Source organism: Loxodonta africana, chromosome 20 (genome assembly GCF_030014295.1).
Source record: "Loxodonta africana isolate mLoxAfr1 chromosome 20, mLoxAfr1.hap2, whole genome shotgun sequence".
Taxonomy (NCBI): Eukaryota; Metazoa; Chordata; class Mammalia; order Proboscidea; family Elephantidae; genus Loxodonta; species Loxodonta africana.
Window position 1 is genome coordinate 71,026,333 of NC_087361.1, and position 144,179 is coordinate 71,170,511.

The 144,179-nt window shown below is 46.6% G+C and overlaps 1 protein-coding gene across 4 annotated transcripts; it reads right to left on the reverse strand.

Annotated features, from left to right (window-relative positions):
• Positions 1-1,187: 1,187 nt before the first annotated feature.
• On the reverse strand, positions 1,188-118,747 carry ATP2B4 (ATPase plasma membrane Ca2+ transporting 4). Of its 4 annotated transcripts, XM_010590229.3 has the most exons (22): positions 95,356-113,522; positions 60,641-61,307; positions 47,273-47,470; positions 46,397-46,654; positions 45,792-45,917; positions 45,210-45,335; positions 44,001-44,036; positions 42,291-42,452; positions 38,288-38,502; positions 37,750-37,992; positions 36,975-37,216; positions 35,790-36,021; positions 34,703-34,882; positions 33,917-34,004; positions 32,702-32,808; positions 20,862-21,053; positions 20,166-20,379; positions 18,884-19,095; positions 17,879-17,986; positions 14,541-14,717; positions 10,894-11,001; positions 1,188-5,801 (listed from the first exon to the last, which is right to left on the reverse strand). In XM_010590229.3, exons 2-22 carry the CDS (start codon positions 60,831-60,833, stop codon positions 5,484-5,486), a joined length of 3,735 nt encoding a protein of 1,244 aa, XP_010588531.1. In that variant the 5' UTR covers positions 60,834-61,307; positions 95,356-113,522; the 3' UTR covers positions 1,188-5,483. The 4 variants fall into 4 exon arrangements, with proteins under 4 accessions (XP_010588531.1, XP_064129434.1, XP_003410290.1 ...); XM_064273364.1 differs by lacking the exons at positions 10,894-11,001; positions 95,356-113,522 and adding an exon at positions 118,322-118,747; XM_003410242.4 differs by lacking the exon at positions 10,894-11,001 and having other exon boundaries at positions 95,356-113,520.
• Between the last annotated feature and the right edge of the window lie 25,432 nt (positions 118,748-144,179).

Sequence of the window (144,179 nt, forward strand, 5' to 3'; positions counted from 1 at the left end):
GCTGCCATGGTACTTTCTTTCCTTTGATGTTTTAAAAGAGAGCAGGGAAGTTGACTGTGCACCTGGGTGAGAGTTGGAGGAAGCTCAGAAACTAAAAGATCTGCCAGGGGGCTGTTTTGATCTTGTGACCCTAACACTCCCCAGTATGTTTTTTCAAAATGGCCGACTGAGAGTGTGACATAACTAATGCCATGATGAATCTGTAAGTTTTTCTCCTTCTTCTGCCTGACTTCTTCTTCCCACATACCCTGTTAAGGATTTTGTTTTGATGTGATGCAAGTAGCTTTGTTTGGTTCTGTCCCACCGCCTGTGATTTACGACCCCCCAAGGGGAGATTAGAGCCCAGATGTCTGACATGCATGTCTGTAGCCTGATAAGGAGATGTCCAGCATCATTTATCTATCTCTTTAGTCTGATAAAGAGTCTGTTGTCATTATCTTGTAACGAATAACTCTTCTGGCCATGCCATCTGTGGGCTATGAAGACACTTCTAACCCTTGTAAAAATCATATATAAGCTCTAATGTAAAATTGCCTTTTGGGATTCCGTAAAGACAGCCTGCGTTGTCGTTGAATCCCCGGTGGTGGACACCTCCTAAATAAACTTTCTCACTCTTTCTGGCTGGGAGTATATTTCATAGGCTTGACTGCTCCAGGGCACGGACCCTAATCAGGCAACAATCTGAAACCAGGGCCTAGTATCTGTCATGCTAAAGACCAAATGAATGGAACAATGAGAAAAAGCCATGGGGTGGTAATGGTGGAGAACCCCAGAAGGAAGGTAGAGAAAAGTAGCTAATATAAGGGCAACAAATTTTCCTGAAAGGCATTTCATTTATTAAAAAAAAAAAAAAAAAAGGGAGGAAAGATAAGACTGCCAAGACTGACTCCTTCCTATCCTTCCAAATTCATCTTTTTCAAAACTCTCCGGCTTCACAGCTCCTTGATTGTAGATTCTAACCAAAGTGGGTAGAGCCAAGCTTGCACTACAAGGGAATGAACCTGGCAGCCAGGGATGGGGTCGCCAGAGGGAAGCTTTGGCAGAAAAGCATGTCAGCGTCCCAGGACCAGCTGAGTTCTGGCTTTGCTCAGATGGGGTTCTTGACGTGGCTGTGGCAGCTCTTTCTCACTTTCAATGGACAACCAGTAGCATGACCCAAAAGTGGACACACATTGAGGACAGCACAGTTACAAGTGGGCATGGGTTTTTATTCTCAGTGCACGGCAGTACTGGTTTCTGCTCATCAGCAAAAAGCTTTATTGGTTCCAAAAAATTATCCCTTTTATTCTTCCTTTAAAACTCCTCCTCTAGTCTTCCCATCTCGAGAAGTGGAATAAGCACATTCCAATTTCAGATTCACCAGTTCATAGCATTTTTTTCCCCTTAAGAACCGTATAAATACATGCAAAACATTGTACATAGAGCTTAAATAATATCAAAATGCAAATACAGGTTGGGTGCACCATTAAGCTGAACTGCAAATCATGGCAACACACATTGGGGTATACATTGCTTTGATTTCACCATTTGGTTGTTTAAGTCATGCAGACCACAATAGTCAAATCTTTTGTTGTGTTTTTTTTTTCTTTTTGTACAAAAATACCAGTGCTTGTTATACTAGTTACTGAAAAAAGAAGAAACTCAAAATTCCTATCTACGTGCTGATTTGAAAAGAAAAACTTAGACTTCTTGGCACATATATATGGCATATTCACATATGGCCTATATACATGTGGAGGACGAAACATGAACCAAAGGCCAACTCAGTCACGGGGAGCTCATCTCCCTCTGTCTCTCCTCACCAAGAGGGAAGGGGACAGCAGGCCTCACAGCAGGGGTGGGGAAGGCAAAAGGAACAGCACTGAGCTAAACGGAAGGGTGTCTGGTCTATTCTGAGAAAAAGGGCTGGAATGGCTTAAGAATAGCAGGCATTTTTAACGCCCCACTCCCACCACTGCAGTGGGGAGATCCCGAGACAGGAAAGGTGAGGAAGTGTGTCTGTTCTGATGGTACCAGGGGCTGCTTCAATCGTGAGGCAAGGGATGCAGGAAAGAAAGGAAGGGACGCATTTAGAGTTTCCTGGCATAAGTGAGCTTGTCACATCCCTCTGGGTTTTCAGCAGTGAGGTAATCACTCAGATTTAACTGTGCAAACTCTCCCCTCTGACGCTCAAGGGGAAGAAGAAACCTAAAGCCTTAGTGAGTCCACAGTGCCCAGAGGGATTCCGAGGTGATCGCGCTCTCTCTTAACACCTTTGGGGGTGGGGGAGTCATTCCTGAGGGCAGAGGACACCTGTGGGAAGGACCTAGCCGCAGGCTGTTACCCAGGGGTAGAACCAGACTGTATTTTTTCCACTTAGAGCTCTATCCCCCGTCTAGTATATTGGACACAGCCTTTCTAGGGGAGGGAAGAAGTCACAGATCAGATCCCTGCACAAAAACTCACTAACGGAAAACTCCAGGAGGGACAGGACATCAAAGAACCATAAAAAAATGCAGACCCCACATCAGATTATCCTTCCAGACTAGGAAATACTAATGTCTTTGGTACCACTCTGCCAGTTGTTCCTCAAGAAACATCAAATCTGACCAAAGGTCCCTGCTTCTCACCACTAGGTATGAAAGAACCTGGCCATCCACCTCCACAGAGGGCAGATGATATTCACCTCCTGCTGGCGGTGTCCTTCTGGCTGGATGTTTTCTTTACCATCGGCACAACTTTAACACCCATTTTTCTAGGATTGTCAAGAGAGAAATCAAGGATAATACGTTCCCTTCTCCCCATCAGGCCCTTTTCAAACCCAAAGCACCATTTTGGGGGAAAGCTGTATTAACTTATGCCATATTTACTCATTGCCAGTTGGATTACGGAAACTGAATAGAAAAAACTTATATTAAAAAACATATGCACATAAACACTTAAACTTACTCAATTTTGTATCAACAAAGTTTATATTAAAAAAGTCTAGAACCCACCAATTTTTTTTTTTTTCCGAAGTATAAAGATGGCTGTTTGGAGAAAGCGTGTACGGTGTGTTGGTTTTTAAACCAATTACAAATGTGCTCAGTCACCAGTCATGTCAAACTGCTGGTTACGCGCTGCCTTCTGCAGGGTCACATGACGGCACTTTATTTAAATCCTTTACACAAAATACATATGGCTGACTCAAAAATATCAGTTTCTGATCTAAAGAAAACTATATATTTTTGCATAATATTTCTATATATTCTTCTTCTACTATGGAAACTAGAACACAAAAAAACCATTGGCTTTAGAAAAGTAGACACAAGCCCTCAAGAGTAACCTGTCAGGCACCATGAGAGTCTTTTGGGAGCAGAAACGGTAAAATAGCCTCCAGCGTTTGTTATTGGCTTATTTTTTAAAACCGATCTGAGGTAATAAAAGACTTGAAGAAACTAAACTTTCCAATGTACTTAATAAATACGTAAGGGAACACCTACCACCTCGGGCGAGCGTCTTCCCGCCCCGGAGTATTTAAAACAGAGAAAAGATCACTGAAGCATGTAACTCTTACAAAACCAAAATCAGATTTGTTTTTCTATTTCCTACAGTGATGAATTGTGTAGTAATGGGATTTTGTAAGGGGTATTAATTTCTTGACTCCTCCTACCTTGGACAGCTTATGTGAAAGGGGTGAGGGAGGAGGGATCCAGAAATAAAAACTGGAGCGGATAGGTCCAGGACACCTTTCTCTCACAAATGGAAATTTGGCAGTTTATCAGAGCTTCAAGCCCCTTCTCCCTGCGACCACCGCTCTAGAAAGAGGGGGCTTTCGTGATCTACTGGGGGATAGGAATTGGCAGACATGCGCTAACCCCTGCAGAGAAGAGCTAAGTCAACGGCAGCAGGATGAAAATGGAGCTCCTGTAAATGTGGCTCCACCTTGTCCCTCTAAGGAACACTTTAAAAATTCCCTAGCAAAGTCTTCAACTCCTGAGAGGTGGGTGCAGGGCAGGGGGGAAGAGGGCACTTCAGGCAGTGCTGGGGGGCGGAGGCACAGAGCTGTATTGTGCAGTAGTCAGAGTGCGTTGCTGGAGAGGGCTTCAGTGGGACACGTGTGAAAAAGAAGAGAGGGAGAACAGCAACTTTTCAAGGGGTGTCTTTTGCTCCTTTAAGTCAACAAAATATCACTGGAGCCTCTCATGTTGGGTACATAGTTTCAAAATCAAAATATTTAAGAAAGACTGGGACCTTCTCAGAGACTGGACAAGTTATGAGGTACAGCAAAGAGCAGAGTGAGAAAACTGAAGAGCACGTTAAAGCTAGTACCCAGGCAAGGTTTCTGGTCCCTGCAGGAAGGTTTTCTCAGATCCTGCTAGAATGGCCCTTTGGCCTCCAGCAAAAAAGGCTTCTCAACACGCACTCATCCAACAATCAGATCCTGCCCTGGGAGTGCTTTGGCAGATGGCTTTGCAAGCAGCAGTGGTCACCCCAAGAAGGAGCCCAGGATCTGCCAGCTCCTGGTTCTCAATATTCAAGGCCAGTTAAGAGGCAGGTCCGTACCACATTCATTCTTTTTCCACCAGTTTAGGATTAAGAGAAAGCTTAGGTCTAGGGTAAAAACTGCATACCACACATATATAAGCTTCGTGGTCAAGGCTGCTCTCTCTGGCACTTAAAAACCACACACACCTGACAAGTTGGCAGTTTAGAAGTAGAAGGCAACCTGGCAACAACGATGAAACTGGCTCTCCATTGCTTCAAAAAGACCCTTTCAGCAAAGAACCCCTCTGCCTCTGGAAATACACCAAGGGTTTCACTGGGGCCAGAGAGGAGATTGGTCAAAGTTTATTCAACTCACCCATGCGCTTTCTACTTTCTAAATCATCACACATGCACACGCGTACACACGTACGCACACGCACACACGTGAAGGAAAAGGAAGACAAGAGTGACAAAAGACCAAAAGGGCCTTAGGGAGGTGTGACAGGAAGGGCAGAAAGAGTTAGGGGGCTTTAGGTATAAATTTTCAAAATGGAAAGAATTGTTTAAAAAAAAATCACTCTTCAGGCTGATTCTACACATTCCATTCCAACCTCAACACATTTCAATTGAAGATATCTGTCTCTCCCTGAACCCTCAGCTTACAAGTGGCACAGACTCACAGGGTAAGCTCCAGAAGTCAGGAGATGGCAACATATGTGTGGATATTGGGGAAGAATTTGGATTGGAGTGTTGCCAAGAGGACCATCATCATTTCTTTAAAAATAGCAACTGATACACCCAAGGAGTAGATTCTACCATCACCTGCCTGGGGTTTGACTGGGTCCTGCTACAAACCCCAATTCAAGTTTAAGGTGAAACCCTTGTCAGTCTCTGCTCTTGCCTCTTCATGGTTAGGTGGGGTTCACACATACTTGGGAGCAGCTGACCCGACAGTTTTCAGTCCCATCATTACCTTATAGACAGGATAGATGAAAAAGGAAATAGAGAAAGCAGGGGAAAAGTCAGAGAACGAATGTTCAAACTGACGTCTCCAGGCTGTGTAGAGGGCTGTCCGAGTGGGAGTCAACAATCTGCATTTGGTTGCAATCCACTGCGTTGTTGTTTTTGTTGGCATATGGCGTGACTTCGTCGTCATCAATTGGGAACACCCTCGTCCCAGACTTAAAAATCTTTTCAGGGTTTTCCTCCTCTTGCTCCTCCAGGACTGGCGTTCGCGGCCCCTCCTCGTCTATGGCGAATTCAGGGTGGGTCATGAAGTCATGGATGGAGTTTTGGTTCGCAGGTTTCATAATGTTTTCATGGAGGGAACTATGGAACGCTTTGACCACTTTGATCTACACCAGGGGAAGGAAAAGGAGGATGAGAAAATAGGCAGGTGAGAATTGGTCAGCAGAACCAAGATCTGACGGTTTGAGGAGAGAAAAAACCCCCAAACTACAAAACACTACTGCTCAACAACCAAAACGGAACACAAAAGAGGAGCTAGAAACATCACACGGCTCACGTTTCAAGCATGGGGTGGGGGTGGGGGGGGGTGTGGTGAGTGATGGCAAACAACCAAGATGTTTCAACAGCTGCATTAAAAAAAAAAAAAAGATAGAAAACCCAAAGCAAAGTTAGTATTCCCAAATAATTCATTCTTAAAATAAAACAGAAAACAAAAAGATCCATTAGTTCTTTAGGGTGGAGGGCAAAGAATTTGGAAGTAGGTGCAACAAAACGGCCAACCAAGTGTAAAAGATGACTCAGACATGAGGATTTCTGTGCGGAGGCCAAACATTTTGTGAACGTAGAACAAAATCATTACACATTGATGCTGAGTTATCTGCTGAAAGCCCTCAAAGAACCAACATATGCCAATCTGTACATGATAGACTTTGGGTGATGAGCGACCACGAACAGGGTGCAGCAAGGCAGACAAACCAATCTTCACTGTGTCGGTGGCATGCGGGAAATGAAAACTCTTACACTCTGCAATTTAATAATCCGCTCTTTTGGTCAGAAGACATGCATAGATTTCCATTCCACACCTTCTCTGTTCCTCCCCTCCCAAAGGAAAACAAAATGCAAAACTGCACTCCCTCAGCCCCTTTCCTGGAAGATGTAGATATGATACAGGTATCGAAAGACATCTTCCTCCTGACCACCGAGAGAAGACCTGGCTCTCACAACCCAAGTGCATATTCACACTTCTGACACATGGCAACTGTGCCCAGGCATGCAGCTTTCTCCCAGCTGTTTCCAAATCGTGAAAGGAGGAGCATGATCTCATATGGAGAAGGGAAAGCATGGGGCCGGGAGAGATACTACCTAATCCAGGAGGCCGTGCTCCAAACAAATGGCCTTTCCAAAGGGATGGGGCAAAGGAAACAATTTACAGGCTTACTGGGTAGAGGCAAACACATTGCCCCGGAAGTGTCAACGTCTTTGTCCTACTGCACAAAAAGGAAGGGTTTCAATCATTCAGAATCAAAAGGAAGCCACTGACAATAACCAATGCCCATCAACAGCCTTTGCCTTATTCACAGGCACCAGCTCTTTTGCCAGCTTTGCTTTTCTGAACTGTAGACCTCTCTAAGGTATGGCTTATAACGTGGGTTGGTAGAATTGGGGTAGGGGAAAAGACTGCTGCTGTAGAACAGTATTGTTGGGAGGCAGCAGATCTTATTCTTGTCCAAAAATTCTTCCCGCAGAAAAGAAATGGGAGTGATGCAGGAGAAACTGGTGGGGGGTGGGGGTGGCGGGAAGGGAGGAGTGATAAATGTGGGGTAGGGCCCCTCTTTCATTCCTCTGCTATTTAAGCAAAAAAATATGTTCCTGCAGAAGAGGCAAGAATGTGGAGAGAGCAGAGCACACAGAGTCAAGCATACGAATTGGTTGGATTTCCTGTCCCAATGCTTCCTACCGTTATACAGAACCTTCAAAGACACTGTGCAAAGATGGCTCACCATCTGTACTGTTGGCCTCTCTTCTCTGGAGATGATCGTGTCTGCTGGCTAAGGCTTTCCTTACCTCACCTTACTCAACAACAGACTGGCAGGCCCACCCAGGACTGAGGTGCTCAGGGCTTAGAGGGCAAAGGATTCCTTGCAACTCAATAGAATCAGCTCAACAAGTGAGCCAAGAAGAATCAAGGAACCTGGGCTCACATTCGCCATGCTGAACAGAAAGTGAGGACCTGCTTCTCCATCCTTCTATGATTCCGGTTGATCATCTGATGTGTGAATTTTACCTGCTGTGTTCCCCTTGTTCCAGATCTCAGTGAGATCAGATGGGACAAAGGCTCCATCTGGTCTTCAGGAGGTGCCAAGTTTTAATAGATCTACATCAAATCTTAGAGCAAAGCAACTTGTATTAAATGAACCCAAACCCAATGCCGTCTCCTTTGGCCCTGATACAGACAAACTGGCCAAGGGACTGGTTCAAGGCCACACCACAATCTGCAGGAGTGAACATAGCCCACACCTTTCACCTACTTTTGAGACCTCAAAACGTCTAATGAGTGAGTGCTACAGGAAAGCAGGTACCTTTAGGCCACACCGGTCCATCATCTTCAATGCCAGTGATTTTCGAACTTCCTGCTTCTATATTTTTAAAGCAATTGAATCTTTCATTGACACAATTATATGCGAAGTCCAGTATAGAAAACAGATTTTTAAAAGAACTGGGGTTGGAGTGAGTGTCTGGAGCCCTGTTTGCTGGCTTTTCCTCTCACCTGTTAGGGTGACCAATAATTGTTACACGTAAACAGTGAGGGAGAGAAAAGAAAAATACGAAAACTTTCTTCTTTGGGGGAGTAAGAAACAGTCATCCAGCTAGACTGCAGGGCTTCTGGAATCTAAAGGGAAACCAGCCACCTGTAAGGGAAGCTCAAGTGAAGAGGAGTGGGAGAGCTAGGGAGTACCACCTGTCCAGGTGGGTGGAGAGAAAAGTGAGGAGATACAAGGCATGGAGCATTCCCAGAATTCTCCTCAACTCCAACACTGGCCTCAGGGAATACCGTACATAACACATGCTGATGAATAATCACGTATCACCACTGATCCAGCCCAAGGGCGGAAGCATCTTCACTTCCTGGTGCACGATGCTTGGTGCTGGTGCGTGAGCAGTGTGTGGGGTACAAGACGAAGCTAGCGAAGCAGGTGCTGTGAAAGCATCAGGCACTCTCCCCTCAGCCAACCAGCCCTCCCTTCCGCGGTCATCTTCTCTCAGAACCTCTGTGTGGATGGGCGCAGTGGCCCCTGTCTTACGGGTGAAAGTGGCTGACTGAAGGGCAACTCTTTTTTATGACTCAGGAGCCCCAACCAGGCTGGACTTTATATTAGGTACAAGTGCTAAGGGCCACTTGCTGAAACTCAGTGAATGGGCAGATGAAGACTTTCCTCAGATGGTATTCTGCTGTTTTCTACCCTCTTTTCAGAAACCAGGGAAGCGGAAGAGATCGGACCTCCCTGTAGAGGGAAGTCCTAGGCTGGACAAATAATTGAATTCATTTGAAGATCTGGAATGGGAAAGGGGTTTTAAAATGCATACAAATAAGTGCATACAAAGAAACAGAAGGCTAGGGTTTAAAGATGCATATAAACAAGTATGTATAAATCAATAGAAGGCTGTAAGTTCTAGCACTTCCAAGTGAGAAAGCACAGCTGGAGAAAGAGCAAGTGTGGCCTGTCTTTCCTGTCTGACCCGGACTCTGAGGGTCTGGAGCGTACTCTTCTGCCAGCTCCTCTACACCAGCCCAGCGGGCCCTGTCTTCTGCTTAGTCTGCAAGCATCTGACACCAACCCTTTGCACCAGAGAGGGATGATTAAAAAGAACAGAAGCTGGTTAGAAAAGGATTGCAAAACCAGAAGAAAAAAAGAAAATAAGAGAGGAATACGGAAGGACTAGCTAGAATCTCTTGGATATTTGCAGGGTAGACTTAATACTCATTTCTTGTCTGCCTTTGAGCCTAAAAAAAAAGGAGTACCTGTCTATACTGAACCCTCACCCCGTACCTCACAGCCACACACAGTTCTGAGTACAAAGAAAGTGGATCTAAGTCTAGTCAACCTCCACAGTTTGCAAATATGTGGCAGTGTAATGCTGTTTCTTCCTTCCCCTGACCTAGGGTTGGGTGGGTGGGCGAGATTAGGAGCAGGGAGGAAATAACGGACAGGTACTCAGATATCTGAAGTCCACAGACAATTCAATGTATTTAATACAGAGAAACTCCTTCCTCACCAAATACTTAAATAGCACCATCAACAGCGAGCTGACTGCATTCTCTCTGTTCTCTGCGGCCATTTGGGCGGAAATGAAATGACCAGGAACAGGAAGCATAAGCATTAGCAAGAACCCAATCTACCAGTGGGAACACCAGCTCTTAGGTGGAGAGTTGACAGCATGCCAATTGATAGGCAAGCCCAGAGAAAGGGCTTCCTAGGATTTTATGTTCCAAATAAGACATTGAGGGCTGACGATAGGTGACATAATGAAACTAAAAGGAGAGGAGAAGCAAAAAAAGCATTACTTTTCAGAAACTCCTGAAAAAAATTAACAAATGAAGTAAAGGTAAGTTATTTTGACTTTTGCATATATTTTCCTTCCCCAGAGGTGAATTAATTGATTCTTAAACCAGAGTTTGGCTTCAAGTCCCTGAAAAGTAAAACAACAGGGATGCTTAGTCCTGTACATTTGAACAGAGCCACATTCTTTTCCCCAAATCCAACTACAACTTTTATGCCAATATTTCTAGCTAATAATAGAGTGGCAGCCAAAATGACTATTGTCATCAGCCAGATCCAATACTGGCTCAGTTATGTCAGGTCTGCTAGTAAAATACCCATTGGCACGGTAGCCCCTTCACTCCTAGCTTCATATCCTTCAGAAACCTCTTTCCCAGGGAATTGGCCAGGAAATCTGAAACTTGCCCACAAGTAAAAAGAGGCCGTGGGTTTTCATTCAGCCTAATTTTATGTCTAGCTTAGAAGCGAAAGTTTATTAGACTCTTGAGAGGAAGTCAAAGGAGCAGAAGGAACGCAAGAACAACAAAAACATATCCAAGCAAAGCAACAAACAAACAAACAAACAAACCTCAAGAAAAGGGAGAAACAAGCAATGCAGACGAACTCTAAGAAAACAGGGTTATTATCTTCAAAATGGTTACGGTTTAATTTTCAAAAATAAAAAAACAAAGAAAAGGGCACACAGCCTGGTTTCTAGACTGGGGTTTTTGTCTTTTCTTCCATTAAATCAGAAGATCAGAGGGAAAAACCAAAAGGGAAAGATAACCACGGTTGGTTAAAGTGGATGCCACGTGCTCTCTTGTGGTCACTTTAGCAAATCATGCATGATAATAGACTATCACTCACTGCCCAGAGTAGGAGATGAAACAGCAGCAGCAACAGAAGTGGTGGGGGAAGATTTGATTGGTGCAACTGTTACATGGGATGAGCTAGGAACAAGTTTTACATCAAGCTGTTGACCCATGGTCTGTCGCTTTAGGACTCCCTTAAAAGAGGCTCCCGTCTGGAATGTGTTAACTACGTCGATCTGCAAAGAATCAGAGAGTGAGACAGCTTTGCTCCGCGGTCAGAGAGGTGAGTAAAGAGGAAGGGAGGGATATGGATGGTTGGGGAAGGAGGATGGAAGGAGCTGGGAAAAGGGGGACAGGAGATGTAAAGCAAGTAAGAGATTCCCTCTCCCCCAACGCAAAGCAAAGGTGAGGAGGGGAAGGTGGAAAATGTTAATTACATATCACACTTCATTTAAGGAACAATTAGCCATGGAGTCCAGACATCTAGCTAGAGTCTAGTCTTCTCTTCCCTTTTAGCCTATATTCTAGGTGTCAGGTACCCAAGACTATCAAAAATTTAAAGCGATACTCCCACCCCCATGACTCCCAACAAAGAGTGACAGCTTAGTCATTGCTTTGACCTAAACTTTTAAAAACAAGAACGCAATTTAAGAAACTAAAGGCCACTTATAATTACCAAATTTTGCGGTCCAGGAGCCTACAAATCGATTAAGCGGACTACCTATTTTTGCAGGTTTTCAAGGAAAAGTACCCATGTACTTGAAGAAACAACAGAGGCAGTGTAGTAGCCTATACATAGGCGGCCATGGTGGGAGGGTTCCTGGACCACAATTTGCTGGGTTCACCCTTTGTCTGGATTTCTTCTCCAAGACACCCTTTCTCTGTGCTGAAGTGGACAGGGCCCTGAGAACGCAGCTCAGGAATCCAGTAGCCAGGCTCATAGCGAATGCCTCTAACTGCGTGAGTGCTTTGAAGGTCCTCAAATGTCTAGCAGAAATGCTGACGATATAACTCAAAGGCTAGATTGAGTGAGATGGAGGAAGAGGAGTTGGTGGGCAGCTGCTGGCCCAGCCCTACACAAGCAGTCTCTGATTTCAGCATCCTACTCTTCAGAGGTAGAGGCAATTAATGCCATTAATTTCCCAACAACAATCTCGATCTGGGGCCTCAATTAAACCTACCATCCTTACTCCTGGCCCTGAGTAACAAGGAATATATCAAAACGAATTCTCTTGTTCTTCATGGATCTGATAGAATAGTCTTAGAGGTACCCTCTTGCCTTACTACTATGGGCAAATCTACCAGGAGTCTAGGGAAGGTGCTGATTCCATTCACCTTACTTTATTTCCCTGGGAGGGAAGAGGCAGGAAAGCAAGCACCTCGTCCTTATTTATAAAGCTTCCTGAGAAGCCACGAAATGTTTAGAGTTTGTTTCTGGATTCTGGTCAAAGTGTGAACTAAAACACCACTCCTTCATCACATTATACAGTTTCAGTGCCAGGGGACTGAGGAGCCTGATCCACAGGAGGAAAAAGTTTACACACGGGGGGGTTCCAGTCACATGGAAGAAGGGGCTGTAGAGACAGGTACTTTTCCTGATTGCTTACTAGGGTCACAACATCTCAACACCCACCATGAAAGAGGATCTCAGGTTTACCTTCCCAGGATTCTAGCATTTACATGTCCCAAACTTCTACTTTCCAGTAGAAACTAAAGAGAAAGAGAGAGGGGAAGGACAGCCTAGAACTAGGAAAGAGGAAATCCCAACCAAGTCTGTGTAATAGCTTGGTGACTCTCCTATCATCAAGTATTACAATGAGAATGACAGGAGCAACTAGATGGCTGGGGACTTGTTAGGACCCTACTGAGGCTGAGAAGTTGATGCCAGGAGATGGCCTTCAGTGTCCAGGATGCAGGCTGGCCAGCCTCATCTGCTCAGAGTCTAGAATGGCACGGACTTGGTCATGATGGTGTCTTTAGCAGCTTCCCTTTGGTGCCTAAGCTTGGGCTTTAAAGCTGTGCTGGCCCAACGGCCTCACACTCCAGCAGGGAAACGTAGGACACCTAAAGCCATCTAGGCAGCTACCCCACACGGAAACATAGGGCACCTAAAGCCATCTAGGCAGCTACCCCAGATGGAAACGTAGGGCACCTAAAGCCGTCTAGGCAGCTACCCCAGACAGAAACATAGTGCACCTAAAGCCGTCTAGGCAGCTACACCAGACAGAGGGGGTTATAGTCAAGGGAACGGCAGTTGGGAGTGGAGGGAAAGGTAGACCATGAATCCCAGGCCCTCGGGAAAGAAGGCTGGCAAGGAGCCAGGAGACACTGGAACGAGGGAATCCTGGCTAGGAAAAAAACCAATAGCAGAAGAGGACGCAGCTGATCCTGAAGGGAAGAAAAGCAAAGACAGGTTACTTTTAAAAGAGCAGACCTAAAGGAAAGCACAGGGTGCCTTGAAGACAGGAGCCAAAGGCACCAGGGTTCTATGAGCACATGAGGCCCTTGCTCTTGATGGACTCTGCAGCCTGGAGTAGGGTAGGGTGGGCAGGGTGGGGTGGGAACTCCGGATACCACAGGCAGTCTCTGCAGGTCCTGCTGGAACTTCCCTTCCTGGGAGGAACTAGAGAGAGGGGAAAGGAGCCCCACTGTTCCCCTACCTAGACCGTTTCCACCTGTCCATCTGCTGTCTCGTCCATAGGGAGACAAGTTCCTACCAGGTACCTGGTTTAGAATATTCATTTCACCTATTTTTCCTGTGCACTAAGGTGGTGGGGTGGACTAATGAACTTTCTAAACTATTTGCAAAGGCCAGTTTTAGAGCGTGAAACTTATTTCTGGGATCTCCAGCCAATCAGCAGAGAGAAAAAACCTTGTTCTCTGGTGAATACCCTTGAGATCTTGAGACTTAACAGATTCTTCGGATGGAGAATCTCAGCAGCGATGCAATAAAGGTAGGTGGGACAGTAGTAGGGAAAGTGACAGAATTATCAATGCCTAGACCAGCCCATCCACCCGGGGAAGGTAATTACAATCACTGAATGGAAGTGAAAAAAAAAAAGTGACTTAGGGCCATAGGCAGGTGACTCAGGAGCACCAGGACAGCTTCCATCCCATTTGAGAAATCACAAGGAGGGAAAGGTTTGATGAAATTATAGCTTCTTTCTTTTTGGGAAGCAAGTCTGGATCCTGCAAAAGATACTCAAGCATGGAAAGACTGGCTGTTTATACACACTCAACCATCAGATTCCCCATCATGGCCTTGCATTTTGAGTGGGGAAGAAGTAAGAGGGTGGGTTTTTTTCTACAAAGATCCCTCCAGATAACACCTGCATTATCACAACAGCAGCTTGAGTATATGCAGATACATCAAGTGTTTGCTGGGGTGCTGGCATAGAGATATTGTCCCATCCCTTTTTTCTGAGGGCTAGGGAAGACTCTGAACATTTCCCACCCTGTGGTCTACGGTTAGGTCCAGTGCCTACAAGAGACCTTATGCAGGAAGTCTGCCCACCTAATGGGGGCTTGGGGGAGTGGGTTTTAGAGCCAACACTAAGCTAAAGAACTAGGGCCCTTGACTAATCTCATCTCAGAACAGCCCACTTACATACCTCTGCCCCTGTGTTTCCTGAAGCTAGGGAGCTTGGGCCACCTGTTAGTAATGAGCCTTAGGAAAGGGAGAGACGCTGGCCACCAAGAACTGCTGCCCTCCCACCACCTCCCAAGATGGGGAGGTTTCTTCTCCCAGGCTGAAGATAGGTCACTATCAGAGTACCTGAGTCTGGATACGGTTCAGGCCCCGGAACCAAAGGATCTGGCCTCGGCGCAGCTCCATCTCGGCATGGTCAATCTCATCCAGCCCCTCAGCATCCTTGGTGATTTCCTCTTTGGTGGTGCCATGCCCAGCCTCCTTCAGGAACTTCAGGGATTGGGTAGGTATCGCAGAGATTACCTGAGAATAGGTACAAAGAAAGGGGAGACACCAGATTTCAGGGTGAGAAGGGCAGTCACTCTATTTACGTGGGCCAGGTCTTTGGATAGGCCACTCTCTGCCCTGTCACCCATCCCACTTGGTGAGCAGTGGGGAGAAGTCACTAATTCTTCAGGCAAACATTCACCAAGTGCCTACCAGGGCAGGTATTTCTGGACATTCAAAGGAAACCCTGGTGGTGTAGTGGTTAAGAACTACGGCTGCTAACCAAAAGGTTGGCAGTTCAAGTCCACCAGGTGCTCCCTGGAAACACTATGGGGCAGTTCTACTCTATCCTATAGAGTCGCTGTAAGTCGGAATCGACTCGACGGCAATGGGTTTGTTTGGTTTTTTGGTTGAACATTCAAAGGACAGCTTATGGTCTAGTAATCAACAAGCCATCTGCCTAGTTATGTACTTCATTCTCCTCCTGTCTCAGTTCTTCCTTTCCATCTGTACTTAAAGGGAATCAGAACTATATGCATGGTACACAGTTGGAAGGGACAGAGATCAGGACCTAGGGAAAATAAGCACAGGGAGAGGATAGATACATTGTATTTGCATAGGCAAGGGGTAGAGAAGGGTGTTGGAAAAGAATGACCCTCTTCTTAGTTACCACATGTAAAGTAAGTCCTGCGCTATAAAACTATAAAGAAAAGATGCTAAAAATTTTCTTGGGGTTGGGGTGAGGAAGTGGGTGGGACGGGCCAAAGTAAATCACTCAGTGAGCTTAGTCCCTGCCAGTCAGCTCTCCTTTACAACCACGATGAGGATTAGACAGGGCTCAGGTGGGAAAAGGGACTCTGTGTGGGGTCCAATATGGGGCCCAGAGTTTTGAAAAGGGAAGAGTGTCAAAGTTCTACTTTTGGATGTGAGACAAAGGAAGACTTATCTGGCATCAAGGCCACGTGGCCACACATGAGACTAGTCCCAGATGGTAGTTTCATACAGTAGGTGAAACAGCCAAGCTTCACCCAAGTTTAAAACTGCTAAGGGAGCAAGCAGAACAGGGTGGATGGAATCAGGTCAGGAGCTGGGATGGGGCTTATTAGGGTGGACCTCTAGGAGGTTTAGAAGAAAGAACCAGCAGATCCGTGGAGGGAGGCCTGCAGCCCCAGGGAGGGCCCTTTGGGGCCCACTAGTACAAAGTCTCCATTATCCAGATAGTTGAGTACCCGGGACGATTAGCAGAAGTACAGCCCAGGTCAGAGCTGAGGACAAGGGGGACTTAGCAAGTTGTATTAGGGAAGGAATGAAACTCTTACTAGGCTTGGTGATATTACAATATTATTGACAGCTAACATTGACTGAGCACTTACAAGGTACTTTAACAATTATGGATAACATGGTGAAGAATAGGAATTCCAGAACATGTGATTGTGCTCATGTGGGACCTGTACGTGGACCAAGAGGCAGCCGTTGGAAGAAAACCAGGGGAGGGTGAGTGGTTTAAAACCAGAAAAGGTATGCATCGGGGTCGTATCCTTTCACCATACTTATTCAATCTGTATGCTGAGCAAATAATCAGAGAAGCTGGACTATATGAAGAAGAACATGGCATCATAATTGGAGGAAGATACATTAACAACCTGCCATATGCAGATGACACAACTTTGCTTGCTGAAAGTGAAGAGGACTTGAAGCACTTACTGATGAAGATCAACGACTACAGTCTTCAGTACATATTGCACCTCAATGTAAAGGTCCAACTGGGCCAGTAAGCGACGTCATGATAAACAGAAAAGATCGAAGTTGTCAAAGATTTTGTTTTACTTGGATCTACAATCGACACCCATGGAAGCAGCAGTTAAGAAATCAAAAGACGTATTCCATTGGAAACTGGCTGCAAAAGACTTCTTTAAAGTTTTAAAAAGCAAAGATGTCACTTCGAGGACGAAGGTGAGCCTGACCCAAGCCATGGTATTTTCAATCGCTTCATATGCATGGGAAAAGTGGCCAATGAATAAGGAAGGCCAAAGAAGAATTGATGCCTTTGAATTGTAGTGTTGGCGAAGAATATTAAATATACCTTGGACTGCCAAAAGAGTGAACAAGTCTGTCTTGGAAGAAGCCCAGCCAGAATGCTCCTTAGAAATGAGGATGGTGAGGCTCATCTCATGTACTTTGGACATGTTATCAGGAGGAACCAGCCCCTAGAGAAGGACATCATACTTGGTAAAATAGAGGGTCAGTGAAAAAGAAGACCCTCAATGAGATGAACTGACACAGAGGCTGCAACAATGGGCTCAGACATAGCAACAATTGTGAGGATGGCGCGGGACCAGGCAGTGTTTTTTTCTCTTGTGCATAGGGTCGCTATGAGTCAGAACCGACTTGGCGGCACCTAGCAACCACAACATATCAGTGTTCTGGCCTTTTCTATATAATACCTGATTTACTGATTAACAGTGACTCTGTTATCCTCAGTTGAGGCAGCTGAGGCACAGAGAGGTAAGTAGCTTGTCCAGGGTGATTCATCTTGTGAAAAGGAGAGCAGAGACTCAGCCCCAGAGCCCACGCTTTGAACCATATGCCATCCTGCCTCTCTAGAGATCTTGTGAGTCTCAGGTGACAGAGTCAGGCCATGATGAGAAACAGAAGAGGCCCAGGAGTCCTGAACTACGTCAGCAGAGCAGCCCATGGCCAGAATTCAGCTTCATTAGAATAAAGACATGTGCTTCGTAAACTCTTCGACTTCTAACGGGTACCAGTTGCTGTCAAATCGATTCTAACAGCAACCCTGTGTATGTCAGAGTAGCACTGTGCTCCACAGGGTTTTCGATGGCTGATTGTTTTTAGAAGTAGATTGCCAGGCCTTTCTTCCGCCACTGGATGGGCTTCTACTTCTAAGCCTCCTTAGTTTCTTAGCAAAATTTCACAGAAAAGTTCCACTCCCATCTCAGAGAAGCTAAGGATTTGCCTGCCTCCAGGCATGGTTACAGAAGTGACCTGAAGCCTGTGAAGTGGAGGGCACTGATCATTCCACTCTGGGATCCTATGAGATGGGAAAAAGGTAAAAACTTGGGGGGTCAGTGAGGAGAAGACGAGGAAGGAGGAGCAGGAAGTGTCCACAGTTGCTTGCTCCCTCTCATCTGGAGCAGAGCAGACGTGCGGAGGCATGGGGAGCGCGTGCCTGTACTCACCTGGCCCCACAGCAGCTCTCCAATCCCGATGAAGAGACACCAGAACCACTGGGACAGGGTGAGCCCTGTGCAACTGAAGGGCTTGCCCCCAAATTCCACAATGATAATCTGCAACAGGGAAGGGGACAGGGAGGCAACAGGTAGCTAGCACTTCAGCCAGGGGTACCAGAGCCACGACACCCCCCTGCCCAGGATCCCTCTGGTGCAAGCCTTGATCTGCTCTCTGAGGAGGGGGAAAGGAGAAATCCAGAAGAGGAGACAGACACAAATAGCCTTTATAGACACTCTGAAGGGGGAGACCGATGCAGTTATGCAGACTACCATTAACACAAGGACAGGGGGAGCTGGGGGCACTGGAGGCTTCTTGTGACTACCGTTAACACCAAGAGCTGGGTTACAAAGGGAAGGCATCTGTGATAGAGAAGAGGAATCCAGGATGGGCACTCTGGCCAGGGCAGAAGGAAGCGACTCCATCCTTTTAGCAGCAGGGCAGCCATGCCCTTCACCCCAGTTCCCATAGGACAAGCCCACGCCAGGCTTATTCTGTCTTCTATTCTACATACAAGCCAGCTCATCACCTCTCTTTCTCTGTGAATTGCATGGCACTGTCTACGATGAGCCATTTTAGAACAAAGGGACAGGGACATGGAGCGAGCCCATACTGTGCCTGTAAACACATGTTACGTGTGCTGGCAGGGGCTAGAAGACAGTGACCCTCCTCTTGGACACTCTGTGTAATTTCTGCATTTCAGAAATATCATGAAAGGGTCCTACGAGTCTTATTTGATTTGTTGCTAACATGCTGCCTTGTCCTGAACACCTGACCTAAGAGGGGCTCCAATCTTGGAGCAGCGTGTAAAGAGGAGCAAACTGGGATCCCCAAAGTGTACAACCCACAACCTTAGCCCCTGTGACTCCTCCATTCCTCTTCCAGGGTGTGTAGGGAATCCTGACTCCCAATTTCCAGCCTGTCTCACCCCAGGCCTACCACAGCTAGACACTCACCTGGCTGACGAATGTGCCCAAGACCACAGAGCAGAAGATGGGGTTGCGGAAGATGCCTGCAAAGACATTCCTCTCTCCGTGGATCTTGCGGGAGTTGATTTCATTGAAGAGCTGCATCAGCACGAAGGTGTTGAAAACGATGGTGTAGTGTTGGCTGGGTGGTGAGTGTAGAGGTGCCTTTCGGCCACTGTCAATGTCAAAGAATTTCTCACCTAGTGGGGAGAAGGGAAGCACTGGTCTCAGGTTTAGCCAGAACTCATTGGTACAGCCAACTGGTGCTCATGGCTGGTATCCATTCTAATCGGTCAGTATCTGTGCTAAACTGTTACCAAATACAGTGAAGCCTGTGAGAGCTGGAACTTGACAGGATTGCCTTGTTTTTCCAGGTCTCACAAGTTTTCCGCCTTTGACAGGGTGCAGTCTTACAACTTTTTTCTAGATTGTTTGAGCTTTGCTTCTTTAACAGGTTTCCACCTTACACATGTTCCAGTTTTTGCAGGTTGTGCTGTATTTTACATGTTACACCTGGTCTCCACCTACCTGACCCCCCATCAGTTTGCCCCATTGACACCTGCATTCTTGCAGTGTAGCTTGTGTGCACTGGAGTCAGGCAGACACAGGGTTAAATCCTACTGCCACTCTGTGAACTGAGCTTCAGCTTTCACATCTATAAAAAAGGTCCACAAAAGCCACCTGTCTTAGTCATCTAGTGCTGCTATAACAGGAATACTACAAGTGGGTAGCGTTAACAAACAGAAATTTATTTAGGAAGCTAGAAGTCTGAGTTCAGGGCACCAGCTCTAGGGGAAGGCTCTCTCTCTCTGTCCTCTCTCAGGGAAGGTCCTTGTCTCTTTCAAGCTTCTACTCCTGGACGATCTTCATGTGGCCTGGCATCTCTACTCCCCCATCTCTTCTTGCTTCTTTATGCCATCTCTGCTCTATTTATATCTCATAGGTAATTGGATTAAAACACACCCCGCACTGGTATGGCCTCTTAACATAACAAAGAAAACCCATTCCCAAATGGGATTACATCCACAGGTATAGGGGTTAGGATTTATAATGAGTACTTCTGGGGGACACAACTCAGTTCCTAACACCACCCTTGTGAGATCCTTAACAGGAGTGTATGAAACAGCATGATGCACAAAGCACTGTGGGAAGCTGCGCTTGTCCTTAGTCTCGTGCTCCGCGTGTCCCCATGCTGTCTCCTTCCCTCAGGCTGCCAGCCTCTGTCCCAGCTCCACCTACCCCGCCAGCCCTAGTTCCACCTGTGGCTCACCAGCAAAGACAAGGAGAAAGATGACAGTGAGCTGATAGACTCCATGACCCAAGATGTTCTTCATCATAGTACGTGAGATCAGAGGCTTATGTCGGCCGTAGGGGCGACGCTTCAACAAAGAGTCTGTCGGAGGCTCTGTGGCCAGGGCCAATGAGGCAAAAGTGTCCATGATTAGATTAACCCACAGCATCTGCACAGCTTTCAATGGAGAATCCTGGTGGGAGGAAGAACCAGTCCTTGTAGCTTTCCTCAGAGACCACCCACCTCACTCGTGAGCTCCACCTTTACTCCTGAGATGGCCTGGCTCCTACTCTCCACCGAGCCTTAGGATCTGGCTCTGCCACCCATTAGCGAGTGGCCCTGAGGAAGCTACTTAACCTCTTTAAGCCTCAGATTTCTCAGCTGTAAAATAGGGATAGTAACACCTACCTTGCAAGGTTGTTTTTGAAGAACAGAGATAATACATTTAAGTACTCATCGTAGTGGCTGACACAATGTGCGAAATAAACGGTAGATAAATTTCCACCATCCCACATAAATGGATGGAGAGAGTGGACCTGGGAGAGCTAACTCCTGCCCCAACACAACTGGGGAAGCCCTTGTCCTTGCTCCTCAGTAGTCACACTATAGCCCGTGCCCCGTGTTCCTTAGCCCCTGCCTCATCCCTCCCATCTCAGCCCACCCCTCATCCTTCACCTGAGTGATACAAGCTCCAGTGAAGGCCACGATCACGGCCACCACGTTCACAGTGAGCTGGAACTGAAGGAACTTGGAGATGCTGTCGTAAACATTTCGTCCCCACATCACTGCCTTCACAATGCTGGTGAAGTTGTCATCTGTCAGGATGATATCTGATGCCTCCTTTGCTACATCTGTGCCTGCAATACCCTGAGGTAAGAAGAGGAAGGAAAACAGCGAGGAAATGGATAAAACAGAGTTGATGAGGAGCACTGCTGGTGCAACGATTAAGTGCTCTGTTGCTAACCAAAAGGTTGTTGATTTAAAACCCACCCAGCGGCTCTGCAGGAGAAAGGCCTGGTGATCTGCTCCCAAAAAGGTTATAGCCTAGGAAGCCCTATGGGCATTTCCACTGCCACACGGGGTCACCACGAGCAGCAAGTTGACTCGACGGCCCCTGACAACACCTACGGAAGCGGCGGCGGAGTAGTGGTTGAGTGCTACGGCTGCTAACCAAAGGGTCAGCGGTTCAAGTCCGCCAGGCGCGCCTTGGAAACCCTGTGGGGCAGTTCTGCTTTGTCCTGCAGGGTCGCTACGAGTCAGAATCGACTCAACGGCACTGGGTTTGGTCTGGTTTTTGGTACCAACATCTACAGCAAGGTTCTGAGTCCAGACTCCATTTCTCGTCCTCTAAGAAGTTTCAAGGAGTCCTGGTGGTGCAATGGTTAAGAGCTCAGTTGCTAACCAAAAGGTTAGCAGTTCCAATCCACCAGCTTCTCCTCCAGAGAAAAAGCCTGGCGATCTGCTTCTGTAAAGATTACAGCCTAGGAAACCCAGTGAGGCAGTTCTACTCTGCCTGCAGGGCTGCTGTGAATTGGAATCAACTCGATGGCAAACCACAGAGAAGCTTCGGAACGTGGCATAAACACCAGAGGGCACACTAGCCACACAAATACTCTGAAGACTCAAACTACATATTTCCAGTTCTATTTTCTCCTGAAGAAAATGAAGGGAAAATGTGTCACTGTTACAGAAAAGAGGGCAGGAGCCTGGAGCCAGACTGGAAATTTTAGTCATCTTTGCTTGCCCTTCCTCCCTCCCCTCCTTGGAAACAATGAAAACAATTAAAAGGTTTCCAAGCCCTGCCTAGTCCACGTCCAAATCCTTAAATTTCTTTTCCCACTGCCAGCATCTCAGTTAAGCACTTGTCTCCCCCCACGCCTTAAAGTCACCCTACATTCTGTTCCAGGAGGAACCGTCTGGCAGCACAGTTCAGATGTCCCACTCTAGTTCAAAATCCTGTCACTGGGGAACCACTAAGACTTCTGAATGGACGTGGAGAGCTGGCCTGTAGGAACAGGAGACTTTCTAGCCTGGCAGTCAATGCCCCCCGCAAGTGAATCCTGATTCATTTTCCAATCTGCTCTTATACAGCCTTTCTGTTCAGAGCTTACTGGTTTATTCACAACTCCCTGAATCTCTCATTCACTTCTATAGGCTGATACCATTTCCCCAAACCTGGAACTTCTTCTTACCCCATCCACTTAAATCCTATCTTTCTCTAAGGTCCCACTCAACTAAGCCTTACTTGTTCTGTGAAGCCGATTCTAACATCTCCAGCCCACATTTTAGTCCAGGTTTTGTGACTCCTACAATTCACAGAGGAGTTTATTCTCTAGCTTGTACTAGTGTGTTATACTGGTAGGTTATCTCTTCTCTCTACAGATTGTAACGATTAACTGCTAGATAAGAAAAAAACAGCTACCCTCAAGTTGACTTCAACTCACGATGATCCCATGTGTGTCAGAGAAGAACTGTGCTCCATAGGGGTTTCAATGGCTGATTTTTCAGAAGTAGGTTACCAGGTCTTTCTTCCGAGGCACTGCTGGATGGACTTGAACTGCCAACCTTTTCGTTAACAACCGAGTGCATTAACTGTGTGCGCCACCCAGGGACTCCATCTGTTAGACAGACTATACAATTCAGTTTCCCCAGAAAAATGGGCTGCTATGAGTTGGAATCGACTTGATGACAATGGGTTTGGTTTTGTTTTGGGTCAGACATCAACACAACGCTGTACCATGCACTGCAAAAAGAAACAAGGAATATCTCTGTGTACTACTATGGAATTGTCTCCAGTTTCTTTTAAGTGGGAAAAGCAAGGTGGAAGGAAGAGCGTCTAGTAGGGTATCATGTATTTAATAGGGTGAGATGTAAATGCTGTATGCATCTGAGTATATTTTAAATAATAGATTATGTTATATTTGATTATATTTAAATGGAAGTATAAACCAAAAACTAAAGAAACGATCCCTGAGAAGTGAAGAGGGAGGTGACAGGGTGGAGGAAACAGGGCTAGAAGTTAGATTTCTATGAATAAACCTGTTTTGCATATTTGACATTAGAACCATGTAACCATTTTATACAAATATAAAACAAATTAAGTTTAAAAAGCAATCCTTAAAATTGAAGGCAACATGATACACGTGAACTGGTGCAGCTAGTTGGTGTCATAACCACACAAAGAAGAAACGTTTCAGATGACTTCAAACTACTGTAGTTTGATGGCACATCTCCAGTAGGATCTACTCACAGGGTAAAAAAATCTACAAGGAAAAATCTTAACTGTTTTTAGTAGAGTAAATGTATTATTAAAGGATCCCTGGTGGTGCAGTACTCAGCTGCTAACCGAAAAGTTTGGTGGTTCAAACCTACCAGCTGCTCCGTGGAAGAAAAATGTGGCAGTCTGCTTCTGTAAAGATTACAGCCTTGGAAACCACATAGCGGCGGGCGGGGGGGGGGAGGTTCTACTCTGTTCTATAGGGTTGCTATGAGTTGGAATCGACTCCATGGCACAAAACAACAACTAATGTGTTATTGTTATTTAACAATATTAATATTTTTATTTCTAAACTATTACATATACTCTAAGATAATACAAATGAATAATTATGACAATGCCATTAGCAACCAATCACTTCTTCATAAGACATACAAATACAAAATTAGAGAAGTTAAACCGAAGTTCTATCATTCTAGGTTTGAATCAGAAATTTTTATATGAATTCATGAAGTAAATAATTCAAAAAAGAAAAAAGAGATATATTTCCTAGACGTTTCCTGAAAAGACCTAGAAACAATGATCTACTCAGTAGCAAGGAACACCCTAGTTTTCAGGTTGTGTTCTCACTAAAATAAAGCAGGACCCCTTTGAGAAATGGGTGGTTCCAGATCTAGGAAAAGAAACATACATACTATTTCTCGAGAGATTCAAGGAGTTGTGAGTAAACCAGTAAGCTCTGAACAGAAAGTTACGTAACAGCAGATTGGAAAATGAATCAGGATTCACTCATGGAGGGCACTGACTGCCAGGCTAGAAAGTTTTCTGTTCCTAAAGCCCAGCTTTTATGCAAGAACACAAAAGCTTACTGCAAGAAACCAAGAAAGCTATCAGAGGCCACTAGGATTGTGTCAAAAAGACTCAGCAGTCTTGAAGAGGCTTCTACTGGCTAAAGATGCAATGGAATGAAACACTTCAAAGAAACACAAATCCATGAGTTCATAGTGAAACTTTAGCAACTGACGGGTCACCTTTGGAATATCCTAAGAAGCCAACTCATTATTTTGAAAACTGGTAGATAAAAGAAAAGAATCAAGTATTACCCTGCTTTTATGTAGGAACTGAGCTTCAGAGTAACCAAATAGTTGAGGAGGAGATATTTCTTTTTATAGAAGTATTCAAGTTAATAAGGAAAAAGAATTAGAATATCATTATTTTGCAGCCCCTTTTTTTTTTTTTTTAATAAAATAAGGGATCTAGAATCTGATCACCTCTAGAAACTACTGTAACGTTGTTGTTAGGTGCTGTCAGGTGCTGTCAAGTTGATTTTTGGCTCAGAGAGACCCCATGTGATGGAGTACAACTGTCTCATAGGGTATCCTTGGCTATAATCTTTATGGGACCAGATCGCCAGGTCTTTCTCCCTCGGAGCCTCTGGGTGGGTTTGAATAGCCAACCTTTTGATTAGCAGCGGAACACTTAACCGGAGCGCCAAAAATACAGGATCTAGAATTCAATCGTTCCTAGAATTACTAGTTTATAGGAAATACAAGGGACAAAAATAGGTTAAAGGACACCTTGAGGATGGAGTAAGCAAAATCTACACTGTGGGATACTCTGTAAGACAAGTAGTCTGATTTCTTCAAAACCAAATTGCAAATGGGGAAAAAGACGGAAAGGGATGGTGCAGAAAAGATTTAACATAGCAGGCCTGAGACTGCTATCCTTAGGAAGGCCTGTTTGCAAGGTTGGCCCTAGACTGGCATCTGGAACTTGACTCTCACAGTGTTCCCAGTCACCAGTTAACTGATAAGAGTAGTTCACTGAACCTAGACTATTTGTGCAAATGCTATGGTTTATGTCGAACACTTACTTTCCTTCTGGAAGCCTGGGATTTTGGTACGTGCTAGGCAAAGGGTGTCTATGTGACCAGTCCCAAAAAAACCCTTGGTGGCGAGTCTCTAATGGGCTTCCCGGAGAGAAACATTGCATCCATGTTGTTGCATTTTCACGCTGGGGGAAGAGTGCACTGTGTGATCCCTCATGGGAAGCAGAGCACATAGGAAGCCTGCACATGGGTTCCTCTAGATTCTGCCTGTGTCTCTTGCTCCTAAGACCCAGCCATCTATTCTTACTTTGTCGCTGTAATAAATCTTAGCCAGGAGTACAACTATATGTTGAGCTCCATAAATCCCACTGAATCTCTGACTGAAGGTGTGGTCTTGGGGGCCCCTCAGCGGTGGGAGTGGTAGGATTTGTTAGACTGATTCCAACTCACTGAAATGCCTAGAATGTAATTTGGGAAAAAGAAGGAGAGAGCGGTGGGGATCATGAAGCTCTGGTACTTGGATGGCTACAGAATTACCCCTGGTCTGAAAGAGTAGCTGTCTGAGAGGTAGTTTACCTATGGAATTTCAAACAATAGATCCAGGCTCAGGAGAGCTGGCTGCTGGATCCCCTGCAGTTTTTAGCTGAGGTGAGAAAAAAGAGCAGCCCAGGGACACCTTCGGTTTTTGCTCTCTGGTCCAGGTGGGAGGGGAAAGAACTAAAGGTGAACTTTGGGTGGACCAAAGATGTTAAAACTTTGCACTGTTCTCTCCTCCAACTGGGAGCAAAAATTTTAAATCATTTTCCAGGGCTAGAGCGAGGCTTTAGATGAACCAGAGGGGGAAAAAAGGGCAGGGGAAAACCACTCCAGACTTTTTTTCAGCCTGTTGTGACCCCGACACTACCCAGCAGTTTTCTCCTTTTTCAGAACGGGCAACTGAGAGCTTAACATAACTAAAAAAAAAAACAAAAACCTATAAGCTGTTCTTACTCTGCCTGCCTCCTTCACATATCTCTGTTAATGAGTTTGTTTTGACCAAATTTTAATAACTTTGTTCTTTGTTTTAAACTGATGCAGGCAACCTTTTGTTATGTTCGAACTACCTGTGGCCTACAACCCCCACAAGAAAATCAGAGCCCAGGTATCAGATATGTATATCTTTAGCCTAATAAAGAAATGTCTGGCAGAGGACTACAAAGACACTTGTAACCCTTCTAAGACTCTATATAAACTCTAATGTAAAATTGCCCTTTGGGACTCCATAGAGACAGCCTGTGTTGCTGCTGGGTCCCCGGGGATGTATACATCAACTGAATAAACTTTCTCACTCTTTCTGACTTGGAATATGTTTCATTGGCTCGACTGCTCCAGGGCACGGACCCTAATCAGGTAACACTATCTATATTGCTTTTATGGAAACCCTGGTGGCGCAGTGGTTAAGAGCTATGGCTGCTAACCAAAAGGCTGGCAATTCAAATCCACCAGATGTTCCTTGGAAACCCTATGGGGCAGTTCTACTCTGTCCTCTAGGGTCACTATGAGTCGGAATCGACTCGATGGCAACAGGTATATTTCTTTTATTCTATTTTTTTATTGCAGCAGCAGTCCCCCTACCTGCCCCCACCCCCACCCCCAGCCCTTAAATGCTGAATTTACTGCAAGGGGTTTGTGTAAACTTGCAAAGAGGGGAAAAACTTGCAATGAGAAGAAAGGGAATACAACTACTACTAATAAAACAGCTTTTGCTAATTATATCTGGACATGATAAAAATTGATGTAAAATGTTAATGTCTATCATTCCATAAATGTTGGAAGAATCTGCACAATCAGGGGAAGCTGCAAAGAGAAAAGCTAATGGGACACCACCCCCTGGCTTTTGCTGCTGGTGGCAGATTGGAATTTAAGCTCTGAGTACTGGACACAAAACAAGTACCACGACTGACGTTATTACTAGGATTTTTCCCTCTGGGGAAAAAAAGCGGGGGTGGGTGGGGAGATGAGAGGAAAAGGAGGCCATTTCCAGGTGGAGATACCCTTTTGGAGTTTTAAAAAGCACTTGAGTTTGCTAATGAGCTCTTGTAAATCAAATGTTTGAGCCTTAGAGGCTGATGATTTCCCAGTCTGATATGCATTTTTTTGAGTAGGTCAATTTGGACCTTGTTGTGTGCCACTGAGTCAATTCCGACTCATAGCAACCCTATAGGGCAGAGTAGAACTGCCCCATACGGTTTCCAAGGCTGGAATCTTTACAGAAGCAAGCTGCCATATCTTTTTCCCACAGAGCGGCTGGTGGATTCAAATCTCTGATCTTTTAGTTAGCAGCTGATTGCTTAACCACTGCACCACCAGGGCTCCTCAATTTGGACCTTAAGACTCACAAAATAAAAAGGCTTAAAAAAGCCTTGCTTCTCACTTGGACTGGGCACGCCCTGTAGCATCTTAGCTTTGCTGCTGCTAAGAAATGCCCCTGGCTTTTTTGGAATTCTGAATTCACAGATCTTAATTACCTGGATGGAGTCCTTGGGTGGCGCAAATGGTTAACAAGCCCCATTGCTAATCAAAAGGTTGGAGGTTCGAGTCCACCCAGAGGTACCTTGAAAGAAACACCTGGCAATCTACTTCTGAAAATTCAGCCATTGAAAACCCTACAGAGCACAGTTCTACTCTGACACAGGGGTCATTAGGAGTCAGAATCAACTCAGCCACTCAATGGCAGCTTAGTTTAATTGCCTGGCTCAGCCTCTAGGCTGAAACCTGACACTGTTGGCTATGGGCTGTCGCAGCCTCAGCACCGGCGGCTGTGCTCAATGAACAGAACCCAGACAATGGGCTGTTTCGGATTAGGACAGCCCTCTTCAGGGCCCTAAACTTTGGAAACATTGTAGATGTTGGCTGGACCCTCTGAGTCACATACTAATGCCTGCAGGTTTGTTCTCTAACGGAACCCCCTGAAACTGAGCTGCTGCTGGGCTGTGCTTCTGACAGCGAGGCTAACTGCACTCCTAACTTGTGATCCCTGCCAAAAGCTGCAAGTTGGGGGGTGGGGAGTGGGGGTGGGGGTGGGGAGAGGTCACAGGAAGCCTGACCCCTCCATCCACCCCCAACAGATCACTCTTGACCCCTCTGGGGGAGGTCTTACTGTCGTTGACTGCTGTGTTCATCTTTCTAAATGAGTTGCAGTTTGTGACGCGGGACTGACCACCTGCCTATGTCCCCCCCCCCCACGTGCGCGCAGTGTGACATTATTCTGTCCCAGAAAGGGATCCGTCTTTTCTAGGCTGCTCACTGGATAAGTGAACAGGACAAAAGGGGTGGGGGGAGGTTTACATAAACCAATTTTGAAAGTTCCGAAACTTTAGGATTTGGTCCTGACCAGTCCCTGAACATGACGTGGGAAGTGATATAAAAATGTCCTTCTGTGCGAGTGTTGGTGTTCTCTCACGCCCAGCCTTTCCGGACGCAGAGTATGGGTGAGAATAAAAAATGGCTGTGAAAAAGCTGAAGTTATGATTACCGAATGGGACACACTGATTTTGTAACAATGGAGAAAAAACCAACACCCAGGATCTGGGGAGGCATGGGGGAGGGAGGAAGGCATTAGTCATTTTTGTTTTTCAGAGCTGCTCCTGAGAGCTTCCCCCTCTCCTGGAGAAAATCACTCGTATTGTCTCCCGAGCTATGGTGAGAGCTTGAACTGGGACTGACTGCAGTGCCTACCCTGACAGCTGGCAGTGAGACAGCAGGGGGCCGCTCCTGCAGGTCCACACTCCCATAGCTCGAACTGGGACTGACTGCAGCGCCTACCCTCACAGCTGACAGTGAGACAGCAGGGGCCCGCTCCTGCAGGTCCACACTCCCATAGCTCGAACTGGGACTGACTGCAGCGCCTACCCTCACAGCTGACAGTGAGACAGCAGGGGCCCGCTCCTGCAGGCCCACACTCCCATAGCTCGAACTGGGACTGACTGCAGCGCCTACCCGGACAGCTGACAGTGAGACAGCAGGGGCCCGCTCCTGCAGGCCCACACTCCCATAGCTCGAACTGGGACTGACTGCAGCGCCTACCCTCACAGCTGACAGTGAGACAGCAGGGGCCCGCTCCTGCAGGCCCACACTCCCATAGCTCGAACTGGGACTGACTGCAGCGCCTACCCGGACAGCTGACAGTGAGACAGCAGGGGCCCGCTCCTGCAGGCCCACACTCCCATAGCTCGAACTGGGACTGACTGCAGCGCCTACCCGGACAGCTGACAGTGAGAAGCAGGGGGCCGCTTCTGCAGGTCCACACTCCCATAGCTCGAACTGGGACTGACTGCAGCGCCTACCCTCACAGCTGACAGTGAGACAGCAGGGGCCCGCTCCTGCAGGCCCACACTCCCATAGCTCGAACTGGGACTGACTGCAGCGCCTACCCGGACAGCTGACAGTGAGACAGCAGGGGGCCGCTCCTGCAGGTCCACACTCCCATAGCTCGAACTGGGACTGACTGCAGCGCCTACCCTCACAGCTGACAGTGAGACAGCAGGGGCCCGCTCCTGCAGGCCCACACTCCCATAGCTCGAACTGGGACTGACTGCAGCGCCTACCCGGACAGCTGACAGTGAGACAGCAGGGGGCCGCTCCTGCAGGTCCACACTCCCATAGCTCGAACTGGCACAGTGAGACAGCAGGGGCCCACTCCTGCAGGTCCACACTCCCGAGGGTCCACACTCCCGAGGGTCCAGCTGATGTCACAGTGAGCAAAGCTGTTTGGAACTGGCTGCCTTCAGGAGTCTCTCTAAAGCCAAGGACTGAACAGAATTATTTGGATTGCACTGAGAACCCTAGGGTGGGAGGTGCCACTGTGGGAGGCCTCTTTGAGGGCCCCGTTAACCAGTGTTTTGGGGTGCCATTGAGTTGATTTTTAACTCACAGTGACCCCATGTGACAGAGTAGAACTACCCATATGGTTTTCTTGGCTGTAATCTCTACAGAAGCAGGTCACCAGCTCTTTCTCCTGCGGAGCCACTGGGTAGGTCTGAAGCTGCCCACCCTTTGGTTAGCAGCTGAGCACTTAACCCTTGTGCCCCCAGGGCTCCTTCGTTAAGCAGCGCTGCTTAACTAGTGTATGTCCTGCTTGGTGTGCCCCACTAAATACAAACTCCTTGTTCACACACACACACAGCACACACACGCGCACACGCACGCACACACACGCGTACATACACACACAGCACGCACACGCGCACACACACACGCGTGCACACACACACACATACACACACACTGGCCAGAGTTGTGCTGTGCCTCAATCGATGCCTCTGGCCAGGTGGAAAAGGTTAACACAGAAACTGAAGTAGGAGGGCGGTGGAGGGTGAGGGGCTAGGGCGATAGCTAAAGGTACAGAGCTTCTTTGTGGTGCCAAAAATGCTCTGAAACTCTAGTGATGGCTGCACAGATCTGGGAATATGCTAAAAACCACTAAAAAAAGAAACATTAAATATTAATGTTCATAGATTTAAAAAAACCAAAACAAAACAAAAAGCTCAAGGAGGAAGTCACCTGGCTTTCTAAGACAGACCTTTATAATGGGATTTGTCTTAACTGGCCAAATCCAGGGCCCCTGAAGGACAAAACTGAAACCAATACTACAGGTTGGTCTAACCCAGCTGCAGAGGGTTGGACCAACTTGTAGCATTTGCTGTAAAAATGCCTTGGCCAAAGGCCAAGGGGACAAAACGTGTAGAAAAGTGTTAACGTAGTAGGCCTGAGACTGTTAGCCTAGGTCAGCCCTTGGCTGAGATCTAAGAATTTGGATCAGTCAACAGTTAACTCATCAGGCGGTTCACTGTGCCTGGGCTATATGTGCAAACAATATGGTTTATGCTGAACACCTGCTTTCTTTCTGGGAGCCTGGAATTTTGGAAGGTGCTAAACAGGGGGTGCCTATATACCTTGGGCTGTGAATCTCTTACGGGCTTCCCTGGAGAGAAACATCACACACGTGTTCCTGCATTTTTGTTGCTGTGGGGAAGAGTGTGCTCAGGGTGACCCCTCATGGGACGGAGAGAGCGTGAGGAAACCCGGACGTACGTTCCTCCAGACTCCTCCTGTGTCTTCTTCTCTTATGATCCAGCTGTGCACTCCTACTGCATCGCTGTAATAAATCTTAGCAGTGAGGACAATGATCTATTGAGTCTCATGAGGTCTTCTTAAGAATCTCCAAACTTTGGGGTGGTCTTCAGGACCTTTGACACAGGGAGCCTATGAGATCAGTGGCTCTCAAACTTAAGCATGCAATACAACCACCAGGAGACTTGTTAAAACACAGATTGCAGAGCCCCAACTCCAGGCTTCCTGATTCAGTAGATCTGGGGAGGGGACCTGAGAATCTGCGTTTGGACAGGTCCCCAAGTACTGCTCGTACTGCTCGTATGGGGAGCACATCTGAGAACCACCGCCACAGATTAAAAGACTTAAGTAAAAAAGATACATCAAACAAGCAATGCATGAACCTTACTTGGATCCTGCTTTGGACGAATCAACTGTAAAAAGATTTATAAGGCAAATGGGAAAAATTAAACACTGACTAGATATTTGACGATAGTAAGGAATTATCAATTTTGTTATGAGATAATGGTATATGATTCTTTTGGATGTTTTATTGATACATACTTATTTTTTTAGAGGCACGTGCTGAAATTTTTATGGATGAAATGACAATGATATCCTGAATTTGCTTTAAAACAATTTAGTTCTGGAGGGAGAAGTAGGTGATAGGATGAGATTGGCCACGTGAAGCTGGGTGACAAGGGGATTCATTATACCATTATATTATTCTCCCTACTTTGGTATATTCTTCTGTTTCCTATAACATTTTTTTTTTTTAAGAGAGAGCTTCTTGAATTTCTGCTGCTTAAAAATCAATCACCAACGCCTCAGTGTGTACGGGGGCTTTCAGCGATAAGCTACTTGAGTGGGACTCAGAACATCAGAATCGACTGGTATGCCTGTACAAAAAAAAAAAAATTCTGGGATCCACCCAAACCCTACTGCACCAAGATATCCAAGTAGGAGACCTTGGAATATGTGATTTTCAATGAGCTCTCCAGGTGATTCTGCTGTTCCCCGCCTCAAAGTGAGAAGCAGAGAGCTGGCCAGATTCTACATGTTCCAAATGGAGCATGGGCTTGCCTAGAGTTGACCCAGGCAGATGATCTCGCCATGTTCTTGGGCACGTTTAAGTTGGTCTTGTCTTCCTGGGTCATGACACTTCATGAATTCTCCTTGGGTGTCATCTGTTCTTTATATTTGATGGGTCCCCGTTACACACAGTGTTATTGACAAGGTAGGCAGGAGATGGAGTGAGAGAGCAAAGCCCAAAGACAGATGCGAAGGCTCAGGGAGCAGCACAGTGCCAGAAGTCCGCCCTGGTTTCCCAGCGGACGGAGAAGGCAGCTTGCGTTAGAGACGCTGCGCTGAGCTGCTTACCATGGCAAAACCAACGTCTGCTTTCTTCAGAGCTGGCCCGTCATTTGTGCCATCACCAGTGACAGCCACCACCTGCCGCTGATCCCCCACAGTGCTGTCAATGATGCCTGGGAAACAGACACAGACAGCGCAGTGAGCCCAAAAGTACCACCTGGGAGACATAGACACACTCCACAGTGAGCCCACGTGTGCCATCTGGGAGACACACACATGCACAGTGGGCCCACTTGTGCTGTCTGGGAGACACACACATGCACAGTGGGCCCACGTGTGCTGTCCTGGAGACACACACATGCACAGTAAGCCCACGTGTGCCGTCTGGGAGACACACAGACTGCACAGTGAGCCCACTTGTGCCGTCCTGGAGACACACAGACATGCACAGTGAGCCCACGTGTGCCGTCTGGGAGACACACACACATGCACAGTGGGCCCACGTGTGCCATCCAGGAGACACACACACATGCACAGTGGGCCCACGTGTGCCGTCCGGGAGACACACAGATGCACAGTGGGCCCACGTGTGCTCTCCTGGAGACACACACATGCACAGTGAGCACACGTGTGCTGTCCTGGAGACACACACATGCACAGCGAGCCCACATGTACTGTCTGAGGACTTTGGCAAGTACTCTTTTCAAGATCAAATCCTCCCTCCTGGTCCTGGCCACGCACTCCCCTGCCCTTCTACTTTCCTTTTTCCTTCCCGCTTCCCTGTGCTGGAGGCCCTACAGGAATCAGAGGAGAAATAGTTTCACAGCACTCTGGGCTCAGATAGTTTGTCCTTGTCAGACACTGTCCGGTGCCATAAAGCAGCAATTTTGTATGGAAAAAGCACTAGATGGGTTTGAAAGCGGAGACCTGGGGTTCAAACTGTACCACTTCCACTTACCAGCTGGGCAACTAGGCAAGTTAATTATTGTCTTAACCTCAAAGTTCCTTATTTATAAAACGGGAATTGTTTCACCTGTCCTGCCTAGGTCACAGTATTATGGGCAAAGAAAATGTACTAATGTTAAAAAAAACAACTTTATGTCTTCTACTTACCAGGACTCAGATGTTTGCTAAGCTGTGTGTTCTCCCTATAAGCCTGGGAGCTCTCCTAGGCCCTCCCTATTCAGGACATGAGAGTTGCTTTGACTGATGGATCTCGCCTGTCCGCGCCCCAGTTCCTTTACCTGTCCCGGGCACCTACTACTGAGGAGCTGACCTCACCTTTCACCAGTGTGTGCTTGTCAGTGGGGGAAGATCGCGCCAGGACTCGAAGCTTAGGCCAGATCTTGTCGAGCTTTTCTTGCTCTACCTGCAAACACCAGACCACACGTGGATCAGTTAAACTCAGAAGAGCCACGTAGGAAAATCATACTTCTCCATGCCCTCTGAGCTTCTGGAGGATCTGGTGCTCCACAGCCCCTGGGGACATATTACCCTGGCCACCAGTGCACATTAAACAGCCAACCTAACTCTCCAAGGAGAATTCATTGATGGTGACCATTCAGACCCTCTTTATCTACTTTCTCCTCCCAACTCCCCACCTGGGAGCCAATCCCCTATTTCTTAGAGACTTGACAGGAGGTGGCCAAGGTTGGTTATTGGCTCAGGTGGCTAGTGGTGCTTCCGAAGTCTTAGGTTTGATTTCTACGGAGACCAGGAAGTTTTGCTCTGTTCCACACCCAGACCACATCCTCTTACAAAGCTGTGCCACGATCAGTCACAAGGGCAGCGACACAGAAGGCGGGACAAAATCATCCCACGACAGAAAAAACATGACATGAGAAGTTGTGACATTGTCTCAAAGGATAGCTTGTGAAGGAAGGTAATGAGAAGGTAGAAAATTCCCAATTGTACCATCTGGGCAGCTTTGGTAGAAAGGGGAGATTCACCGTGATGAGATTTCAGTTTAAAAGCCACCTACTCTCTCCCATGTGCCCCAGACGCCTTCCATCAGAACAGACCCTTCCCTTGTCAAATAAGGCCCTGGATCCCCCACCCAGGACCCACCTCGCCCTTCTCGTTGCGGATGAGTCGGTTGAATTCTTTGCCTTCTAAGCACAGGAAGTCATCCCCAGGTGTCAGAATGCCACATTTGGTGGCGATGGCCCGAGCTGTGTTGATGTTGTCACCGGTCACCATTCTGACAGTAATGCCAGCTCGTTTGCATTTGGCAATTGCTTCTGGCACCTGTGGACAGTGGAGAAAGAAGAAGGGGATGGGTGCGATGACACTGGGTAAGCTGCCCCTGTTCAGCTATCCCTTCATTACAGAGAGGAGAGAGGCATCCTAGAAGCAGTACCATGGGACACGGGGTAAGTGTGGTCATTTTCCTGCTGCTTGGTGCCTCCTGACTTCTGCCCAGCCCACAACACTCACATGTGAACTGGCCTCATTGTACCATGTCTTGAAGGGAAAATTTGCCTTGAGATCCAGGTATAAAAGTCTACTCTCCCACTTACGATTCAGGCTCCTCAGTGGGGCAGATGTGGCCTTTAGAGATTGGGCCACTGCCTTCCTTTCGAGCAGAAATTCTAACCACTCCCCATCCACGGAGCTCTAACCCCATCAACGGTGTGTGGTTTCCCAAATGCATGACTTCCTCTTATGCCTCTGGGCTTTGACAATTGATAGTCCATCTGTCTGCACTTCTTCAGGGTAGAGAGGCTTTTTCAATCCCCAGTGTCTGCAATTGTGCTTAGCACATAGGTGGTGTTGGAAAGCAGATGGTTAAAGACAAAGTTGGTGCTCTGGTTAATTAAGCCTCCTGACTTTTTCCAATTACCAAATCGTAAGCCCGATAAAATCTATGCTTCTCACCACTCGACAGCATTAACCCTAGGAAAGGCACCTTCTATCAGTTCAGTACTCCACAGCAGTTCTGAGAAGCAGGAAGCACAGAAGCATCTCTCCCTGCAGGTCAGGAGCAGCGAGGTCACTTGCTGGGGTTGCAACGAGAAGCGGAGCTAGCACCCCAGCTCCCGTGACTCCTAGGTGCTCTCCATGTGGCCACACTAGGTCTGTACACACTAGGCTATGGGCTGTTGAAAAACTGTCACTCATACTTTCTTGTCCTCTCTCCAAGCCAAAGCCTCACCTCTGGGCGCACGGGGTCCTCGATGCCCACCACTGCAATGCAGGTGAGCTCAGTAAGGATTTCATTCTCATTGTCCCATAAGGGCTCTGCATCATTGAACTCCCGGTAAGCTATGCAGATGGTCCGGAGCCCCTCACAGGCCATGGGCTCAATGACAGTGCGCACCATCTCATCGCGGTCCTTGCTCTTGAAAGGCACTGCATCCCCTTCCTTGTTCAGGATTCGATTACACCTGGGGAGGCACACAGTCAGAAAGCAGCGTCCCTGTTCCCACTCGGCATGCTTCTACAATCATCTACGGGCAACTCTGCATTACTCCTACAGACGCTGGTTCATGGCCCAGAGAGGTCCCTCTGTCCAAGGTAGGCGACCTGTGGATGGAGTAAGGTCCAGGTAGGCGGAGAGTGTGGTTCTCTCATGTCACCTGTCCCTACCCTTATGTGAACGCAATGCCAAGGGTCATTTATAGATTGCTTGGTCTTTGGAACTTCTCAAAGGTAGAGAGATTTTTTCAGTCCCCAATGTTTAGAATAGTGCTTAGTGCATAGGAAGTGCTCAAACGCGTTGATTGAAAGAAGGTGGCTAAAGCCAAGTTGAGGCACCGGTTCCTTCAGTTCTACTGGCCACACAGGCAAGTGGGGTCAACTTCTAATGACCTTTGGATAGTCTATGCAAGTTCCTCATACTCAGGCGTGACAATGGGGAGGAGAAGGGAACACAGAACTAGCATTTCTAGTACTTACCGTGTGCGAGGCACTTTATGAACATTGAATCATTCAGTTATCACAGAAATCCTATGAGGTAGGTGGGTATTACTCTCTGTTTTCAGATCAGGAAACAGAGACTTGGCTTGCCTTGGTCTGAATCCTGGCTGTGCCAGTGTTAGCCATACGGCCTTGAGCAAGTTACTTAACTTCCCTGACCCTCTGTTTTCTCATCCATAAAACAGGGATCATAATAGTACCTGTCTCCCTGAGTTGTTGTGAAGGTTAAACAACACGAGCCTCGTGAAGCACTTAGAACAATGCTTAGCCGGAGTAAATGCTCAATCCTAGTTAAGATGTCATCACTTGGCAAGGAGGGCTCTCTCATCATTCAGTGAGCTCAGCACAGGGCACATCGCCCAGACCTTCCGGAGGGGAGGGTCACGAAGGGGAGAAGAAGAGGGAGGAAGGGGCTGCTCACTTGCGTAAGATGATCTCGGAGGCGCCCTTGCTGTACATGCGGAAGCCGCCGGTGGGCGTCCTAATGACTGTACTCATGGACTTGCGCACCGAGTTGAAGGTATACACTTTATAGAGCTTCTCCTCAGGTACCTCACTGCGCACCGCGTGGTAATCCTGCTTCAGGTCTGTGACAAAGCCCAGCAGCGCACACTCAGTCTTGTTACCCACCTGCCGAGGCAGGCCTCCCTCCTTCTCTGGAGGCTGAAAAAATATATACACGGGCCTGCTGAGTAAGCTGCAGAGAACACGGAAGGAAAGTACTCCCTCACAGAATGTTTACATAGGTACCCAGAGCCCAGGGGGAGACGGCATTTGTTTTGTTCCAGGGTAGGCATTCAGTGGTCAGTGGTGGCCTTGGACCCTGAGCCATGTGGGCCTTGGGGAGTTTCCAGTTTGCCCTGGTATTAGAGGTGGTGTCTCACCGTGTATGGTTGGGTCTTATTCTAACACCATCTATTAGTTTCTGGAAAGTAATTTTCTTCTGAAAACCCCATTGCTGCTACCAGCATGAAGTCCCTCTGTAGAGATCCTGCCTTTACAGGGTAACTGGAGGGCATTTCATGGCCATAAACTCCTACCCCTACCCTTCTTCCATCCCCATGGATTACTCCCCAGTCTCACCCTAAAAGTGTTCTCTGAGGAGTAAGAGATGAGATGTGAGACGGCAAATTAGGCAGAATAAACGTTTCCCTCCACCTGCCCATTCTAAGCATCTAGGCAAAAGGAGAGCTTACCAAAATCTTGGAGGTATAGGCACTGTTGATAGAAATGCCATTGACAATAAGGTCCAGGACCTTGGGCACGAGGGCGTCAGGACTTGGGATCTGATGGTAGCGAGTGCCACCAATATAGGCCTGTACCACAGTCATGCGGTTCATGGTCAATGTGCCAGTCTTGTCAGAGCAAATGGCTGTGGCATTGCCCATGGTCTCACACGCATCCAAGTGCCGCACTAGGTTGTTGTCTTTCATCATTTTCTACAAAGGAGAAGAAAAAAGACTGAGAGGGAACCAACTGGACCCTCCTGAATACAAGTCAAAGGCCCTTTCCTGTGCCAATATCTGTCCACACAAAAATGGAGGATACCGTTTTTGTGAATCATCTTAAATTCTATCAGCTTACTTAAACACTGATGCAACTGATCAAGGGGGTCCTTCCACAGACTTACGCACTCGTGAGGTACCACCTGAAGTTTACAGAGAATAAAATGGCCTGTTTTCTTCCCCAAAGGCTACGTGGTACCCTCCCCCCGCATCTCTGCCCTAGTCTTACCTTCACAGAGTAGGCCAGTGAGATGGTGACAGCCAGTGGCAGCCCCTCTGGCACAGCCACCACCAGCACAGTGACGCCGATGATGAAGAACTTGACAAAGTACTGGATGTAGATGGGCGTGCACTCAGCTAGCCATGGCCTCTGCTGTATCACGAAGTTGTCAATCACAAAGTAGAGAATCAGGATGAGAACCGTGATAGCTGACATGATCAAACCTGCCCAGGGAAACAAGTCACATGAACCCAGGTTTGAGGGCATCCCAAGGTCCTTAAGCCACCAGGGCCTTGACTAGGTGGATTGGCAAAAGTTGCAGACTTTGCTGCCAATTTTTTTCCCCACATAATATATATTTTTTAATTGTGGTAAATATATAGGTACCCAAACATTTGCCATTTCAACAATCTTTACATACACAGTTCAGTGACATTATGTATGTTCACCATGCTGTTCAATCATCCCCATTAACCATTCCCCAATTTTTCCATCACCCTTAACAGAAGCTCAGTGTCCCCTAAATATCGTGTCTTCCTTTCCTCCTTGCTACCAATTTTTAAAATACCATATCTAGGAAGTCATACTAAAATCCACCTTACCCACCAAACCCATCGCCATTAAAGTCAATTCTGACTGATAGCGACCCTATAGGACAGAGTAGAACTGCCCTGTAGGGTTTCCAAGACTGAAATCTTTATGGGAGCAGACTGACACATCTTTCTCCTGTGGAACGGCTAGTGAGTTCGAACCATAGACTTTTTGGTTAGCAGCTGAGTGCTAAACCATTGTGCCACTGGGGCTCCTTTTTTGTGCAGCAGAAAAGACACTGGTTTCTCATTCCAAAGACACAGGTTCTAGTCTTAGCACTGCACTAACTTGACTCATGGCCTTGACTGGTTGTTATCCTCTCTGGGCTTGTTTCCCACACCAGATTCCTCATTTGTAAACAAGGGGGTAGGTCTAGTTTCCTGAAAGTGCATTCTATGATTCTACCTCGGATACATCTAGCCTCTTCTCACAATTCACATCCATAGTAACCGTATTTGCCTATTTCTGTCAGCAGTTCATCACTGGGACTTCTTCTCTAGTCTATGAATCCTGGGCACTTCACAACTTGTTTACATCGCTGTCCCTATGCCCCCAGGACACTACCCTTAAAACAGTGCTTTCCAACATCTCATGTTATGGCACACATAGAATCACAATAATAGCAAACACTTAAACAGTGCTTACTACAGATCAGACAAGTAATTCACATATACTAACTCATTTAATTCCTACAACAATCCTAGGAGAGATTACTATTATCATCCCCTTTTGAAAGACAAGGAAACTAAGGCAGAGAGAGGTGATCAACCATCCTAGAACGCCTAGGACTAAGTGATAACTTTGCACATGTTATCAGGAGGGATCAGTCCCAGGAGAAGGACATCATGCTTGGTAAAGTAGAGGATCAGCAAAAAAGAGGAAAACCCTCAGCAAGATGGATTAACACAGTAGCCACAACAATGAGCTCAAGCATAATAATGATTATGAGGATGGCGCAGGACCAGGCAGTGTTTCATTCTGTTGTACACAGGGTCGCAAGGAGTCAGAACTAACTTGATGGCACCTAACAACAACAAGTGGTTTCCTGGGATGCAGGACTTTGAGGCGCAAGTTGGGACCATTGATCACCCTATATACCGAGGTAAATAGAAGAATCTGCTCAACATAAAAAAAAAAAACTGGCCTGGGGTCTCCAATTGCCCAGGGTGCTGCCTGGCCACTCTGAGGGATGATGAGATCAATATCTAGGCACCCTTGTATCCTATCTGTGGCACAGTATTTGGAAAGAACTCTGCTCTAAAATTCCGTTTAGTGTTGGGCTTTGCTTTCACTGAGGGTGCAATGATCCAGGGGTCTCAGAGAAAGGCTGAAATGATTGTATGAATGAAGGCCTGTCTGTTGGACTTGTCGTGATCAGGGGTAGGACTAAGGCGAGGCAGGCAAGGTGGCTAGGGTGCAGAACTGAAGGAGGCACTCACTCTCAGGGTCATGCAAGGCATCTCACTCACCTCACCCTAGTCCTGCCCTGTTTGATATACAAAGTAAAACATTTGAGAAGGCAGTGGCCAACCTTCAGGTAGCGTGTGCTCCCTAAGGAGAATAAGGCAGGGGTTAGGGGAACAGCAGGAGGGTTAACGGGGGAAAAAAAACCCGTTGCCATCAAGTCGATTTCGACCCACAGTGACCCTAGAGGACAGAGTAGAACTGCCCCATAGGGTTTCCAAGGAGCGGCTGGTGAATTTGAACTGCTGACCTTTTGCTTAGCAGCCATATCATGGAACCATGTGCCAGCAGGGTCCTGCAGGAGGTTAAAAAAAATAGTTTTTTTTTTTTTTTTTAGGGTCCTGTAGGAGGGTTAGGTGGGGTCTATTTAGTGTTTCAAAACCTGTGTGCCAGGCTCAATAACTTGATTCTACACCTGCAGTTCACCTCATCCATGTGCGGTTTATATGCAGGAGATTTCACTGCAGTCAACATGAGCTGGGTACTAAAACTGAGCAAGTAGGCTAGACTAACTCTGTCCAGCAGAATTTTCTGCAAGGCTGGTAACACTCTCTATCTGCACTATCCAGTATGGTAGCCAATAGCGACATATGGCTATTGAGCAATTGGAATGTGCTAATGTGACTGAAGAACTGAATTTTAAATTTTATTTAATTTTAATTAATTTAAATTTAAACAGCCACATGTGGCTAGTGGCTACCATAGTGAACAACACAGACCCCTGCTACCCAGCATGCAGTCAGCAGACCAGTAGCATTGGCATCACCAGGGCCCTGCTAGAATTGTAGGATCTCAGGCTCTACCCGGGATTGCCTGAATCTGAATCTGCACTTTAACAAGACCCCTAGGTGACCTACATGCACAGAGAAGCACTGGGCTAGATTATGATGTGGTAAACAGAGGCCTGGGTCAGAAAATAATTCTTGTTGTTGTTTGCTGCCATCCAGTCAGGCCCTGACTCACGATGGCACCATGCACAACAGAACGAACGCTGCCCGATCCTGTGCCTTCCCCACAATCAGTTGCAGATTGGATTGTTGTGATCTACAGGGTTCCACTGGCTGATTTTCAGAAGTAGATTGCCAGGCCTTTCTTCCTAGCCTGTCTTAATCTGAAAGTTCTGCTGAAACCTGTTCAGCATCATAGCAACATGAAAGCCTGCACTGACAGACAGGTGGCGGCTGCCCGTGATGTGCATCGGCTGGGAACTGAAGCCGGGCTTCCCACATTGAAGGTGAAACAGTGGTAAAGACTGTACATTTCGGGATATGTTCACTGAAGGAGCTATCTTCCTTTTGTTCCCTTTGGCCCCATTAGGAGAGGGTGGTGGGAGACAGGGGAAGGTAGAGATGGAAGCCGCTTCCTCCTACATCACACACTTAGGGACCTCTCCTGGGGAAAGGGCCTCTTTATCCACTGTCTTCCTTTTTCCTCCAGTCTTTATTTTGGATTTGCTGCTTTGTGCTTGGCCAGATGCTACTACTATGCCAGGGAGCTGCCTCCAGCAAACTGCAGGCCGCTCCATCCCTACGGAATTCACAAACCAATACATGAGGCAGGCAAGCAGTTATTATAGCTTTCCTTCTTGCTAATGTAAATCTCCCCTGTTGATATAAGCTTTTTACTTCTCATTTGTTTGAATGAAAAAGACCTCAGGGCCTGTAACCCTTACAGACAGATAACATTTCCCAGCAGGGTTTAGAACACTTTTCTCTCTGGAAGAGATCTGACAACTCAAAGGGGAGCAGACGAAAAGCCTTGCAAGCGGCCAGAGGGTGACCTAGAGGCGGACACAGCTACCTAGAGCCCATGAGCCACTCAAAAATCTCAGCTTCTTTGCCTGGCAGTCCCGGTTGGTGTAGAAAGAAGGGTATCAAAGTGATGAGGATCAGCAGTGTCACTGAGAACCCTTCGACGACGACAACAATGATGACAACCAAGGCCTTCCTCTACTCACCAGCTTTCCCGATCTGGACAGCCAAGCGCGTCAGCTTGCCCTGCAGCACTGATTTCTCCTTTTTGGGCATCTTTGCTGCCTTTTTCTCCTTTTCCTCACTGTCGATCCCTTCCTGGCTATTGAGTGGTTGGATCTCCAGGGCCACTCCATCCTGGGTCTTTGCTGGGGTGTACACACAGACAGAACAGGTGAGCAGGCAGGGTGGAAGCATTGGGTGCCAGGCAGGCGGAAACCAAAAATCCCTTCTGTCTTCTTCCTGGAACACATCTTGGGCCCTGCTATGCGCTCTGACCATCCCTACCCCACGCCAGACATGGTACTTGCCTGCAACCCTCTATTGGGGCCTTTGGAGTGATATCCTAATAGCTGGAGATGGAATGGGGTGCTTTTAGTGTATGGATTTCCTCTTCAGTGGCAGCTTCCTGGCACCACCTCAGAGTCCCACACCAGTTTAATTCCAGCAAGGAGATTAGTCATGTCACTAAATGATATTACCAAGAACCATCCTTCCTGGAATTCAGGGCTTAAAATAGTGGCTCTTACTGCAGAAAGGGGCTGAGGGGGAAGGCTGGAAGATGTTTCAAGAATATAAGGGTCCTGGGTTGCTTTGTTAAAAGGTTCATCTCTCTGCATGTAAAGACTGGCAGGCAAGAAACACAGACCCCCCAGACACAGGGTATTTCCAGCTACTTCTTACATGAGGTGACAGAGGGGGGAAGGAAATCCCCGTCCTCCCCTGCCTGATGAAGGTGGGGAGGTGCAGAACGGGACCTGGGGTGAGGCCTTTTGAGGGAGAGGAAAGAAGCTGTGTGAGGGATGTCCTGGAATAAGAGAAAGCAGGGATAAAGACAGATAAACCCATTTTGTTTTTAACAAGAAGAATTAAAGACCTAAAATTAAAGAATTTATTTCTGTTTAGCCCTGGTTCACCGATGTGGAGGCAGATGTAGGTCAGAAAGGAAAAAAATCTCTAAAAACTGTCTCAAAAGAGCGGTTCTCACTGGTTCCCGGCACCCCTGCAACTTCACCCCCGCAGAGCTCAGCCCCTTTGCTTAGGGTGTCCTTCCTGGGAGACTCTCTGCTGTCAGACCCACAAACAAGACGGAGACGGATGTCAACACAGCCACCAAAAAAGAAACACACATCAGATCAGGAGGAAGAAAACAGACTGTGGAGAGAACAAAGAAAGAGGTGGGGAGAGCAGGACAGAGGAAGGGCTCTCTCCAAGCACCCCTGAGAAGACTAGCAGAGAAGGAACCAGACTGGAAGAAGACACGGATGAAGAAGCCAGCCAGAGGAGGGTGCAGGGACTGCCCACCCCAAACCCCTCCACAAGGAACCTGAGGTCTTCCGACCCAGAAACTGATGGGCTCGGGTTCTGGACCACTGGCATTTAAACCCAGCCTAGGGCAATGAAGTACAGAATTCAGCACCCTGGGAAGAGTGGATCAATCCTACATATACCCCAAGAGAAGCCTTGACATGAGGTTCCATGAGCCAACAGCAGAGGGTGCTGTTGTCCCATCTTAAATTGGTATCGGGACCTAGACACCACCCCCAAATCTCTGCACCTTCCTCAGGATGAGGCGTCTGGGCCACAACAGCAGATAACAGACTTATGGCAAGGAAAAGGGAGAAGGCAGATGGCCTGGAAAGGTCTGGTTTCAGGTGGGCAGGTAGAGATGGCAGAGGAGTGGGTGGAGAGGTTACCTTTGTTGCGATTTTCAGGGACTCCTTGTTTTTTACCTGTTTGAACAAGAAAGAAAAATGTGGGGTGGAGACCCAAAGTGACTCTTATGGGATCAGATATCCAACTTGTCGGTCCTGCTCAGAGCCCAGAAGGGTAGCAGCAAAGGGTCTGGGCTGCAGGGAAGGGAAATGGGAAGGACGCTCACATTCGCTCTTACTAGGGGCTTCATGAATCCCGGGAGATGTGACAAAAACACTGTGCAGGTGAGTGCACAGGTGGGCACACCCACACCTGGCTATTTCCCCTGGAACACCGCTGCTGCTGGTGGGGTGCTCCTGGCTGAGGTACAGCACTTGGAAAATTGGGGGAGAGGGGCAAGGAGTGAAATGTTTAAACTGTTTCTGCCTGCTGGCAAAGGCACTGAGAAGTGTCTCCACGTCGACTCAACAGCACCATGTGCACACTAGCTTCCTCCTTACTCAGCTGCAGGGAGCTGGAGAAATGAATGGTCTTGTTTCCGAGAGCCTTGCTTTGTCTCCTTTTCGTAAGCTCCCTTCCTAATCCTAGTCATAGCCCACGGTGATCCTCCAGCCAATTGGTGGAAGTCCTTCTCTCCTCCAAGGGAAGAAAGGCTGCTTAGGGAAAGGGCTAGATGTGGTTTTAGAAACTTTTTCTCTTTTGCCCTCTGTTTTTCTTTCCTTTAGGAACAAGAGAATGGCAAAGACAGGACCAACTTTGGGGTAGACATTACCTCTTTGTTCCCATTCTCCTAGCTCATGTCTCTTCCACTGACAGCCCATAGTTCCAGCAGATTGCCAATTTTTTCTCCTGTCCATTCTTCCCTTGGCCTTGATGGTTCATTTGATCCCCATGTTTGAGGAAGGAAGTGACAGGAAGAGGAGCACATGGAGGGCATTCGGGGCCAGAGCACCCCGCCAGCTCACGCTGGGAAGGCTTTATAGCTCATTCCTTGACAACCCACCAAGAGACACAGCCATCAAGGCTCAAAGGCAACTTCATTTGCGAGCCTAGAGCCAGGATCTGGTTTTCACTAGAGCACCCTGAGGTGCCAGGGTTCACATTTTTATCATGCCAAAGGGTTTGGATATCTGCTCCCTTCATTCCCGCAGATTCTTCCAACCAGGTATTTCATCCAGATCTGCTTCCTCGCTTCCTAGTTTGTCCATGGGGATGAGAGGCAAGAGATTCTCATTCTGAGGGCCCCTTACCTTTCTTCTTCTTCTCCTCCCCATCTCCCTCACTGGCCCCTAAGAGGGTAAAGATGATTCCGGTCTGGGAGTTGACACCAACAGCAGTCACTACCATTCGGCCAGAACCTTCCATGACATGGGTCCCTGTATAGAAAGGGAGAAGATGAGAAGGAGCGTTGTTTTTTATACCTAGCCACGATTCGGTATGAAACACAAATTCAGGAAAAAATCAGTTTTTCTTCCCTTTTCCCCTATGGATAATGGTTTACTCAGCAGATGAGTAGGAAAAGGCAGAGAGCTGGGTCTATTTAAAATAGAACAAGCAAATTGAGGCTAAGGAGGAAAATGTGTCTAACTGCTTCAGGCCCCCTCCCCTGCCAGAGTCCCTCTGAGGCCCCAGCAGCATGTGCTTCACAGAAAGCCTCTTATAAGTTGCCTGCTATACTTGCATTCAACCCACCAATATGCTTTTGTCCAAGCTGAATGCAGGGGAAGGAGGCAGGATGGGGCCAGAAGAGAGGGCAGGGTCTGGACCAGGTCTCTGGGGCTTGACTCTCAGAGGGGAGGTAGACTGGGAACTTGGGAAGCTAGAGGCTGTACCTGAGAGCAGCATGGGGTCTTTGTCCAAGGACTTCTTGACATGATCTGACTCCCCAGTCAGAGAGCTCTCGTCAATCTTCAGATCATTCCCCTGGATCAGGATCCCATCTGCAGGCAGCAGGTCACCTAGTACACAAAGGGGAGGGGGACAGAGAAGGAAGTAAGGGCCTGGAGGGGAATGAGGACCATCCACCTCCTTCAACCCCATCTCAGGGTTACTTCCCTGGGTCCTACCTATAGGACAATGGCCCAGGGAGTATCTGGAGAGCCTATAAGAGACAACTTCAGCTCTGTGCCACTTGGGATGAGGCTTCTTTTCAGGATTATAAATTCCAACTATTATTAATCCCCAAACACCTTCCCATGACCTGAACATTATACACTTTTACCCTAAGGCACTGGGGGTACAAGTTGGATAATCTTCTGGGAGAGTTCTTCTTGCTTAGAAATTGCTTCCCACAACCTCCTCTAATGCCAACCTTGAAGCTGACACAATCTCAGGTCTTATTTTTTGCGGTCCTTAGCAATTCCTAGGCCCCTCATGTCAAAGGACCTGGCCCAAACTAAGGAGGGTGGCATGGACAGAAGAAACTCAGAGCTCTCACCATATTTGATTTGGGCGATGTCACCCACCACGATCTCAGCCACAGGAAGTTGGATGATCTGGCCATTTCGGATAATGGAGAATTTTTGCTCCTGTTCAATGCGGCTCTGCAAGCCCCGAAATTGCTTCTCTTTGCTCCAATCATTGAAGGCAGTCACTAGCACCACGATGAGCACTGAGAACAGGATGGCCGCCCCCTCGATCCAGCCGGCTTCTGCTTCCCCTTCATCTTCTGGGGTACTTGCGCCTTGCCCACATTCTATCCCAAGGAAGGGATGGAAATAAGGGGTCACCTAGGGGCTTTTCTTGTCTTTAAGAAATGGGGGCAGTGCTTCTGCCATCCCCTGAGAGTGGAAAGTGAGGGAAAGAAAATAATAGAGAACAAAACTGTTGGGTAGAAGAGATCTCTGAGAACAAGGAAGGACAGCAGGATTGGGCTTCTTCTCATCACCAGTGTAACTACGTTAGTCCAGAAGAAGCAAATGGCTAAACAGAACAAAGTGCAATCGCAGGCAAGTCACACGTAAAGAACTGATGCCTCCCAACATGGTCAGGTGCCTGCTGCAGTTTCCCACAATGCCAGACAACTGGTGCGGGGCATTTTGAGGAGCAGGGCTTTGTTGGTTGGGCTGAGGGTGGAGGACTCGTGACATTCTGGATAAGAATTTGATGGGAGAAGTGGGGGTAAGACCCTGGAATAAGGATGGGTTGGAAGAACAGTTTAATGGTTGTTAGTTGGTTTCCTTTGGTGAACTCACCCTGAATAATGGGAGAAAAGTTTTAAGCTAAAATTTGCCAACCACCAATACTAAGTACTTTTTGGTGGTGGTAGAAAGAACCCAACTCAGAGTCATGCTGAGCTGTCCAAAACACTCACGTTCGTTGTCTCCACCAGGGGGGCGGTAGAAGGACAGGACCAGGGAGATGATGGCTGCGATCTCCAGGATGATAAGTGTGACATCTTGAAGGGCTTCCCACACTAATTCTAAGAAGGTCTTGGACTTTTTGGGGGGAATCAAGTTCTGGCCAAACACTTGCCTACGTTTCTCCAGATCCGCAGGGTTCCCAGATAGACCTGAAGAGGAGGCAGGAGTAGGACGAATGAGGGAAAACAGGGAAGAGATGAATGTTAAATGAAGGCAGTTAAAAGACCCCTTAAAAAAAAAAAGATCCCTTAAAAAGGACCCCTCGCTTCCTTTTCCTGGTCTTCCCAAGTATGAGATGCAGTTAGGGTGACCAACCATCCCAATTTTCCCAGACTGAGGGGATGGATGTGGGACTTTCAGCGATAAATAGGGGCAAACCAGGTCAAGTTGGTCATTCACAAGGACCACTCATTCCTCTTAGTGAGCAGGGTAAGCTAGCCTGGACCAAAAATCTCATCTACTCCTCAACGGGTATGTTTCAGGCTTCAGCTGTAAGAATACAAATATTAAAATGCTTCTTGGGACTTACACAGAACTTTTCTCTCACATTAATATGAAAATTCTGGTGATGATTTACATAGAGTCACCTTCCATCCACCGGTTCACACACTAAACTAGAAAGAATAAGTAATCTGCTCAAGGTCATGCCAGGTTGAGGCAGAGCCCACCCAGGGGTCCTGGTTCCAAGTCCCAGTAGCTTCAGGAGATCAGCAGAGCAGAAACTTTGGGACTATGACTTTTGGGCACCCCTTTAAGCACACCATGCCCCTCTCCTTTTCTGTTACACACACACACGTGCACCCACATGCACGCACATACACACTACTAACAGGAACAAGTACTACTATTCAGGTTGAAAAAAAAGAGAATGAGAAAGGTTAAGGCCACAAGGTCTTCAGACTACCTAGTCCGAGTTCATCAGCATCCTCCCCACTAACTAACATATATGCTTACATGCCTGTACACACACACACATACTAACACATATAAACAGTCTAGGCACGTTCCCAGAGGGAAAAGAAACAGGCAGAATTATTCCCAGTGACTTCCTTACATTTAGGCCCCTCTGCTGGGCCCCAGGGAGGTCATTCTTTAAGGGAAGAAGGGAAAATCCTAATGTGGCAATTGATGCCAGTCGGCATTCACTGAGCTGTTTACACTCTGCAGAAAATTGGCTCTGGCTTTGGTGCTTAAAGCTGTTGACTGGGCTGTTTGATGAACTCCCCACAGGCAGGGTGGGGCAAGCTTTGTCCGAAAAAAAACGTCAGCAGCTGGGGAGGGTCAGAATCAGAGGAAGGGGACACTCAACCAGGGCTTCAAACAGGTTCATTGCAGGTTCGAACTCTGCTGGGAATTTGCATTTCCACCCCAGATACACTGAATTCACCTGGGGGTTTTATTAAAATGTTGATTCAGATTCAGTATAGCTAGGGTGGAGATATAAGAATCACCTGGGGATCTTGCTAAAATGTAGATTCTGATTCAGTATATCTGGGGGTAGAAATGCAAATTTTCAGCAGGGGTTCGAACTGGAATGAACTTGTTGGAAGCCCTGCCCTCCATTGAACCTCACACAAAGTTCCAGGAAAAGTGGTTAATTGGATGCCAGATGACCTCCTATACGGAAGCCAGAGCGGAAGGCTGTTCTGTGGGGTTGGGGGTCAGTGGAGGGCACACATCTACTCAGCATCCACTCTCCATCTCACTGCACAGAACCCAAGAGTGTTACTTTAAATGGCAGGAGGAGAGATTTGGGTTAGACCTAAGGGAGACATTTCAGGCAGAAAAAGACTTTTGGGAATGGGAAAATAGGCACCCAAGAGAGGATCGTATGTGGGGCCTAAGGCGGCCTCCTCTTCCCCACCCTAAAAACAAACACCATCAGAAGAGGTACTTGAGACACGCATCTGTCTGGGACAGTGATATGAGAAACCTCCTGGAGGTAAAAGCGTAGGTGAGGAGTTGGGATATGAGGGTCTTTATTAGAGACCACTTTCACTTGCCAGTGCTGAGGAGAAAGACACATGGAGTCCCTTGACTACCAGCTGAAAGTTCAGCAGTTCGAACCCACCCAAAGGTGCCTTGGAAGACAGGCCTGGCAATCTGCTTCTGAAAGTTCACAGCCTTGAAAACCGTATGGAGCAGTTCTTCTCCACACATGTAGGGTCACCATGAGTTGGAATCAACTCAATGGCAACTAACAACAGCAACAGGAGAGAGAGACAGGTCTGGAAAGCAGTGTTCAGAGTTCTCACCCAGGGGCTCCTGCCTCCCAGTGCCCAAGGGCACCATCCTGGCCCCCAGCTGAGTGGCACAGCTGAGATCCACAAGGGAGTGGGGTTTGGCCCCAGCACTGGAGGCAAGCTGGGTTGCTTCCCAGAGGCTCCCTGCTCCATCACCTGGAGCAGTTGGGTTCCCAACAGGAAAGGCAAGCAAGAGCCTGGGAAAGGACTGTTCCTGGGGCCCGGCCGTCTTGACCCCCAGGCAAGCAGAGGCAGAGTTGCTGGCAGGAAGGGCCTTGCTGGTTTTCTTTCCTCAGGGACCTGAGTTGGCAAGGCTGTGCCAATTTGAGACTGCTGTGCTGGAGGGTCACGTTTGCTTGAGGGAAATAAGAGTTCTAATAATTTGTTAATCTACCTAGAATGTTCCTCAGGGAAGCAGGATTCACGAGGTAAGGGAGGAGACTGCCTTTTGGGCATCCCCTTTAACCCTTTAACAAGGGTATTGTTGATGTTAGCTGCCATTGAGTCAATTCCAAACCGTGCATGTGCACAGCAGAACTGCTCCCTAGGGTTTTCGAGGCTACAAACTTTTGGAAGCAGATCACCAGGCCTGTCTTCCGAGGCGCCTCTAGGTGAGTTCAAACCATGAACATTTTGGTTAGTAGCTGAGTGCTTAGCCTCTGGGGGACTCTGACAAAACCAAACCCATTGCTATTGAGTCAATTCCAACTCATAGTGTCCCTACAGGACAGGGTAGAACTGCCTCAGGGTTTCCAAAGCTGTAAATCCTTATGGAAGCAGACTGCCACATCTTTCTACCACAGAGCAATTGGTGGGTTTGAGCTAAGAACCTTTCAGTTAGCAGCCAGGTGCTTAACCACCGCACTGCCAAAAACCAAACAAAAAAAACCCCAAACCCGTTGCCATCGAGTTGATTCCGAAACAAGGGTTTGTAGATAATTATGAGGGCAAAACAGGACATTAGATATTAGAGGCCATCCTAAGGGGCATCCCAATAGCCTAATGAAGGCCAATAATACAATAATCTAGCTGCCTTGTATCCCATCTGAGGGTGCAGGAAGCAGGAACACCTGCCCCTCTTTGCTCTCAAATTAATACCTTGTAGTCATCTTTGATTCTGCTCTCTCTCATCTCCTGCTTCTATTTAGTCAGGGAAGCCTATCAGTGCAACCTTCAAAAGATACCCAGAGTCCCATCCCTTCCACTGCTATTCTCGTGGCCTAAGCCATCCTCATGTCTCACCTGGATTATTGCAACGGTCTTCTCACGGTCTTCCTGCTTCCACCCTTGCGCTCTGAGAGTCTGTTCTCGACATAGCAGCCAGAAGGGTCTTTTTTAAAAACCTAAGGCAGTACATGCAACTCATCTGCTCAGAACCATGTGGTGGCTTTTCCCTGCAGTGAAACTGGGCACTGAAAATGGCCTGTATGGCCTGTATGGGCCTTCTATCCCTCTGCCCCACAGGGGGGCCCTTTACCTCTCCAGCTTTATCTCCTACTGTTTCCCGCCACTGTTCACTGAGATCCAGCCAAGTCAGCCTTCCCGATTTCCTCTGGACACACAAGACTGCTTCTGCCTCAGGGCCTCTGCCCAGGATCCTCTTCACTAGCTAGGACTCATTCCCTTACCTCCTTCAGGACTTTGTACAAAAATCACCTTCTTAGTAAGGTGTAATTTGACTGCTGTATTCAAAATTGCAACTTCTCTGCTCTGGATCACTCAATCCCCCTTATCCTATCCTGTTCAGTTGCTTCCCTCCCTAGATCTTCTGACCTTGCATATTATATACCATTTACTCACGTATTATGCTTGTCTATTCCCCTCCACAAGGGCAGGGTTTTCGTTCTTGTTCCTCAGGCCTATAACAGTGCCTGGCACAGAGCACACATACAAATTTGTGTAATGAATTGACTGAACGAGTAATAAATAAGATTGTTAGCATTTAACTATGTGCCAGACGCTTCACCAGGCACATTCGTGCATCCTCACTCAAAGGTCGCAAACCTATGTGGTAAAAAAAAAAAAACTAGTGGTAGCTACCATTAATCCCATTTTACATATAAGCAAGCTGAGGCCTGTAGAGGCTCAAGCTAGTAACTGGCAGGGCCTATACTACTCCACAGGAGGCAGCAGGATGCCAGCCTACATGTAAAGGGGCCTGGAGGCAACTGTCCTCAGCTGAGGCTTCATTCTAATCAATTTGTCCTGGTTTGCCTGGGACTTTCCTAGTTTTAGCCCTGAAATTCCCACTGCCCAGAGGCCAACCCCTCCCAAGCCCACTAGTCCTGGGCAAACTGGGATGACTTGTCACCCCAATCATCACCACAGGGCAGACCCACCTGCTGCCTTCCTTTGTACTTCCAAGCAAGTTAGCACTGTTCTCACTGTTTACAATTGGGGTGAATGAGTCCTGTTTTTTTCCTAGCAGGACAGGAACGGTAATATCAGGTTTGTCATAGTCCAACCTACGAATTTTGTACTCAATGAAAGATTCATAATGGTCTCTTTTGGACCTAAGCAAATGAAGCAAGACATGTCAGAGAAAACAAAGGCCAGGCCTTGCTCTTGCCTAGATGCCTCAAAGTCACACCCTTGCTTCTTTTTTGCCACTGGCTACTCATCTATCTGCTCCACCTTAAGTCACCCTAAACTCTTACAATAGCTACCTTAAGAAGTCAAGTGGCTGTCCCAGTTCCCAGCATGCCCTGCGGCAGGGAGGGGCTGGTTGGGGCTGTTAGAAGTAGTAGCCTTGGGAATCCTCTCTCTGACATGTGGAGTGGCACGGGAAAGCCATGTGGGCCTGGGAGCTCTGCCAATCCCCAATTTTGGGCTTTCCATTCTAATTCTTCCTTCCCCAGATCTCAGCAGCTGTAATTTCACAGCCCAGGAAATGGGTGTAGGCCCTGATCTCTGTAGTTGCAGCTCTAATACACAGCCTCCTGGTGAGGACAAGGAAGACTTTGGTGGGGAAAGAATGCTGACAACAAAGGAAAAGGTTTTCCCTAGAAATCCAGCAGTAAAATGAGAGGAAACCTTGTCCCCAAGAACCTGGGAGAGAGCCCCACCCAAATCGGGAGTATGTCTGGCCCTATGAACCAGACTGAACACATGAGCTGGGGGTACAAGAGGAATGTTAGGCTGTGAAGCCATCGCCCCCACCCCATGCTGGGGAGATACATGGCCTCTGCCAGCCCGGGCGGAGGACTACAGGCAGCAGTGGAAAATCTGCGTATGCCGTGAGCCTTGCAGGACCCAGGGGCTGGGAGGAGCAGCTGAGCCCAGCCCTCAGTGGCCTGGCTCCAGCAGGGAAGGAGAGCCAGCTTCCTGAAGATGCCAAGGACAGTGGGCAGAGGCACCCTTTATCAGGATCGCTCCAGAAAGGGTGGGGCTAGGTTAGACACCATGAGGGACTTCCCAGCTGTCTGGCTTAAAATACCAAAAGCAGCAAAAGAGTCAGCTCCCACAGAGATAGTACAAGAGAGAAGTTTCTCTGGGTTGGTCTGACAATAGTCCTGCTCTGTACAGGAGAAGGACAGGCAGCAAAATACCTTTCAAGTCCTACCTTAAAAACCATGGATTGTGAGGCGAGGCGGGGAGCAGTGGCTTAAAATCAATACAGTACCTGATGTCAGCCAAATGCAGCTCCTCCAAGGAGCGGAAAGCAGTTTCCCTACTTCAGCGTCTCCAGTTTAACACATCCGCGGGTTGGAGACGTGTTCCCTATCTGCTGGACTTCCAGCCCCTAGAGAATAAGCAGTCTATTCAAGGGCACAGCAAGAGGGTGACAGACGTAGAGAAGACCGCCCCTTTCCTCATGCTCAGCACACAAAGCCCCTGCCCAACATGGGCAGCCTCCTGAGGGAATGTCTCCCCTTATCCAGCCCCCTGCTCTGTCCCTTTATTGAAAACACTCTGGTGCAGGAAGAGCGAGCTCCGCAGAGCGCCCTCCCCAGCCCTCTGCTCAGCTGCCTTCTCCGGTCGGTCCTGCCTTCTGCAGTCCTGCCTGCATGTGCTTCCATCCAATATCACACTCCCCAGAGCTCACATCTCGGAGCTAAATAAAAAAGAGCGAGAGCCCACTTCCAAGAGTAGACGCAGTACCTGCTCAGCCAAGGGGGGAGAAATGCCATCTTTCTTTCCACCCCCAGCTGATGGTTAAATGCAAAGCAACAACAAAAAGGTTTAAAAAAAACCCCAAAGTTGCAATGGTTTCTGTGAGCTGCCCGAGGAAGGCAGCATAAAGTGTTTCAGGTCTGGTGAAGAGGCAGGGAGGGTTCACAGGTTCAGGATGACTTCACCACAGCTCTCCCCATCAAGAGCCTCTGCCCACTGCCTGGCGGCATAATGCCAGCTAACCCAGAAGCCGGACTTCTGGTAAGGAGGGGACGTAGAGAAAAGAATTTTCAGAGCTCTGGGGCTGGGCTGGGAAAGAGAAGGCCCACAGCTGTTGGCCTAATTCAACCCTAGGCACGTAACTCAAACCAGACAGGGAACTCCCAGGATGCACTGTGGAATTCCCGCCGGGGGAGGGCAATTTCACTCAAGCGTCTTTCCCAATCATCTGCCATCTCACTGCCAATGCTGCTTCCCCAAGTTTTATGAAAATCTTTCTCTCTACCACTTACTGAGTATTTCTTTTATGAAGCCGCAGGCCTTCTGGACTTGCCTCAACTACCCCTTCCTAGCTCAGTTTGAGCTGGTCTGCCCATCTCAACCCTTCCCCTCCTCCAAGATATTCTTTTGGCTTGAACCTCGCTCACATCTTAAACTAGTGCTGACACTTCTGACCACAGTTATTAATCTCTGCGGCCATGCCTGCCCTGTACACCACTGTTCCTTCCCTACCATAGGCAATGCGGACAGACGTAAGGGAAGAGTTTGCTGAAATTGTATTCAGGATCACTTATTTGGCATCCTCAGTGGGGCTGGGGCAAGGGATCAAGGTGATGGTTGCCGGGCAGAAGGCATTAGGAGAGGTAGTTGGGCTATACTTCTGTCCTCAATGATGAGCTCCTAAAAACTGATATTCCAAAGCTGACTATAAGCCCTAAAGGTAGGGAGAAAAATCTCGAGTCAGTCGTTCATCTTCCTCCCACATCTGTTCATCCCATATTCTCTCACCTAGTGGTGGTACAGTGGTTAAGTGCTCCACTGCTAACCAAAAGGTTGGCAGTCCAAACCCACCAGTGGCTCCGTGGGAGAAAAGACCTGTCTATCTGCTCCTGTAAAAATTACAGTTTAAGAAATCCTATGGGGCAGTTCTACTCTGTCATACATGGTGGTTAGGAGTCGCATCTAACAACAGTCCTCCACATCCCTTCAACACGAATGTTCTCTACAACGGTGGTCTCTAGTGTTAAAATGTTACAATGACTAACATTTAGTAATAAATATTAGTACAGTATAGTAGTAGTACTGTACTATAATAAATGCTGGTAGTGTTGTAGGTGGACACTTACTGGGGATATAGATGATGGTACTAGAAATTTCCATCTGCCACACTGAGGGAGAGTCCAAACCCAGTACGTGCCAGCTTGCGGCAAAATGAACAATTGTTGGTAGAGCCTACCACTGACCTCACAAGATATGGTAATAGGAACACAGATGAACTCCAGAGGTGTTATGGTGACAGGAAGTGTTAACCTAGATCCCGAAGCTAATGAAGCGAAATTGTAATTTGGGTTGATGATCTTAAAACAGATTATTTCACCTCTTTTTGCCATTTGCTCTCCACAGAATCTCAGTTCCCCAGACCCAAGTTGCTACTCAGCAAGTACGGAAGGCAAAGAAGCTTGGATCTCATGCCAGGAACATTCAGTAAATGTAGCAATAACATAGAGCGTGGCCGTGCCAGAGCTTCCATAGCTAATCAGATGATACACGAGTCCCATCTCCAATTTCGGAGACCCCTTCCCTTCCCTGCAATCTCTTCAGTTCAGGTCTCCATATTGGGAACTCCCATAACCCCCTGCTCTCCCTGTCAGCACTACTGCAATGTTTCTGAAATTGCCTTAATTTGTGCACATCCTCTGTTAGCCTATAGGCGCTACGGAAGGAGAGGCTGTGCTGCCATGTTCACTGCTGTGTCTTCCAAGCACCTAGTAGACATTAAACATTTGTTCAATGTTGTTGAAAAGGAATCGGAAGCCCTCTCTATTCCACTGTCACACCCTCAACTCTGCAGAGGAGAAAAAAGTAGAGCGGCACAGAAAAAACAAAAAACCAAACCCGCTGCCATTGAGTTGATTCAGACTCATGGCAACCCCATGCATACAGAGTTGAACTGCCCAAGACGGTTTTCTTGGCAGATTGCTTGGCCTTTTACAAGCAGATTGCTAGGCCTTTCTTCCGTAGTGCTGCTGGGTGGGTTTGAACCATCAGCCTTTAGGTGAGTAGCTGAGAGCAAATCTCTTGTGCCACGCAGGGATCCTAAAAGGGCACAGAGGGGCTATGAAATAGAAAATCCTGCCAACATTATTCCGGATCTAAATTCAACAGAAATTCTGAAAGAAACCTCACAGCTCATATTTACCATTTATTCATGGCTTCCCTTCTGATCTGGGCGCAGACCTTTCGCCAAAGTGCTGACCTAGCTTTCCCTCAGAAAATATTATTCTTCTTTCTAAAAAGGCATAGAAATCACTGAGGACCAACACGGAAAAGTTGGGTGGTGAAAGAAAAATACGTACAACCTTCTATCTAGATCAAAGTTCATCTAGTATCATCCCTTATTTCTACACAGAAAGTGATACTGAGACTAAGGAAAATACCTCTTCTCTTTTCTTCCTTTTAAGCAAAAAGTCATTCTCATTCTAGATTCACCAAAGGTTTCCCCTGCTCACTGAGGCCATGAGATAGTGTGGGAAACCCCTCTTAGAAGATTAGCTTCTAGCCCATATCATCTGTGCCCTTTGGGGACAGAGTGTGTGGTTGGATTGGGGGTATGGTGAGGAGAGAAGAAGAGACGATAAAACGGGGAAAAAGAAGTTGGGTAAAAGAAGTAAGCAAACTAAAAGGATTCCATTGGTGCAAGATATTCAGATTTTTTCTTACTGAGGAGCGCCCAAAGCAACGCAGTTTGCTCAGGAGTTGGTGCTTCGCCTTTGCCTCTTTGCTTTTGTTTATATACAACCATGAAGGCTAAAATCTTTATTCAGTTTGATGTAAATATGTGCCCTCTCTCAAGTCTCCCCCCACAACAGCCCTACACACAACTTCTGGTTTCCCTGCCTTTCCTTCGATTTTTTGCTTACACTCTCAGCCTTGTTTCTGATTGTTGCTGAGTGCTGAGGTAACCGAGCACTTCTAAGCCTTCTTGTTTCTAAACAACTCTTAGCCACTGGGGGAACTCCTCTTACTCCAACTAACCAATGTATATTCAAGGACTACAAGCCAATGTTAACATTAGCCTTGAGTCACAATCAGATGTTTTGTCAGGTACTCCAAATGGAAAATGAGATTTTAAACTATCTGTGCTTCTCAGATTGTGTTGCTGCTCTAACCTAAGAGGCAGAACACCGATGGACTGTGAGCCAGAAAACATAAAATATTCTATCATATTCTACCTGGTGGTAAGACCTTACACCTCCCCCCCTAAAAAACAAACAAACAAAAACCCATTGGCTACGAGTGGATTCTGACTCACAGTGACCCTATAGGACAGAACAGAACTGGCCCACAGGGTTTCCAGGGAGTGGCTGGTGGATTCATACTGCTGACCTTCCAGTTAGCAGCTGTAGCTCTTAACCACTGCGTCTAAGGTAAGATCTTAGGCAGCTTATTTAACCTTTTTGGCAGAGAGAGAGAGACTATATTAAAATTAAGTCCTGCTTGCCTTTGGAATGGTGTAAATCTAGAATGACAAAACTACGGCAGTGTTAGAAACATTATAAACCCCAAGTCATGCAAGGCCCCTGAGCTGCAGCTACGGTTAAAAAAGAAAAATCCTGCCAATCTATGCCAGAGATTCTCAACAATCAACAGAAAATAAAGCGGAAAGGTTCTACTCTGGGAATTCAATCTGAAACAGGAAGATGTAAATTTACATACTCTAGGAGCCAATCTCTCTAGTCTCCCCCAAATTCACCTTGGTTTCCTACCAGCAGAACTCAAGGCAGCAGGTATATTTCTTCTATTCTTATTAGACTGCAGAGGCTTCCCACAGGTGACAAAACTATGCTAGGCTGTCAGGCACCTCAGTATGGTCTTCTGTGAACAGACTGGCTTTTTATAGCAACAGCTCACTGGGGCACCTGGATACTGATGCTCTTTTCTGTGCCTGTTCAGCTACACAGCTCAGCATTGCCCTTGTCTGGATAGAGACTCCTGTGTCGGAGTCTCCTTTACCTACCTGTGTATTCTCCTCACCCACAAGGTCATTGTTGTCATTGGGGGTTAAGAATTACTAATGGAACATTTGTTTTCTGACACCCAATCTCCCCAGTTCCAGGACCAGCCCTATGGTAAGTCTTACATTAAAAACAAATCATGATACATATTTGTAATCTAAGCAAGCAGGAGAAGGACAGTGGACAACTGTGCCTGGGATAGGAATACTGGGATATAGTCATGGCCAAGGTCTACAGCAACAGAGACACCTGTCATTAGAAGGATTGGCTTTCAACGATAGGTCTGAAACCAGGGCTTCGAAAGAATCTAGGGACATTAACTAGGTCCATAACATTTGGTATCTAATATTAAGGGAAAAGTAGAATATATACTGGCTTTTGGGAATGGCAGCTCTCTGGGAATCAGAAATAAATAGTAGCAGCTACTGGAAAGGATTTGGAAAAAGGGAAGGGGAATCTGCCATTAGGAGTTCCCAAGCTTCCAGCTTATCTGAACTCCTGAACTTTATTTTGTGAGAGAAACAACTGACCAAAGAGATCAAGACCAGCATAGGAAAGGGAAGTGAAAGAGTCTGCTTAAATTCTGATAGGTGCTTCTAAAGTACTGCACTATCTCAGTAAAAACCTAACAAACCCTTTGCTGTTGAGTCTATTTCAACTCATAGCAACCCTAGAGGACAGAGTAGAACTGCCCCACAGAGTTTCCAAGGGGCTCCTGGTGAATTCAAACTGCTGACCTTTTGGTTAGCAGCCATAGCACTTGACCACTAGGCCACCAGGGTTTACAGTAAAGCCAGATGCTGTTGAGCTGATTCCAACTCGTGGCAACTCCATGTGTTTCGGAGCTGAACTGCACTCCACAGGGTTTTCAGTGGCTGTGACCTTTCAGGAGGAGAGCGCCAGGACTTCCTGCATGAATTCCAACTGCCAGCCTTTTGGTTAGTAGCAAAGAGCTTAACCCAGGAACTCCATAACAGGACTAGTCTTTCTTTAAGGGCCATATTGCTCTAAAAGTGGCAGGATAAAGAAATCTAGCTGGTGAGAAGTAGGTAGTGCTCAAAGGGCAGCCATTATATACTAGTCAGAAGGCAAAGACTGAGCCACCTGTAAGCAACATGAAAGCAACTAAGCCTTGTCATCTTAACCAGGTCTCTTTTTGAGGTCAAGAGGTGAGTGCGGGAAGGGACAGTGGCTGCAGTTACACATGCAGTAACCTTTCCAGACAGAACAATACACTGCGCCCCGTAGCCACTCATATTCTGGCAAATGTCTTCAGACACATGGGCTCCGTTTTAACCTAAGGCAATCAATTTATTACATACCTATTATGTGTTTGGGCACTGTACACACACTGTGTTATTTAATCGCAGTAACTCTATGGGCTAAGTATTGTCAACATGATTTTCAAAGAAGACACAGGCTCGGGAAGGTTGACTAGTAACTGTTCAGTATTTTTCAGCTAGTAACTGGTAGAGCCAGTATTTGAACTCAAAGCCTATGAGATAGGAAACTGAACTCTAGAGGTAAAGAGACCAAGTAGGGCAGCTCCCTTAGGTTGCCAAGAAAAAAATGACATTGGATATGTATATCTATGTAAAAAGCTCGCTCTCTCTCTTTTTCTCTTTTTTATCCTAAAGAGTCTGGACTCCAATTCCCTGACTTGTAGTACAGCATCAGCGAGGGCTCAACGCCTCTTGTTAGAATTGGGAAGAAACATGATGTCGCCTCTGAGGAAGGCTCAGAAACAATATCTCAGGAGGCTGAGGGCCTCAGAAGGACAAGATCTTTGCTCCATCTCATGCTGCTGCCTGACCTGTAGGGTCAAGCAAGAACCTGTAACAGAGATGCTGAAACCAAGCACAAGTAAGAAAGCAGGGCTCCTTGTGCTCTCGCCCCACTTCAATGAAGCAAACTTTCATATTACCATAGCCACTAGGCAACTGGGCTGAGCCAGGTAAGCATCAAGCTGGATTTTTCTTTTTCTTTGAGAATAGGTTAAGAAGAACTATATGAAAACTGGATCAGTCAGGGTTGAAAAGGGCATCAATAATCCTCTGATAGAAATCAGAGGGAATGACCCAAAGATATAAAGGGTACAACTATATACCTAATGATTTACCATTCCATTTTTAAGTGTATACAGTAGGGAAGTTCTAAATTGGGCAAATAGGCTTATTTATTTTTGTGCCCATCCCTCCCCTCATTATACTGTAAAATCAGTGTGGGGAAGAATTATACAGTAAAACCCGTGAAAGCCAAAACCTGTGTAAGGTGGAAGACTGTCAGAGAAGGAAAACTAAAATATTTTCCACTAAAACAAGCGATTTGAAAGTAGTAAGACTACACCCTGTAAAATGCAAAAAAACTTGTGAGACCCAGAAAAAAAAGGCAGTCCTGTTGAGTTTCAGTTCACACAGGTTTCACTGCATCTAAAACTCTTTTGTAATCAAAGACTGAAACAGAGTAAGGGATTTGATGATTATCTATCGATAAAAGCATCTCTACCATAAACCTTTGTGAAAGGAGAGAATACCCTATTTCTTTGCACTGGGACAGAAGAAGAAGGAAAGAATGATATCCAGAGAATACCAGCTGCTATACTTCTCCCACCAGACACAGACATTCCAATGGGGTCTCCAGAAATGTGCCTTCTCTAGAATCTGGAAAAACAACATTCTGAAGCACTAGCTACCTTCCCCTAATCCCCTACCCATGATGTGGTCTTTACCTTCCACGGGGGAGGTTTTCAGTCTAGTGCAGATATTCTGTACATCTCCATAGTGGTCATGAATCTGGTTCATTGCATCGGTCGAACGCAGCTCCATGAGCTTCCTCAGGTCCATCACCGAGCAGCCAAAGTCCCCTTCACGGCTGTCAACCATCGAGTTGGCCGCCAAGGCATGTTCTGATGGGTTCGTCATTTTGCCTGCTGTTACCAAGCCTCTCAACCAGAGAAGATGTGGAGTTTCCCTTCCTCTGATCAGGGTCTCTTGCCTTCCTGCCCCCACTTATCCCTACTTTTTGCTTCTCTGGGGGCCTAGTTAGGAATCAGACCGGCTATATCTTGTGCAATAAACTTCACAGTAGCAGCTCCAAGCCCAGATTCTTCCTTGTGTGTGAAGCCTGGCAGAGAGAGGAGGAAGAGAATGGGGGAAGGGAGTGGAAGCCGGACCACGTGTCACAATGATTGGCGTCCCCAGGTGGTGATGGAAGTGGTTGTCCAGGGTAGGTAGGTTCCTAGCTCAGACTGCTTTGGCCACATGGAGGTATAAACAGGATGTGCATGTTACTATGGAGGCAATCTTAGCAACAACCAGCAACTGTGGTGGTAGCGAGGCGGCAGGAGAAGGAGGAGGAAGAGGAGGGCTCCCTGGATACCGATGACAACTGGCTCTCTGGAAAAAGATTCAAATATAGACAAAAAGAAACAATTAGAGCAAGCATGGGGACCCAGCATCTGCAAGGACAAGAGGTACCCATCCTAGCACAAGTGTTTAAATGACGGTTGATGCCTGATCTGAACTAGGAGCTGAGGCCTGAGCTGAGTGACCCGGCTCAGGAGAGGCCTTTCCTCCTGGGAGGCCCCAGCAGCCTGTAAATGCCACTGCAGAGATGTAATTCTAGATACATCCCAGTCTTCATGTCTCACCTCTCCCAAACCAAACAGTGCAAATCCCACAAACTTGGAAAGCTCTATTTGAGAGGCCTGCTGGCAAGCGATACAGGGCCCTATAGCCTGACCTTACTTCCAAGAGGCGAGAGGAGATCAGAAAAGGAACCTAGACCCGAGAGAGTTGGAGGGTGGCCTGTCGGTGTGCCAGCCTCCCTCACTCCTGACACCCTTCCCCACTCCCAACACATACATTTACAAACAGGAGGATAACCTGACAGAAGATGTGAAAATCCCAGCTGTATGGCAGTTCTGCAGCCTGCTGCGGGTGCTGTCGATGGGTCAGGCACTAAGTTCGGCTGCTGTCACGGGTCAGGCACTAAGTTCAGCTGCTGTCACGGGTCAGGCACTAAGTTCAGCTGCTGTCATGGGTCAGGCACTAAGTTCGGGTCTTGGGGCTAAGCCCCGGCCCTCTCCAAAAGGCTTTTGAAGGTTGGGGGGGGGGTGCGGTGGGGAGAGTAAAATGCTCTGGCAGATGGAGATATAGGGTGGGACCTTTTTTTATAAAGGACACAGAAAGACCTCTGAGGAGGAAAGATAGTGAGTTTGAAGCCTCTAAGCATTAACGTTTCTCTGGGGAGGCAGGGATGAGACAGCTATCCAGTCATTCTGAGACAGCCAAGGGCCCAGGGAGGTAGACAAGGGGACAAGTCAGCCTGTGTGTGAATGAGCACCAGAGGGTCACAGGCCATCTCAACAAATGCATCTGAGAGGCCAGCATTTCTCCCCTTAGAGGCAGGTGTTGTTACCACTCACACATGCTGACTAAGGGTGCTGCCCTGTGTCTAGGTAAGGATGTGGGAGGCTCACGGTGGGAAAAAGGCTTATCCTGAACCTGGCTCTCAGCTTCCGAGTGGGAGCCACTGCCACAAAGCAGCCATTTAAACGTGAAGGGGCTCTTCCTGCAGGCAGCACGGGATCATGGGGAGCCCAAGAAGTCCCCACTGACTTGAGTTCAGGTACCAGGGGGTGGCAAGGAACCCGGGCCAGCCTCTAATAAACAGATGGCACCCTCACTTCTAAAAGGTGAATAATCAGATAAGGACTTGACTCCTTCGTGAATTACTTTTCTCAAAATCACATGTGGCTGAAGTCCCTGCTGATTCCATTCAAACCTGTCCCATTGGGAGGGAGGTCACCTCCCCCTTTCCCCGTGTGCCCCTGCCTCCCTCCCACCATAAAAAAAAAAATACAACTTATTACAAAGGTTACACAAGCAGGATATTTCTCTTTCTTCCTTCCTTTCTCTCCCTCCCTCCCTCCCTCTCTTTCTTTTCAACACCATACTTCCTTTCTCGGAGTCATCAGGGAATCCTGGGGAACTAGGAGGTCTGAACAGAGCCTGAGGCAGTGTGTCACATTTCCTTCAGGCAGGCTGCCGGAGGAACAGGCAGCATCACAGGATTTTCTCTCCAGTTCCCTGGTTCCGTTTCTCCTCCAAGCCTGGAAGGAGGGAGGGGCGAAAGCAGCAAGAAGCCCACACTGACCAGCAAGTAGAGCTCCTTAGCCTTTCAAGAGGAGGTCGGGACTGGTGCTGATGGAGTACTCAAGTGGGAATCAGGAGATTTTACTTTTCTGTCTCCACCCACTATACTGTTCACTCCACAAGGCAGGGCTTTTTAGCTGTTTTGTTCACTGCTTTACCCCCAGTGCCTAGCAGAGGACCTGCACATTAAATGTAATATATATTTTTACATTCATTTGTGTGCGCATCATTCATTTTTTAAAACATTTATCTTATTTTTGGTGAAAATTTACACAGCAGAATAACCCGTTCAACAATTTCTCCATGTATGGTTCATTGATATTCTTTACATTGTGTCATCATTCTTGTTATCTCTACCCAAATTATTCCACCACTATTAGTTAGTATTTTTTTGTTGAATAACCAGTGGCAGATTCAGAAGTAGATTTATTATCTTCCCAGGCACCCTTTAGGCAAGTCACTTAGCCTTCTTAGGGCTCAGTTCCTCCCACTTTCAATTGGGGGAAGAATGTTGTGTTGTTGTTAGGTACAGTCGAGTCGGTTCCAACTCCTACTGACACTGTATACAACAGAACGAAACACTGCCCAGTCCTGCACCATCCTCACAATCGTTGTTATGCTTGAGCCCATTGTTGGGGGATGAATAGGCCCTACCTTTTCATACCATCCTAAGAATATGGTAAGGGAATGGTGCTTTGAAATCTGAGATGAAAGTTGCCAATGTCTAATCCAGGACACTCAAGTGATGGGAGAAAGCTTAATGTGATCTTAACGACTTTGTTATCTAGCCGTTCACGAAGAAGGGCCACCTGCTCCATGTGCTCCCCATCTTTCCCTGCCAGGGGACCCCCCGCAACCAACAAAGAACAGAAAATTCCAAGACAGCGTCCTTAGTAATAACCACTGGATAGATTGTAACAATTAGCAGTAAGTACTAGCATGTATGGTCTTGGGTCTCTAGGGAACAACTTTCCTAGGAAGAGGGTCAATCTGAGAATTCCTTACTTTGACCTTCTCCTCAGGAAACCAAAGAGAAGAGGCTCTTCCACTCATGTAGGCTTCAGATGAGAAAGGTCATGTAAGATTAGAACACAGGGAAAACATCATGTGAAGTGAAAGACGCCAGTCACAAAGACCATAGAGTGTATCATTCCATTTGTATGACATGTCCAGAATAGATGAATATATAGAGATGGAAAGCAGATTGGTAGTTTCTCAGGGCTGAGGGGAGGTGAGGGCTAGGGTAGTGAGAGCTAAAGGGGTCGAGGTTTCTTTTTAAGGTGATGAAAAATGTTCTAAAATTAACTTTGGTGATGGTTGCCCAGGTCTGTGAATACACTAAAAAACACTGAACTGTACACCTTGAATTGTGAATTATATCTCAGTGAAGCTGTTAATAAAAGAGAGATTAGAACACATGGCACATATGGAAAAGAGTGGAAAAGTTGTCCTGCTTCAGGTTGCTCCAGAGACTCATACACGTTAGGTCAAGCACAAACTGCTGGCACAAAGGTAAGAGGGCAGAACCTAGCTGGGCCCTGGGTTCAAGGCGGGATGGCTATAAACGGTCTTCTGTAGTGAGAATGAGTACGCAGAGCCCATGCTTCTTCCTTAGCCCTGAGCTCTCTGGAATATGAGCTCTCTGCAGCTGCTGAGCTTGCTTGGCCCCTAACCTTATTAGGCAACTGCCAAGGAATGATATGTAAGTGCTCAGGCCACCTCAGCCTCAGACGCAATTCTCAGACTCCTGGGAGGTTCCGCCTCCTGTCAGGTCAGGATTAGTCATTCCACTTGGGGCATTCTGGGTAAGGTATCCTCTCGCTCCCCATTTCTAGCATTTTGCCAGCCTGAGGGATGATAGGATGGAAGAGCCAACTCTCTCCTTCCTTCTTTCCTCCTGAGGCAAGACATATTACTTGACACTCTCGTTAAGTAGTTTTCACCGTCTCCGTCCTGTTCTGTAACTTGTAGCTGACACGTGAAAGAATTTTCATATTAATTCTAAATAGGACAGCTGTGACCTCCCGCCTCACATATGAAGATGCTGAGATCCAGGGATTTAAGGAGTGGGGGTGCTCCTTTTGTTACACCTCACTCCTTTCCTGAGTCTGTGTCTTCTCGTTCTCTGACAAAGAAGCCCTTTAGAACGCAGGCCTCCCTAGGGTATGGAGAATACTCATTTGCGTTTCGAGGGAATGCTTGCTCTTGCCCTTACTTTCTTTCAGAATTAACGACATCATATCCCAGGCAATGACGGTGGAAGAGCCCCATACACACCTCAGTCTCATACCGGAGAAGAACTTACCCCACACTTCCTGATAGCCCAACCTGCAGCTAGGCTCTTTAGCAAGAAACGAGGTACTGCCAGAGACAAGAACTTCATGCTCTCAGCCGCAAAAACATAAGCAATAGCCCAAGACTCTGTTTCCTCCTCTTTTGTCCATCTAAGGAGTCCCTTACTCTTTGAAGCTCTCCCTGGAGCACATTCCCAGACCATGGGAAAAGGGTAACTCGCTGTGTAGGATATGGAGTATGCTTGCTGATATGAAAGAAACCGCCCCCCGCCCTGTCTCCTGCCACAAGTTCCCGTTGAATCTGGCTCAATGCAAGGGAAATGAAGTGTGGACAGAAGTGCGAGAAAGGAAACAGGAGGGACCAAGGGGCGAGGGCTTCAGGCTGGTTGAGCACTGCAGACAAACCTGCCTGGACAAATAAACGGCTGACTTTCAACTCTGGCCTCCCACCCCAGGCAGGGGCTGCTAGGTAGAGCTGACTCTGGCTCCCTGCCCCACCCTGCCCTCCTTCCAGGGCTGAGAACCCCTGCTTAGGAGCAAGTTGGTAGCTCTCAGAGATATGTTTACCTGGAGTGCCAGAATCACTGCCACGTAAGACGTGGGGGGTTTAAGAAGGAAAGACTTTGGAGGAGGGGAAGCTGGCTGGTCCCACCTTGTTAGGTGCCATGGAGTCGGTTCCGACTCATTGCAACCCCATGTACAACAGAACAAAACACTGCCCAGCCCTGCGCCATCTTCACAATAGTTGCTGTGTTTGAGCCCATTGTTGCAGCCACTGTGTCAAACCATCTTATTGAGGGTCTTCCTCTTAGAATGTGCCAAATCTAAATATGAAATCTGCTCCACGGGCCCTTCACAAAACCTGTTCTTTTTTCTCTGACCCAGATGCTCCCTCATCCCAAGTGAGGCTCTACTTCTCCCTATTTTCAGGAGTAGGAAGGCAGGGTGGGAATGAAGGGGGACGAGGGGAATTAATATTTGTTGAGCACTTACAATGTACCAGGTGTTATACCAGGCATTTTAAGTGCCTTGATCTATATAGTGCCTATCATAGTGGTGACATGTTGTGGTTGGTCCATATATGGTTGTTTTTAGTTGTCATCAGGTGGGCCCCTGACTCATGGAGGCCCCATGCATGATGGAATGAAAAGCTGCCTAGCTCTGTGCCAATACCACCATTGGTTGTGGACTGGACTGTTATTATCCACAGAGTTTTCACTGGCTGATTTTCAGAAGTACATCACCAAGCCTTTCTTCTTGTCTATCTTAGCCTGGAAGTTCTGCTGAAACCTGTTCAGCATCATAGTGACACACAACCCTCCACTGACAGACAGATGGTAACTCTACGTGAGGTGCACAACCTGGGAATCAGGTCTCGAAAGGCAAGTGAGAATTCTACAACTGCCCCCATGGTGCATTCATATACAATAGCTACTATCATCATTACATATATTGCCTCACTGTATCCTCACCAACAACCCTAGAAAAGAATATCCCATTTTACAGCTAGGGAAACAGATTCAGAATGTATGCCCCCATCTGAATCCAAACTGAAATCTCAAGTACAGGGACAATCCTGCAAGAAAACGGAGACGAAACCAGGGATTTACTTCCTAAAGCATGCTGAGAAGGCCCACGTACACCTATCTGTGCCTTGCCCATGAGCCCTAAATGGCTCTGAAACAGGTCAGAGGAACACCTCTCTACTGCTTTTGTACCTTCTGGGTAGGTGTAGGGATAGACCCACAGCTTATTAGGGGGCAGACTCCCCCCACGTGCCTCCCCATGGCCACCACACACGTACACACACACACACACACAGACACAGACACACACACACCCCCTACCCCCAACACACACACACAGAGTCAGAATGTGCTTGGCTCTAGGCTGGTATGATTTCACGCATAGCCAGCTCCCACCTGGAGATCTTGGGAATGGAGACGAGGGCTTCCTCTACTCTCTCATCTCACACCCTTGGCCTTGTACCCATGGTGATTTGGGAGAGGCACAGAGAAATCCTAATCTAGGCTCTCTCTCTCCCTTCTCCAGCAGGGGTATTTCCTGTGCCATCACCTGAGTTTCATGAGCTTCACCCCTTCTCTCAGGCACTCCCATGTTTCTAAAAGGGCCATCCCTGCCAAGAAAGCTGGCAAGGACCTGAGGTAGAAGGCTGCCTAGCCTGAAACCTCCTGAGCTAGCCTTCTCTTGGAAGAGACCTACACAGAGGTTGCTCTGTACCTCTTCTCATTAAAAGAAAAAAAAAAAAAAATGTTGCCCTCAAGTGGATTCTGATTCATGGTGGTCCCATGTGTGTCAGAGTAGGACTGTGTTCTGAGGGATTTTCAATGGCTGTGACTTTTCCGGTGCTTCTTCCGAGCTATCTCTGGTTTGAGCCACCAACCTTTCAGTTAGTAGTCGAGGGCTTAGCTGTGCATGGTTTCCAAGACCCAGATTCTAGCCCACCCTCGCCAGCTCCCATCTTTCAGGCCCAGCAGCCACCCTCACTGAGGCCCCAGGTTCTCCCTGCCCTCCCCATGCCTGCCCTGCTGGTTTGCAGAAGCAGACCTGAGCACAGACCCTCCCTCACTCCGCTGAAGCCCTTTTGGAGGCATGTGGGAAGAAGGTCAGAGGGAGATTCACTGACTAGTTCAAGCAGTGATGGCACCACCTGTCATCACCTGACAGCCCATGCCAGGAAGCCAAGTAGGGGCTGGGGCACCAGAGCCAGGCCTCTGCGTGGACCACAGGATGGCAACCTGGGGTCTGCCGTCCTGGAACCTGATGGATATTCTCAGTCAGGCCTAGAACTTGGGTTCTGGTGGCACACCCTTCCCAAAGAGAGAACCCCACTTCCTGGCTAGGAGACAGTATGCATTGAGGCTCCCTCGCTTACTCTCCCCCTTGCCAAATCTGTCACTTTGAGAGTGCCTTCTTCAATTTAGCAGCAGAAATACAATGTAAAATCAAAGCATCTATCTGCAGCTTAACTCCTGGGCCTCAGGGACCCAGAATTCATCTCTCCTCCTTAAAGCCAAGAGTTCACAGGTGGTACAAAAGGTTAACATCCTTAGATGCTAATTGAAAGGTCGGAGGTTCAAGGCCACCCAGAGGTGCCTTGGAAGAAAGACCTGACAATCTACTTTCAAAAAATTTGTCATTGAAAACCTTATGGAGCTCAGCTCTACTCTGACATACATGGAGTTGCCATGAGTCAGAATCAACTCCATGGCAACTGGGTGGTCCCCAGAACCATCGCTTCACTGGAAAGCCACCTGGTACTCCTTGGTCAAATTAAGTGTACGCACCCCCTCAAACTTAGTCATCCTGCTCCTCAGTCATTGTACTTATTCATCTCCCAAAGGGATTTTCACACAGGTCCAGAAGGGTGCATCTACAAGGATGTTCACTAGAGCATTATTTGTGTGATAGGAAGCTGGCGGCAGCATGGGACCTAGTCTCCCATGGATGGACAGGCAAACTACACTAGCTAGATACCATGGAACCTTACGCAATAGTTAGGAAAACAGATCAGACACGTGACAATATCAGTTATCTCAAAAACACAGTGCCTAAAAAAAATGACTTAACAGCTTTTACATAAATGAAAAACACAGGCATCCAAAGCAATAACATACACTTTAAGGGACATATGTCAACAAAGAGATGCATATTAGCAAATCAGAATGCTGCCCACAGGCAGGGAAGGGAATAGCAGTGGGATATGGGGGAAGACAGAACAAAGGCACGGCCTTGCATGGACCAATGATAACGATGGACCATGAATCCATAGTATCATTGATTCCACCTTCTGTACCTGAGGTCCAACAAAATAGAAATAAAGCCCACCATCACCGTCACACGGAATCCTCTCAGTCCTGGAGTGGCTGTATTGAACAGGATATGTTATGATGATGATGGTAAAACTTATCAGTTTTGGCCAGATGCCTTCAGGGGCAGGGAGGAGGTAGGGCCCATGTACAGCACAAGCTTTCTCCGAATGGTGATTCTAAGAATTGACTCGAGGTTGACAGCCTGCTTCTGATCATGTGGCCTTTTGAGATCCAGCCCATGTCAGAGACCCCAGGAGCCACCCCGATAAGGACAGGAAGCTTCACAGCACAGGTAGGGGAACTGAGCAGGTTGGAGGAAGCAGGAATATGCCTGAGAGGGGGCAAGGTCACTCTCCTGGCTCCACTGTAAAGTAGCATCAATATTATCGAGTCAAAAAAGGGCAGTCCCTTGGGCCCAGAGCCATGGGGAAAGCACTGTGTTCCAAATAATCTGAGTCATACTGGCCTGGGTCACCTCGGGGACCTCCTGTGACTCAGGGGTGGAGATTCACAGCAAGCTGGAGCTGAAAAAATGTAGAGGATGAAATAGCAACGCTGCCCATTTCCTTCTGTTGATTAAGGAGGGCAGGAGCTGATTTCAGGTGGGAGCAGCAGGGCCTCCTAGAAGGTCTGCTGTTAATGAAAGGGGCGCAGGCAGCCTCCCCTGACCTCTTACCCTGTTGTGGGAAACAATCAAGATGTGCGTTAGCAGAGGTAACTGCTTCTTACCCTAAGTGGGGCGCTGCTCCTCGGAGCTGGGACAGGAAGCCACTAGGCCAGAAGACAGGACGCAGGCCTTGGGCAGTAACGTTCAAGTATTTAGTGTCACGGACAACATACACTGCCTGTCTTGGGACTGCTGTCCTTCTTCTACATTTTGGTTCCAAGGCCACAAAGGGGCTTTTTAGCAGTGGGATTGGCTCATGGGTTATTTTTAGAAGCCAGTTTCAGCAGAATCATGGCATGCAGGTGGAGAGGGAGCGAAGGGCTGAGCTCCCTTGGCCACTGGGGTCAGGGCATGGTTGCTCCCAGGCCTCAGGTTCTGGTAGAGCCCTCGGTGGTGAGGGGAAAGCTGCCTGGCATGAGACTGAGGCCATATCTCACCCACCAAAAGGGTGTGCCGTAGGCAGGGCTCAGTCCCCAGGGCCCAGCAGGACAGAAAGCAAAATAACATTTCTGTGTGACCTAGACACTAGTCAGTGTATCCCCCACTTGTTACCACACCTGACCAACACTCCATTACCTGCCCCTCCTCCATGACATCTCACCTGTACAGAGTACAGGGAGTCGGCTCCCTGCTTTGCCTATTCCTGTCTTTCTCTCAGCCCAGCTGCTTCCTGGAAGCCACAGGCAAACGAGCCAGGGCTCCGCACTAAGATGGCATTTATCAAGAAAGAGAGCTGGCAGCGCTCCTAAGCAACCTGCCACCTTATTGCCCCTGCCACCTTATCGCCCCATGCTTTAGTCACTCTCATTTACATACTGCACAGGCACAGCCCAGGGCTTTACAAAGCTCCAAGTAATGCTCCCTTGGAGTCCCTGGATGGTGCTTAACGTGGCTCAGCTGCTAACCAAAAGGTTGGCAGTTCGAGTCCACCCAGAGGTGCCTCAGAAGAAAAGCCTGGAGATCTATTTCCAAGAAATCAGCCACTAAAACCTGTATGGACTACAGTTTTACTCTGATACACAGGGGGTTGCCATGAGTTCAAGTCACCTCCGTGGCAACTTGAAAAATGCTCCCTCACACTTGTGGAGAGCTTTAGAGCAGCAGTCCTCAAACCTGAGCACACATCAGAATGAGGTAGAGAACTTCTGCAGGCCTATCGCTGGGCCCCACTCCTAGAGCTTCTGATTCAAGAGGTCTGGGATGGAGCCTGGGAATGCGCATTTCTAACAAGTGCCCTAACAAGGTGGATGCAGATGCTGCGGGTCTGCAGACCACACTTTGGGGACCACTGCAAAGGTTACAAAAAATTATTTTGAACAACCTTGTACGAATCCCCAGAAATGTCAGGTTAGAGCACTCTGGGGCCTCAAATTAGTGCCCAGTCTGAACACTAAATTATGATCCAGGTTGAGAGGGGCAGGCACAGGACTGTCTTGTCACATAGCTCCTTTGGCTTTTCCCTTTCCCTCTTCTAGCCTATCCAGGATGCTGACCTCTGCTGTCATTCCTGCTGCTCAGGGCACCTCCTTTTCCAGAGAGACCCATGGTTTTCCCCAAGGAAAGCCCTCAAAACCAAAACCCATTGCCGTCGAGTCAATTCCAACTCATAGCAACCCTACAGGACAGAGTAGAACCGCCCCGTAGAGCTTCCAAGGAGCGCCTGGTGGATTTGGTTAGCAGCCGTAGCTCTTAACCGCTATGTCACCAGGGTTTCCAGGAAAGCCCCTGCCCTTTTAAAAAAGCCAGTTGCACAGACCACACATGCATTGGAGTTGAAGTATCCTTCATAGGGTCTTCAATGGCTGATTCTTTCAGAAGTAGATTGCCAGACCTTTCTTCCAAGGTGCCTCTGGATGGACTCAAACCTTCACTTTTCAATTAGCAGCTGAGTGCATTAACCATGTGCAGCACCCAGGACTCCTCTCTCTGTTTGACCCATTTAGAGTTGAGAGGACCTCACACAACAGGCTGTAACAGAAGCCAAGATAGCCTCAGAAATTTAAATGAGCTTTTTTTTTTTTTTAATTGCGAGGTCCACTGGACCACCCAGGTCCCTTTCGGGCTCAGGTGGAGCTAAGCACCTTCCCCACTCCAGGGCTTCCAACCCTGCTGACAATTGCATTTCTAACAAGTTCCCAGGGAGTTATACATAAGAATTACCTGGGGATCTTGTTAAAATGTAGATTCTGATTCAGTATATATAGGGTGGAAATGCAAATTCTCAGCAGGGGTTTGAACCAGAACAACCGGTTGGAAGCCCTGTCCCACTCCTGCTTTCTACGTCAGTAGGAGATGAAGAATTGGGGGGCGGCGAGACCCAGGTGGGGGAAAACAAGTGACACAAAACCACCCACTATTCACAAGGGGCTCCCAATGTATCACTGCCCCCCGTCACATCTGGCACCCAGGCGGCCTCGTCCCTGCCACCCCCGGCCCCAGCAGAAGGGCTGGGCCTCTGCCTCTGCAGCACCTCCCAGGGAGCAGCTGCCCTGCTCCAGGGCCAAGGCGGCCAGCACCAGAGGGGCTGATATGGCTGGTGGGGCGGCAGCAGCTGCTGTTTTCCAGTCTGGTTGACAGGCTGTTATAAACACTCGTTTTAGGTTGCTATGGCAAAGGGAGTGTGCAGCCTGGCTACGATGAAGCTATTTATGTGCCTGTAATGGAAGAGTGGTCTGTTTTTTATTATTCTACTTCTAAAGTTTCCCTTTCCCAGTCCCCTAAAACAGCTTTTTAAAAAAAAGAGCTACCACAGCTTTCTCAGGAACGAAAAGAATATAGCCAGAAAGTTGAGCTTATGACTTAAGTCAGGGAGGGGAAAACGGAAACGAGGGATATGGGTAAGTTCCTTCAAAGAGGGGAATGTGTGGGGCTTCTTGCCACACACATGCCTGTTCACTCAGGCACGTAAGCCCTGCCTCTGGCTCAGCTCATCAAGAACAAAGTCCCAAACTCAGGGTCTTCTCATCTCTGCACCGTTTATATTGTTAAGACAAGACAAAGCCACTCTGTCTTCTTCCTTCCTGCCTGCCAAGGCCAGGTTCCAGCCAGAATTCCTTAAGCCCCTCCTCCACGGGCTGCCACGGTCATAGGGTGAAGACACTGGGGATTCTACCAGAGGTTCTGCCCCTCCTGCAGTGCCACACTGGCCTGGAGCCTGGCCACTCCTGGCGGGGCTTTGCAAGGAATCACCTCTAGAGGTGCCTCTGAAGGGACGTACGTTTCCTCCACTCAGGGCCGGACTATCCAATAGGCAAGGTAGGCTGGGTGCTTACCAGATCATCTGTAGTGATGTGGTGACACCCACATGAAGTTGTTCACTAAAGATTAGTAAGCAGGCACAAGTAAGCCTGCGCTTACTGGGTCATCTGCCCCTGTCAGGGATTTTAAGTTTGAAAAGAGGCTTTGATTCTGTAGGAAGGGGTTATGGGGTTGAGAGGGAAACAGATGCCAGTCATATCTAGAAGCAGAGTCTTTGGTGTGGTGAGAAAATGTGAAATTGTTCATTACAGATGACCTGGTAATCAAGGTGCTTACCTCGCCTATTGGATAATCAACCCTGGCTCCACCTGGAGAACTTGCATCCAATTCTTACTACCCGGGGATCTGTGGGGTGAGATGGTACTCCCGTATAATAAGATTTAAGACTTAAGGTTTTAGTCAGGCTGGTGAGGACCTGTAGCCAGCACCAAGAAGTCAGTGCTCAAAGTGCAGACGCTGAAGGATGATCAAAGGTGAAGCCGTTTCCTCCTCCATGGCATCAGGGATGCGGGCAAGGTTTTGGCAGATGAGTGATCAGGTATGTTTCCAGCTCCTGGATGGGGGCACTATGGGCCGCTGCCCTCTCCACCTGCCCCAACCAAAAATATCTTAACAACAACAAATGGGCCGTGGGCAGCTCAAGAGGGACAAGAGAGTAGAAGTAACTAGACCATATGGTCACTGCGTGCACATGTGTGCATGCACACACGCGTTCACACACACATACACACATATTCTCTCTCTCTCTCAGGTACGACTAAGCTGAAAGACTGTGTCCTGACTTGGATAAGAGTGCCGTAGGTTGCCAATCACTGAGTGGCATCCAAAGGGTCACTTTCCAGAAGCAGCTGGTTGAAACACAAAAGATGCTGCAGGATTTTATCAGCCTTCTTTCCTCCACTTTATTCCAGCTCCTCTTGGTTTGATATACAGTTATTAGAAGGAAAAAAAAAAAAAAAACACTCCACTACTGATGGTCACAGAGAAAAGTAAAGTTAGGACAGTGTTAAAAACAGCAAAATCCATAGATGGTTCTTATTCCTTCCATCTTGTATTTTAACTGAATGTCCCTCAGATGCTGCCATCTATATCAGAAAGGATAGAAATGAGAACAGCCCCTGTGGGGAGGAAGAGGGCAGAGAAGGGAGAAGATGCTGATGATACCATCAGGGAAGCACCCTTCTGTTGCCTCAGGAGAGGTCAAAGTCCTAACTGACAGCCTTGGTTAGCTGATAAAGTCTTGTTGGGAAGATCAAAATTTGGGACAGAAATCACTCTTGTCAGCACCTTGAGGTCAAAAGAACAGAGCAGGCACCGTTCCTAAGCCTGTCAAACCAACTGTCATCAGCATCCCATGGTTCCTGTAAGGCAGGAAGGGAGAAGAGCAGAGATGGGGAAAGGATCTAGAGGGGGCTTGGGAGATTGTCTCGGACAGTTGGGAGTGGGCTAAGAGAAAGGCACCACATATGAGTCAGGGTTTCAGGCAACCAGTGTTTCTGTTCCTAGTCTAAGGTTGTCAACTCAAGCTGAGCGTCCATTACTTGGGAATATATAAAAAGACAAAAAGAGAAACAGGCATAACTCAGAACCCCAAGGTAGAGTAAGCTTCCAAAAATCCCTGGCTAGAAAGAACATGTATTTAAAAGGGCTCAGATCCGTGGTGAGGAGGGACACAGGGCCCATTGTTGAAAGAGACAAAGGGCAGGCAGAGAGGTGACTCAGCCCTGAGTGGTCGCTGTTGCTGGAAGTCTCTCAAGGGAGGAGAAATGGAAGAGCACTGCTATTCTTTTTCTGAGTGAGCAAAAAGTTTGCATAGCCTCGATCCCAACTTCAGTCCCAGTGCCTAGCCTAGCACACGGAATTAATCCATGAACCAACCCTCTTTGTTCCAGTGGGCTTCCATTTCTAAGGGAAGAAGCATGGAAGCTGCAGAAAGGAACTCAAAGTCAGTCAGTTATCTACAAGGCCCAAGAACGATTCCTTCAGCACTCACCCCATCTTCCCTACCACTCTTGGGCCCCATAGCTAGTAGACTAAAACATCTCCCTTAGCCTGTGGGACGTAGTGACAGGCTTTGTCTGGTGCAGGTAGAAGGTGGAGGAGCCATCACGGCAGGAATCATCCACTCTCTAGGGAGGGGCAATGGGGTAAACAGAAAGAATTTAAATTCTCCCAACACCCATTCAATTCTAAACTCCCACACATAGCATTTTAAACACCCCTGCAGTACTTCCAAGGAAAAGCCTGAGAGAACTGTGGTGATGGTGGTAGTGGTGGGGAGGTCTGTGAAAAATGGCAAAAAAGAATGTCCCTGTATTATTTTATTTCTGAAACACAGAGCTGCCAGAAATCAGAGGAAATATACCTAGCACCAAACTCTTTCCACCTCCTTGCTTTTCTCTCTACATCTCTTTCCTAAGCTTCTCACTTTATTCTTTTATATCTATCTATATCCCTTTCCCCACCCCCTCTCTCTCTTTTCGCACTTCTCCAGGGACAGCCTAATTGGACAGAATTCCATTTTCCTTACCAGGATAACTGATGAAACCAATCAGCCCTTTCCCAGTTCGCATTAGTTCGAATAGTGGAAGAAGTAGGATGTGCTGAGAAGCAAGTCAGGCCCTTGTGGGGCCACCATTGCTAGCCCCAACACAGGGCCAGTCTGTCTCACTGGGGTCATGAATGATGGGACAAAGACATGTAGGACTGCACCCTATAAGCCAATCCAAATCCCCCAAATCAATCTGGAGCTTGCCAGGGTAAGTCCCCCCCCCTCCCAAATTTGTTATTGATGACTCCAATTTCTCTTTCTCTGTTTGTTTTTTTTTTTTAATTTTATTGTGGTTTGGATAAAGATTTACAGAGCAAATAAGTTTCCCATTCAACAATTTATATACATCTTGTTTCCCGATATTAGTTGCAATCCCTTCAACATGACAGCACTCTACCTCCTTCCTCCCTGGGTTCCCTGTTTCCATTCACCCGTCTTTCCTGCCCCTTCCTGCCTTCTGAACTTTGTTTTTGGGCAAACGCTGCCCTTTTGGTTGATTGTTCTGAGGAGCACATTCCTCACAGGTGTTATTGTTCACTTTTTAGGTCTGTCTATTATTTGGCTGAAAGGTGATCTCCGGGAGTGAGTTCAGGTTCATCTCCAGGTGTGAAGGGTGTCTAAGGGCCATACAGTCTCAGGGTTTCTACCAGTCTCTATCAGGCCAGTAAGTCTGGTCTTTTTTATGAATTTGAATTTCGTTCTACATTTTTCTTCCACTCTGTCTGGGACCTTCTACTGTGATCCCCATCTGAGCGGTACATAGTGGTAGCTGGGCACCATCTAGGTCTTCTGGTCTCAGGCTAGTGGGGGCCTAACTCAAGTATTCATGCAGCTTCTAACTATGCTTAAAGCAAAGATAGATTGCTAATACTAAGGAATCAGGAAGTGAGAAAGCCTAACAGAGGTGGGGGAAGAAGAGGGATAAGAATATTTCTACAGATTAAAAACAAAAGTCAGCATCTCACAGGCTCAGCTAAATTCCCAATCTAGCATACAAAGGAAAGTGGCCCAATGGAGGAAGGGGCTGGTCAGCTAGACAGACGTAAAAGGCACCTAGGGCTACAATCTGACCATGGCTCCTTTTAATTCTCCTAAAGGAGCTGAAAATTTATGAACTAAACGTGATAAGCTAGTCCTACCCAACTCCAAGCTGCCAGATGGCTCCACTATCCCACCTCAGTTCCACACTGAGCCTACAAAACTTGGGTAGGAAACAGAAGTATGGAGGTAAACCCAACTCCTTGATGACATGGCCACCCTCTTCTAGCTCTCCCTACCACCATACATGTATTCTCAGGAGGGACCAGAAAAGGAATAGGGAAAGTTTCCCAACTCAGGAGAGCCAGATTTTCCTAGGCATCTCACCAGGGCTTGGAACAGGTTTGTTCAGGTTCAAATCCCTGCTGAGAATTTGCATTTCCACCCCAGATATACTGAATCAGAATCTACATTTTAACAAGATCCCCAGGTGATTCTTATGTATAACTTCCTGGGAACTTGTTAGACATGCAAATTCTCAGCAGGGGTTCCAACCAAACAGAACCTGTTTGAAGCCCTGCATACTCACACTATTTGCCTAACATCTGCTTCTGCAGACCTTTGCTGGAGTGAGGTTTCCCTAGCCTCTCCTGGCTCACACACTCTGGCCAGCCGTTCCAAACTAGCAAGATCTCTACCACCACAGAGCAATCCTTTTCAGTGTGGGGGGAGTGGACAGCGCCCTCCCTCCAGGGTCTCAGCCACTGGACCCCCCACTCTGCGAGCAGCCAAAGTCCACAGAGAAGCTGAGGGATGTGTCCAACCTGCTCTTTCCCCTCTTTCCTCCAACAGTCAGCCCAAGAAAGAGGATGCTCCTTCATGGGGGGAAGTCCCACTGCAGCGAGGCTATGGAAACTTTGCCGTCTAAGGCTGTGGAATTCTTCTACTGGGCTCCTGCAGTTAATCATCCCAGCTCCCCGGATTCCCAGCTTGGGGCTTTAAAAGGTAGCACTAGAACAAGAAGGACAAACATGTCAAACAGAACAAAAAGAAAAAAAAAAAAGAAGTTGGTGTAAGCTAAAAGATAATGCCTCCTCCTCCTCTAGTCTTCCGAGTAATTAAGTAATTTCGGGAAGAGGAAAGAAAAGAGCACAAGAGAAATAAGTGTAGACCACACTCCAGAATACCCTTCCCCGTTCCTAGCTAATGCTACCCACAGCCATACTCCAGATCATATTGAGAACAGTGCTTTCATTCCTAACTCACTTGTAAATTAATTAGCTATGGGTTGGTTTGTTTGGAACTTTCTCCTTTTAGCTGATCTGAAAAATCAGAGAGGCTCCTGTCCCCTTCAATGATGGGGAAAAGGAAAAAGTGCCAGAGAGCTCACAGCTGTGAGTCCAAGGCTTTGGAACGTTAACTTCCAAGATGGTAGAAGTGGCCTCTTAGGCTGGGTTGCTATGGCTTTTCAAGAGAACAAACAGAGGTTTGGCCCTAAGGAGAGGTAGGAGGGTGAACTGCCTTTTTCTCCCTATGGGAATAGTGTCATGAGCCAAGACCTGAGGGAGCTCCAGCAAAATGAAGAGGAGGTTCTAGTGCAGGGGAAAGACAGTGGACAGCTTTCACAGTTCCCATTCTTCCTGGGGAGGCTAAAGTGGAAGGTCTCGTTTATAGGATAATAAGGGGTCCTATTCAGGGGGTGAAATAAACTTAGAAGGTTAATAGGAAGATGGGCAAGCTCTCTTCCACATCAAATGTCCATCCAACCCAACCTAGGAAGCATGGAGAAAACAGGCTAAAATTGAGCTACTTTGGGAAAAGCAAGGACCTCTAAAGGCTCTGGGTTTTACCCACAAGAAGGCAGGTGGCAGAACTATTCCCAGAAGTGATGTGTGGAGATGCTATTTCCCAGAATTGAGGCACACCCCACTGTCCACCCCTCCACACTGGCATTAGAGTACCACCTTCCCAAGTCCCTTGGTCAGGACTCCCACTCTTGTTCCAAAAGGTCAGATGGGGCAGAAGAGTGACAAGTGCCAAAATGCCACCATGTCCTCCCAGCAGGAGCTGTCAGCTGAACGCAACCACCTGGCCAAGGAGTTCCCTGTCAGACTCGTGGACAGCTGTCCTTGGTTTATGAGAACCCCCTTGGATGCTTTCTACTGGGCTGGTGCCAGCTTGGCTCACAGTGGGGAGATGGAAAGGAGACAGAGTTACTCAGGACTCTGTTACACCCAGAAGCAGTGAGTGCAGCATCATGGTAGGGTAAAGACCATTTATGGCCTGCTTGACACACTTGGCTGCTAACCAAAAGATTGGACGTTTGAGTCTACCAAGATGTGCCTCGGAAGAAAGGTCTGGTGATCTACTTCTGAAAAATCAGCCACTGAAGCCTTATGGAGCACAGTTCTACTCTGACACACATGGGGTCACCATGAGTTGGAACTGACTCAAGGTAACTGGTTGTTGGTTGTTACGGGCTGGCAGCTGCACCTCTCCACCTGACCCATTCCCTTGTATGACTTGTTGTTGCTGTTGAGTTGATTCCAACTCTTGGTGACCCCATGTGTTACACAGTAGAACTGCTCCACAGGGTTTTCTTGGCTGTAATCTTTATGGAAGTAAGATTGCCAGGCCCTTTCTTTTATGATACTACTGGGCGGGTTTGAACCAACAATCTTTAGGTTAGCAGTCGAGCACAAACCACTGGTGCCACCCAGGGACCTTCTTGTGTGACTAGATCTAAGAAATAGTCAAGAAAGAAAACCAGAAGTGAACCCAGTTTGAACGGAGATGCAGCAGCAGCAGCAGCGCTGCGGACGCCACAGCAGCCAGCCCGTGGCCCAGGCCCTCTTGGATTTGGCCTGGGAAGCCAGAGCTGCCTGTCCTTGGCCAGATTCCTGGCCCTCATGGCTCACAGACTTGCCTATAATGGAACTCCCCAAGCAGCACTAGACTTGTCTCTCCTTAGCACAAGTCCCCCTCCGAATCCCTTCTTCCTGAGCCTTACTTTCTTCATCTAAGAAATGGAGATAAGAAAAGGAATCTACTTCACATGGAAGTTGGAAAGATTGTCACTTCTTTTGTGTGCAAAGGCCCATTGCTCTTGGATGAAGACCTATTGCCTTAAGAAGCTATTGAACAATGGAGGCAAACTGGGGCTGCCCCTCTGCCAAAGGCTCCCAGGGGCCTCTGGCACCATGTTCCATACTTCCCAGTCCTGAATGCGGGTCCTGTGCTCTGTGTACCAGGAAGAGATTGGTGCCCCTGCCTCATGGCCCTCTTCAGAATCTCTCCCCAACTTTTGCAGCCTCAACTGGGGAATCTGCCTGCCTGAGGTTCCCTGGTAAGTGGAGTCAGTAAGACAGAACAGAAAGAAAAGTTCATGAGAGTAAAAAAGGTTGTGGTAAGATTTTCCGTCTCGGTAATACTTCACAGTTTTCAAAGCACTCTGATGTTTGATCTTCATGACAACCTTTTAAGGTGGACAGGACTGACGACATGATTCCTTTGACAGATTTTATAACACATGGTCTTAAAGGCGAAGTGACCCCGTTAAGGCCACTCAACCGCAAGAAGAGCCCTGAAGAAGCTCAAACGTACTACTTGGCCACAAGGTCCTATAGAGAAAGTGGAGATAAACAGTAATAAGAGAACAAAGAGGGGACTGTATAAGAAAAGGCAGATAATTTTAGGCCCAGCCCAGGATGTTGGAGCTGGGGGATTCCTGCCTGATGAGCTCAGAGGATTAATCTAGGCTGTCCTCCTTCCTTCTCGAGGTAGCTGTGAGACACGCTGACTCTCTGTTTGATCCCTGTGTGTGTCATCGTTTTTGGCCATGGACACCTTGAGGCAGGGACGTAAGGAGGGTAACAAGTGACCGGGGGCAATCTCTAAACTGCGTCCCCCCCCGGCCCCCCGCCACATTTCAAGAGGAGGAGATGTTGATAGCAGCGATGATCAGCAGAAATGCCTTCCACCCCCCTTGTCTGGTTGCCTCAGTCAGGCGCCTTTCATACTTGTGGCGCCTTGGAATGTCATTCCTTGCTTCAGGTGGCACCGCCTTGGCCTTGCACCCCCCTACCCCTTGCTACGTCTCTGTGTCTACCTTGCTTGATGAAGGATGTTGGGCCTTACTGGGTTAATAGAAACTGCTCAGTGGCACTTGTGTCACGAACCCCCTTTCAAGTGGGGTCCAGGGCACGTGCCATACCTGGCGCGCCTTAGACATGGCTTTGCCTTGAGGGCACGGGCTGTGGCCTAGAGAAAGGCCGTGCAGCAGCTCTTGCTGGGAGGGGGTGTAAAGGGAGTCGAACAGAAAAGGGAGACTCAGAAAGGGTGGAGAGCGATTCAGATAAAGGAAGACAGAGGGCCCTTTCCTGGTGATCCCTGGTGATGCAATGGTTAAGCACTCAGCTGCTAACCAAAAGGTTGGTGGTTTGAATCCATCCAGCAGCTCCATGGGAGAAAGACCTGATGATCAGCACCCATAGAGATTATAGCCTAGGAAGCCCTATGGGGCACTTCTGCTTCGTCATATGGAGTCTGTATGAGTCAAGAATCAACTTTAGGTTACCTAACAACAACAACAAAGGAAGAGAAACAGAAAAGGGAGAACCAAAAAGGGTGGAGAAAGAGTCAGAGGAAAGAAAAGGGAGTTCCCTTTTCCCTTAGGGGACTCCCAGTCCACAAATAAATAAATAAACCTGTTGCCCTTGAGTTGATTCCGACTCATAGTGACCCTATACACAGAGCAGAACTGCCCCGTAGAGTTTCCAAGGAGCACCTGATGTATTCGAACTGCCGACCTCTTGGTTAGCACCCGTAGCTCTTAACCACTACGCCGCAAGGATTTCCTCCCAGTCCACAGAAGTCTAAATAATGGAGACAGGACACACCCATACCAAGAAGGGCTAAGATTATAGCACAGAATATAGAGAAATATTTAAGTGCATTGAAGCTAACCAGGAAACCGGAAAGACAAAGAATGAGAAGAAACAAAATAATAATAAAAACAAACAAAAAACTAAATAAATATAGAAAAAAAAAAAGAAGCTTCCCTGGAGTCCCCGGGCTCTTCATCCACAATGCTGAATGTGGAGCATTACTCGGGGCAGTGATAGACTCTTTCCCCAGGAAGGCAAGCAAAGGCCAGGTTGTCAAGCCCAGATAATGATTTCTCCCCTTTCCTACTAGGATTTCTGGGGTCAGGTGATGTCTCACACATTGGGTATATGTTGAGCAAAGAGGCCTTTGGTGGGGTGAAACCCAGAAGAGGCCTCAGAGCAGAATTTAAAAATAGCATTTGGCCACACTCTCCCCCCACCGCTGGGGACAGTGACCTCCTCAGCTTCCTGCTTCAAGGGAAGAGTAGGTTGCTCTCTCTAAGATTGTAAATTTGTGCCCAAAGGAGTCTGATTGAAGAAAGGAGGGCAACAAATGGTAGAGAAGTGCTGGACAGACCACTGAGAAGGGTGGAGAAGGGAAGAGCAGAACTAAGTGCAGGATTTGTTGGGCCCAGCTGCTGCTGTCACCATGAGCATAGGCCCAACTTGGTAACCAGTAACAGACCCAGTGGCACAGGGCAGTTATCCCAGATAGACAGAGCAGGTACAGTCAAGGCCTTACCGACCCAAGATGAAGAAGCAGGGTCTTCAGTGTTTTATGAGCACCTACATATAATCTCATTTGATCTTCCAAACCTTGGAAAATGGATATTACCACCTCCATGTTACAGAGAAGAAAATGGTTAGGTTAGAATCAATACTCACCCCCCATTCAATTCATTATTTAAAAACATTAGTGCCTACTGGATGTCATACCTTGTTTTAGGCATGGAGATACAGTAATAATAGAAACCATAATCTTTTTTTTATTGTCCTTTAAATGAAAGTTTACAATTCGAGTCAGGTTCTCATACAAAAACTTACACCCACATTGTTTTGTGACCCTAGTAGCTCTCCCTGCAATGTGACAGAACACTCCTCTCCACCCTGTATTTCTTGTGTCCATTCAACCAGCTCCTGTCCCCCTCTGCTTTCTTATCTCACCTGCAGACAGGAGCTGCCCACATAATCTCATGTGTCTACTTGAGCTAAGAAGCACACTCCTCCACAGTATCATTTTATGCCTCATAGTTCAGTCTAATCTTTGTCGAAGAGTTGTCTTTGGGAATGGTTTTAGTTTTGGGGTAACACAGAGTCTGGGGGCCATGTCCTCTGGGATCCCTCCAGTCTCAGTCAGATCATTAAGTCTGGTCTTTTTACTAGTATTTGAGTTCTGCACCCCACGTTTCTCTTGCTCCATCAGGGGTACTCTGATGTGTTCCCTGTCAGGGCAGTCATTGGTGGTAGCCAGGCACCATCTAGTACTTCTAGTCTCAGGCTGACGGAGTCTCTGGTTTATGTGGCCCTTTCTGTCTCTTGAGCTAATATTTTCCGTGTGTCTTTGGTATTCTTCATTCTCCTTTGCTCCAGGTGGGCTGAGACCAATTGATGCATTTTAGATGGCCACTTGCTAGCTTTTAAGACCCCAGACGCCACTCACCAAAGTGGGATGCAGAATGTTCTCTTAATACACTTTGTTATGCCAATTGACCTAGATGTTCCCTGAAACCACAGTCCCCAGACCCCTGGCCCTGCTACTCTGTCCCTTAAGTGTTTGATTGTATTCTGGAAACTTCTTAGCTTTTGGTTTAGTCCATTGTGCTTTCTTTCCCTGTATTGCCTGTTGTCCTTCCCTTCACCTAAAATAATTCTTGTCTACTATTTAGTTAGTGAGTACCCCTCTCCCTCCCTCCCCACCCTCATAGCCATCAAAGAATGTTTTCTTCTGTGTTTAAACCTTTTCTTGAGCTCTTATAACAGTAGTCTCATACAATATTTGTCCTTTTGCAACTGACTAATTTCACTCAGCATAATGCCTTCCAGATAAAACCATGTTATGAGATGTTTCATGGATTCATCCGTGTTCTTTATTGTTGTGAAGTATTCCATTGTGTGAATATACCATAATTTGTTTATCCATTCTTCTGTTGATGGGCATCCTGGTTGTTTCCATCTTTTTGCTGTTGTAAAGAGTGCTGCAATGAACATGAGTATGCATATATCTATTCCTCTGAGTGCTCTTATTTCTCTGGGATCTATTTCAAGGAGTGGGATTGCTGGCTTGTACGGTAGTTCTATTTCTAGCTTTTTAAGGAAGTGCCAAGTCGATTTCCAAAGTGGTTGTACCATTTTACATTCCCATCAGCAATGTATAAGTGTTCCAGTCTCTCCACAACCTCTCCAGCATTTATCATTTTGTGTTTTTTGGATTAATGCCAGCCTTGTTGGGGTGAGATGGTATCGCATTGTAGTTTTGATTTGCATTCCTCTAATGGCTAATGATCTTGAGCATTTCCTCATGTATCTGTTAGCCGCCTGAATGTCTTCTTTGGTGAAGTGCCTGTTCATACCTTTTGCCCATTTTTAAAATGGGTTATTTGTCTTTTTGTTGTTGAGGTTTTGTAGTATCTTGTAAATTTTAGAGATTAGACCCTAATCGGACTTGTCATAGCCAAAATTTTTTTCTAGTCTGTAGGTTGTCTTTTTACTCTTCTAGTGAAGTCTTTGGATAAGCATAAGTGTTTGATTTTTAGGAACTCCCAATTATCTAGTTTTCCTTCTGGTGTTTGTGCATTGTTAGTACTGTTTTGTATGCTGTTTATGCCATGTATTAAGGCTCCTAGTGTTGTCACTATTTTTTCTTTCATGATCTTTATTGTTTTAGGTTTTATATTTAGGTCTTTGATCAATTTTGAGTTAGTTTTTGTACCTGGTATGAGTTATGGGTCTTGTTTCATTTTTTTTGTAGATGGATATTCAGTTATGCCAGCACCGTTTGTTAAAGAGACTGTCTTTTTCCCCATTTAACAGACTTTGGGCCTTTGTCAAATATTAGCTGCTCATAAGTGGATGAATTTACGTCTGGATTCTCAGTTCTGTTCCATTGGTCTATGTATCTGTTGTTGTACCAATACCAGGCTGTTTTGATTACTGTGGGGTATAAAAAAAAAGAAAAAAATTTTTTTTTCTTTTTTTTTTTTTATACCCCACATGATGTGTTCTAAAATCAGGTACTGTGAGGCCTCCCACTTTGTTCTTTTTTTTTCAGTAATGCTTTACTTATCCCTCTTCCATTTCCATATGAAGTTGGTGATTTGTTTCTCCAACTCAGTAAAAAATGCCATTGAAATTTGGATCTGGATTACATTGTATCTATAGGTCACTTTGGGTAGAAGAGACATTTTCACAATATTGAATCTTCTTATCTGTCATGGGCTGAATTATGTCCCCCCAAAATGTGTGTATCAACTTCGTTAGGCCATGACTCCCAGTATTGTGTGGCTGTCCTCCATTTTGTGATTGTAGTTTTATGTTAAGAGGGTTAGGGTGGGATTGTAACACCACCCTTACTCAGGTCACCTCCCTGATCCAATGTGGAGGGAGTTTTCCTGAGGTGTGGACTGCACCACCTTTCATCTTCGAGAGATGAAACGGAAACAAGCAGAGAGTTGGGGACCTCATACCACCAAGAAAGCAGCACCAGAAGCAGAGCATGTCCTTTGGACCCATGGTCCCTGCACCTGAGAAGCTCCTTGACCCAGGGAAGATTGAGGACAAGGACTTTCCTCCAGAGCCAACAGAGAGAGAAAGCCTTCCCCTGGAGCCAACGCCCTGAATTTGGACTTGTAACCTGCTAGACTGTGAGAGAATAAATTTCTCTTTTTTAAAGCCCCCGCTTGTGGTATTTCTGTTATAGCAGTACTAGAAGACTAAGACACTATCCATGAGCAAGGTATGCTTTTCCACTTATGTAGGTCTCTTTTGGTTTCTTGCAGTAGTGTCTTGTAGTTTTCTTTGTATAGGTCTGTTACACATCTGGTTAGATTTGTTCCAAGTATTTTATCTTCTTGGGGGCTGCTGTAAATGATATTGATTTGGTGATTTCCTCTTCAAAGTTCTCTTTGTTGGTGTAGAGGAATTTAATTGATTTTTGTATGTTTATCTTATATCCTGATAATTTGCTGAAATCTTCTATTAGTTCCAATAGTCTCCTTGTGGATTCTTTCAGGTTTTCTGTGTCATCTGCAAATAGAGATAAGATAGTATCATCTGCAAATAGAGATACTTTTACTTCTTCCCCACCAATTTGGATGCCCTTTATTTCTTTTTCTAGCCTGATTGCTCTGGCTAGAACCTCTAGCATAAAGTTGAGTAAGAGTGGTGATAAAGGGCATCCTTGTCTGGTTCCCATTCTCAAGGGGAGTGCATTCAGACTCTCTCCATTTAGGATGATGTTGGCTTTGTATAAATGCCCTTAATTATGTTGAGGAATTTCCCTTCTATTCCTATTTTGGTAAAAGTTTTTATCATGAATGGGTGTTGGACTTTGTCAAATGCCTTTTCTGCATCAATTGATAAGATCACGTGGTTCTTGTCTTTTGTTTTATTTATGTGATGGATTACATTGATTGTTTTTCTAATGTTAAACCATCCCTGCACACCTGGTATGAATCCCACTTGGTCATGGTGAATTATTTTCTTGATACGTTGTTGAATTCTACTGGCTAGAATTTTGTTGAGGATATTTGTGTCTAAGTTCATGAGAGATATTGGTCTGTAATTTTCTTTTTTTGTGGTGTCTTTACCTAGTTTTGATGTCAGGGTTATACTGACTTCATAGAATGAATTTGGGAGTATTCCATCCTTTTCTATGCTCTGAAATACCTTTAGTAGTAGTGGTGTTAACTTGTCTCTGAAAGTTTGTAGAATTCTCCAGTAAAGCTGTCCAGGCCGGGGCTTTTTTTGTTGTTGTTGTTGGGAGTTTTTAAATTACCTTTTCAATCTCTTGTTTTGTTATACGTTTATCTGGTTGTTCTACCTCTGTTTGTGTTACTTTAGGTAGGTAGTGTGTTTCTAGAAATTTGTCCATTTCCTCTAGGTTTTCAAACTTGTTAGCATACACTTTTTCATAGTGCTCAGTTGGTTCTGTTGTGATATCACTCATCTTGTTTCTTATTCAGGTTATTTGCTTCCTCTCCTGTTTTTCTTTCGTTAGTTTGGCCAATGGTTTATTGATTTTGTTGATCTTTCCAAAGAACCAGCTTTTGGTCTTGTTAACTCTTTGCTTTGTTTTTCTGTTCTCTATTTCATTTAATTCTGCTCGAATTTTTATTATTTTCTTTCTTCTGGTGCCTGATGGCTCCTTTTGCTTCTATTTGTTTGAGTTGTAGCAATAATTCTTTGATTTTGGCCCTTTCTTCTTTTTGGATGTGTGCATTTATTTATATAAATTGACCTCTGAGCACTGCTTTTGCTGTGTCCCAAAAGTTCTGGTAGGAAGTGTTTTCTTTCCCATTTGATTCTATGAATATCTTTATTCTGTCCTTAATTTCTTCTATAACCCAGTAGTTTTTGAGTAAGGAGTTGTTCAGTTTTCATGTGTTTGATTTTTTTTCCCCTTGCTTTTTCTGTTATTGATTTCTACTTTTATGGCTTTATGGTCAGAAAAGATGCTTTGTAGTATTTTGGTGTTTTGGATTATGTTAAGGCTTGCTTTATGGCCTAATATGTGGTCTATTCTGGAGAATGTTCTATGTGCTGCTGTTGACCTCTAAGAGGTCAAGTTGGTTGATTGTGGCATTTAGGTCTTTCATGTCTTTATTGAGCTTCTTTCTGGATGTTCTGCCCTTCACCGAAAGTGGCGTGTTGAAGTCTCCTACTTTATTGTGGAGCTGTCTCTCTTTTCAATGCTGTTAGAGTTTGTTTTATGTATTTTGGAGCCCCTTGTAGATATTTATTATGGTTATATCCTCCTGGTATAAAAAAAAAAAAAAAAAGTGACAATATTAATCTCTGACAAAATTGACTTTAAAGTAATATTGTCTGTGTGTTCCTTGGCTTGTTCTGTGTTTTGCCTGATCCCCTTCTTGATCTCTTAAAGAATTCTGCATATTAATTGTTTGTATTCCACCTCTGGTAATTCCAGGAAGTTGTCTTCATCTGGAAGACTTCTTGATTCTTTGTTTTGGGATCCTGCTAAAGCCATCATGGTCTGCCTCTTTATGTGATTTGATATTGGCCGTTGTCTCCGAGCCATCAATGAGTTATTGTATTTATTTATTTTATGTTTGCTAACTGTGTCCTAGCTTCTTGTTTCGTTTTGTTTTGATATGCCCAAATAGGCTACTCAAGTGAGGTAGGTTGATTATTGGCACCTTCAAAGTTCTAACATCCTGTCACCAGGTAGTTAGAGCTGTTACTAGGTATACGAGCCCAAGAGTCTGTTTCCTTTTCTTGTGTGAATTTAGCTCAGGTGTCCAGGTAGTCAGTCACCAAGTGTGTGGTGCAGGCTCTCACCTACAGTCTTAGATGATCGGGGTGATTGGTGTAGGCACAGGTATCTGGCTGCAATAAGGGTCAGGCGCTGAGCAAGGTAGGGGGCTGACAACCACCCCTGAGTGTCTGTGAAGAAATTGTGTCCCTGTTCCCTAAAGCACATAGGTGGGTGGGTTTTGCAGCTTGACTATGGGTACCCAACGCTGCTGGCTGTAAGGTCTAGAAGGCACCACTTATCCTTGGACCCCTGTCACAGGTGGCTAGGTGGTGCGGGTGGAACCACCAGTCCTTAGGCCCCTGATATGGATAGGTGATGACCCTGCTTAATAGGCAGAGCGGTGTCAAATGTCATGAACCTGCCTCTCCACCATATAGCTGAAACAGTTTAAGTCAGACTTCAGGTATATACCCTGTTATACTGTGCTAATAAAGGCCTATGCTGTTGAAATGGGCCCACATAGGTCTATGCAGGGGTGAAAGGCATTCAAAGTCTGTGGACTGCTTATGCCTCCACCTAGGCAAAGAAGTTGTTTCTGCCCTGAGTTCCTGGCAGATTATTTTTTCCATTTGTTAATTTGTTCCTTCTCCAAGGCTGAGAGAATGGCTCAGGGCACGTGACAGGTCCTACTTCAGGCCCAGAGAAAGTGGCTACCATTGAAGCTGGCTTGAGACCTGGTGTAGAGAGGTGAGGGATCAGATAAATGGGAAAGAGTTTTTTCCCAAAGGGGTGTTTTTTGATCTGCATGGTGGATTAGATGCACGTACTTATCTTTTGCTGATTTAGTGCTGCCTTTTGCTGACTCCAGAGGCGTGAGTAGACTCTTCGCTGCTTGGTCTCTCCCAATGTGGAAAGTGCATCTCGAACACCACTGCTTGTCTCACCATGCTCGTGCCAGCAGATCTGTCCTGAGGGGTGCTAGTTCCCTCTGAGTCAGGTCTGGGAACTCCTTGCTGCTTCTGAACCATCTCTCCCTCCCCCTGCCACTCAGTCCAACTCCTGAACTTTGCCCTTGATGTTCGGGACTCCCAGACTGTCATTTGTTTTTTCAGGTGTTTGTTGTAAGACGGACCACAAGAGGGGTTTGTCTACTCTGCCATCTTGGCCCAGCCTCTGAAACTATAATTTTTAATGCCTACTTTGTAAAATTAAGAAGAGTAATTATTCCAAGTGACTAACATGGTTGCAGTCAGTCCTGACTCATGGTGACCCCATTCATAGCGGAATGAAACACTGCCTGGTCCTGAGCCATTCCCATGACTGATTGTGAGCTGGGCAATAAATAAACACGGCAGGTACTTGTTATGGATTGAATTGTGTCCCCCCAAAATATGTGTTGTAATTCCTAACCTCTATGCCTATGGTTATAATCCCATTTGGGAATGAGTTGTCTTGTTATGTTAATGAAGCAGAATTTATGTAGGGTGTATCTTGAGTCAATCTCTTTTGAGATATTATAAAAGAGATTAAACAAGCAGGCAGAGGAGAGATGAGTTAAGATAGACACCAAGTTACATGGAGATCTCTAATGAACCAGGAAGCAGAAGCTGAAGAGACAAGGACCTTCCTCCAGAGCCGAAAGGGAGAGAAAACCTTCCCTGAGAGCTGGCTCTCTGAATTTAGACTTCTAGCCTCCTAAACTGTGAGAAAATAAATTTCTACTTGCTAAAGCCATCCACCAATGGCCTTTCTATTATAGTAGCACTATATAACTAAGACACAATTTGGTACCGGAAGAGTGGGTGTTGCTCTAGCAGATACCTAAAATGTGGAAGTGGTTTTGGAATTGGGTAATAGTAAAACCTGGAAGAGTTTTAAGGTGCCTTATAGTAAAACCCTAGATTGCCTTGAAGATTCTGTTGGTAGAATTATGGATGTCAAAGGCAATGCTGATAAGGGTTTAGAAGGAAGTGTGGAGAGCTATAGAGAAAGTCTCTATTGTCTTAGGGAACACATATGGCACCAGCAACAGAATGCTGCTAGAATGTGGATGTTTAATGTCCTTCTGGTAAGGCTTTAAAAGAAAGTAATGAACTTGTAGTTGGACAATGGAGAAAGAGTGATTTTTTTTATGCAGTGGCAAAGAACTTATGTGAATTATGTTCAAATGTTAGAAGGTAGAACTTGTAAGTGATGAACCTGGATATCTGGCTGATGAGATTTCTAAGCAAGATCTTAAAAGGGCCATATGGCTTCTCCTTGCCACTTATAGTAAAACATGAGAGGAAAGAGATGGACTTAAAAATGAACTGTGCAAAATGAAAACAGAATTTAAAAATTTGGAAAATTCTGTTGTACAAACCAAGGACATGTGTCCTAGAATGTTCACCAGGGATGTGGCTACACAATCTTTTGTTAAAAAAAGAGATTAGGCCTGTGACTGATGGATCTAACCAACTACCACAGCAGAAAACATATTAGTTAGACTGAAGGGGACAGACAAAGAATGAAAGATAGAATGCTGTCTGCTTCTTGGAATTCTATAGGCAGGAAACAGATCAAAGGAGCTCTATCTGTTGTCCTCCAAGAAAAGAAAAGGACCATCCCTGGAGCAGCTCAGAGATCAGCAGAACTGTTGGAAGGAGACGGGAAGCAGGGTCTTCTCAGTTTCAAAGAGTGGGGACACTATCTTCTGAATCTCAGCCTCCTAGGTTACAAAAAGTCAGATCTCCTCCAACTTGGTTCTGGAGTGTGGAGCTGCCATTATGGTCTGCTAGGGGGATGAGACTACTGCCCAAAGCTGAGGGGTGGTGCTGCCATACCCAAGGAGCAGAAGAGCAGGGACTGCTGGGGCTGAGGGGGCGGGTTTGCCATTCAGATGGACTAGGAGAATGGAGCCACCCAAAGCTGAGGGAGCACAGTTGCCTGGAAGGCAGAGCTGAAGCCCAGGGCCGAGGGGCCTCCACCCAGAATTCAGAGGCATGGCCAACACCCAGAGTCTGGAGGGCAGGGCCATTGCCCAGATGGTCTCAGAGAAGACAGGATTATTTTCAAGCCTTGAGAAATAATGTAAATTGTTCTGCTAGGTTTTGGGCTTGCTTGGTGCCTGTTGTCCCTTCTTTCCTCCAATTTCTCCCATTTGTAATGGAAATGTCTACCTTGTACCTGGTTCTACCATTGTACTTTGGAAGTAGATAACTTGTATTCTAGATTTCACAGGTTCACAGATGAAGAGACAAGGACCTTTCTCCAGGGCCAACAGAGAGAGGAAGTCTTCCCCTAGAGCTGGAGCTCTGAATTTGGACTTCTAGCCCTTTACACTGTGAGAAAATAAGTTTCTGTTTGTTAAAGCCTCCTATTTGTGTTATTTCTATTATAGCAGCTCTAGATAACTAAGACAGTACTCAATAAATGGTAATGATTATTATTCTCTTCTATATATCACAGTCTTAAACTTTTTTTTTTTTTTTAACTGCTGTCATATTTCCTACTGTCTTTGTATTTCCTTTCCTTTTCTTTTATACCATTTTCTTCCCCTCTACCAGTTTGGAAGTTACATTATACCTAATCTTTTAGTTTTAGCCTAGAAATCTTAACATGCATATTTAGCTTAACTATTCCTGATAATCAATATCTTTAACTTCTTCTTAAACACTTACAACACTTTAACTCCAATTACCATTTATACGCTAGAGTTGGAATCCACTCGATGGCATCATGTTTTATTGTTGCCTGAGTAACAATTTATATGCTATTGTTACCTGGGTTTTTAATTATAGCTTTGTTTTATCCCTATAAATTAGATATTATTATCTTTATTTTCTTTACTATCAATATTTAAATTTAGCCCCATGTTTACTATTTCCTTTGTTCATTATTTCTCCTTGAATCTTAGAGCTTCTTCTTAGGTAATTTTTCTTCTTCTTGAACTACATCCTTTAGAAGTTGCTTTAGCAGGGACCTATTGGTAGAAACCGGTTTCTGTTTGTCTGCAAAGGGCATTATTTTGCCATCATTTCTGAAAGATTTTCCAATGATAATACAATTCCGTTAGCAGTTATTTTCTCAGTACTTTGAAGATATTATTCCACTATCTTCTGGCTTTTATTGTTGTCACTGAGAAGTTAGCTGTCAGTCTAACTGTCTTCCCCTATAGTGAATCTACTTTTTGGGTTTACTTTAAAATTATCTATCCTTGATGTTTTGCACATTCATTATGTGTCTAGAGGTGAATTTTATTTATCGCTCTTGGAATTCATTAGGCTTCATAAATCCAATGATAATATTTAATCAATATTTGATCATACGTCTTCAAATATTGTTATACTCCTTCTCTATTATCTTCCTCCAGAACATTAATTAAATGTACCTGTGGGTAATTTTTATCTATTCCAAAGACTGGCACACTGTGACACACGGGCCAAATCTGGCCCACCACCTGTTTTTGTAAATAAACTTTTGGGAACATAGTTATAATTGTTCATTATTTACTGTCTATGGATGCTTTGATACTACAACCATAGAGTGCAGTAGCTGTGACACAGACCATATAACCCACAAGGTCTAAAAGATTTACTATCTGGCCCTTTACAGAAAAGGCGTGCTAACCCATGCTTTAGCCTTTATATCTTCCATTTTCAATCTTCATCTCCAAGCTGCCTTCTATATAACTTCTTCAAAAGTATCTTCAAATTTACTAATTTTATCTTTATGTGCAATATACTGTTTAACCTGGTTATTGAGATTTTAATTTCCTTTCTTCTTTTTTTAGAAGTTCTCTTTGGTTCTTTGCTATATTCGGCTGATTAATTTTGAGTTTCCTGTCTCTTCATCATTCTTTTAATACTCTCTTATTTCTTTTAACATATTAAATATATATACTTTTTCCTTTTCTGTATCTGATAACTCCAGTATCTGAAATTTTTGTGTTTCTGATCTGTGGAGTATTATTTCTGCTGTTCACCTTTATTAGTAATCAGAGAAATGCAAATCAAGACAACCAAGGGATACTTTCTATACTATCCAGTTGGCAGAAGTTAAAAACCCTGATGATGCCAGGGACTTGAGAAGATGTGAATCAACAACATCTACACATCACTGGCAGGGGCAAAAACCACTACAAACATATTGGGGAACAACCTGTCATTATCCTGAAAGAAGAACATCGACATACCAACCACAAAACCAAATCCATTGCCGCTGTGACCCATGTGTTAGAGTAGAACTGCTCCATAGCATTTTCTTGGCTGTAATCTTTATGGAAGCAGATTGCCAGTCCTTTCTTCTGTGGTGCTGCTGGGTGAATTCAAACCATCAACCTTTGGATTAGCAGCTGAGAACAAACTGTTTGTGCCACCCAGGGACTGATTAATTTCCCTCCAAGATCTATAATCAGGAGAGTCTTACACATGTGCACCAGGAGATGTGAATGAGAATGTTCATGGCAGTACTGTCTAATAGCGAAAAACAGTAGTATCTTCACCAATGGATATAGCAGTGAGTGAACTACAACTATATATCTTAGTATTATACTAAAACCCCAACTATTGAATAAAAATAAGCAAGGCCCATAAGACTGTACATAGTATGATGTATTTTTAAATAAAGCAAAACTGAATAATATATTTGTTTAAGCATACATACATTATCGAGAGAACGAGAAACACAAAATTCAGGATAGCATTTACAAGGGATGATGAGGTGGGGGATAGGATAGCAAGGGCACGTAGGTGGATGCAAGTTACAGGTAGCATCCTTCTTTTTGGCTTAGGTGGTGGGGTCAGGTGTGTTTATTAGGCTATTAAAATATATCAATAAATTGTTAAGTGGTAAAAGGGGGACATGCATAAATCAATAGAGCCAAGGGTTGTGATTCATCCAATTTCATGTACCTGGTTCATTCAGTTTTGTGTCCTACAGGGTCACTATGAGTCGGACTCACTCTACAGCAACAAGTTGTGGGTCCTAAAACATAGGAGCCCTGGTGGTGCAATGGTCAAGAGCTGGGCTGGGGCCTACTGGGTTCTGACCAGCCACAGGCACCCAGCACAGCTCCGCTCCCAGCCGTGGCCCCAGCAGTAGGAAACAAATGTCTGAACCCTTTCAAAAAAGAAAAAGAAAGGAAGAAAGAGTTAAAGGGAGAAAAGAAAAAAAAGAAGAAATAGTTTTCCACTATTTCCTCCGGCAACATTTTTTAAGCTGCATGATCAAAGCAGCCATGGAGCTTCTCAAAGGTAGTAAGACTTTCTTTTAGATGAGAATTTCTGTTGTCTATTTCGTGGTCTAAAATCTCCATATAATAACATAGTCAATATAGCGCATTTGATTATATTATCCTAATAAGAAAATATCAATTTAAAAATTCTTATTTATTTATTTATTTATTTTGAGGTGGAGGTGGGAGAAAAGGGAAGCAGGGCTGGTCTGCATTATTCCTGTAGGGACCAAACAGAGAGCCAGAAGGAGGTGGCATGGAGGCACGGGAGGGGCACGTCAGCAGTGGCCTAGTCTCCTGCTGGGTGGGGAAAGGTGTTAGGTGCCAGTCGATTCCAACTCATAGCAACCCCATGCGACATATTAGAACCGCCCCATAGGGTTTTCTTGGCTATAATCTTTACCCAACCAGGTCTTTCTTCCACAGAGTGGCTGGGTGGGTTTGAATCACCAACCTTTTGGTTAGCAGTTCAGCCCTTGACCATTGCACCAGCAGGGCTCCTATGTTTTAGGACTAAAACCCATTGCCTATAGTGATTCTGACCCATAGCGACCCTATAGGACAGAGTAGGACTGCCCCACAGGGGTTCTGACACTGTAATCTTTATGGGAGGAAGCTACCACCCCTTTCTCCCGCAGAGCAGTTGGTGGGTTGGCACCCTCTACCTCTTGGTTTAGCAGCCTAGGCTTAGCCACTGTGCAACCGCGCTCCTTACCCCAGAGGCGGGAGCCCCAGGGAGTTTCACAGTGGAGGGAGACACAGGGAGTTACCAACTGGGGGCATATGCCCAAATGCTCATCTCCTCTTGGATCCTAAGTCAAAATAATCTGGGATACAAAGAGGAACAACCTGGGACAGAACCCCAATACCTTCCGGCAGAGACTTCCTGAGATCAGCCCCACCTAGTTAGGGCTTGGGAGGCTAGGGACCAGTGACTGGCGGCCTGGGAGTTGCTTGAGCCCCTTTCCCGCACAAGGTTCATTTCCTGGGTCTTCCCCACGGGCTCGCTGCGCCAGATCTCTGCCTCAGTGGGCCCGCACCCAAAGTTCTGCACAAACGAGCCGTCGGCCACGGTTCTGGGGCCCGGGAGGGTGGCAGCCTTGCAGCCGCCCTCGGCGGGGCTCCCCCTCCGCTGGCCTCGCCACCCTCGCCCCGGGCCCGCTGGGTTCTGACCTGCTGCCGTCTGCCCTGGCGGTCTCAGCCGCAGGCGCCCGTGGAGCTCCGCTCCCAGGCGCGGCCCCAGCAGCTGGAAACAAACGCCTTAGCTCTTTAGAGGCCTGGCTCAGCACAGACGCCCAAAATAAGACGGGCTGGCCCCACCCCAGCCAACCGGCAACCGCTCAGGGAGGGGGCCACTGACTCACCGTGGCCCAGCCCACGAAGCAGCACCCGCCTTCCCCCAGGACCGTGGTCCTCCAGGCACCGCACCCTGGGGAGGAATCTCCACCCTTCAGCCTGAGGCCGCCCTGGTAACCCTGCAAATTCTCACCGCGCCCTTCACCTGGCCTCACTTAAAACACTCAGCAACAAGCTGTGGTTTCAGTGGCCCGGCTGGCTTCTCAGGCTGGCTTCTCAGCATCGTTTCCTCCAGAGCCCCCTCCCTGGGCTCATGACCCCTGGGTACAGGGGCTAGCCCCACACTTTACTCAGCGAGAACTCTTGATAAAAAAAAAATAGATGCTGATTAATCGATGGGTGGTTGCTGTCAGACCACAGAGAAAAAACGGGAGTGATTCTGGGATGTCAAGGTTAAAGACACTGTTTATATCAGGTGGAAGGGAAGGCTGTGTGGTAAAATCTGAGAGGCTTCAACGCAGGATATTACAGTATATCTACAGATTGAATGATCTCATCAGTCCTCACTGCAGCGCTGGGAGGAGGGGGAGGTACACTAGAGAGCACCCCACTGGGCAAACGGGGAACCTGAGCCCCAAAGCAGGGACTGAACCCGGGACCACGTGGTCTCCTTGGCCTCAATTTTTCTCATCTGTAAAATTGTGGGGTTGAGTTACGCCCCTTCCAGTTTGGACATAACAGAGATCTAGGGCTTCTAGTCTTACTCAGCAGTGGTGGTTCGGTGGTAGAATTCTCACCTTCCACGTGCGAGACAGGGGTTCGAGCCACCACCCTGCAGTCAGCGGAGGATTGCATGTTCCAGCCAGCTTCCAGACTAGGAAAGGAAGGTCTGGAGATCTACTTTTGGAATTCAGCCAATGAAAACCCTGCAGATTACAACAGCTAATGGTGTTCTGCAGCTAATGGTGCAGGAGACCGGTCACTGTTTCATTCTGTTGCCTATGAGGCCGCCCTGAGTCAGGGGCCTACTGGATGGCAGCTAACAAGTCTAACTCAAAGACTAACTCCTCTCAATGTCCTTAGGAACACTTCTGATCTCTAAGACCATCCCTTTTACACATAAACTTTTAACTTCTCAAAGCACTTTAAGTAAGATTCTGTACTCTTCACCCCTAGATTATCAAAACAGTCCTTTGTGCTTAGGAAACAAGCGACAGATGAGTAAACTGAGGCTCAGAGATTGAGGTCGCAGGGCTAGCTAGTGGCATGGTTGAGAGGAGAATTCAATTTAGGGACTCTTCTTCCTACCCCAGAACTCCCAGATTTTTCATCCACCTTAAGCGAGTCGTTCACACTTGCTGGGATGCAGTCTCCCATCTACAACAGGGGAGGAACCAGCCCTACCCAAGAAAGAAGGCTCAAATTTTTAATGAGCTGGAGAAATGGCCTTCCAAGCCTCAGGAGAGTAAGGTGAGTGAGGAGGGGCTTCCCCATAATAATCTATACATTTGTAGGTAGACAAAGCACTTTCATATCCATTATCTCCATTGATTCTTATAATAATACTGTAAAGTATCCAGGATTATGTTATCTGACACTTTAAGGAGGGTGAAAAAGCTTCAGTTCAGCAGTTAAGTGACAAGTCCAACAATAACACCCCATTCTCTTGCTTTGCTCTTGCAGGAGGTTCTGGGGTAACTGTTGTAATAATCTTCAAAATGGAAATCCAAAGCCTCTCCCTCCATTTTCTCATGTATCTCCCTAAGGTGCCCAGGAAGGAGGAGGGTGGAGGGTGAAATCTCCCTGTGGACCAATGGACTGATTATGAGCAGAGTGGTGAGAGCTTCTCCAGAGTCACACAGCAAGGTGGTGGCAGCCCATGGAAGAGCCCCAGACTTCATGTCCTAGCCCTTGATCCTGTACTGAACACCTGTTCATTAAACCAGCCTGGAAAACTCTCATGGGAGCCACCAGGGCTGTTTGTCACCCTTGCATTTATGATAGCTGGTTCATGCAACCTCCAAGAGCCAGCACCCCCGGCTTCCTTCCAAAGCATCCTTACATCCTTACTGAGGTGTGTTCAGCTGCCTGCCCCAAGCACAGAGGCCCTGCATCCCCACAGCAGACACTAGAAACTATCTTCCAGTTGGTGACAGCCTCCTGCTCTATCTCCTTCCTCTCTCCCCCTCCCTGCTCTCGGATGATTTTTTAAAAGAAGTTTCTTTAAAAATACAGCCACAGATAAATATACTAAGGCTGTCTTTCACACATACGCATTTAAAGGAACAAAGGCAGGGAAGCCTCGCACAGTTTTCTCCAACCAGAGGCAGGTGTGGGAGCCCAAACCCAGAAGGAGGGGCCAGCTCTCTGCCATGAGTAATCCCACTCCCAGGTTTATAGGGGGCTTTATTTAGAGTACTCCATGTCTTCTTCCAGAAAGCCTGGCCTTTAGCTGGGCCTGTGTAAAAGCCACTTTGCGTTTTAACTCCCACTTCAAACACTAGTCAGCCTGCTCATCTCCTCACACCTTTGTGTGGGATCCAGACACACAGATGGAGGGAAGAGACTTCTCAAAGGCTACCCACGAGTTCCCAGCCTTCTCTCCCTCTGATCTCTTCATCTCGGCTCAGACCTCTGTGCCCCACCCAGGCTGGCCCCAGACTGTCACCTTTCAAGGCAAAGACTGAGGGCATCGGCATCTTTATTTCCTTTCTAAAACCACACTTTCCACCTCTGGTTGCTCACTATTAACGGATTCCATTGGACCATGTTTGGGGCTGGTGGGTGGCTAGCTCCTTATGACATCGAAAAATGACCATGATATAGTATTGAGTAGGAAAACAACAGAATCCAAAACTTGATATTCTATGTGTTCCAAAATTTGTTAAAAAAAAAAAAAAAAAAAAGCCCTCACTCACATACTATATAAAAGAATAAAAGGAGATACACCAAAATGTTAACAATTATCTCTAGGCTTATTGGAATTTTATTTTCTTCTTTACGCTTTTCTGAATTTTCCAAAGTTTCTAGAATGATCCTGTGTGGAAGCAGTACAGAGCTTAGACTCTGGAGTTTGAAAAACATGGTTTAAACCCCAGATCTACCACTTAGCAGCAGTGGAACCCTGGATAAAGCATTTTATCTTTCTGAGCCTCAGTTTCCTCTTTAGAAAAGGGGAAGAGCAATGGCACCTTCCTTGTAGGGTTGTCACGAGGAGGAAATGAGGTCATGCAATTTTGTTAGCACTTGACATCATGCCTGACATATAGTAAGCACTCAGTAAATGTTAGACATTTTTATGTATTGCTGTTTTTGTTCAAAAATTACACTACTACCTCTGCCATGTTGCCTTTGCCCTCTCTCTTTTTTTTAATTGTAAATATATTGTAACCAATCGTTTGCCTTTTCAACATTCTTCACATGTACAATTCAGTGCCATTAGTTACGTTCACCATGTTGTTCAACCATTACCATTATCCGTTTCCAAATTGTCTTAGAACGCTTCATAGAAGCTCAGTGCCCCCTAAACAGTCTGTTCCCTTTTCCCCTCCCTCTCTCCTGTCCCTGGTAACCACTAACAACTTTGGTCTCTACCTATTACTTTTATACTCAGAAAAAAAAAAAAAAGGTAAATATCTTACACAAAAACACATCAGGCCAAGAATTCACCATTTGGATTAAAAGACGTTGAGAAAGCAACAAAAAGCTCTCTTGAGAGGGTAGATGTCTCTGACAGTGGCTGGGACAAGAACAATCCTAATGTGGGCTGGGTTTTAGATGGGTCAGTTTTACATGAAAAGGAAAATAATAGAAGGGAAGGGTGACACCGAGGAGCGGAGCGATACCCAGTGAACAATACAAGGCTGTTGAAAGGAAATATAGGTGCCTTTTGGAAAAAACAAAACTAGATCAGACCACAGAATAACAGATCAAACTATAATCAACAGCCATTAGGAAAAGCTTACAAATGGAGAGTAGGAAAAGAAAATTCTGCAAGTGGGTAAGCTGGGGATTGTCTACCTGGCTGGGGTAACAGACAGGCAGCGTAGCCCTAAAACAAAGCATAGTCCTAGGGCTCAGACAGGATTATCTTTGCCTCCTCAGAGGCTAAGGAGCTGAGTGAGAAACAGCTCTGGCTTGCACTGGGAAAAAGTTAGACCCTAGTTGGCCTAAAGGAATTTTGGGATGGGGGCTCTGAAATAGGGCCAGCCGGCGGAGCTCTAAAATGCAACTGTTTATAGCAATAGGTGCTCGAGGTAAACTGAGGCAGGCTAACAGGAGAAAGTGCACTTGACCCATCTGACTGTAGCTGGGATCCTCGATCGCCTCACGTTGTACTTAAGTAGTTCGGCCTTCCAATGGGCTGACCTGTTTTTTGCCAAAGACACTGATAGCGGTTGGACGCCAGAAAAAGTGGATACTGTAAGTGGAAAAAGAACCATCCTCATTGCCAAAGTTCTAAAAGTGAGCCCAGTTTTCTCTACCACAGAGTAGTGGCCACACAGGGTTATACAGAGGTGGCCCTCAGGGATCCTCACAGGCTTTCAGCATGTGTCCGAGGAGGGGGAGGTAGGTGAGAGGGGGCCAGCTTCCTCGGACAAGGGCTCAGCAATTCTGGGAGGCCAAGTCCCTAAGCAAAGCCTCCTGGGGCACTGGGTGCTGTTCCTTTTCACACCCCAGTCACCGACTTCCCAGGAAGACTCCCCCAGTCTCTGCCACCTAAGCCCAGCGAGGCAGGAGAGCTGGTTTCTGGCTGTCATCCTAGGTGACAGCCCTTAGAAGTTTTGTTCTCCTTATTCTAGGTCTGCAAATTCAAATGTCTACAGGGACTAGGCAGGGAACAAAAATGAGTGAGGCAGGCCAAGCGTTAGGCAATGGGAAGAGGCGGAGCCTGCAGCAAGCGAGAAAGCGCATGCTCTGTCTCAACGGGGGCATCGGTTACTCAGCTCCCACGGATGGTTTCCATGGAGAAAAGGTAGGTCCAATATTGTCAAAGCATCTGATTTTCCAGAAGAAGCAAGAAGATCGGTTTTCTATGTAAAATCTTATTTTTAAGTTTTGGCAACCAACTATAATGAATCCACAGGGTTGTTTGGGTAGGAGGAGGTAGAGAATTTTAGAGTTAAAATGTCCTCAAAGTACATTTAGCCCAAGTATTTATTTTACACATGAACAAATGGAAGCCCAGAAGGTTTCTGTGATTTCCCAAAAGTGATAGAGCAACTTAATGGCTCAGTCCCCAGGTCTCTCAACTTCTAGTCTAGAACTTGTTCCTTTAAACCACCCCACCTATCACTAGGAGGTCTTTGCAATTATTCACACATGAGATAATAAGGTGTTGAACTAGGGACGGTGGCCGCAAGGAGGAAGAAAGTAAACTTTTCTATGGTCTTACCTCTAGTTTAAAGAAGCATTTATATTTCCTTATTTATTTATTCACCCATCCATCCAACCGTTACTAATCATGATTCTGTGAACCAAAGCCTGTGTTCACTTAGGCATAGGTCTAGAGATGACTAATGCACCACTCCTCCTTTCAAGGAGCTCCCAGGCCGGTGAGTGGGCTTGGCAAACGCTGCATCTCAGCAGCCATGCTGCCATAGGCCTATTCACATGAGCTCTCAGCTAATATTCATACCCTGGTCTCTCTCTAAGTCTCAGATCATGTCCTCTGACAGCATCTTCCATCATTTGATACCATCCCTTGGAGGGGACTGGAGAAGTTCCCCGAACGCAAGAGAGCTTGAGGTACTTAAGTGATCCATAGGAAGCAGGAGCAAGAACTGGGACCAAACCCAGCCACTCAATGCCAAGCACATTCCAGCTCAGGAGAGGCAAGTTCCAATCCATGCATTATCTTGGCTGAGCTGCCATTTCATACCAGCTAAAGTCTGGATGTGTAGGTGTGTTGGGGAGAGGGGGGTGTGAGGAATCCCAGACTATGAAGCTCTTGCCTGTTTATCACGTGGACTACTCAATCCCAGTGGTAGCTGGCAGCTGGTTTGGGTGACCCAGTAGTAATGGCACCCTTGGCCACAGCCCCTACAAGCAAGTACAACATTGTTACCTAGTCTGACTCCCACCATTAACAAGAGATTTCCCAGCCTTGGCTCTCACAGCATCTACTCCCAGGAGAGGAATGCAGGGCAAGAGCTAACAAGGTGATCTGGCTGCAGCTCTCCACCCTCTGCTCCGCCTTATTCCAGGACTCTTGTTGCTCAATCACCAAGCAGAATCCTAGAGCTTGCACAGAGAGGGCAACCTGCAATGTGGAGATGCTGGCTCCCTTGATCAGCCCCTGTAGGCCCTGTGGTGGAGAGTTGCAGGAAGCTGGGGCCGTTGGAGCTTTCAATTACTGGGAGATGAGGGGCTATGACCCTTTATAAATGCACTTGGCCCAAAGGTTTGCAGGGAGCAGGTGAGCAGACTCTTGCCAGGGCCCAGGGAAGAGGAAGGGGGACATGGAAGAAAGAAAGAGCAGAAATTAAAACTCATTGAGAATTTTACAGAGAAAATGGAGAGTCTAGGAGGTTGAATAATTTGCCCATGACCATACAGCTTGCTAGGTAGAGATGTGAACCCAGTTCCATCTTACCACCCCAAACCTATGTTTTTATATAACACCACGCTGCTGGGGTTGGGAAGGCCAACTTGGTGATTGGGACACAGCGCATTGCTATAGAGAAAGGCACAGGAAGAGACTCAAGGCCTGGTAAACTCTGACCCTGGGGCTGAAAACTCAGTGGAAATTAGCACTTTTTTTCTCTAGCAACATAGGACTTTTGTATCCTATTTCCTAGTTCCACTAAGTGGATTTTCCAGGGCTAGGGAAACTTCCCTTTACCTGCTTCTCTCATAGGGTTAGGTCAGATATACAGGACAGTTAACACAGAAGAATCTGGGGGTCATACTTTCCTTTAGTTCCTCCATCATGGGACTACTCCTAATATCCCCCATCAAAGTAGACTGGGAGTTGAGTAGGGTCACAGGCTCACCCACAAACCTGCCTCAAATAATTTCAGTGGCCCATTCTCCAAGACGTAGACTATGAGCCTTCCCTTCTGGCCTTGGGAAGCCTAGGAATGCAAGAGGTACCAAAAAAAAATCCAATCAACTGTTTTTACTGAGCACTTACTTTGTGCCAGGCACTGTTCTAGGTGCTTGGGACAAGAAAACTAAGATCTTGCCCTCAAGGAGCATACGTTCTAGCAAAATCAAAGCAAAATAGTCTCCTTTAGAAAAGCAATATTGTAAAGTAGAAAGGGGCATGGGCCTTGGTGTCAGAGAGGCCTAGGTCAATATTGGCCCCAACCCAAACCAGCCAGATGACCTCTGAGTAAGCTACCTAACTCACTAGGTGTTAGCTTTCTTAGCTATAAAATGGTGACAACAACATGTTATAGGGGTATTGTAAGGTTGTAAGGATTAAAGATATTGTATATAATATGCCTGGCACACAAGGTTCAAAAATGGTAATACTATTTTTCCAGGCCACCTGAACCCCTAGATTGTGGGATGATTCACACACCCTCTTGTTTGGGGACTTCTACCAGGACATAATCTACATGATGTCCTACAGACAGTTTGGTGTGATGAAGTGCATGATGTCAGAGCCTGGTGGACTTGGGTTTGAATCCACCCAAGGTCATGGAGGGGCCCTGGTGGTGCACTGGTTTAAGTGTTTGGCTGCTAACCAAAAGGGTGACAGTTTGAATCCACCAGCCACTCCTTGGAAACCTTATAGGGTAGTTCTACTCTGTCCTATAGGGTGGCTATGAGTCGGAGTCGACTCAACGGCAATGGGCAAGGTCATGGAGTTTCCATTCTAGAAACTTCAGCTCTTACCCATAAACCAGTTGCTGGTGAGTCAATTCTGACTCACCAAGACCCCACGCATGTCAGAGTAGAACTGTACTCCTTAGGGTTTTCAGTGGATGATTTTTTCAGAAGTAGACTGCCAGATCTTTCGTCCGAGGTGCCTCTGGGTTAGCAGCCTAGCCTTTAACCATTGATGACAACCAAGGACTCTGCTTCTACCTACAGCCCCTATTAAAAAGACAGGCCTGGGCAGCCATGTTTGTGTTAATCCCCATCCCCCTCCACAGGCCACAGATGACTGGAGCAGGAGTGGACAGCAGACCTAAGTGGGAATCAGCACCTCTTGGCATGTGGGGTGAGGGACTGAGTTAACGTACTTCAAAGAGCTAAGCAAGAAGGTGATACAGACTTAAAGACTAAGTCAGACGCTTAGTTAGCTATGAAGGGTCCTGTGCATGTGGATGAGGGGGCAGAGGAGCCCATGTGCAGAAGAAAGTGCTCGCAGCCCAAGGGAGAAAGTACAGCCCACATGGGGCTACACTTCCACACTTAAGTTCTGTGATACCTCCCTGTAACCTCCTAATAAAAGACCAAAACCAAACTAGTTGCCATGGAGTCAATTCCCACTCGTGGTGACCCCACACGTGTCAGAGTAGAACTGTGTTCCACAGGGTTTTCAATGGCTGATTTTTCAGAAGTAGATTAGCAGGCCTTTCTTCAGAAGTGCCTCTGGGTGGACTCAAACCTTCAACCTTTTGGTTAGCAGCTGAGTGTGTTTACCATTGGCACCACCGGGGACTCTAACCTTTCAGTAAAGCCCACTTTTACTTTTGCTCCTTTGAATGGGTTTCTGTTCTTGCAACCAGATGATCTCTAAGACAAATCCTGTACCTGTCTCAGACGGTGGTTGCTGTGACATAATGTGAAAGCAGGTGGCATTTAGTCGACATTCAATAAATGCTGTTGAATCTCTCAGTGTTCTTGTCAACCAGTCACTTAGCTGCTCAGCAGAGGAAAGAGGAAGCCCATAAATGGGCAAGACCTTCGTTCAGGTTGGGTTTCAGCATCATATCTCTTGAATTTCTTTATTAAACAGTACCTCCACCCATCTATCAGTTTGTCATACTGTGATGCTGGAAGCTATGCCACCAGTATTTCGAATGCCAATAGGATCACCCATGGCGGACAGGTTTCAGCAGAGCTATGAGACTAAGAAAGACTAGGAAGAAAGGGTTGGCCATCTACTCCCAAGGATTAGCTAGTTAAAATCTTAAGAATCACAACAGAACATTGTCTGACTCGTTTGCTTTGGACACGTCATCAGGAGGGATCGATTGCTGGAAGAAGACGTGTTTGGTAAAGCAGAAGACCAGCAAGGGGGAAGGAGAACTTAGGTGAGATGGATCGGCACAACAGCCATGACCATGAACTCGACCATGCTGGTGATTGTGAGGATAACACAGGACTGGCCAGTGTTCCATTCTGTTGCACATAAGGTCACAGTGAGTTGCAGTCGATGCCACAGTAGCTATCTACCTATTAATCAGTAAAATGAAGACAATACTGGCATTGGCCTCATTGCTCGCTGGGAATTTTAAGTGAAATAATCCAAGTGTAATACCTAGCACAAAATTAATGACTGTTAGTTCATATTGTTGTTATTATTCAGGATGCTACCAGTGTCGTTTTAGGTCTTGAGCCAGGCAAAGAGGGAGTGGGCAGTGAGAGCAGAATCTGGAGGTGACAGTGACAGAACATGAAGAATGTTCTGGGAAGTGGGATCAAGGGCTGGGGAGCACAGACAGGGACTGAAGCAGAGAGCAGGAAATCAGAAGAGGGCACTGGAATAACAAGCCTTACCTGTATCTAGCACTGTACTATTTATGAAATGCTTTTACCTACAGTGTGTCATTTGTCTATCACAACAGTCTGTAAGGTAGACAAGGAAAGATGGCACTGTCCATGCTTTATAGATGGGGAAACTGAGCTTCAGTAAAGATGCATGCCATGTGTACTCCCTGAATTAAAGCTAAACCCACGTCTTTATCCCTTTATTCCACACCACCTCTGGGAAGTAAGATGGACGGGCTGAAACAAGAAGTAAGGACTGGAAGGGAAGCTGGAGGATTTCTCTGGAAGTTTTTTTTTTTTTGTTCCAAGGTGCCTTTTGGATTTCCTGTAGGTATCCCCATTCTACTCTGTCCTAAAGAGTCGCTATGAGAAATCGACTAGATGGAAACGAGTTTGGTTTTTTGGCTTTTTATAGGTATTCCAGCAATGGGACATCTCTGCGCATTAGACTCAGAGGCTCCAGAACGTAAGCAGGGATTGTAAATTTAGAGGGCAACACTGGGATGCCAACCCAGGGACTGAGCATGCCTTCGGCATCATGCCCTGCCCAGGAGAAGGCTAGTTCCCGCAAAGGACATGGCTATCCTCACTAGGCTGCTTGCCAGGCCGCGATCTCATTGGTAACACACAGGGCTGCACTGCAGTGGTTTCTAGGGCCTCTCCCAGCTCAGACGTTAGGGGTTAAAGGTGCCCTCCAGGGGCAAATGCAGATTCTCTGGAACACTGCCACAACCAGGACTCACTGTGGGTCACCAGGCTCAGGCACTCATCCCTGAACTGAATGTCAGCTGTTCTTCGCCAATCCCTACCTTCTGGACACTGCTTCTTCCCCAACTCTCACGTGTTGTTGTAACTAGCTGCCTGTTATGGGTTGAATTGTGTCTCCCCAAAATAGGTGCTGTAAACCCTAACCTCTGTGCCTGTGGTTGTAATCCCATTTGGGAATGAGTTGTCTGTTAGGCTAATGAGGCAGGATTAGTGTAGGGTGTGTCAAGAGTCAAACTCTTATACGATATAAAAGGAGTAAGCAGAGATGAGGGAAGACAAATGCCAGGCCACATGGAGATCTCCAAGGACCCAGGAAACAAGCTGAAAAGACAAGGACCTTGCCCCAGAGCCGGCAGAGAAAGCCTTCCCCTAGAGCCAGCACCCTGAATTCAGACTTCCAGCCTCCTAAACTGTGAGAAAATAAATTTTTGTTTGTGAAAGCCATCCAGTTGTGGTATTTCTGTTAGAGCAGCGCTAGATAACTACGACACTGCTCTTGAGTCACCCAACTCGTGGCATCCTGTGCACAATGGGATCAGACCATTGTGATCAGCAGGGCTTTTATTGGCTGATTTTCAGAAGTAGATTGTCAGGCCTTTCTTCCTGGTCTGTTGTAGTCTGGAAGCCCCACTGAAACCTGTGTAATATGCAAGCCTCTGGAGACGAGCTGCGGCTGTGCATGGGTTTGCACTGGCCAGGAACTGGCCCTCCCACATGGGAGGTAAGAATTCCCCCACTGAAGCACTAATGCCTCAGCCCTAACATAGTGCCCGGCATATGGTCTGAGCTCACTCACTGTGTGTTGAGTGAATAAATTAACAAGCAAATGAATGACAAATCTGCTCTGCAATAAAAACGGCCTGTGTTGTCACATTATATATAGCGGGCTTGCCCTGCTGACTTTTAGCCCTCAAATCAGAGCTCAGCCTGGCTTAGTCAGCTGCCAAGGAGGAAGCTAAGATAGCAGTGTTTCCCCTCTGCACTTCCTCTGACCTTTCAGAGGAGACGCCCTGAGGAAAGGGCAGTGCCAGGTATACCCAGGCAGGAGGAAGGCCCTGCCCACCCCCTTCTGGAACTTCTGCCTCCTCTCCCAGGTACCCTGCTTCACCAGCTCAAGGCCCAGTGTCTGGGAGGAGTTGTGGAGAGGACAGAGAGAAGAAACCCAGCTCCATCAGGAGCTTCACGGTGATGAGGATGGTACCAATCCCGCTTCTACTTTGTATTTCTCTAGTACTAAGGACCCTAACTGTTAATAACAGCAGCAACAATGAATGACAATCAGAGTGCAGCACCTTGATGGCTTCTAGCAGCTTTCTTCCAAGTACTCCCAGGACATGGTCTCACTGTGCTGAACACCATCCTTGAGAGGCTGGAGCGGCGCTCCCTGTTAGGTCGCTAGAGGAATTGGGCACCAGCAAAGTTTACTGTTGATCTGGGTCACATAGTGATGCAGTGATGGGGTCGAGGCCCAATCATTGACTTGAAGTGGGGAGAACTAGGCTCTCGGCCTAAGTCCGCCTCAAACTAGCCCTGTGTCCTTGGGCGAGTGTCTAGGTTTCAGTTTTCTTATTTGTGAAAGGAGGGAAATCAAACCATTTCTCCAACTCTGTCCATCTCAAAAGCTCTGGCTCAAAAATAATGAGCTGCTCTCCAGCCCAAAGTCTAGTGACTGACCTCCCCTGTACCAAGGTCAGAAAGATCCTGGAAGTTTGGGTGCCAACTGTGCCTGTCCCGGCGTCCTAACAGATGTCCTACGAGTGCTCCCCACAAAGAAGGCTGCCGTATAGACGGCAGGTAGGAAACATCAAAAATCATCCTAATGGCCCACAAGTGCCAGGGGAGCAGGCGGGCAGCAGGCCACTGCTGAGGCCAGATGCCATTCTGCCCGCGATACCGACGCTGGCTCAGCGAAGGCTGGAGGCATTCCAGCGGGTGGGAGCAGACAGCCTCCACCACCTGCCAAGCATCTGATTCCCCATGATGCTCAGAGTGTCCTTGGCCAGGGTGTAGTAGCTCAGCCTTTTCTCCCAATCCCACATCCCCTCCTCCATCCTTTCCTTGTCCAATCTATCCTCTTTCCTCCCATCAAACCCTGTTTGGCAATTACCTTCTCCAAGAACAATTTCCAGGTGAATGTTGCCAACTGCTGGTCTCCCTATTCCTGCTAGCAGCTCCCAGTCATTCCATCTAGCAGCCATGAACCATCACTAGGTCATGTGGCCCTGTGGCAGATGAAACTCCACCTGTGTGTTCCGCTCTTGTCTGACACTAAATAGGGGGAGAATAAGGTTGGTATTCCCTTCTTTCTCAAAACTTCCTCCATCTCTAGCTCCCAAGATATGAAACAGGGTATTTGGAACCCAGGAATAGTGGACTAGAGATGGACGGCCCTTTCCTCTCTACCTATGGCCAGCTGCTGGGATCTCAACCAGAGTCTGGACAAGAGCTTAGCTAGGGACAGTGAAAATGAATGAAATCCTCCATGAGATAGACTGGCACAACAGCCACAACAATGGACTCAAACCGAACAACGAGCATAAAGATTGCACAGACTGGGCCACATTTTGTGCTGGTAGGCATCAGGAGATGAGCTGGAGTTGACCAGATGGCAACTAACAACAACAACGAAGTATGTCAAAAGTCTGGATTGAAAGGGAGGGCAAATGGACCCAGCAACTGGTGGCTTTACCCGAATTTCTCCTGACCTCCTGACAGTTCATATAAAAACCTAATCTCCTGTAACATTGGCTACAGTTGATTTCAACGTTCTAATGTAGTAGTTTTAGGATGAACCATATGAAATTACCTTTTTATAGGTCAAAAGTAGTTTCATATTGGGCAGTTGCATATGGTTCAACTCTTCAGGAGATCATGTTCCCAAGAAGATAGTAAACTCCCTAAAGGCCTGGATCTCTGTGCCTCTAGCCTGTATTTCTTAGTTTCCTGCTGGGATACAGCAAAATCATGGCCTTGGAAGGTGTTGAGTAAATCCTTCTAAACTGAGGTTCCAGGTAGGTGAAGGTGGGCAGTCTTAGAACCAGTCCTACTTCCAAACCTCAAGGGTACCTCCCCACAAGGCAGATCCTCTGTGCCCTCCTTTGCTCTGTGGTCATCCTGGATAGACGGATGGAGCTTTGCTACAGGTTGCTACATTGTGCTAGACTCTATAATGAAAAGAGTTTGGTTTAAACAATGAGAGTTTTGCCCCTTTGCCTTCCATAGAAGAGGAGGGTCTTGAATCAAACAAGCCTGTTTTTCTAAACTTGGTTTCATTTTACCGTGTAAGAGATGGAGGCCCAGAGACATCACCACCTTGGTCAAGGTCATGCAGCAGGCAAGAACCCAGATCACCAGTTTTCTGATTTGTGGTCCCATGCTCTCCTGGCAGGCCTGGCAGCACACGAGGACAAACCCCTCCGGTTTGCCCCCTTCCAACTTCCTGGCTCCCACTCATTCAGACTCCCAAGCAAGACAGAAGGGGAATTGACTAAAGGATCAAGAGCATTTTCCTACTTGAAAAGTACCTGAGTCAAGCCAGTCCTCACGCCAGGGTTTCCAGGGAGAAAAGAGGGAGAGATGAGTAGTTCTGGAGACCCTGGAGGCCAGGACCAGAAGACTGGAGGAGATGGGGGGCAAGGGAGGGGGCAACACGGCAATGTGGGTCACTGACAGCACAAACAACCACGCCTTCCCTGCCAAGGCGGGGCACGAAGGCTCAGAGTGGGCACAGCAGATTTTCTCAGAATCACCTAATTGTAGAATTCAGAAAGGACTTGAATGGTTGGTCAGCAGCAACCTCTGGGCTGTTGGTGAATTCCTTCTCTGAAAACCTGGAACCCCTACTCAAAAGGTAGTGGGTGATTCTGGAAGCCCTCAGTCCCTTGGCTTCCCCATGGTGGCGTGGGGGAAGCGTCTTGCTCCCACTTGCTCCTGCCTGGCCAATGGTGACCCAGCTGGTCCCACCTGGAAGGCAGAGCCTGGTGTTGACAGCAGTGAGAGGGAGGAAGGAGCACTCCCTGAGGGAGACCACTTTGTTGGAAAGTCCCCTTGTACTCCCAGAAGCTTAGAAGAGCCACCTGGGAGCTTGGGATGAGGAGCTTCATTGGAATAAAACATGCTGCTCTTGGCCATGTGGAGACCCTGGTGGCATGATGGTTAACTGCTATGACTGCTAACCAAAAGGTTGGCAGTTTGAATCCGCTCCGTGCTCCTCAGAAACTCTATGGGGACAGTTCTACCCTGTCGTGTAGGGTTGCTATGAGTCAGAATCAACTCAGTGGCAGTGGGTTCAGGTTTTTTTGGTTGGCCAAGCTGAGTGAGGGAGATAGTGAGAGGGGTTCTGAAATGTTTGTGCACTGGCACTGACTTTTCTCCTCAGCTTATTATTTTGAAATCTTTCAAACCAGCAGTATCGAAAAAATAGAAAAAACTATAGACCCTTCATTTAGGTTCACCAGTTGCTAACATTTTGCAAGCTTCCTCTTGATGTGTACACACACACACACACACACAATATTATGATGAACCATTTGAAAATAACTTGTAGACACTTTGCTCCTACACACTGTAGCATGAATTTCCTAAGAATAAGAATATTCTTCTATAGAACCGTGTTACCATTAACACGTCTTAAAAATTTTAGCAATAATTAAACCCAAACCAAACCCACTGCTGTCAAGTCGATTCTGACTCATAGCAACCCTATAGGACAGAGCAGAACTGCCCCATAGAGTTTCCAAGGCTGTAATCTCTACAGAAGCAGAATGGCACGTCTTTCTGACGCAGAGCAGCTGGTGGGTTCAAACTGCTAACCTTGCGGTTAGCAGCTGAGCTTTTAACCACTGCTCTACCAGGGCTCCTGAGCAATAATTACATATCATCTAATATCCAGTACATATTAAGAATTTCCCAGTTGTCCCAAGATATTTTTTTCTAGTCCTTTATTGCATTTGGTTGTAATGTCAGTTTAGTTTCTTTTAATCTCTGGAAATGGTTTCTGCCCATCCCTCAGCAACGTGAATTTTTGATGTTTCTTAAGACATTGCCTTTTTTGAAGCACCTCGTTCAGTTATCATGTAGAATGTCCCATATTCTAGATTTGTCTCGTTTCCTCATGATTAGATTCCAGATAAATATTTTTGACCAGACCATAAGTAATGTGGTTGGACTTAAAGCAGAACGCCAGGAACCACTGATGCCAGGTGGTCTTGCCACTGCCAGTGTTTGGTTGTTTGATTACTTGATTGAGCTGGTGTGTGCTTGACCTCACTGTGAAGACAGATTTTTCCTTCTGTGAGGAGTTAAGTACTCTGTGAGGTGATACACTGACACCAACCTTTCACCCGCTGGTTTTATCATCCCTCAGTGAGCCTACCCTGAATCGGTTATGGTGAACTTAAAGTTCTGTCATTGCTTCCACATTTTATTAGCTGGCTGTTCTCTGTAAGGAAGAGTTTTTCCTCCCTGCTCCCTTTTAACTATCAGAATGGACTCTTTTTTATTCAGTGTGTTAAAATCCATTACCATTGCTGTTCTGTTGCTCAATACACCCCAAACTTGCCCAGGAGGAGTATCCTTTGACATGAGCATGTTCTAGCTTTCTGGCACAACTTGTACTTTTTTCTTCTTCATTTTTCTTTTTTTCTCGCACACTTGTGCTTTCCTTGTCCCAATCTTGGAATCAGCCATTTCTCCAAGGAACACTGGTTTCTTTTAATGGAAAGTGGTATTTAAACGTAAAAATCAGGGCACTAGGTATGTTCAGTGCTACTGGGGCGGCATTGCTTCTAGACCCTTTCAGTGGACAGACCCAGGAGATAAAGAACCATAAGGTTCTTCCTCACCTTCCCGCATTCCATTATTATAAAGTAAAACCTGGAACCCGTGTAAGGCGGAAACCTGTCAGAGAAGGCACACTCAAATATTTTCCACTAAAATGAGTGATAGAAAAGTGGTAAGACTACACCCTATCAAGGGTGGAAAACTTGAGAGACCTGCAAAAACAAAGTAGTCCCATCAAGTTCTGGCTCTCACAGGTTTCACCGTATCTCTCTTTTCCCATAGTGAAACCCTGATTCCCAGAAATATCAGTATAGTTACTCATTTGATCTGTCCTATAGTACACAAGGAAACCCTGGTGGCATAGTGGTTAAGTGCTATGGCTGCTATCCAAAAGGTCATCAGTTCAAATCTGCCTGGTGCTCCTTGGAAACTCTATGGGGCAGTTCTACTCTGTCCTATACGGTTGCTATGAGTTGGAATTGACTTGACGGCAACAGGGTTTTTTTTGGTTTATAGTACACACACACAAAAAATCATTTCCAATTATGGTAACAAACCTACAAAGCAAAGTTCAAGATTATTTTGCAGTTCTTTTTATCCTCAGGATATGTGTTCCACATCAGAGTACTGAGTTCAAAACTTAGTTGAATTCATTTTTTCCTTTGTATAGTTAGTAATCAAATATTCAGTTAGGTTCATTGTTTCTGTTGTAGTCAGCTTTAGGGTTTGCTTTTTCTTACTTTTGGATCTAAATTTTGAACCATGCAAAACACGTACTTGGTTCAAAATCAAAACTGTCTGAAAAGATGTAATCAGGAGAGCCTCACTCTCATCACTATCTCCTCCACTCTGTTCCCACTCATTCCCATTTAAACTAATTTCTGGTTTATCATTTCCGTGCGTGCGTGTGCTTGCAAAAAATACATTTTTTTTTCCTCTTCTCTCTCATTCCAGGAAACCCTGGTGGCATATTGGTTAAGAGCTAGGGCTGCTAACCAAAAGGTCAGCAGTTCAAATACACAAGGTGCTCCTTGGAAACTCTATGGGGCAGTTTTACCCTGTCCTATAGGGTCGCTATGAGTCGAAATTGACTTGATGGCAATGGGCTTGGTTTTTCAAATCTCATTCCAAAGGTGGCACACTATATACACTCACTCTTTTGCCTCGTGTTTTTTTCCCTTAATATCATATCCTGGAAATCACTTCATATCAGTTCCTAGTGCTCCTACTCATTCTTTTTGGGGGCTGCATAGTACTCTCCTATGTATGTGTACCATTGTTCATCAAACCCATCTCTTAAGGATAAGCATTTGGGTAGTTGCAATGATTTCTTATTACAGATATGCTTTAAAGAATACGCTTGTACGCATGTCTTTTGTACCGTGAAGGGCATCTTCTGGGTAAATTCCTAGAAGCAGAATTGCTGGGTAAATGCATATGTCATTTTGTTAGATATTGCTAACTTCCCATCCATAGGGATTGTAGTGTTTTGCACTCCTGCAATTGATTTTGCAACGTTGGTGGACCTCACTATCAGGTGTCCTATGTCAAGAGTTTCCCAGGCCTATCTGAGTGTCCTTAAGCTCCCTTCCAAAAGACACATTATTGCAAACTTGCTGTCCCACACCTGAGGATCTGACAGGAAGGCAAGATAAAGAGGATCTCACTGACTGCATTCCAGTTTATCTTTCCTAAACTGTCCCAGGAATCTGGGTCTGGAACTCAGGAAACCAGAGCCAAGAAAAGCGATGGGGCTGAAGACCTCAGGCAGAACCTAGAGTGAGGAGAGGCAGAGAAGAAGAGAGGACCCCCACCTTGACACCTATGTTCTCACCCCCCTTTATGTTCTTTAGCTTCTCCACTCCCCCACCCCACCCCACCCCACCCCAACACACACTCACACATGCACGCACACGCACACGCACACACACACACACACACACACACACACACACACACACACACACACATTGCCTCCCAACAGCCCTTTCCCTAGCCAGGAGTCCTTGGCTCTGGTTCTAGCTAGATCCTGCCTGGTTTCCCTCCTCAGCTCAAGCTCATGTGGACTGAACACAGAGGACTGGCTTATGGTAGAAGCAGAAGTAGAAAGCCCCTGTCATTTCTGTTTCAACGTGTGCAAAGGAAATAAGTCAGTGGAATAAGAATGGCTCATACAAGGGAAAGAGGAAAGAGGAGACAAAGAGAGATGCTGGGAGAGGAAGCCAGTATAAAACATTCCACAACAGGCCTTTTGGACTCCAGACCCAGGGCCTGCTCTATTCCTATGGCCCATTCAACAGAAAAGGGGTAGGAAATAAGCAGGAAAAGGGTAACATCCCAGATGTCCTGCTTCCAGTGGTCCAGAGGCCTTGCCTTTCTCAGCCTGTTCTCCTTCTTGCTCCTCTCCACCATAGCCTGAATATCAATGGCAGATATCAATGCATGTCTGAGGAGCAGAGAACTGGGCTGGGTAGAAATCCCCATCAGAGGGGTAGCCAGGGGAGAGTTCAGAAGGCCAGGGGAATTCCCACAAGGGAGGACAGTTAGGCCCAGAGTGGGGCATTCCCCTTTAAGGTCAAACCAAACACCTGAGTCTAATCTAACCTAGATCAAACATCCTTCTTAGAGTCTTTGGGACCAAGAACGAGCATCTTCCTTTCCTCCCTCCATAGGCTGGTGGATATGGAATGTTCTGCCCTGGATGGGCAGGGCTGACCAATGTCTTTGGGTGCTGGGTCCAAAGCCAAACCAAAAGCCAAACCAGTTGTGGTGGAGTCAGTTCTGACTTATGGTGGCCCCATGTGTTTCAGAGTAGGGCTGAGCTCCACTGGAGTTTCAATGGCTATGATCTTTCTGAACTAGATCTGTGAGGAGCCTCTGGGTGGATTTGAACTGCCAACCTTTCAGTTAGTAGCCCAGTACTTAACTGTTTGTGCAAGGTCAGGAGCATAGAAAAAAAGAGGAATGGGGCGGAGGTTACTAAGAGATGCTACATTCTTGACTAAGAGGCAGTTTCCCGTGGAATGCTTGAATTGCTAACAGCGGGCAGCTGGGTCAATACCTGGCTGAACAGCCAGCACCCCCATCCCATCCCTTCCCCTCCAGGCCCTCCAGTGAGTGACAGTGGAGGAGAGGAGAGAGTTCCCAGTATCCTTGCTCATGGCTCTCCACTCCCCCACCACACAGTCCCACACCTTGGGCAAATTCTCACAGCTCTACTTCTGCCACCTTACTGGGCCCTCCCATTTTGACTTTCTTCTGACATCAAAGACCCTAGGAATCTGACCAATCTGCTTGCCACCATTACCGCGAAAAGCAGGCTTCCCTTTGTGCAGAGGGGAAACTAAAAACCAGAGGGCAAGTTAGGAGCCAGTCGGGGTGAGGTCCTAGATCTGATGATTCCGCTTCATTCTTTCAACAAACATTGACCAAGAGTCTATAGCCTCAGGCACTGTGCAAGGCACTGGGAGTCCCAGAAGCGGTAAGATGAGCTGTGTTCCATCCATTTGACCTTGAATTCAGAGACCAAAACCGAAAAATCCATTGCCTTCAAGCCAATTCAGACTCACAGAGATGCTATAGGACAGATTAGAACTGCCTCATAAGGTGGCATAGTGGTTAAGTGCTATGGCTGCTAACCAAAAGGTTGACAGTTTGAATCCACCAGGTGCTCCTTGGAAACTCCACAGGGCAGTTCTACTCTGTCCTATAGGGTCACCATGAGTCGAATTGACTCCATGGCAATGGGTTTGGTTTTGGTATAAGGTTTCTGAAGAGTGGCTGGTGGATTGGAACTCTGACCTTTTGGTTAGCACCCCAGCTCTTAACCACTGTGCCACCAGGGCTCCATGAATCCAAGGACCCTACCGAAATACCCGTTGCCGTCGAGTCAATTCCGACTCATAGTGACACTATAGGACAGAGTAGAAATGCCCCACATGGTTTCCAAGGAACAGCTGGTGGCTTTGAACTGCTGACTTCTGGGTTAGCAGCCATAGCTCTTAATCACTACGCCACCAGGGTTTCCAAATCCAAGGACCGGAGGTGGTAAGTGGAAGGGGAAGTGACTGAGCCTTAGCAGGGTCTGGACGGCAGCAAACCCCCGCTCCTGCAGCACTAGCATCTTCTCCACCGAGTACTTAGATTACGGCAGACCCGGGGAGGGTGGAGCCGAGCTGCGGGAGAGGCTGACGGCGGAGCGGGGTGGGGCGAGGCGGGGCGGCGAGGCAGCCCAGAGGGGAGGGGTCCGCGGGCTTGCTGCAGTATCGATCCCTGCCCTGGAGCACCCGCGAGGCCGGCTGGGGCTGCAGAGAGCAGGCTCCACCGCTGCCCCCTACCCAGGACACCAGGTCGTGGAGCTGGCGCCAAGGTGGGCGCTAAATCGGAACCTGCAGGCAGAAGCCCTCCCCCAAAAGGATCCGCTCCAAGTCAGAATACTGAAAATAGGCCTGCTGCCCGAATGGTGAGATTCAGTACCCCCAAGACGCAAGGGCACACTGAAGGGCACAAGGAAGGGCGCGGTGCGGCCTGATTTCGGGGTTGCACCTCAGCAAGATGGTGGAAAGGAGGATGGGGCTCCTGGATAAGTAGCAAAGAAATGGATTCCTTGGGCCCCCTTCCTACCGAGGAAGGGCACTGATTATGGCTTGTGACCTCTTAGCACTGGAGAAGGCCTCATTACCTTCTGGAACAGAACACAGGCAGGGAGAAGCCATCTAGCCTTGGGGTGCAGCCAGATCAATACTCCAACACCTCAAAATGAAAAGTGGTTCCTGTTGCTTCCTGTCCCCCATTTAAGCTCTCCTGGTCTTTTGCTTCCTTCCTCCCCAGTTTCTCTAGTTGGGGCTGAGGGCAGGTGTTTCCTCTCCCCCAGCCCACTGCCCACAGATTTGCCTGCTTCAGGGACAGGAGTCACCTTCCAGACCACCTGTCCACCAAGCTGCCACCACCCCTCCAGAGCCAGCCCCCGAAGCCACCATCCACAGCCAAGGAGGGTCAGTGGGCTCACTAGCCACCACCTCTGCCAGCCCCCTTCCTCCTAAGGTCCTCTCCATCCAGCCCTTCCCTACCCCAAGGCCTCTTTCCACCGCCGTCCCAGCCTGGAATACCCCCCTGATCTCTTCCTTCCAGGTAAAGAAGGCCCAGAAGTGAGGAGCTGGAGGGGGGTCATCCAAACGCGAAGGGCAGAGAGAAGGGGCCGCTCTGGGGAGGGGCTCAAAGAGAGAGTGGCACCCCACCCAGAAGAGGAGATGGCGCTGTGGAACCGGATTTTATTTTCCCTCCCTCCCTACCCCTTTTTCCCTTCCCCCCAGCGGCGTCGGTTGAGTGCCCGCCTATTTCTTCATCTGACATTCCCCCTACTAGGCCAGCAGCGCCAGCATCTTGTCTGCAAGTTATTGTAAGTCCTGCAGGAATGCCCAGGAGGGAGGCGCCTCTGGCTAACAGAGTGCCCACTCCTCTCCCAGGATGCGGCGGCCGCTGCCACTCCCGGGCCCTCCACATCCCGCTGGAGAAGAGCAGTGGGTGCCTTGGCGCGATGGCGCGTGTGAGGCTGGACTCGCTGCAAGGAGGGTGCCAGCCGGGATCCTCCGCCGGGAGTGGGCCTAGGATGTGAGTGTGTGAGACTGTGGTGTGTGTGTGAGAACGAAGGGCAGGAGGGACAATTCCGGCCTTAGTTTCTAGCTCCTCAGCAAAACAACACTGAGGCCCAAGACGCTTCAGGGACTCCCCCCACCCCGACTTCCCCGAGGATGCCTCTCGGCAACCCCCAAACGCCAAGCCCTCACCAGCCCCAGGTCACCGGCCTTGACATCGCAAACTTTCCAACTTCACCCCTTCTTCCTCCCTTTTGGGATCCGAGATGTGTGGGGTGGTGCCCTTCAGACACACTCATACAGTTGGTTCCCGACGCTGGCACGCACTCAAACAACAGCGGTACTAGGGAACTCCTAGCTTTTTTCCACAGCTAATTATAGCCGTGAAAGTCAGAGGATGTTTTCAAGAGGCAGAGAGAAAACGCCGAGGTTTCTCCGCAAAGCCAAAGAAATTTATTTTGTGCACCCCCCTTCCCATTGTGCGCCTCTCTTAGCCCCCCCCAGGGCACCCCTTTTCCAGTCTCCACTGCAGCCCCTCCTTCCTGCTGAAGATTTCTTACTTGGTTCTTTTTTTTTTTTTTTTTTCCATCTCTCTTTGGGGCTTTCGAGAAAGAGAACAGACACGGAAAATATTTTTGCAACAGTTTTCCATTCTGCGTCTGATTCCCAAGCCAAGGGGGAGGCGGAGGACAGGAACGGACGGGAGAAATAAATGCTTTTCTAAGAGCTCAATTTGGGTGTCAGAACAGTCCTGTCGTTTCCCTAACCCCCACAGCCCAGGAATGACAAGAACCAGGAAAAGCAAAAGAAATCACTTGTTTGATTATGTGATTTCTCAGAACCAAGTCCAGGAAAGAAATATTTGACAAATCTGTTCACAGGCACACACGGAAAAAATCCCCCCAAATCTCCAAACCCAGTCACATAAAATATGCTCGGAAGCAGAAATTCAGGGAGTTTTAAAACGATTCAAAAGAAAGAAAGAAAGAAAGTTTGCAAATCAAGAGTCAATTCATTCCAAGCAAGCCTACCTCTTTCTAGCAAGGATCCGGGCTTCTCCGAGCGGGGCTCTCCCTCCGGGTCACCATGGACCGGGATAGGGTGACGGTGACCACCCGCCGGCCTCCCCACTGTGGCAACCGCTCTAGCGACGCTGGCTTTGCTTTCTGGCTTTTCTTGCCAGATCCGCGGAGTGGGCTGGGTTTCCTCCTCGGCCCTTCCAAAGGGAAAGACCTCTCAGGTCCCTGGAAGAAAAAGGGTTCAGGAGAGCTGGGCGGGTGTCTTTGATCTTGCTCTCCTTGGAGGGATGGTTCCCCAGGAAGTTGGTGCCCCCCCACCCCCAGTCCCTAGATTTGGATGGCCTCAACAGCAGAGCTTTCTTAAGAAAATGCTTGTCATGGCAACAGCTCCTGCCAACTCCGGCCAGACCCTCGCTCACCAGCTCCCCGGAGCAGTGCGGGCGGAGCAAGGGGAGGAGCCGGAGCTGGAACCGAGGTGGGACTTGGCGCCAGGCCAGACCATCACTCCGCTGTTAAGGTGGCCCGACCGCGCGCTGCGGCTGCTTCCTGGTGTGTCTTAAGGGGGAATGGGGAAGGGAACCGGAGGAATCCCCTTCTCACTCGGGTTTCCTCCCCTCCCTTACTCTCACTTGTTGAAAAGAAAGCAGAGTCGGGGGTGGGGGGGGTGGGGGGGTGGGGGGGTGGGGGGTGGGGGGGTGGGGGGGGAAGGTGGGGAGTGGATATGGGTGGCGGTATTCAACCGTTGCTGGGTGGAGGGAAAAAAAGGAAGCTTCTGCAGGCGGTTGGCTTCCTGCAGCTCCTACCAGCCTCTCAACTTCTTACTGGCTTAGACTCGGGACCCAGAAGCCTAGAAACCCAAAGAATCTGCGGAGACTTTTATCTCCCACCCTCCCGCCCCTCTGAATAGGGACTCCTGGAGTGGAAGAAGGAATTGCACTCTGTGTATGTGTGTGTGTAGCTTTGTTTATGTACACACCTTGGTACAAACCTTCTCCCCCAGATTTCACACACAGATTCCTGGGTGGCATTTTGCCCTCTCTTGCTTCTGTACGCACCAGAGGCCATATAGGGTGGGTGATAATAGCTGCCTACTCTGAGTCCTACGATGTGCCACCTAGGACACCAGAAGCTTTGTATATGGGGTATGGTTTCTAATCCTCACGGCAATCTTGAAAGATATTTATTATTGTTCTCATTTTGTGGGTGAGGAAAATAAGGACCCAGTGATTCGCCCAAGTTTACACATCTAGTTAATGACAGAACCAGGAGTTAAGGCCAAATCAGGCTGACTCCCAAGCCCATGTACTTTTCTGCAGTCCTGTGGCACACATTTCAGACATCCATGCGCACTCGCATACAGCCTACAAAGGTAATCCCACCGCCAAACTCACACCCCCACCAGCATTGTGCAACAGTGCCACCCATAGATTTTGCATAGAACTTTATGGCTTTCAAGTACAAACATGCACCATCAGCTGGTTCGCACAACACGGCTTCATTGACTGATAGATTCCCACACCCACCTCAGCACACAAGCTCACTCACATTTACATGACTATGGGAGGCAGGTTAACCCACACCTCATAGGTTATAGCTGCAAATTCTGCTGTGAAGAAGGTTACTGACTACAACTTCCCAACCTTCTTAACAGAGGTTTGGGAGAAGGCCTCTTTAATCCAAACATCCTAACCCAACACCTCACACAACACCTGTCCTCCTTTGCAGCCTTCCCTTCCCCAGAACACAGAGCCTTCTGGCCATTTCACTGTGCACGTGGAGAAACAGAGTTGTGAATGAAACCCAAGGGTTTGGATTCTGCCAGTCAGCACCCTTCCCAATTTTCTAAGAAAAATCCTCACAACCGGACCGATAAGCAACATCATGATAAACAGAAAATATTGAAGTTGTCAAGGATTTTGTTTTACTTGGATCCACAATCAAAGCCCATGGAAACAGCAGTCAAGAAATCAAACAATGCATTGCATTGGGCAAATCTGACGCAAAAGACCTCCTTAAAGTTTTAAAAAGCAAAGGGGTCACTTTGAAGACTAAGGTGCACCTGATTCACGCCATGGTGTTTTCAGTTGCCTCAAAGACACATGAAAGCTGGATAATGAATAAGGAAGACTGAAGAAAAATTGATGCCTTTAAATTATGGTATTGGCAAAGAATATTGAATATACCATGGACTGCCAAAAGCACGAACAAATCTGTCTTGGAAGAAGTCCAGCCAGAACGCTCCTTAGAAACGAGGATGGCAAGACTTCATTTCATGGACGTGTTATTTTGGACATGTTATCAGGAGGGACCAGTCCCTGGAGAAGGACATCGTGCTTGGTAAAGTAGAGGATCAGCTACAAAGAGGAAGGCCCTCAATGAGATGGAGTGACACAGTGGCTGCAAAAATGGGCTCAAGCGTAGCAACGATTGTGAGGATGGCGCAGGATTGGGCAGTGTTTCTTTCTGTTGTGCACAGGGTTGCTGTGAGTCGGAACCAACTCGATAGCACCTAACAGCAACAACATCTATGGAAACCATCCATGGGATTTTCTCAAGCAGTTGTTTTTTCCTAGGATTTGAAGTTCTTGCCCTCCTAGGCACTTATCATTGTTGTTAGCTGCTGTCAAGTCTGCTCCTGACTCACGGTGACCTCATGCATAACAGAATAAAATGCTTCCCAGTCCTGCGCCATCCCCATGGTTAGTTGCAAATTGGATCATTGTGATCCATAGTGTTTCCCTGGCTGATTTTCAGAAGTAGATTACCAGGCCTTTCTTCCTAGTCTGTCCTAGTCTAGTTCAGCTCTGCTGAAACCTGTTCAGCATCATAGTAACATACAAGCCTCCACTGACAGACGAGTGGTAAGAAATCTAACCCGTGTCTCCCCCTGTGAAAGGCAAGAATTCTACCTCTGGGCCACCACTGCCCTGTTCCTAGGCACTTAGAGGACACTACGGTGAGGTTTTGTTCTCATTTGCACCCCACCCCTCTCTCAAATTTTCTGGTCCTATCCTTCCAGGGCATTTCGGTGGAAGAACTTGGCACTGGCCTTGTGAGTTCTCCTCATTTTTACTGATGGTTGGGATAGAAAGGACACCTTCTCAGATTTTGGTAGGTCCCACCAAAACGTCAACTTCACGAACCAAAATCAATTGTTGGGGGAGGCAAGGGAATGAATGGAAAGAAATCAGCTGAACAGAGCTTCACATTTAGTGGCTTGTTATGTTCTCTGCTGGATTGCAACAACTTGACATTTTAGCACCCAGTGAGTGTCAGTTGCGTCTTTATCATGAGAAAGCCAGTCCCCGAAATGGCTCTTTAAATGTATTACAGTATATTTTAAGCTTGTCTTCAGTGGCTGTATGTGGAGGCATTGCCTAACTCTTCGATAAACTTTTCTTGGGGGAATAATAATTCAGGCCAGATGTATGGCTCCACTAAAGGGGAAGTCTGCTTTGGCTGTCTGGCATGTGGGGGCTGGACGTGATGCCAGGTGACAGCTGGTTATTATTGGAAAGGCAATAGCCTTTTCTTAAATTCCCTGGGCTTCAGGGAGACAGGCTCAGCAGGGCAGGCGCTGCTGAAAGAAGCCTAATGTCTGTCCCACCTCCTCTGGCTAGGTTTCATGGATGAGCCCAGGTTGTGACTTCTAAGGTAGTTGGAAGGAGTCCCTAGGTGGTACACTGGACTACCAACCAAAAGGTTAATGGTTCAAACCCACCAGAGGTACCTCTGAAGTAAGGCCTGGCAATCTGCTCTCAAAACATCACAGCCTTGAAAACCCTGTGAAGCACAATTCTAATCTGCATGCACTGGGTCGCCACGGGTCAGAGTTGACTTGATGGCAGCTAACAACAACAGCATGGTTGTTGTAGGTCTTCCCTTTTCTCAGAGCCCACTGCTTTCCCTTCTCTGCCTGGGGGGTTGTGGGGTGAGAAAAGAGAAATTCCCCTGTTCCATTCCCACCCCAGCCTCCATGAAGACAGGAGAGAGGGATTTGGGTGGTAGGACAAGGTGACTCCAGGGGTGACTTAAGCCTGATTTCTGGAGGTGAGCCAGCCACTGAAGCCTGTGCTTTCTGGAAACCCAGAAGCCTCAGTGCCTTGTTGCTTCCAGCAGCAGGTTTGGAGCTGAGGTCTAGAATGGGTAAAAATAAATCCATCCATAAAAATAACCACTAGATGTGGGAAAGTGCAGTTGTCCCCCTGTGGCAGGAGGGAGGGCATTGCCTCTGGCATCAGAAGTTCATAGTTTGGCTTTTCTGCAAGGTTCAGCTCCCCTAAGCCTCTGAGTAACCCCATTTGTCTTTCATCCTTGTCCTCCTCTTGACTTTACTTCTTTAGCTGTAGCCCGGCTCTCTTCAGTCAGGTGTCATGGCCTCCCCAGAGCAGGTGAATCTCTGCAGGGCTCAAGCCACTGTTGACACTGTCCACCCCATCCCTCTTTCACGAATATGCAATCACAGCAGAAAAGCAGGGGACCTAGGAATTAGAGAAAAAAATGGACTGCAGATCTAATTGCCTTCATGAACCACCTCCTTTGTCATTCTCATGACAGCGGTAAAGGTTGGTGCCCAGCTACCAATAGATGGATTCTGACCAAAAGGAGGAAAAATGTGGAACAGCATATCAAATTATTGTGGAAACCAGAGTCACCGGATCCATTGAGATTGGGGGGGACTCTCCAAATCTATCATCCTGAAATTATCTTTAAACCTTGAACTGAAACTATCCCATGGAGTCATCTATAAACAAAACAACAGTTTTTCTCAAATAATAAGAAAATGCAATCACTGTTGTTTCTCTTTTAGGTGTTGAACACAACATATTCCTCTAGCCTCTTGAGAGATGCACCTTGAGTTCCCCTTGCCATTTCTCCTAGGCCTTATCCCCTCCCTTGAAATCAGTATAGACACAGGCATTTGTCCAAGCAACATCTGTCCCCCATGCTGTTTGTCTGTCCTTATCACATGTGACTCAGGGATAGGGTACTAATGGGGAGGAAACTGAGTTCAGGATGACTGAACGTGGGAAACAAATTTAGCTGCAGGCTGTCTCCAGAAGACAAAGGTGAGCACCAACTAAAGGACTGGAGGTGGGGGAGGGAGATGAGTACTAGACAGAGACACCAAGACAGAAGTTGGTAGACTTGAACTGGAGCAAGATGGCAAGAGATAAGGGAAGTCTGCAACTATTAACAGGTGGACACAGATAGCCAGGACTCCCCAAGACATCCTCATCTACAATCAAAGAGCTAACTCTGGAGTCCATGGTGAGGATTGCCTCAGGAACCACATAGGGAGGACTCTGCTCATGAAAGACAAAGATGACATCTGCTGGGAGGGTCCCAGGAAGATAAGGATGCATAGCTCTGGATGTATCAGTATAAGAGATAAGCAAATCACAGCAGCTGTCTCAGTAGCAGTAGCAGCACTGTTGTTGTTAAACCAAAAAAAACCAAACCCCTTGACATCAAGTCAATTCCAACTTGTAGCCAACCTATAGGACAGAGTAGAACAGCCCCATTTCGTTTCCAAGGAGTGCCTGATGGGTTCGAACTGGCGACTTTCTGGTTAGCAGACGTAGATCTTAACCACTTACAACACCTGTGTTTCCTTGTTGTTACTGGATGTCGTCATCCAACTCATAGCAACCCTGTGTACAACAGAACGAAACACTGCCTGATCCTGTGCCATCCTCACAATTGTTGCCATGCTTGAGCCCATTCTTGTAGCCACTGTGTCAGTTCATCTCATTGAGGGTCTTCCTCTCTTTTGCTGACCCTCTACTTTAGCAAGCATGATGTCCTTCTCCAGGGACTGGACCCTCCTGATAACACATCCAAAGTGCATGAAACAAAGTCTTGCCATCCTCACTTCCAAGGAGTATTCTGGCTGTACTCTTCCAAGACAGATTTGATCATTCTTCTGGCAGACCGTAGTATATTCAATATTCTTCAACAACACCACAATTCAAAGGCATCAATTCTTCTTCCGTCTTCCTTATTCATTGTCCAGCTTTCACATGCATATAAGGCAATTGAAAATACCATGGCTTGGGTCAGGCGCACCTTAGTCTTCATGTTGACATCTTTACTTTTTAACACTTTAAAGAGGTCTTTTGCAGCAGATTTGCCCAGTGAAATATGTTGTATGATTTCTTGACTGCTGCTTCCATGGATATTGATTGCAGATCCAAGTAAAATGAAATCCTTGACAACCTCAATCTTTTCTCTGTTTAACATGATGTTGCTTATTGGTCCAGTTGTGAGGATTTTTCTTTTCTTTATGTTGAGGTATAATCCATACTGAAGGCTGTAGCCTTTGGTCTTCATCATTAAGTGCTTCAAGTCCACTTTAAGCATGCAAGGTTGTGTCATCAGCATATCACAGGTAGTTAATGAGTCCTCCACCAATCCTGATGCCACATTCTTTTTCATATAGTCCAGCATCTCAGATTATTTACTCAGTTTAGAGATTGAGTAAGTATGGCGAAAGGATACTACCATAACACACACCTTTCTTTATTTGAATAATTTTTATTGTGCTTTAAGTGAAAGTTTACAAATCAGGTCAGTCTCCCACACAAAAACCCATATACACCTTGCTACACACTCCCAATTATTCTCCCCCTAATGAGACAGCCCGCTCTCTCCCTCCACTCTCTCTTTTCGTGTCCATTTCACCAGCTTCTAGCCCCCTTCAACCTTCTCATCTCCCCTCCAGGCAGGAGATGCCAACATAGTCTCAAGTGTCCACCTGATCCAAGAAGCTCGCTCCTCACCAGCATCCCTCTCCAACCCATCGTCCAGTCCAATCCATGTCTGAAGAGTTGGCTTCGGGAATGGTTCCTGTCCTGGGTCAACAGGGGGTCTGGGGGCCATGATCACAGAGGATTAGGTTGGGATGTAACACCCTGGCTCAGGTCACATCCCTGATCCAATGTAAAGAGAGTTTCCTTGAGGTGTGGCCTGTACCACCTTTTATCTTACAAGAAATAAAAGGAAAATGAAACGAGCAGAGAGTAGGGGACCTCTTAACACCAACAACAGTGTCTTAATTATCTAGTGCTGCTATAACAGAAATACCGCAAGTGGATGACTTTAACAAAGAAGAATTTATTTTCTCACAGTCTAGTAGGCTAGAAGTCCAAATTCAGGGCATCAGCTCCAGGGGAAGGCTTTCTCTCTGTCAGCTCTGGAGGAAGGTCCTTGTCATCAATCTTCCCCTGGACTAGGAGCTTCTCCATGCAGGAACGCCAGGTCCAAAGGACACACTCTGCTCCCGGGGCTTCTTTCTAGGTGGTATGAAGTCCCCTACTCTCTGCTTGTTTCCCTTTTCTTTTGTCTCTTATAAGATAAAAGGTGGTGCAGGCCACACCTCAAGGAAACTCTCTTTACATTGGATCAGGGATGTGACCTGAACCAGGGTGTTACATCCCAACCTAACCCTCTTTAACCACAGGCAGAGATTATGATTTATAACACTTAGGAAAATCACAAAATGGAGGACAACTACACAATACCGGGAAAAATGGCCAAACCAAGTTGACACATATTTTTGGGGGATGCAATTTAATCCATGACAAACAGTTTTTGAATGGTCTTTAGCAAAATTTTATTTACGTGTGATAAGTAAATGATACTGTTCTATAATTTCTGCATTCCGTTGGATCACCTTTCTTTGGCATGGGCACAAATACAGATCTCTTCTAGTCAGTGGGCCAGGTAGCTGTCTTCCAAATTTCTTGGCATAGATGAGTGAGTACTGCATCTGTTTGTTGCAACATTTCAATTGGTATTCTACCAATTTCCGGGGCCTTTTCTTCACCAATGCCTTCAGTTCAGCTTGAATTTCTTCCTTCAATACCATTGGTTCTTGATTATATGCTATCTTCTTTTTTTTCTGAAAGGGTTGAGCATTGACCAATTCTTTTTGGTACAGTGACTCCGTGTATTCCTGCCATCTTCTTTTGATGCTTTCTGTGTCATTCAATATTTTGCCCAGAGAACCACTGCTTGTCTGTCAGTTTGTCATACTGTGGTGCCTTGGGCGTTGCTCTGATGCTGGAAGCTATACCACCGGTATTTCAAATATCAGCAGGGTCATCCAGGGCAGAAAGGTTTCAGTGGAGCTTCCAGACTAAGACACACTAGGAAGAAGGACCTGGCAGTCTACTTTTGAAAAAATGGGCTAGTGAAGACCTCATGAATAGCAGTGGGACATTGATACAGTGCCGGAAGATGAGCCCCCCAGGTTGGAAGGCACTCAAAATACAACTTGGGAAGAGCTGCCTCCTCAAAGTGGAGTCAACCTTAATGATGTGGATGGAGTAAAGCTTTTCGGACCTTCATTTGCTGATGTGGCATGACTCAAAATGAAAAAAAAAAAAAAAAACCGCCACGAACGTTCATTAATAATTAGAAGGTGGAATGTACAAAGTAGGAATTTAGGAAAATTGGAAGTCATCAAAAATGAAAGGGAACACTTGAAGACCAATATCCTAGGCATTAGTGAGCTGAAATGGACCAGTATTGGCCATTTTGAATCAGACAATCACATGGTCTACCATGCCAGGAATGACAAATTGAAGAGGAACGGCTACACATTCATCATCAAAAAGAACATTTCAAGATCTATCTTAAAGTACAACACTGTCAGTGATAGGATAATATCCATATGGCTACAAGGAAGAGTAGTTAATATGACTATTATTCAAATTTACTACACCTTCCACTAAGGCCAATGATGAAGAAATTGAAGATTTTTAACAACTTCTGCAGTCTGAAGTTGATCAAATATGCAATCAAAATGCATTAATAATTACTGGTGATTGGAATGTGAAAGCTGGCAACAAAGAAGGATCAGTAGTTGGAAAATATGGCCCTGGTGACAGAAATGACACCAGAGATAGCACAATAGAATTTTGCAAGAGCAAAACTTATTCATTGAAAATATCTTTTTTCAGCAACATAAATGACAAATATACATGTGGACCTCAATGGATGGAAAACACAGGAATCAAATTGCCAATATCTGTGGAAAGAGATGATGGAGAAGCTCAATATCATCAGTCAGAACAAGGCCAGGGGCTGACTGCAGAACAGACCATCAATTGCTCATATGCAAGTTCAAGTTGAAGCTGAAGAAAATGAAAACAAGTCCATGAGAGCCAAAATACAACCGTGAGTGTATCCCACCTGAATTTAAAGACCATGTCAAGAGCAGATCTGATACATTGAAGATTATTGACCAAAGACCAGACAAGTTGTAGGATGATATCAAGGACACCATACGTGAAGAAAGCAAAAGGTCATTAAAAAGACGGGGAAGACAAGAAAGACCAAAATAAATGTCAGAAGAGACTCTGAAAATTGCTCTTGTACATAGAGCAGATAAATTGAAGCAGCAGCACTGGCAGCAGCAATTGGGCAATTTTTCCACTGCAGAGCCCCTTGCTGGGCCCTCCCCAGGAGGCCTGGCTTCCAGCTCTGCCCCTGGCAAGTAACAATTTCATTTCCCCCACTTCCTGGGGTTCCTGTGGAGAGGACCGGATGGGACAACCTTTACTGAGATCATTAGAAAGCAGGCCTGAATCTCCAAGGGTGGGATGCAGAATGAAATAAAAGAACACTTTCTCTGCTGGCTTGGAGGAGCCGGTCTCAGAGGACTACCGAGTCACTGTCACCACAAAGGTCTCTGTGGAGGAGCTTTAGTTCGTTGGTTTTTTGGTGCTTTGTTGTACTGTTGGTTTCATGCCCTGATTCTGGCAAGAACAAGGTTTAGTGGGAGTGCCAAGGGGCTTATTTTACTCAGAAATCTCAGGCAGACGTCCTGTTTGAGAGAAGGGTTAAGAAGGGAAGGCATTTGAGCTGGGCAGTGGGAGTGTGTTTGCATATGAAAACCTGTGTGCTGGCTTGTGCTCCTGGAGGGAAGGGACTGCCCTTTCCTCATTTTTGCATCATCCCCAGTGATTAGCACGTCACAGACAGCTGATGCATTTTGCTCTGAAGGACCACAGAATATGATGTGGGAAAGACGGAAACAGAGGAGGTGGGAGCCGGAAGCGTCTCTGGGACCCTGGGCCTTGGATGATACGCAGAATCTCTTTGATTTACTTGGGAAAATATTTTACTCTTCCAATTCCATTCAATTGTTTCAGAAGCTGTAGTGGTTTGGTTTTAATTTCACTTTGAACTCATTAACTAGTTGGTTTTATCTTCTTTTTAACTCAAGCTTGGTTCATAATTTGTTTTTCTAACAAAATATTTGTGTCTCGTTTGTTTCAGTGCACAGTAAATTAGTGCCACTTAAAATAGTTTCTGTTAACGACTGTGCTCTATAGAGCCGAGGAGGTAAGTGTGGAAAGAAGGGAACAAGCCATGATTTTTAAATTTAATTTTTAATCCTAATTAGAGTGTCAGCAACGCCCCAAGTGCTCATTAAGTTTCAAATGAACAGCAAAGAAAACCCTATCGGAGGGATCCTTCCTGGCCTCCACGCCAGACAGAAAGAGTTTATAACGTCTCAAACATTCCCTGCTCCAGGGCCTTTACCAACTCCCCGGTGTTTGCCCAGTACTTTGCAGTTTACAAAGTGCTTTTTCTACATAGACTGTTTAATTCGATCCTCACACTCGTTCTATATGGTTGGGAGAATTGAGTGTGAGTTATTAGTCCCAGTTTACAGTTGGAGAAACAGGCTTAGAAAGGTTGACTAAATTGCTGGAGATTGCACAGTTTATACAGCAGGAGTATAACAGAGGTCCTCTGGCTGCTGCTCCGAGACTCTTTCCCCTGCTTGGAGCGAGAGACCTTCTCACCCTCCATACCCCAGATCAGTTCTCCCGGCTTCAGGATCCATAGACACGGGGAGTACTGGGGAAAGCTGCCCTGGCTGGGAAAGGCGGCAGGGTGCTGGGGTGGGGGGCAGTGGAAGCTGTCTCCACTCCAAGAAGCAAATTCTAGCCTTTTCTGGCTCTCAGGCTCTCTTTGACACTGGAGCTGGATTCCAGAAATTCTCCTTCTTTCACCTTGTCACCTGGGGAAAGCCACAGAAGGCAGGTCTTCACAGAAACCTATGGTGGGATCTGCTTTGCTGGGGAGGCTCAGGCTGTTTAGTCTCGAATTGAGCCATCTTCAGTCTCTCCCATCATTTAAGCAGCTACTTACCTCTGCCCCCTGCCCCCAACCATCACCTCTCCCAAACACATGGTTAGCAAACTGACAGCTTCCCATCCCAGTCTGGACAAATGCTCAGGTTGTGCACTTACCTTTCAATCATTTACCCAACTAATATTTATTGTGCCTTACTAGGTGCCAGACGACAGGGCAAGCCACTTTGCTTGCATTATCTTCTTCCACTCTCACAACTCTAAGGAAAACAAACAAACAAACCAATTGCCATTGAGTAGATTCAGGCTCATGTGGCCGCATGTGTTACAGAGTAGACCTGGGTTTTCTTGGCTATAATCTTTACAGAAGAAGATGCCAGGCCTTTCTTCCGTGGTGCTGTTGGGTGTTTTCGAACTGCCAACCTTTAGGTTAGTAAACAAGCGCAAACCATTTGAGCCACCCAGGGACTTTCACAATCATAAGAAGTAGGTGCTGTTAGCTGAACTTCCTGGGAAATGAAACTCAGAGAAGGACAACGCTCAGTAAGTCGTTGAGCTGGGGCCAGCTCTAGTTGGTCTGACCCTGAGGCTGTCCCATTCTCTGTGCTACTCCGGAGAAAGGATGGACATATGAGAGTGGGCACTGTCCAGGTTCAACCCAGAGTGAGTAGGGCAGGGAATATTGGGGCGAGACTGAAAGAGAGAGGTTTTAAATGTCTGTCTAGGCTGTACATCTGTCTCCATTTAACAGCTTCCAGAAGGCAGGAACTGAGGATGATGAAAATTTCTGTATCCACTGCAAAGGGAAGTGGAAGGGGCAGAGAGAGGGAGAGCAGGACAGACCCAACCATCAAGGGAAGGGCATGAGAGCTGGAGTGGGTGAATGTCTGAAAAACTGCTCACTCCCAACAACTGTCTGCCCCCTCCCCACCCTGTGGCCAACTCCTCTGGGTCTCTGCCAAGCCTCTGAAAGAGGCAATTGGGCTCCTGGAAAGTCATTCTGTCCATACCCCTCCTGCCTCCAAGCAGGATGGCATATAGCTCAACAGATAGAGAAACCTGTTCTTTAACAACCACCCCCAGAAGAAGACTCTGCAGCACCCTTGGGTTACACATTCCTGCTTTTATCTCTTACCCACTGCCGTCGAGTCAATCCTGACTCATGGCGACCCTATAGGACAGAGTAGAACTGCCCGGTAGAGTTTCCAAGGAGCGCCTGGTGGATTCGAACTGCCGACCTCTTGGTTAGCAGCCGTACCACTTAACCACTACGCCACCAGGGTTTCTTATCTCTTAGAAGCAAGCAAATTCTTTAGAAGGTCTAACCTTGGTCCTTCCTGTTGCAAATTCTGACGGGGCACCCACAGAAACAGAAAGAAGACAATAACGGAGATACACGGCATTTAAACACTTTCGCTGAGTCTTCCCCAGCACCCCACTCCAGACTGACATTTGTGGCCCAAAGTTCTACCTTAGAGGCACCATCCTCCACTGGAACTGAAAGGGAGGGTGACAGAGGGAGGGTGTGCAGCAGAGCCAATGTGGTGGAGGCAAGGAGGGATCGCATTAGTAGGTTGCTCCAGCCTGGCTTCATTTATCTTCTTAGTTTCTTCTGGTGGTTGGGAGGTGAGGAGAAAGTGTACAGGCAGTGTCTTAGGCTGGCTTCTCTAGATAAGCCAAATCAGTGAAGCACGTGTGTGTATACATTAAGTGGTTGTAGAGGCTGGCAAGTCCCAAGCCCGTGGATCAGGCATCAGGCTGGAGGCTTCTCCTGATTCATGTAGCTACAAGGGCTGATGAACGCAAGATCGGCAGGTAAGATGGTAGGCCACTTGCTTTCAGGCTGCAGAGGCTGATAAGTCCCAAGATAGGCAGGTAAGCTGCTAGCTCAAGTCCCAAGTACTGGAGGTCAGATGATGACAAGCCAGATGCAGGATCCAGAGCAAGAGCCTTGCTGGAACATTCATTTATGTACTGGAGGCAGGCCACATGCCAAAGAAAACTCCCTTTCAACTGATTCTCTGCTCATAGCAGATCTCATCATGGAGTTGATTACATCAGTACAGAACTGCCAAATTACTTCATAACTGCCACACCACTGAGAATATTGGCGCAGCCAAGTTGCCAAGCAATCTTAACCATTACAGGCAGGAAAAAGCTAATCCTATTTGTGTTATGTGGAGGGATGTGGCTTACCTGACTAATGTTAGTGGCCACAAACTATTCTATTTTGGTTTGCCGAGTGACCTTTTGCATAGCGTTTAGCTTCTCTAGGCTTCTGTGGGTTCCCCCAGAGTCCTTGGCTGGTGCAAACAGTTAGGATGCTCAGCTGCTAACTGGAAGGTTGGAAGTTCGGGTCCACCCAGAGGTACTTCGGAAGAAAGTCCTGGTCATCTACTTCTAAAAAATCAGTGACTGAAACCCCTGTAGAGCATGGTTCTACTCTGGCACACATGGGCTGCCATGAGTCCGCGTCGACTCAGCAGCATCTGGACTGGCGTGGGTTTCCTAAATCCGTGGCACTACGGTATGGGAGTGGGATTCGGTGGGCTGCCTTTCCTGTGGTTATGTGAAACCTGACTAATTAGTTTGAAGGAGAGTCCAAAGGCAGCACCTGAGCCAAGATCCTTGGGATAAGTTGGAAATATAGGGGGCCAGAATCTGAAAGTGTGGACTCCTCTGGCAAGAGGAGACTTTCAGAAGCCATCTAGTTCACTCCCTTCACAGCCCAGGCAGGAATTTCCTTTCTACAAACTGAACAGTAGGTGATTCCATAGGCTTGTACGTAGACATGCTTCCCCATAGGTCACCCCTCCCAATCTCTCTCTGAGGACCAGGATGCCCTTTCTGCACTTTCAATTGAACACAGAGGCTGCAACAGCCTCTATGGCACATTCTGTCTGGATCACCTGCTTCCAGGACCATAGGGCATCATTCACAACAAGAGGTCATAATGCCCAAACTGTAATCACCCTGTAAGCACAGGCATTGTCTATAACTTCTGCTTGGTAATTATTACCCCAGTGCAGTCAACACGATATTGTCTCCATGCGATAATCAGCTTAACAGTAACCAAGCTGTTATCCTTCTCATGTGATAAAGGCTGAGGAATAGTAGCCACAAAATAACTGTTGCTTAGAGCCTTAGTTATCTAGTGTAGCTATAACAGAAATATCACAAATAGTTGGCTTTAACAAACAGAAATTTATTCTCTCACAGTTTAGGAGGCTAAACGTCTGAATTCAGAGCACCAGCTCTAGGGGAAAGCTTTCTCTCCCTGACAGCTCTGTCCTTGTCTTTTCAGCTCCTGCTTCCTGGTTCCTTGGAGATCTCCATGTGTCTTGGCTTCTATCTTACCCCATCTCTCCTCTGCTCAATTGCTTGTTTAATCTCTTTTATATCTCAAAAGAGATTGACTCAAGACACACCTTGCGCTAACCCTGCCTTATTAATATAATAAAGACAACTCATTAGATTATAAACACAGGCACAGAGATTAGGATTTACAACACATATTTTGGTGGGACACAATTCAGTCCATAACAGTCAGCCATCTCTTAAGACTCAGCTCAAGTGTCAACTCCTCTGAGAAACCTTCCTTGAATTCCCTCTCCCTAACCCAGAGTAGGTGCTGCCCAAGGCTTCTAGAGTGTTCAGAGCCAACCTCTGGTAAGGCACTTACCACATCTTGACTGTCCGTTGACATGCCACATTCCCACTGGAGTCCAGGCTCCTTGAGATCAAAGCCGTCTATCTTACTCAGTTTTGTATTGTTTAAGAGTAAGAATGCTCACTCTTATAATAAAAACAAAGAGATTTATTGAGGGTAATACAATTCCTGAATTGGAGAAACACAGGTCAGAAAGGAATCTACCAAGTGCTCCCATCTTCTGAGGGAGAAGTGAGCATTTTATCTGGTAAGGTAAACACGTGATAGCTTGTGACCAATAGTAAAATGAGGAGGAGCAGGGAGAGACCACCAACATCATAAGCTCTCTTAGCATCAGCAAACCCTTCCCAAAACAGTCACATTCTCACCCCCACCCCTTATTTGTTAAGAGCAGTTAGAGTTTAGGGAAGTCGCAGGCTACATTCTCAGCAATGCAGAGGCAGAGGCTTTGGTCAAGCTAATTCTGATTCAAAATGGAGTCTGGTTAACTACATGGAGTTTGATTCAAACTAGGGTTAGCTATCCTGTTCCAGCCAGCACCTCAATTTGGAAATGTTGTTGTTGTTGTTAGGTGCCATTGAGTGGGTTCTGACTCATAGCGACCCTATGCACTACAGAACGAAACACTGCCGGGTCCTGTGCCATCCTTACAATCATTGTTGTGCTTGAGCTCATTGTTGAAGCCACTGTGTCAATCCACCTCGTTGAGGGTCTTCCTCTTTTCTGCTGACACTGTACTCTGCCAAGCATAATGTCCTTCTCCAGGGACTGATCCCTTCTGATAACATGTCCAAAGTATGTAAGATGCAGTCTCGCCATCCTTGCCTCTAAGGAGCATTCTGGCTGCACTTCTTCCAAGACAGATTTGTTCATTCTTTTGGCAGTCCGTGGTATATTCAATATTCTTCGCCAATGCCACAATCCAAAGGCGTCAATTCTTCTTCGGTCTTCCTAATTCATTGTCCAGCTTTCACATGTATATGATGTGATTGAAAATACCATAGCTTGGCTCAGGCTCACCTTAGTCTTCAGGGTGACATCTTTGCTCTTCAACACTTTGAAGAGGTCCTTTGCAGCAGATTTACCCAATGCAATGTGTCTTTTGATTTCTTGACTGCTGCTTCCATGGCTGTTGATTGTGGATCCAAGTAAAATGAAACCCTTGACAACTTCAATCTTTTCTCCATTTATCATGATGTTGCTCATTGGTCCAGTTGTGAGGATTTTTGTTTTCTCTATGTTGAGGTGCAATCCACACTGAAGACTGTGGTCTTTGATCTTCATTAGTATGCTTCAAGTCCTCTTTACTTTCAGCAAGCAAGGTTGTGTCATCTGCATAACGCAGGTTGTTAGTGAGTCTTCCTCCAATCCTGATGCCCCGTTCTTCTTCATATAGTCTAGCTTCTAACATTATTTGCTCAGCATACAGATCAAATAAGTATGGTGAAAGAATACAACCCTGATGCACACCTTTCCTGACTTTAAACCAAGCAGTATCCCCTTTTTCTGTCCGAACAACTGCCTCTTGATCTATGTAAAGGTTCCTCATGAGCACAATTAAGTGTTCTGGAATTCCCATTCTTTGTAATGTTATCCACAGTTTCTTATGATCCACACAGTAGAATGCCTTTGTGTAATCAATAAAACACAGGTTAACATCCTCCTGGTATTCTCTGCTTTCAGCCAGGATCCATCTGACATCAGCAATGATATTCCTGGTTCCATGTCCTCTTCTGAAACCAGCCTGAATTTCTGGCAGTTCCCTGTTGATATACTGCTGCAGCCACTTTTGAATGATCTTCAGCAAAATTTTGCTTGTGTGTGATATTAATAACATGTATGATTTCCACATTTGGTTGAATCACCTTTCTTGGGAATAGGCATAAATATGGATCTCTTCCGGTCAGTTGGCTAGGAAGCTGTCTTCCATATTTCTTGGCATAGACGAGTGAGCACCTCCAGTACTGCATCTGTTTGTTGAAACATCTCAATTGATATTCCATCGATTCCTGGAGCCTTGTTTTTTGCCAATGCCTTCAGAGCAGCTTGGACTTCTTCCTTCAGTGCCATCAGTTCCTGATCATATGCCACCTCTTGAAGTGGTTGAATATCGACTAATTCTTTTTGGTATAATGACTCTGTGTATCCCTTCCATCTTCTTTTGATGCTTCCTGTGTCATTTAATATTCTCCCCATGGAATCCTTCACTATTGCAACTCGAGGCTTGAATTTTTTCTTCAGTTCTTTCAGCTTGAGAAACGCCGAGGGTGTTCTTCACTTTTGGTTTTCCATCTCCAGCTCTTTGCACATGTCATTATAATACTTTACTTTGTCTTCTCGAGACACACTTTGAAATCTTCTGTTCAGTTCTCTTACTTTATCAATTCTTCCTTTGGCTGTAGCTGCTCAATGCTCAAGAGCAAATTTCAGAGCCTCCTCTGACATCCATCTTGGTCTTTTCTTTCTTTCTTTCCTGTCTTTTCAGTGACCTCTTGCTTTCTTCATGGAGGATGTCCTTGATGTCATTCCACAACTCGTGTGGTCTGCGGTCGCTAGTGTTCAATGCGTCAAATCTATTCTTCAGATGGTCTCTAAATTCAGGTAGGATAACTCAAGGTCATATTTTGGCTCTCGTGGACTTGCTCTGATTTTCTTCAGTTTCAGCTTGAACTTGGATATGAGCAATTGATAGTCTATTTCACAGTCGATCCCTGGCCTTGTTCTGACCGATGATATTGAGCTTTTCCATCGTCTGTTTCCACAGATGTAGTCAATTTGATTTCTGTGTGTTCCATCTGGTGAGGTCCATTGTGTAGTTGCCATTTACGTTGGCAAAAGAAGGTATTTGCAATGAAGAAGTTGTTGGTCTTGCAAAATTCTATCAGTCAATCTCCGGCATTGTTTCTATCACCAAGGCCATATTTTCCAACTACTGATTCTTCTTCTTTGTTTCCAGCTTTCACATTCCAATCACCAGTAATATCAATGCATCTTGACTGCATGTTCGATCAATTTCAGACTGCAGCAGCTGATAAATCCTTCTATTTCTTCATCTTTGGTCCTAGTGGTTGCTGTGTATATTTAAATAATGGTCATATTAACTGGGCTTCCTTGTAGGCATATGAATATTATCTTTTCACTGACAGTGTTGTACTTCAGGATAGATCTTGAAACGATCTTTTTGACGATGAATGCAACACCATTCCTCTTCAAGTTGTCATTCCCAGCATAGTAGATTATATGATTGTCTGATTCAAAATGGCCAATACTAGTCCATTTCAGCTCACTAATGCCTAGGATATCGATGTTTATGTGTTCCATTTCATTTTTGATGATTTCCAATTTTCCTAGATTCGTATTTCGTACATTCCAGGTTCCGATTATTAATGGATGTTTGCAGCTATTTCTTCTCATTTTGAGTCATGCCACATAGCAAATGAAGGCTCTGAAAGCTTTAGTCCATCCACATCATTAAGGCTGATTCTACTTTGAGGAGGCAGCTCTAACCCAGTCGTCCTTCGAGTGCCTTCCAACCTGGGGGGCTCATCTTCCAGCACTATATCAGACAATGTTCTGCTGCTATTCATAAGGTTTTCACTGGCTAATGCTTTTCAGAAGTAGACTCCCAGGTCCGTCTTCCTAGTCTGTCTTAGTCTGGAAGCACAGCTGAAACTGGTCCTTCATGGGTGACCCTGCTGGTGTCTGAATACTGGTGGCATAGCTTCCAGCATCATAGCAACACACAAGCCCCCACAGTACGACAAACTGACAGACACGTGTGAGCTATTTGGAAATACTACACAGTATTTCCAGAAGCTGGCATGGTACCTGGTTATTTTAGTGAGATGAGGGAATGAATCAATGATTGAAAGAATATATGAACGAATGTAAACTACTCTTGAAGCTGGAAGATTTGGAGTTAACTACAAGAAAGACCACTCTAACTAACTAATAGAATCTCAGAGGCAGGGAGGCCAAGAAATTGTTATTTGGAGGTCTCTAAACAAGGAAGGACTTGCTGTCTGCCTGGATTGTGCTAACATTGGTGTTGTGGATTGAATTGTGTCCCCCCAAAATATGTGTCAACTTGTTTAGTCCATGATTCCCAGTATTGTGTGATTGTCCACAAGTTTGTCATCTGATGTGATTTTCCTAGGTGTTGTAAATGCTACCTCTATGATGTCAATGAGGCAGGATTAGAGGCAGTTATGTTAATGAGGCAAGACTCAATCTACAGCATTAGGTTGTATCTTGAGTCAATCTCTTTTGAGATATAAAAGACAGAAGCCAACAGAGAGGCAGAAGGACCTCATACTACCAAGAAAGCAGCACTAGGAGTACAGTGTGTCCTTTGGAACTGGGGTCCCTGCACTGAGACACTCCTAGGCTAGGGGAAAATCGATGACAAGGGTCTTTCTCGAGAACCTACAGAGAAAGAAAACCTTACCCCAGAGCTGGCACCCTGAATTTGGACTTCTAGTCTCTTCAACTGTGAAAGAATAAATATCTCTTTGTTAAAGCCAACCACTTGAGGTATTTCCATTATAGCAGCACTAGGTGACTAAGACACTTGGGTTCTGCCAGACCAGGGTGCAGTGTCTTGAGACTCTGACTCCCTTGGAAGCCAGAGTCACCAAGGAAAGAAGTGAAGAGTATGGTCAATGACTACCCTTGTAGGAAATGACTCTCTTTTTTCCTCACCTGTGTCTGAGCCTGCCCATGGCAGAAGAAATGTTAAAATGCTCAAAAACCTTTGAAACAGGAAGACTTGGGTATAGCATATACCCACCATTGCTCGTACACTTCTGAAGTGCCAGGTACTGTGTTAAAGGCTTTAGTTACACTATCTTATTTGAGCCTCATGACACCTCGAAGTGTTGGTAACATTATCCTCATTTTATAGTCAAAGAAACTGAAGGTCAGAGTCAGTAACTTTCTGAAGGTCATACAGCTGGTTAGTAGCACTGTTCAGTTTTAAACCTTGTTTCCTCATCCTGGAGCCATGGTGGCACAGTGGTTAAGAGCTATGATGAGCTACAGCTGCTAAGCAAAAGGTTGGCATTTCAAATCCACTAGTTGCTCTTTGGAAACCCTGTGAGGTAGTTCTACTCTGTCCTATAGGGTCTCTATGAATTGGAAATGACTTGATGGGAGTGGGTTTGGTTTTTTGGTTTTCCTCACTCTAAAGCCCATGTTTTCTCTTCTAAATGCTCTGGTCCTGGGATTCACAGCTCCTGGACTTCTGACTTTCCTCCATCCCCACCACCTGCCTGCACTTGCCCTCTCCTATGCTTTACATTTTATCAGCTGCTTAAAGTTCACAAAATAGCTGATTACTGGCTCTGGCATACTCAACACTAGTGAGTAACTGACAAGTCTGTAGTCTCCAGCATCCAGGTGAGTAGGCATAAGCTTCTTCACACACCAGCTTCCTGGCCACATTTCTGGCTCCCTTTCCTGGTTCCCGTTCTTTCCATGCCAATCTAGGACCAGGGACATTTCTCTCGCTTCTCCTGTCACACTGCAAGCAAGGCCTCCTCTGTCTGGGTACCAACGTCATGTCAGCTTTTCTCACAGATATCTCCATCTCCAGTCATCAGATTCCCTGAATTATAATGACTAAAATTTTCCAAGTAGTTTTTACTTCTTTTGGACATGATAGAGGACTTTTTTTTTTTTTTTTTTTTTTGCTAACCATTCTGCATGTTTCTTGAACTCACCGTTTTTCTAAACACTTTGGGGTAGTTCAAGTCAAAAGCCTGCAAAGGTAGGTAATACTGAGTTCTGGCTCTTGGGGAGCCAGAAGTTTGTCAGAAGTCCATCATGTCATCTATCTGTTTAAGTGCCTCATCTAAGCTTGAGGCATACTTCAGTGGTTGATTGTTGTGTGCCATTGAGTTGATTCTGAGATTGGGAGTCTTCATATTAAGAGACTTTATCCACTGAATCAAGATAGAATCCATAGTGGTCATTTGTTGCTTTGCCAACTCCTGGTAAACAAACCAAAACCAAACCCACTGCTGTCAAGTTGATTCCAATTCATAGCAACCTCATAGATATTACCTACCTTATAGCTACCTTACAGAACAGAAGAGAACTGCCTCATAGAATTTCCAAGGAGCAGCTGGTAGATTCGAACTGCTGACCTTTTGGTGAGCAGCTGAGCTCTTAACCACTGTACCACAGGGCTCCCTTCTGGTAATAGTGCCCTTATTTTTTTCTTAAGAAATTACTGCTTCCCTTTCCCCCCGCCCCCCCAACACTAAGACTTGCATTTTGGGAGTAGTTGACTCCAACCTTGGCTCTATGAATGGGCGTGTAACCCAAACCAGGCCATAAGATTCAATTCCTGGGACTTAAGTTGAAACCCCTTTCAAAAAAATTGAAGCTAGTAGAGTGTATTTCTGGAATTTCTGGGGCCATCTTGCCAATGTCTGCCTGAGAGTGGTGCCAACATAAAATCCAGCTACAAGTCAGAGGGTGAATCAGTCCTGACCACATTGTGTGTGCTCTGTGTGCAGCCAAGCCTGATATACTCAAGGATTTTGCTCAAGACAGAATCGTTGAGTTTGTTTTCATAGCAATGAAAAAAAATCTTGACTGATATTGGATCTGAGTCCCGTATTCATTAAAAAAAAAAAGTTACTACTTCTCACTAGCCCTAGGGACTAAGGGACAGGAGTGAATTTTTCTTCCTCCCCATATCTTCTAATTTATACACTGAAATTGCTCTTCAAGGTTGTCCCTGGAGTTTGTTTCAACCTGATTTCACCAAGAAGTTAGAGTGTATAGACGATGGAGGAAGGGCCAGCCTCCAGAGAGTTTTGTCCTGATAGTGCAGGACAACTCATGGAGGGATTCAGAAGCAAAGCAATGTGCCATGGAAGACCTCAGTTCAGGGTGGTCCCAGATGGCACTAATCCCAGGAGCAACCTTAAGGGTGTTAGGTTACTAAATTTGGTCGAGGGATAGCAGTTGGTCAATGGCTTTGCCTCATGGGAAATTGCACATCTTCCTCAGGGGAAGTTGTCCAACATTGCACCGTCTGATTCCTGAGACTGAGCTATCCTTTCTGCCTGAAAACTCTGGGCTTGCTCCCATCCTTACCTACCTGTAAAACAGGCATGGTGGGGGTGACTGGCCTCCTCTAACTTCATGAGGGGGAGAGAATCACAATCAGCCCAAACCTGATTTCTGTGAGGTGGAAGTCAGGCATGCCTCCTTCTCCAACCTTTTCACTAGTTTTGACACCAGCCATCCCTCCCCTGGCATTCTCTATTCCTCTGCTGTGTTCGATAATTCATTTCAACAGCCACACAGAACTCACAGACCATACTCACAGTTAAGGGGTTTATTAGGGAAGTAATAGGTTACCATTCAGGATCAGGAACGACTCAGGATACAGTTCTTCAATCAGGACAACCTGTTTTTAGCCATGCCTGCTGGCAAGCCTTTCTCTGACCCTCAGCTCCTCGGTCCCTTGGCACGGCCTCTGCCCTGCTTAGCAAACTCTTTAACTCCACAAATGAGTGTCTGGGGACACCCCACTCTGCCAGTAAGCCTCAGTCTGAAGGAGTTCACCTCACTCACTCTGTGGGTCAGCACACCCAGTGTAGCTGCTTTTCTCTGTGGGCTGGGAAGCCCACTGTGCTGCCTCATACGGTCTCCTGTTTCTGCTGCCTTTGTTTCTCTGGGGAAACCCTCAGGCAGGCCGAGAAGTTCAAGAAAGCACAACTGTCTAAATGGTGCTGGGTGTCTAATCAGCCTAAGAGGGCACAGCAGCAGGCAATCCAGCAGGTAGCCAATATTCTAGGGTCTATAAGGGGCTGTGATCATTGGGGGAGTAGTTCACATACAGAAGGATCCCAGCCCAGGGAGCCCCCAGACTTGGGGAGATACCTGTGGACCAGGCCACACCAGAGCTAGGGACCAAAAGGCACTGGGTGCCTGTCTGATTGGAAAGGGCTCTCAGAGGGCACACAGGAGCCTGGCAAGATGGCTTCCTTGCTAGTCCTAGGCTGGGCCAGGCTTCAGCCTCCTCCCTCAGGGGTTTACTAGTTAGGATGTTCTTCCGCTCAGTTCAGTAGCTCCTGATGAAGAAGAGGAGACCAGAGGGAAAGAATATTGTAGAGGTAATTCATACAAATCCTGCTTCTCTTAAGGGTGATTCAAGAACAAAATCCCACTGCTGTTGAGTTAATTTTGACTTATAGCAACTGAAAATCAACTCCTAGGGTTGAAAATGTGGCATATCCATAGAATGGAATATTACTCAGCTATAAAGAGAAATGAAGATACCTTCTACATCATGCATGAGACTTGAAAACACCATTCTGAATGAAGTAAGTTGCTCAGAAGGACAAGAATTATATGACCTCACTTATATGAAAATATTTAGAATAGGCAAATGTATAGAGACCAAAGAGTCTTAGTGGTTACCTGGTGTAGGAGGAGGGGGAAGGGGAAGTCTTTGTTTGGGACGCACCAAGTATCTGTTTATGGTGATGAAAAACTTGGCAACCGATACTGGTGATGGTTGCATAGCATGACTCATGTATTTGGTGTCACTGAACTGTGCATATAAAAAATTGGAATTTATAAAAAATTAAATTGGAAAAGTTGTGTTATATATATTTTTATGACCAATAAATAAATAAAAAGAACAGGGGTTGACTAGAAACCAAGATGGGTGCGGGAACAGGGGAAGACAGAGGCATGGAACAAATAGAAGTAACCGACCCATCTATCTGTACCACACTATAATAGAAGGGTCCTGTTAAGCTAATGCAGCAGAGCAATATTTTGTAAGTGTTTTCCCAGCTCCAGCCTCTATAGCTACATTTTTGTCATTGTCTCAGCCTGGTCCCACCTGGTTATTTCCCTTCCTGCAGGACCCAAGGAGTCCCTGGGTAGTCCCTAAAGTTAATGCACTCAGCTGCTAACCAAAATGTTGGAGGTTGGAGTCCACCCAGAGATGGCTCAGAAAAAAGGCCTGGTGAACTACTTCTGAAAAATTAGCCATTGAAAACCCTATGGAGCACATTTCCTCCCTGGCACACATGGGGTCACCATGAGTCAGAATCAACTTGAGGGCAACTGGTTTTACAAGGCTCCTGCCACCTTAACTAGATCAGTGTTATGGAAAGCAGGAAACTGAAGGAAGAAAGGCTTCTGGGCTCCCTGTGCAGGGCATGTGCTTTTGTCTGGCTGTTCTGGCTGTGGTGGTGGGATGTCATTCACACCCTATCACCCCATCCCCAATTGACCAGTGGTACACACAGCAGCATGATTGGCCTGAGCCTTTTGAGCCATCAGTGACCTGGATCTTAAGCCTTGATTTCATCAGCCTAAAGTTTTAACTAAGGAGCCCCAGTGGCACAATGATTAAGGGCTTGGCTGCTAACAGAAAGGTCAGTGGTTCAAACCCATTAGCCACTCCGAGGGAGAAGAGACCTGGTGGTTTGCTCTCACAAAGATTACAGCCTAGGAAACACTGTGAGGAAGTTCTATTTTGTCCTACAGGATCGCTATAGTTGGAATCAACTCGACGGCACACAACAACCAAAGGACTCTAACTAAGCTAAGCTCATTCATTCAAAACAGAAATATCCTTAGCATCAGTTATGCGCCTAGCTTTGTGCTAGTTTCAGGAAGAGTTACAATAAAGCTAAAGTGTCGTTGGGTATAAAAACTTACACCCAGAAGGAATTAACCAACAACATAATAAAACAAGAAGTGACCGACACCAGGACTTCACAGAGTGGCCTGGGGTTGGTTGTTGAGAAAGTGGACCAGAAGAAAAGTGCTGCGAGTATTCAGAGGGTGGTGAGATGACCGGGCACTGGAATTGATGGGAAAGCCCTTCAGGAACTGACGAAGATCTTAAAGTTTTCAAGGGTTTAGACCAGGCGGGCCCTGCCTCTCAGGGAATGGCTGGAACCAAGGCAGGGAGGCTGAAGCTTCAGGGGATTGCAGAAGGAGCTGAATAGAGGTCAGTCTAATTGAAGCCAAAGGTACTTGTCAAGGGCAGTGTAAGAAGAGGATAGGGTATGAGTCTTCTTCCTCCAGCTTTGGGGAAAATAAAAAATTTAGCCATCAAAAAAGAGTAAGTAACACTTATTGAATCTTTAATGTATACTAAAATCCTTTACACGAATTAACTCATTGAATACTCCCCACACCAAAACCGGTTGCCATCAAGTAGGCTCTGACTCATGGCAACCCCATGTGTGTCAGAGTACAACCGTATGCCACAGGGCTCTCAGTGGGTCATTCTTTTGAAGTAGATCACTAGGCCTTTCTTCTGAGGCTCTTTTGGGTGAACTCAAATTGGCAACCTTTCAGTTTCCAGCTGAACATGTTAACTGCACCAGCCGGGGACTCCTAATATTCCTAAGAGCCCTATTCAATAGGCACTATTATTATCCCCTGTTTTTAAAGGTAAGGGCCCTGAGACCCAGAGTTTAAGGCCCCCAAGCTATGTCAGGATTTGAACCTGTGTGTCCTCAAACACTTGCTTTTCTCACCATGTCATGTTGCTCGCCCCACCCATCCCAGCCCCTCTTTCCTGTGGGTCCGTGTGACTCATACTCTTTCTTGGCAGGCATTGTGGCTTTCAGACATTGTGGTTTTTGATAACTCAGTAAATGAAGTCATCCGTTGTTGTTGCTGCTGCTTTTCTTGCTGTGCCGGCTGGCCCCTGGGTCCTTGTGCTGCTTCACGCTCCTGGTGGCTGGAGCAGAAACTCTGTAGCTACCATTGCTTTTTTGCTTGGTTTCATTTTATAGTCTCTTCTTTGAAAGAACTTGGACTGGGTCCCCCAGGGGCTGATCCAAGTCCATTTAAGTGGTATGTTTGAGGTTATCTGAACAAGTCTTTCTTATACATCAAGAACTGGTGTTCATATCTCAGGGTGAGATTTCTGCCTTCCCAGGGCTCTGTATATTCACACTACTTGCAGCTGACTTCATCTTCCCTTTTTGTTTCAAGACATAAGGTGAGTCAGAAGCCTGACCATTAATATCCAAGCCCTTTACCTTTTTCTCAGTGCCCTCCTGGCCCTTGTCAATATGATGTACTGGATGTTAGC

Bases quoted from the DNA above. Each gene is read 5' to 3' on its own strand.
- ATP2B4 (XM_010590229.3), bottom strand. From the start codon at position 60,833: ATGACGAACCCATCAGAACATGCCTTGGCGGCCAACTCGATGGTTGAC. The intron at 45,336-45,791 runs GTACAGCCTCTA...CTTTCTATACAG, and splicing joins AGACCCCATGCTGCTCTCAG to GGACCCATGTCATGGAAGGT. The intron at 37,993-38,287 runs GTAAGACTAGGG...TCTCCTTTGTAG, and splicing joins CACTGGCCTACTCTGTGAAG to AAAATGATGAAAGACAACAA.